This window comes from Opisthocomus hoazin, chromosome 8 (assembly GCF_030867145.1).
Source record: "Opisthocomus hoazin isolate bOpiHoa1 chromosome 8, bOpiHoa1.hap1, whole genome shotgun sequence".
Classification (NCBI taxonomy): domain Eukaryota; kingdom Metazoa; phylum Chordata; class Aves; order Opisthocomiformes; family Opisthocomidae; genus Opisthocomus; species Opisthocomus hoazin.
In genome coordinates this window covers 62,945,898-63,090,076 of record NC_134421.1, presented here as the reverse complement: position 1 = coordinate 63,090,076, position 144,179 = coordinate 62,945,898, and the positions used below count along the sequence as shown (strand labels likewise).

The 144,179-nt window shown below is 38.1% G+C and overlaps 1 protein-coding gene across 3 annotated transcripts; it reads left to right on the top strand.

The window, feature by feature from the left end:
* The first annotated feature begins 30,303 nt into the window (after window positions 1-30,303).
* On the top strand, window positions 30,304-93,843 carry HGF (hepatocyte growth factor). 3 transcript variants are annotated; one of them, XR_012764855.1, is made up of 19 exons: window positions 30,304-30,496; window positions 42,603-42,768; window positions 47,982-48,094; window positions 48,667-48,781; window positions 54,479-54,621; window positions 56,302-56,422; window positions 61,201-61,319; window positions 71,020-71,194; window positions 74,134-74,261; window positions 75,738-75,840; window positions 77,860-77,999; window positions 80,019-80,057; window positions 80,537-80,633; window positions 83,996-84,070; window positions 84,668-84,814; window positions 85,518-85,624; window positions 87,436-87,581; window positions 89,728-89,948; window positions 91,545-93,843. XR_012764855.1 is itself a non-coding variant. In XM_075428874.1 (18 exons), the coding sequence occupies exons 1-18, from the start codon at window positions 30,421-30,423 to the stop codon at window positions 89,896-89,898; spliced, it is 2,166 nt and encodes a 721-aa protein (XP_075284989.1). In that variant the 5' UTR covers window positions 30,304-30,420; the 3' UTR covers window positions 89,899-93,843. The 3 variants fall into 3 exon arrangements, 2 of the variants coding, with proteins under 2 accessions (XP_075284989.1, XP_075284988.1); XM_075428874.1 differs by having other exon boundaries at window positions 54,494-54,621; window positions 89,728-93,843; XM_075428873.1 differs by having other exon boundaries at window positions 89,728-93,843.
* The last annotated feature ends 50,336 nt before the right edge of the window (window positions 93,844-144,179 follow it).

Genomic DNA, 144,179 nt, shown 5'->3' with positions numbered 1-144,179 from the left:
GTTTTTCTTTAAATGGGTGGCCTTTTACTAGTTCTCTATCTGTTTTTACGATTTCTGCTAGTCTTTTGTGTTCTTACAATAAAGTAGTGGCACAATCACTGAAAAGGGAAAAATAATCAGAACAGCTAGAACACTACTTCAGCTTCACTCAGCAATATCACAGTCATGGCTTTCCTGGAAGAGTGAAGAATGCTGCCAAACTCGAGCCATATCGCGTATGAACAAAGCACAAACAGCTAATGTGCCACACTGTCACGGCTACTGTAACACATTGCTGCGGCTAATTTTAGATCAAACCATAGAATATACGGATGTGTTTAAGCAAATATCTTGCCTATGAAGAATTTTTAGGTGGTGGAAAAGAAATCTAGAGAGGAAATTTAATGACAAGTTAGAATCCAATGCTTAATTAGAACAGTTGGCTTTCAAAGCAAATATAAACTCTTATGCTGTTCAGAATATCTGTCCAATAACTTTTCTAATTAATGTCATTCAATTATAGACTGGTTTTTGACACCACTGCACAAAAAAACCCCTTTATTTTTGTAAATGTAGTGAAATCATGCCCTATCATTTTGATTTTTTTTTTTACAGACATAAACAGATTTAAATAGCATGCCCACAGTAAGAATGTCCCTTTTTAGTGCCGTTTTAATCCTGGTTTAAGTATTGTTTAATTTACTGATCAATTGATTTTGTTAGTGTTGTTTATCGGATGTGACGAGAACATGAATTTAAACCCGAATGTTGAAAAGGAATATCAAAGAAAAAAATGAAATCTTCACATTCAATGATTCTTGACATGCAGAATTATTTTATTCTATTTTTTAATAGTGCAATTACAAATATGATTAATTATATATGTTGTGGCCTCAGGAGAATATCAACCTACCTTGGTTTTTTATAAATATGAGAGTAAGATATCTGCGAAACGATGTCCACAGTGTAGCTCCAAAACAACTCATTTTCCAGCTCCAGTCAACTCCAGCTATGGAAAAAAACTTAATTGTGATTTCCTCCACGCTTGCACAATGTTGATACAAATCTTAGTGCCACTTTGTTTATCCATTTGGTAATGTTATTCTTCCTCAAAATCATCATAGCTGTCCTTAAGAGTCAACATGTGAGTATATATTAATTAGCAGAGCAGAGATGTTTGTATGGTCTATGATCTGCTTGAGAATGCCTTATTAAATGAACTGTTTTCCTTGATTCAATATATATATAATATATATATTTTATATATATAATATACTTGCACAGTATAACGGAGACCAGAATTTGGTCCAGTTGTTCAGATTTTGGGACAAAGCCGTTAAAAAATTCAACCATAACAACATTTCTCTTTTGGGACATGAACTGCTAACACAGTTTTTTGTTTGGCAAATCAGTGTGATAACTGAGTTGGAAAAACACTTTCTGGTAATGTGAAAGTAGTCACAGATATGTCATCTTCTCATACCTTTATGGAAAACCAGTGCAACTTAGCATTCCTGTCTGTCTTCAACAAGACTAATTAGCAGGCTAACGAGGGTAGCAGACTGAACATTTTCCTTTGGGTTTTCAAAGGAGTCAAAAGGAAAATCAGTGTGATTTGAGTATTACTACCTATTTTCCTTTCGCTCTTTTGAAAATTCCATAATAAAATGTAAAGATACAAACATACATGTACAAAAATTGGAATACAGAACACATATAATTAAATAAAATATTTTCTTTGACAGTTGCCTTGCACGCTCATATTTTTATTTGCTATTAAAAATTCCTCTACTAAACCAGAACATTTTTGCCTTTAATGCTTCTGATACACATGCATAGTATTTTGTTACTTGTGCATTTTTTTGTTCTTACTCTGATTTCATTTTCATCATGGCTTTCCAGTAATACAGATGATTTATTGTAGTAATTTTGGCCTTTCTAACATCAGTATATCAGTGTGTAACGTGGTTAGGATCAGTTTGGTTGAGTTTCCACCTGCAGACATTTGTAATGATCCTACATAACATTTCTCTCAAGCATAAGATCATGTACTATCTGCATGTATTTGACTGTACAGATTATGGTCTTTACAGATTTTCATATTATATACAAGGTCTACATCTTCCTATATTACACACTGGAAAATATTTTTCAATATTCATTATTGCTAGTTCTTGTTGGAACGTCCTTCTTTTAAATTAATATTAACTTTTTTAAAACATTCATAATTTTTTAGGGGGAAATAAGTTAGAATTTACATTTAGAAACTGCAGTTGTACACAACAGATATGAAAGATTTTTAAGGTAAGGACATTTCAACCTTTTTTCTTCATTATATTATATTGTGTAAAAATGACATTACCCAATTAAAAGTTTTAATAGTAAACATGTTCATAGTTTATATATTACTGAAATATAAGTCTTAGTGATGAATTAATTTAGACTTAATATTATGATTTGGTTCATTTCCTTACAAATTTTGCTGAAAACACTCTGGTTTATTTTCTCCCAGTTTAATTTCATCCTGCACAAGTATATCTAAGACTGCCTGTGTAAAATGAACTGGAAAAAAAATAAAGTCCTAAACAAGTTAAGAAAAAAAAAAGAGAACCTCAGTCCTTAGAGAGCTCATCAGGCAATTTTCAAATCATGTATCTGGTTTTAGCTGGAACAAGATTGGACATTGCAGCACAGTGTCAACTATTTCCATGTCATGTTGAAACTTTTAAACCTCAGCTATTTCTTGGGCTGACCTTTTTTAAAAAAGGCACAAGATGTGGAATTTTTTTAATACAGGGGAAAAAAAATGTATGTATATGCATTTTCATTCTAATCAAGACCTCACTTGTACTGACCATAAAATCTTGCCTTTAGAGCTCAGAGCAGCTGTAGTGTAAGAAGTGGGAAATTATATCCAAAAGCAGGATGTTCCATTAAGCTAAGATGATCTTAACAGTAAACATCATAACTGACATAATTTTGAAACAAATTACTTGCTACAGTGTGTTTAAGAAAAGAAAGGAGATGTCAGCTTGGGTGTATTTTTTTTATCCCAGACCAACACTTCTGGTCTACTTAGCTAAAACATCAGAAGAAGAATCACCCATTGAGTCAGGTTGTCCCCAAAATATTTATTTTCCCTCCTAGAAGTGTTTTGTCTCTGACATTGTCATGAAATCATCTCATTTTGTTTACCAGAAACACACTTTCTTTGCATTTGGGTTGTAGAACAGGCGTTGGGGTAAAGGCAGAGTTAGCAGTTCCATTTGCTAAGGTGCTGAAGATATGAGTTTAAACTTTGCTCTGGACTTGCACTTACACCTCTGCTGCATAAGGTTATTGGGAAGGAGTCAAATGTGATGCTAGCCACGTAAACCTTTGTTTTTGCATGGATGTAGGATCTGGTGCCCTATAACTCTCCTGGCCTGGTAGGAGTTGGGTTTTGGATAAAGTGTGCGAATCGTCATGGGTGTTTCAGATTTCTTTGTAGGTATTTGACACAGTGCAATATAATGAGGAGCCACATTGGGTACTTCTTGGTTGCCCAAATACTCCATACTTCCAGAGGAAGAAAAACATACTCAGCCAGCCTTGGACCTCTTCTGCTTCCACCAATATGGAAATATGCTAAATTTATTCATTTAAACCAATCCCGGTAAGAAGTCAGTTGGACCGTGGACTTTCTTTCTCCTTTGTGTCTTTTTAGAAATTTCTTCCCTTTTCTCCTCTGCCATGCTCTGTGGTTGCAACAAAGGAGGAAACTTGAGAAAAAAACTTGTAACACCTGCTGGAGACAGCAAAGCAGAGACAATTTTTTACCTTTCATGTAACACCTTCAAGAATTCAACCCATGCTGTCTAGCGATTTTTTATTTCCAAATGCATATAATTCTTCTTATAGGTTTTTATTGCTAATGATCAATAACAACATGGTAAGCACATGAGTTCATGAAGAGAAAAGTACAGTTTGTGATGAGGAAATTGTTTCAACAATATGAAACTGCCAATCTAAATTTAGATGTGCCCTTTAAATAAATCCATTCTCTCTACCTTTCCTTTGCAAGTGCTGTGAATGCGTCACTTCTGTTTTCTGTAGTTTCAGACTCTTCTTATCTCTTAATAGAGTCTGATGGAAGTATTCCGCTAGCTCTTTTCCCCTTTTTCAAAATGTCCAATGCAAAAAACCAGGGCAACACTGAACACTGCTATTTTCATGATCATATTTCCTGCCAATTTTCACTTCTGCTCTGAATTGATTCCACACAGCTTATTTTAATAACAATAACAAGGTTTTTGATATGCACAGTACATTTTTTAAAAATTCTTTTTAAAGAAGTAGCCTAAAAATTTCCAAAGACAGCTTTTAATTGCTGGTACAGTGATGATTTAAGCATCCAAATTAAGACAAGTGAGAGCCTATTTTAGAGGTGCTGAGCATCAGCAACTATGAGGTCTAGAGCTTTAAAGCTCAGCACAGTCCAAGGATCAAGCAGGCATGTAGAAGCAACTCCAAATCAGAGACTGCTCTTGGAAAATTTAGCCTTGTTTCTTAAGGGTTTCTTAAGGGTGAAATCTCAGCCCTTCAAAGTCAATTACAAATCTCCCAATGACTTCAATAGACTAGGATTTCACCCTTTATATTTTATAGGAAAAAACAAGCAACTTCATACAGAAGTTTCTCTTTTATGATTTTCTTGATGTTTGCTCAACCCTGGCTTCCCTTTAGGTAGGAAAAATCATGGTTTTAATTTAAACTCCATAAAAACAAATAAACAGTAGCTTAATTACAAGGGTGGACGGGATGTTTCACAATGCTTAAGCTAATGTAGTAAAACACCAAGTGTTTGAAAAAACATTTTTAAAGCTCAGAAAACTTCAAACTGTAGTGTGTTTTCTCCTCCCTGTTCCCAACAATGCTGGAGTTGTTAATTTTACAGCACAAATGAGAAACTGATGACAATTCTTAGTAAAATATGTTGCACTTATTTTGGCAGATGTCAATGGCAGCACTATAGGATAACATTTTTAACTGCTTTATCTGTAGCACTTTTTAGGTGCTTCAGTGTATGCCTGTAAGATGCACTGTGTCTCTGCTCCTTCTGTATGATATTGATCTTTTCACAGTCACTTAGGTATGATCATCTCATTTTCATAAATGTCTTATGTTTGTATAAAAAACATTTCTGTACTTATAATTGATCACACTGACAATAATTCATAAAATACTTCTATTGGTTGTCATCCTTAAAGATGACATCTTTACGGTGATTCAGATATAGGCAGTATTGCAGTGTAAAAACTGAAACACAGACATTGTGTAGTTTTTTAATTCATAGGCAGTCTGCTGGTCCTTGAGTCACTGTGGTCAGGGGAAAATGGGCAATGTGCTAAATAAAACTTAGATCCTATGAAATCTCCACTAAGATTTAAATATTATTCTGCTCTACAGCTATGACATAGTCAAAAATTTTATGGTGCTGTCAGTTCAAAGATTGAATTTATGGTTTAGCTATTCCATTCTTTCCATGAGTCTATTTCTTCAAGGGTTGGCAAAACAAGAATTGGCCATGATAGGGTTTATTAACATGTAAAATATAACCCTTCATTTTGCATATCTACATGTCCCATCTATGTTGACTTATTTTCCATAATAAGATTAGATACAGAAAGGGTTTGTCTGATGACTTCCTGACCACTCCTTTTAGGGACTAGAGCAGAACCAAGAACATTGTTGGTCCATATGTGGAGAGTCCTTGTACGGAAGAAGGACTTGAGAAAAACTACGCTCCAACAGCTGTTCTTTGGAGGAATAGGATAAGGATGACTCTTTTCTTTGAAATTGATGCTACTCATCTTTTGTCTAATGGTCAGAGATTTCAGGATAGATTTTTTTTCCTGTAGGAGGTGGTGTCAGCAGTGCTCAAATTACAGCTTTTTAATTTCACTTGGTGCATCAACACAGATTCAGAGGCCTAATTTCCTACTCAGGTGATTCGTTCCCTGAGCCAAGCAGCCTACTTAGAGCACAGCTGCCCTTTATGGGAAAGAAGCACAAGGAAAAAAAAATTTTGCTCCCTTATTTCAGTGGTTGGTTGTTTTCAAATGGATTGGTGAAGTTGTCTGTGGCTGAAGGGTTTCATTTGTGGAGGTGCAGAAGACAGACAACCTCTGATCATCATGCTCAAAGCACAGCACTGGATTCCATTTTAGATTGCAAAAGTAATTTTAGCAAATTTGCCTTCAACTGCTAGCAAAGGTAAAGTATTTAGAATATAGCAAAGACTTTTCCCTTGCTGTTTGCCTGGAGGTCATGCTTTCATCTGAGGTCTCCAGAGTCTCAGCTTGTTCTTTTGTAAAGTACACTTATTGCCATTCCATATCAATGCTAAATTTGAGTCATTCTGTTAAACTAATTTTTTACTGGATTTTTAACAAAGCAAATTTCTGCCAGATGTTTCTACAAATAAGGGACAGCGCTAGCCCAGTGTATTTTAGCTGGATCTGCTTTGGAACACTGTAAGCTTCTTTTCAGGATTTTAGAAGTCTCTTAATAGACAGAGTGTATCCTTACCTACCCACCTATCAATCCTGTGTATATAATGTGCTTAGAAAATATGCTGCACTAGTCCACTTTACCTTTTGTCTGGCAATACTCCTGAGGCATCTGTTCTCAGATCAAGGGAACACTGAAAGGCCTTAAATCTGATCTCTCAGACAGCTGCGCTAATTTAACTAAAGGGGCTACAGGAGGGGATGGAGAGAAATCTATAAAATATTTGGCTGACATTTGAAAAAAGAGATAGGATGTTTTCTTGTTAACCTTTAGAGCAGCCCATTACATAAATTGTGACAATGTTCTCAGATTAAATGAGACTGTATTCTGGCTTAGCTCTAGATTTATCACTCCAGCAAATGAATTCTACTGTAAAGTCTGGCAATATATCTTTTAAAGAATGCTGTTTATCTCACTGGGGAAGCAGAGTGCTGATAAATAAGGAGCACAGCCTTTTGGATGGAACATGGTAAAGATGGATTGGGAAAAATGGATTGGGAAGAAGATTCAATAGCATTGCTTTCTTTCTTCAGTGTAGGAATGTTCCATGGTATATATCTGATGAAAATTAGACATTTCTCATAGCACATCTGTAAGTTTAAACATGATAAAGAAAAGTATCTAAGAAATGTTGCCTTCTCATAATATTTGATTATTTTAATTCTAATTACATATGAAAAGCATTTCTACAGAATTCAATGATGAATGGTTGGTCAGTAGTAGCTTCAATTCCTAGTTGTGTTTCCATTCACTCAGAATGGATAGATTTCACCAATTGATGTCTACAAGAGAAGGCTGAGTGCTGACATTTTAAATAGTTATATTTTAAAATATCCTAAGATTAAAACAAAGTCAATGTAATTTTTTGATTTCTCAGATACTAAAACTAAATCCTGCACTAGTTTCTATGTGGTGAAATTTTATTTGTATTTACCCAAACTCTGAGTAATATCAGAAGTTGAAACATAGAGCTCTTAGAGAAATCTAAAAGGCCTATGTGCCTTTTTAGGAAGAGAAGAAAAATGTTCAAAAAATTATTTTATATTAGCATAAGAAAATACTACATAACAGTATAAAATATTATCAGAGGCAGTCAGTTTGTAAAAAGTGCTTTCTGGATATTAATCATTCCATTTATGTAAAAATTTATTTTAAAAGATCATGAGATTAGGTATTAATAAGCCAAGGGTAATGAACATGAACCTTGATTCTAATAGGATGAATTTTTGAAACCTAAAATACCTGATTTTCAATGCTAGTTCCTAAACCGCACTGAGGAAACTGTTGTGAGTTGCTTAAACTTTCAGAGGCAAGAGGTTACCAACATTGTAGTGTTCAAAAAGACTCTGATTATTCAATGCGTAAAACATCAGAAATGTTATAAAGACTGTAAGTTTCAAACTGTAATCGTGTTAGTCATGAAAGTAAAGCCTACTTGCCTGAATAAAGCAAAGGATGGTTCTTCCTTATAGGGTAAAATTTATTTTCAGGAAGATCTTGTGTTCTGGGGAAACTGAACATAGTTGACCAGAAAACAGAAGTATATAATCCTACAAGTCCCACACATTAACTTTGTTGAAGGCTGCAGTGTTTCTTTATTATATCTTTATTTACTGTAGAAAGTTTGTTGGGTGATGGTGACTAATAGCTGAACATCTGGATGCAGTGACCTTTAAAAGCCTTTAGTCATTACTGTGCCCAATTAAACTCAGTATCAACAGAAGTACTTGCATTTTGACTGGACTAGTATAAATCACTTTTTCAAATACATTGTGCAAACACAGGGAAGTATTACCATCCTGAGCTCATTTGCCTCTAAATGACTTCAGCAGGATGGGTCAGGAGCTAAGGGTTTGTTTTGGTTTTTGTTTCCAAAATACAAACTTTGACAATTAAGAAAATTAATTAATGAAGTTAACCGGGCTAAATAGTTCAAAAACTTCAGTGGGCACCAAGAGTGGAATTCATCTAAGTCAAACATACAAAAATTATCTGCAACTGGCATCTCATCCAGAGAAAAAAAACTTTTAAGAAAGCTTTTTAAAGGCCTAACTGGATAAACAACCATCTCATAAAAAGGATATTAGAAGTAAACAGGGATCATTAAAGGAAGCTATACTTTAAAGGTCAAAAAGTGCAAGCATGAAGTGACAACTTTGAAAAGTCAAACTGGGTTTGCCATTACAAAGGAAAATAAGGCAAGTGAGCAAAAAGCTCTTCTAATAATGAATAAAACTTGGAAGTCTGACTCCTGTTCAGTGAAGGGTACAAATAAAAGACAATCATCTAATGTGGCACCAAACCGTAGCACTCAACAGAGTAACCACTGGAGGGAGGAGACAGAAAGAAAAGTGCCACATCTACAGTGGCAGTACAGCCCAGACCCGAAGGCGGTCAGGGCACTGCGTGGGCCAGGGCCGGTGGGTCCCTGGGCCGGGGGTGTCAGGGGCTCCCGGGATGGCAGGGCAGGGCGTGGCAGCCAGAGCCTGTCCCCCCAACCTGGGCAGGGCAGGGGGCAGCTGGGGCAGCCCCGGGCATCGGGCACCTCCCTGGAGATGGAGACAGGCCGCAGGCTGGGCTGGGGCCCTGGGCCATGGGCAGGCAGGGACATTAGGGCTCCCGAGTGCACTCAGGGGCCTGGCGGAGTTCCCCCAGCGTTAAGCACTTAAGCTAAGCAATCAGAAGCCTGGTTTTCCCACACCCCTTTGAAACCAATGGGAAAAAGCCTCTATAAACAGCAATTCAAACTCCACTAAGATCTAAATTGGCGTACGAAAATTCCTGTCCCTCCATGGACGAGGAGAAGGCCTTTGCGCAGTGCCTGCATTCATGTGTTGTGAAGTTACGTGCTGAATGTGGGAGCGCTGGGAAGCATCATTTCAGACCTCTAAGAAAACTGACTCATAAGATCTATCAAGAATAACAAAAAAATTGTCAAGCTGAAGACTGTCTTTTATAGCTAGAAGCTATACAATGCAAAATTTGCATTTAAAAGAAGAAAAATGAGACCTTGGATGGCTGAGGAACAATTGTTTAACCTTTGTAATATGGAACACTTGGAGGAAAGAGTAACTGAAGATTTGATGATAAACAGAAAATTACACAACCAACAATGAGTTTACCAAAGTTAAACACGCCATGCCAACAGAAGATTTTAGATACCACTGTTTTCTAGACAGTGCATATATCCAAAGAGCATTTGATATTACGTCACATAGGAAACTATGAATTTTATTACAATAAAACAAATTAAAAATTTGTGAAGGTGAGATAACAACAGATTGCAATGAAGGTAACCGTCAGGCTAGAGACCGTGCAATTGTTTGGAGCTAATGTTGTTTAGTATTTCTGATTAGTGGCTACAGAGTACAAAGTAGACATGTTTCCATAGAGCTTATTAATGGCAGCATGTTAGGTGTTGGGTGTATTTAGACTGGGTGTCACATCATACTACCTAGCTACCAAAAGTCCCAGTTCTTTAATTTTTTGCACTTATGATCTTCCTGGAACATATCACAGTTCCTTTATGGTCCAAATAGCTGAGTATCTTTCTTCCATAAAGTGAAGCTGGGCAGAGGGGATGCTGCTGGGTGCCTTCTGGATCTTGTCCTGAGGTAGGGTTAGGAGAACTCTTAACATCAATCTGGTTAAATATAAATACAGTCTTTGTAAGAACAATGACTTAGTGGACTGAAGTGCTAGGAATAAAATGAAATTCAGCAGTGTAATGTGCCCAGACTTACACGTGGATCTCATAACAGAGAATTATCTTATAGTCCATCCATCATAACTGCAGAAGCAGAGGAAGATCAGGTACCTAAATTTAGGCTCTACGAACACTGCTGAAATGAACTCAGTCCATTTGTTCTGGTAAAAGACAGAGAGATATTACTGTTCTCTGCTAATGCATCTCTATTAATGACAGCAAGGCAGAAAAGTATTTTAAGATAGGCTACATTCAAGCACAAGAAATTGGCCATGAGCACCCTTACCATGAAAACAAAACATTAACAATGTAAAGATTTCTAAGTGTCTGAGAAACAAAATTTTGGAAGTCTTTCCAATGGGACAATCATAAGGTCAAGATTTATTAATGTATTGATCTATTTCTTTACATGTTTTTAGTATTTTCATTCTTTGTCATTCTTATATTGAAAGATATTCAGATGTGACTTCCTAAGAACTTTAAGAACACAGACTTTCTTTAAGTTCCTATAGTGATGAAGTTCATAGAGTGATACTCTTCCTTCAACCACTTTTTCTCTACATAGAAATGGGTGCCTTCAGGATATGCCACAGGAACGCCCTTATTTCTTCATTGTGCAGGTCACTTCTCTGAAGAGAATGGTGTCCTTTGCACTGTCATTCCTTACTATGCTATTAAAAAATCATGTAAAAGTAGATTATTTGAAGATGAAAACTAGATTGTTTCACTCTCTAGGAAGAAGAAGAAATCCATAGCAGGTATACATAGGTGGATTGTTTAGTATTTATGCATGATAAATCTTGGTGAAACTCTTATGATTCTTTTAATCTGCCTGCAGTGTTAAATAGTATTAATGGAAATTAAAATAACCATGCATTCAGTCTGCTGTCTTTGGCAGCAGTAAAATGATAACAGGGTGAAAGGAGTCAAACAAAAAGTTCCCAAAAAGATTAAATCACTAAAGAGAATAAGAATTAAAAATATGCAAGCTGGCAAAATAAAAAGTGATTTGGAGTCATTGACCACAGGTTGGAAACTCTATAAGGGACAATTATTATTTAGAAGGATGTAAAGGCTTTACAATAAAAAGTCCTGTTATTCAAAACTAAAACCTGACTTTCTAACAAGCCCAACTGTGAGTCAATGTGTAGCCCAGCAGCTCGATGTCTGATTAGCCCTAATACTGATAATGGAAATTTAAGAGCCACATTCTGCATTTCAGTTTTACTTTCTGCTTCCTACTCTTCTGAGAATGAAGTATTAAACCTACCCATAGTAGGCGTACTGTCCTACCATGAGCTAGCACAGATTTTCTGCGCCATGTGTTGAGGAGTGGCATTTGTATCCCATCTCTTCCCTCCCCCTTCTCTTTACAGTATCGGCAGGTTACAGTGAATGGCTACAGCAGTCTCACAGGTTGTGACTAAACTGGTCTGTAGGCGTGAATGCAAGGTGAGTCAAAATCTTGATTCCTGGCAACTCAGATTAGGGAGCAGGGCTGGACAGTTGCTCTGATCCGATCCAGTTTTCTAGGTGTTATTGTCTGCAAACCAGTAGCTGAGGGAAGAAGGGAATATGATTTCTACCTGTCATGGAATGAACAGTAATTGAACTGAAGGAAGCAAGTGTTTCATTATTTGGGCAGCACCTAGTTTATGAATTGTCTGCAAGTCGTGTTTTCCCTGTGAGTTTTCCCCTCAATTTTGTTCAAAAATGCATGAGGAACATTGTGGTTATTTCTAATTTCTAAAGTATTTATACGGTATGTAGCTGAAAAGTAAGAAAACTTTTTAAGAGTCATTTTTAATGTCTCTTTTTTAAAAAATGTTGTGTTTATTATGTAACATGCAACAAACCAAATTTTTGCCAGCATTTTTTATAATGAAAGTTTGATGTTTACAAAGAAACTCAACTCAAGATTTAGATACTTAAATATAGTTGTCTGTGATACAAACGTCTGTGTATGAGCTAGATGTGTAAGATCCCATTACCATAACTGGAGGTCTGCATTCACATCGCTCAAATGCAGACACTAAATTTGGTTGGCTGATCAGGCTTTTTTGACTCTGTTAACCATTCTACCAATGGACTTGATTCAATTGCATATGCATAGGTGACTAGTGCAATCTGAGATGCTGTGGAGCATCCGAGACGGTTGCATAAAAGATATCACAGAAGATTTACGGGAGATCCATACTCTAATGTATCAGCAGTGGGAGGTCAGGTATGTCACCCTGAGGAATGTCAACCAATGTTGATATTTACCTGTATTTAGAAACATTATGTAATTTGTCCCATACATTTGCAGAGATTAGAATTAATTTGGACGTGTGTAGATCCTTCTAGTAGACACACAAATTTATGTGACAAAATGTCATGGCTAAATCTGAATTGGAATCCCATTCCACCCAGCTGGAAAGCAACTGTGCAAAAAAACCCCTGGGTGTCCTGCTGGGCACCTAGATGAATATGCACCAGCAATGGGTGCTTGCAGCAAAAAAGGCAAATGGTACGCTGGGCTGCATTAGGAAGAGTGTTACCAGCAGTAAAGGCAGGTGACCCTTTCCCTCTAGTCGGCACTGGTGGGTCGACACCCTCAGTTCCTTAGTATAAGAGAGACATGGACATACTGGAGAGAGTCCAACAAAGGGCCGCAAAGATGATTAAAGGACTGAAGCATCTCTCATATGAGGATAAGCTGAGAGAGTTGGGACTATTTATCCTGGAGAAAGGAAAGCTCAGGGGAGATCTTATCAACCTAGATAAATAGCAGGGAGAAGAAGACAGGGACAGGCTCTTTTCAGTGCTGCTCAGTGACAGAAAAAGAGGCAATAGACACAAACTGAATCACAGAAGGCTGTGCCTGAACTTAAGGAAACACTTTTTTACTGTTGGGGTCACTGACCACTAGCACAGGCTGCCCAGAGAGGTTGTGGAGTCTCCATCCTTGGAGATATTCAAAAGCTGTCTGGACATAGTCATAGAATCATAGAATGGTTTGGGTTGGACCTTAAAGATCATCCAGTTCCAATCCCCCTTGCCATAGACAGGGGCTGGGCAGCCTGGTCTAGGCGGCCTTGCTTGAGCAGGTGATTTGGACCAGATGACCTCCAGAGGTCCTTTTCAACCTCAGCCATTCTGTGTGATTCTGTGAAAATGACAATTTTCAGTCTCATAATCTCTTTAGCATAGTTTCTTCCTTTACAAAATAGTAATTAGGAGAACTAGTTAAAACTTTCTGAGGCCAAGATAATGTTTATAAAGGACACTGAAAATCCTCTCTAAATAAGAATAAGAATACTATTGCAAGCGGAATATTCAAAATACATGAACTCACAATGTTATATGCTGTGTATTTAAAATTAATGCTTTAGGTTTTTTTTCAATATTCTTGAGAATATGGGGTTCAGAACTCCTTAATGCAGATGAATAGTCTTACTTTCTCTTTAAGAGCACTGATTGAGACTTCTAAAAATAAGTACCTTCTAGAATTTACATTGAATAGACTATAAGTAAGACAATTAACCCTCCCCCTCAAAAAAAACCCCACAAACCCCACCTTCAACATTTTTAAGCCATATGACTTTCATTCACAGTCAAGTACTATTTAGGTAATAAATATTTTACAATGTTACCTGCTGTATTTCCCTTCTGAAGGAAACAACTGTCAGGGAAATCTCTGAAGCAGAATATAAAAAGATAGGGATTATGTTCCTGAAAACAAGACAAGTCCTGAAGTTCAAAGTTAGGCTTTCTGGATTTCTTCAAGGACTACAATTCCACCTTGAGTAAGCAAATTTGGGACTTTGATGGAGTAGATAAGTGATGTAGTGCTACAGATTAAGGGACCATAAGGAACAGTTGTATAAAATGATCCCTTAATCATTAGTGAGTGTTTCCAATCAAGAAGAAAAGGCTGAGAGAAAGAAAAATGTAATTGAGAAAGTAGTAACAGGAAAAGACATGGAACAACATCCTCTCATAACAGATAAAAATTACAAGTACTTACAGAGTGTCAGATTTACTTTTAAATTTAAGCCTCCATAGAATGTTATTCTATGTAAGGTTAAAAATTAGTCTTCAGATTTAAATCTGGTTGAAAAGTGAAAGATAAAGGAATATATTCCAGCTCTTAATTCATGAATTTAGACCTGTAAGCAAAAATAAACAGGCATCTAACTTGTCTTTTTAAATATTCTTGACAAATATATACATTAAAATTAAATATAATTAATTTTATCCTTTTGCCTTGTCTTCCTTACAAGAAGTACCAGAAAGAATTAAATGATTACTGACCTAACTATGTACATACCCACATAGCAGCCATTTTCTCAGACTTTGCCTTGCTCGAACTAGAGCTGGCAGGTCTTCTTCTCCACTGCCTTCCAACGGACCATCCGGCCTCATTTTTCTTCCCTTTTTCTCCCTCCTCTAGTTCTTATGGTCTTATTCCAGAGACAATTTGACAACACATATCTTATTTGTTTTACACCCAGTCTGTGACTTCCCCACTTCAGACACTCCAAGCACACCTGTGAAAATGAAAGAATGTGCCATTATTGAATTTTCTAATGAAAGAGATGCACTCTGCAAGTGATCTTAACTTGATGAGAAAAATTAAGTATGAAACTAAGCACAAGACAAAATACAAGAAAGACATACAAATCAGACCAGTTGCTGTTTTCAAATGATGTTGCTTCATGTGCTAAAGTGAAGTGACCAGATTTATACCCACCTGAGAACTTGTTCCTGTAAGCTCCAATCTTTGCAAAGGATATCTCTCTATATATGTTTATGTAAGTTACATAAGTAAGGCATAGCATAAATCTGTGTTGTGCAGGACACTCAAGAGCAGAGTCGCGAGATAAGACATGCAGCCCGTTGGCTTGGAGTCATGGTTTCAGATGTGGCTGGAAGATGCCTTGGTGTAGAACTCAAAGCCTCCTGCCTCAGGAAGCCTCACAAATTAACGTGGTGCTGGACGTGTCCAGACAGGCGCTTCATGAGGCAGCTTTGAGGATGGTAAGAAATATGTCATGCCTTTCTGGTGGAAAGGAAATGCTCTTTAAGAAATTTGCAAAAAGTGCCATAGACTCAAAAGGCAACTCAGGGATTCAAATGAAAGAGAAAGCTGCAGGCAGTGAAACACCATGGACCTCACCTCACATATATACTCTACAGTTGTTAAAGGTGGGATTTTGAATAGCCCTTGCAACCATTCATAGTATAATCAATTGGCAGGTTTTACCCTAAATACGTTGAGACAGAAACAGGTTAGTGCTGAGTGGTAGCGATAACGTCATGAAACAAAGAGAAATCTTTCTGGAATGGCCCTCTGTGCAAGCCCTGGATTATCACACATTCCTGAAAATGTCCATGGTAATTTGCTATGACTGCGAGGAACTGTGTTCCCATTTACTGCATGTTTCAGCAACAGCGACCACTCAGATCCTGTACTTTGTGTATTTGTTATCTCCTGCCTTGTAGGTTACTCTCAAAGAAACAGCATGTCATGAGAGACTACGCATTATCAGTGCTGATGATAACAAACAAAAACTGCAAGGTGCTATGATGTGTTTACCTCTAACTGCAAGATCCTCTGTCTGGATTTAACAAATCAGCTTCTCAGAAATTTGCTCATCTGAACAGCAGCTGTTTGCCATGTGGATCAAAACTGCATTTGGCAAACGGAATCATTTCCTCACGCCCATCTGATTTTCACGTACAGTCATACATCTGAATATTTAAGGGAGGAGTTTGCTGGTCTGCTGTGGGTGGTTCAGCTGAGAAATGTTTGTTCTGAATCTGAGTTATCTTTTGCCTTTTTTTTTTTTTTTTTTCTTTTTCCCAGAAGGTTCTTCTCCTGCAGGAAACTTCAGACGAAACAAAAACTTCATAAAGTAATCTGAGGAAAATGAAAGGCAGTGGAAAAGTGAGGGAAAGATATTTTTTAATCTTAACAAAATAAACCAAAAAAAATACTCTGGGTGAAATTCTGGCTACGAGGAAGTAAGAAGCACTGTATTTCTTGTATCTTCTAAATATTTAACTACTATCAAGAAAATCAATAATTTAATGGAAGAATAAATGATGATGATGACTGTCAGTTATAATATTAGTGTAAGAAACATTAATAGTAATAATTCTTAAAAATGTTGAGAAGCAAGTTCCTAATTTACCTAATTAAGGTTTAAATTTCTTAAACAGGATTATGCAAACATAAAGAAGAAATACGCTTTCCCTCTATGGGTTATAATCCTATGAGCACATGATTTTTTTTTAGTTATAGACTTCTAGTACTGCTCATGCAAAGCTGTCATAGCAGATTTCATGTCTTTAATGAATGAACAGAGCCTCACAACACCTTCTGGATATTATTGGTAAGAATTGTTGCAACCAGTAACTAAAGCGAGTGAGATTAAGGAATTTATTCATGGACATACTGCATTTCCAGATCTGCATATTATGTTCACATGTTCCCATATGGATTCCTACACTAACAACACAAATCACATCAGAGAGTTCATAAATACATAACAGTTAGGTAACATATACTTGTGGATTCATTTGTAACTTCGGTGTGCTGTCCTCATGACCAGAACACAGATTTCATTGACCTCTTGAGCTCTTGACTCATGACTTATCTAATCAGAACCATAGCTACACAGGAAATTACTTTTTATTATCAGAATTTTTTCTTTTTACTTTTCTAGGGTTTTCCTGCCTTTGATGAAATGTTAAAATCTGATATTTTGGGGAACTAATATTAAAAATGGATTGAATTGCAGCGATGAAAATGGTTCATTCTATTTCAGTTATCTTTTATAGTTCTTTCTGTTACACATTAATTCTGATTTTAATTTCAAATATCTGGAAACTTCTTCAAGATGGAAAATGTCATTTTAAATTCTGATATCTGTCAAAAAGTTCAGATTGTATTGCAGTTTCAGAGCTCCTTAAAAATAGAATAAAGAGACTTGTAGAATGTACCCTTTCTTCAGTTTTGGTTTTAATTGCTTTCTGATTTTAAAATATCTGACCTGTGAATTCCCAGTCAGTTTTAATTAATATTCAGGATTCTGTAAGCAGTTTGATGTAACTTCTGTATACACTATGTATATTAGTAATAGAGATAGTGTCTTTATTGATCATGTTCTGGAAGTTTAATGCGTTCAAAATAATGTTCTCAATTAATGCTATAAGCGTTTCAAATCTAATAGATTTTATCATTCTCTTTTTGGAGCTCCATTCACCTCTGTTTTCATCAGTTGTGCTAAGTTCAGCAAAGAATGTAAAAGGCAAGGACTGTAGTTTTTTTTAAAACTAGGAAACTAGTCCTCTAAAAGGAACCTATAACTCAGGGCTGGATGTCTCAGCTACTTAGAGTAATTTAAAAAGTTACATGGTATCCCAAGTTGCAAATATTCCCTTAGCTACAGTTGATGATGTTGGTAAATTCCCATAACACAGTAGGACAATTCAGAGGTACTGCCTTTGGCTCCTGAAGAAATATATGCTTGCTAGAATGGTGCTATGCCTAACAGCTTTAACTTTGTCTCAGAAAGTGTAATTAGCTCAAATCCAACACAAGAATGCTGTGCCTCTCCTGTTTCTAGTTCTGGAAACAGATCGGTGCAATCTTGGAGATATCTTTGCATATGTCAACATATATTGAACCTGGATGTTAAACCAAGAGGTGAACTCAAAAACATTAATCCACTTTTTTTTCCAGAGTTAAATTCTTGATTCATTGTTTCTTTTCAGTGTCAGGGAATTGGAACCTTTAGGTGAAACAAAAGACATTTAAAACAAATATCGAAATACTGTAGTTAGGGTCCTTCTTTTCTTTCACTGTGGTTTGCACAGAAGAACACTCGGGAAACATTAGTTAACAGTTCATTGTCCCCCAGAATTGTTATTGACAATTTACGATTTAAGAAATCTTCATTTGAGCTTGCGGAGTTGCAGGCTGGACTCAAGCCTGAGTGCTGTACTGAGCCATTATGTCATCTGTCTTTCAAACCAAAATCTGAAGTCTGCTGTAAATTTTCTACAAATTCTTGAGGATTCTATATTACATCATAAACATATGAACATGGCAGTTTCATGTGAGTCCACTGGTTTCAGGATGGTTTTCAAATTCATCAGAACACTTCTGGTGCTCTAGAACAACAACGTTTCTGCCCTTTACCTACTTTTTGCCTCATTGGATGTATTTCCTTCATTCTTAGTATTTTTTTCTTATTCTCCTCATCTGTTAATTTCATTATCTTCTTGCTATCAAAATCAATGAGCAAATTTCAGCTAAAAGGAGTTATGCTGAAGACACTCAGAAAGGTAGACATCTGACGGAGAGGAAGTAAATATTTCCAGGATATTTTCAGGGCAACCTGAAACCTGCCTAGAAATTTTGTTCTATCCAGTCAGATTAACTGTGCCCCAAACTGCTTATTTATTTCTAACAATGCTACAATGAAATCTAAGTGATTACATCAGACTTAACTGCCAAAACCATAGATGTCTAGCATTAGATGAAATGAATACCACCCAAAATTGTTAGCTAGGCAGAAGTGAGAGACCCACATGAACACTTCCATTGGGAAAAGAGCATTTAACATGGAGTCATTATATGTTTTATTAAGTTTGTTTGTGACTAGTCAATATGCATATGCCATGTTACATGGCAAAATGGCAGGAATGCTTTTCAGAGTTCACCACTGAACCCACTGCCTCCAGCCTAGCTGGTTGCTGTGGGATGGGGCAGGTAGCTGAATGCAGCACAGGGACAAGTAGGTGTATTCTCAGGAGGAGGCATGTGCACCCACAAAGCTGGGTTCCTTTGGTAAGGCTGGAGGACTACAAGAAAGAAATATGTAGGAAATATGGGGTATAACAGAAATACAATGTGAGCAAAGCAGAAATATATGTTTTCCCATCTATGATAGGGTTGTAGCTGTCAATGATTTGCCTCCTGTCTTGTAATATTTTTACAGAATTCCTGGACTCTAGAATATAACTGAAAGTTTTCTGATGTTCCTTATTTTCACTTTTGGTTCCCTGGTGTGTACATAAAAATGTCTTTTAAAATGGATTTGCGGGTAAGCAACCTTCCATTCCAAACACAGATGGTACGTCTGCATTTATTATTTAGACGTGCTAAGTGGAACATTTTTTTACACTGTATTGTATCTATACATTGTTCTCTCTGACTTATTAAATTTGGATATGATACTGTAACTCTTTTATTTAAAATAGAACATTTCTGCTCTATTACCTTGTTTTAAAAAAATGAACAAATAAACTGCTTTATCCCTTCACTACAGTTGTTCCACAGCCTTCTTGTCTGCAGAGATTTTACCTACAAAGAAGGTTGTGTCATTGTCTTATTGTTCATCAAGTATGTGATCAGTCTTGGCTTAAACAGTGTGATGCACTGCTGAAAAATGCTCTTCCTTCCTGTTGCAGTTATGGCATGTTTGATTGAATACTCATTTCACCATGGTTACCACTTCACTGGAAATTTTGCTGGCCAGATGACCCATGATACTCAGTCTGAATGTGTATTTTTCTGTCCTGACATTCTCTTCTTTGAATTCTGTCACAAAAGCCAGCTGTTAATTCATACTTGATTTTACAAGACTCAGATTTGTATTTAATCAATTTTGTTGTGTTTGGGCTCAGGATACAATTAAATGGGTTTTCCACTTCACTCTATGAGTTTTTGATCAATAGCTTGTAAGTTATTTTGAAGTCAAAGTTCTTTGCAGTACCATTTCCATTTTCATAAAAATCGCCCCATATGCCTAGATCCAAGAAAGTTCTTTTGAATACGTGTCTAAAACCATGAGTAGTCCCATAGATATAAATGGGAGACAGTGAAGGATTTCATTTTATGATCATGTTTTATTACCTCTTTAAAGGTGTCATACAGAACAACAACTAATTTACATTATTGACGATGAAGAATGAAGTTTAGAGCAACTTAAACTTCACTTGTGTTACACCTTTTCCAAAACATAATGGAATGACATTTGTGAGAATTAGGATTAGGCTTTTACACACTTTTCTGAAGCTAAGTTTCTATGTAAAAGAGAGAATGGCTACAAGAAAAATTTAGAAAACTTTGGAATTACAATAGTTACAACAGTTTCTGCCTTTTGGCCTGCAGGATGCTACAGATCTTATACAGTATCACAGACTGGGGGGCATATTCTTGATGAATCCCTCTGTATTGCCTGCTCCCAACCGTAACACTTTCAGATGTGATCTTTGTGATCAGCGTAAAAGCTGGTATCTGCTGTTAGCCTTCAACTTTTAAGTTCCCTGTAAGTGGAGAGCCTTGGAAATACAGATTTAATAGGCTGCTGTTGCGCCAGTACCTCACCTGTACTGGATGGATACACTGATATAAGTGATAGAACATTTCAAGCTGTTATTATTCCTCTACCTCCTTAAAAAGTTTATTTGAAAATCTATTGCATTTTAAAGATGTATTTTCTCTGGTTTGGTTTCTTCATATTTCAGCAGTCATTCTGGTGTCTGCAAAGTCAGAAAAGATGACAATTATCAGGATGGTAACTAGCACATCTCAGTACGCCACCTAAAAGGCTTACTAGCTGGAGTGATAGCTGTTAAATTTTGCCCCCAGATTCATGATGCTTTGTAAAGTTTTCTTCCAGTGTTTGTTTCATAGGCCAAAAATTAATTCATAAATCTCAGCCTATGTAACTGTATTTTTAAATTGACAATAGATGGGAAGATTTCTGTAATTGTGTGGGGTTTTAATAAATCTTATAGAAAAGGGAAAGAGAAAGAGAAAGAGAAAGAGAAAGAGAAAGAGAAAGAGAAAGAGAAAGAGAAAGAGAAGAAGGAAGCAAAGAAATGCAGAAAGGCAGAGAGAAAGTTAGAGGCTGATGAAGAGAGAGAAAAGGAGAAAAAGAAAGAAATAGAGAAAAAATAGAAAAATAAAAGAGGAAGAGAAAAGGAGAAAAAAGAGAAAGAATGAGAAAGAGCAAGAAAGTGAAAAAAGAGAAAGAAAGAGAAAGAAAATGAAAGAAAAGATAAAATTCCATATACACTGTCAGCTACTGGCAATGAGGCATGTAAGTGGTTTACCAGAGTAATTAGTGCTCAAAGTTTTTTAAAAATGTGATATACTGACATGCAGCATTCAAAATTTTGGTTAATTATGTCTCCCATTAAAAACTGGAAGATTATTTCCAGATACAGAGTCAGCTTTCTACACCATTCCTTTCAATGGGACTATATCAGACTTCCTTGTCATAAAATACAGATTAGTCATAGATAGTGTGCTTGCTATTTTCATCTTGGGAAACAAATACCTTTTTTTTTTTTTTTTCCTGGAGAAACTGTAAGAAAGTAGTTTAAATGTTGTTCATCTCAAGCTGAGTGACATAGCCCTCTAGTTCCTGTGGGTGCTCAATGCACATTTTCAGTGGTTTATTTGAAGTGCTTCCATAACTGAAGGGCATGTGCATAAAATAATGTCAGGCAAAAACAGAGAAAGCTTGTTGCCATTGCTCTTTAGTACATGAATTGAAACCACATTGCTTTATCTACTGGGAATAAATGAAGAAATACATTGGAATGGTAAAAAATATCTAATCAGATACATGGCATGTAAATCTACATGCATTCAGAACTGATGTTTTTATTTTCATATTTAAAATTGTTTATTCTAACGTTTGCACGAAAATCAAGCAAAGGACACAGGTGTTCTTGGGTTTTGGTTTCTTTTGTCTTTTTTTCTTCTTAAGGAAAATAATACAGTTCTAACACTGAATATTTATTGTTCCACAGCATATGAAAAAGCTATTATTTTTCAGGGTTTTAAATGTGAAACATTTTGAACCAGAAGTAAAAAGCAACTCACAAAATTGTATATTTGAAAATTCCTCATCCATAAGTTTTATCTCAAATTTTTGTTTAGCTGTTTACATCAGAACATGGGTAGGCTGCATTAAGAGAGAAAAAAGTCATAAACCACCACGAAGATAATTAATTTCATAGCACCAAAAATTGGATGACCATCAAATGTTGGCAGGTTGGAAAACATTCTAAGGAAGTATCACTGCAAACTTCTTCTGTTTTTATACTTTTCCCTAGACAACCTTCATTGATTACTATCAGATAAAACTTGTATATGTGGACTTGCCCTTCAAACCAATCTGTAGGTTCTTAAACTAAAAACCAGCGTTACGGATCCGGCAAGTTAAATATACAATGAGTATTAATCTGTGTATCGCTATCTTAAGAAAGACTTCAAGAAAACCTGCAGTAATAATACAAAGTCAGAAATAATGTGTTTCAGTTTAGGATAGATGACAACTGCTATTCAGGAGAAAAAAAATACCTTTCCATAAGGTTTTTTCTATGCCCCTATTGTAAATGCATTTGTTGCTTTATTTCTATTAATATCAACCTGATGTTATGAAGAAGATAATTTGATTTAATAATCTGGTAAAAAATATTGAAATAGGCCACTAAACCATCTTCCTTAGCAGCAGTGTTTGAAATTAAAAAACTTATTCTTTAATTGAATTTCATTTTGGATATGACGAATGGGATCAAACCTTTGGCAAACCTAAGCAAAGCTGATGCACGTGAACAAGCCGACAGCTTTAGAATTGTAACTCCAGCCCACAGATATCTAAATTCTGCTTCAATCTTATTTTTGCTGCAAAAGTTGGTATCAAAATCCTCAGCAGAAGAATATGCTAAGGCAAGAATATAATCTGTTGCTGTTTAATGTGCAGTGAAGCCTAATCACCCATTTTCAAATTTCACCTGTGAGAAAAAAGCTTGGCAATAATTAATCTCAGTGAAAAGTGAGGACTGGGTACTCTGTAAAAACAGACACCACAGTGTTGAGGTATGGAATACCAAAAATAGCACAGAGAAAAAATGTGCATGTTTTACTGGCATAACAAATGTAGAGCAATCACACTGTTATCAGCGTCACATCAGCACCAGCATAGCAACACCCGCGGTAAGATCTTTAAGGGACAAAACTGTACTGAGAAAGGTTTCACTTTAGGATAGAAAGAAATGGAAACAGCTCAGAAATCTAACAGTTTGCCCTAGTCTTCCTTTGAGAGTTCCTGCCCTGATTCTGCAGCCTTAAGTCATTTTTCCCTACTTGACTATTTTCCAGTAGCTCCATTACAAAGCTCATATCCCAAAGAAGGAGACTTTGGGTCAAATAAAGTACCCAAAGCTTGTTCTTGAAAAGAAGTCAGACTGAGATTCCTCCTCTGATAAGATCTTTTCTGATGTCTTGGTAAGCTTTCTGTCTCTGGGGTTATAAACCTTAAACCAGGAAAGATCAGTGCTTTAGGGCCACGAATTGTGAGTTCTCTTTTGTTGTTTGTGTTTTCCCTGAGCTGCTATTAATATGTCCTCATGTCTGAGAGATTACTAGGAAACTGATGAATCCCCACTTAGGTTTCTTTCTAAAATCTTTAACAGCACCCTAGGTAGATATTCTCCTCTTTGATACGAAATCCCAGAGCATTTACTCTTGACAAGCAAGTTCTGGAAGTCCTCATTCTCTGGAATTCAAAGGGCTAAACCTTTTGTCTCCGGATTTTCGAATCGCTGAAGTTATTCCATAAAGTAGAATTCAAAGTCGAAGACCAGCTTGACTTTATTCTTTGTTTTTATTCTCTAAACATATTGAAAATACATTTTAAAATGTCTACCAGTTTGAGAAACATTAATAGTATTTTTACAGCAATACCTATCCTTTTTAAACCTCTGTATGCTAATTTTTGTAGCTGTTTTTTCAGCATCAGTTTTGGTAGGGTCTTCTCAGCATATCTCTCCATGATGTTTCTTTTACAGAAGTATGATATTGGAAGATCAGGACCCCGTACTGTCTGCCAACCATTTTGCCTCCTCTAGAGGCAAAATGTATACTACAGCGAACCTGTTTAAAACTTTTCCCAACTCAAAAGCATATATTTAGGTTGAACAAAACAATATATGGGCCTGCACTAACATCTCTGCATTCTTTTTGTCAAAATATTCCTGGAAATGCTTTCTATCTGTTCATTCATTTGTTCAGATTATTTTTTGTACACTATTTTTTTTTTTTAATTTATAAATAAAAATTATGTCCTTATTGGAAATCCTTCAAAAGTTTATTTTCTTTTTAAAATAAGAACAATTACTGAAAATAAAAAATGCTCTAGGAAATCCAGAAATTGTTCTCCAGTTTGGAATTTAACACATAAAAAGATCTTGGAAAAACTACCCTCAGTTTTATGGTTTACCCAGTTAAATGAAAAAATATTCAGCCAGGTATGTTCAGTGGTTTTACTTACGTACACTCTTGGTACAGAGTGCCAATGCAGAAGGAGGGGTGAATTATCTGTACATATAAAAGTTTCAGAATTCGTATTACTGTATTGTCAAAATTACAGGTACACATACCTTAGCTCAGGCACTAAAATCATTAAACTTCTTTAAAAAGCAGGTGAATTTAAAACCAATGTGAGTTGGAGATTTCCTCAGTGGGTCAGTATTTTGGGGCGGATATTTTCAATAAATGTACTTAAAAATATATATTGAAATGTAGATATCCTTGATCAAGATTAAGCTTTGTAGTTGAGATAAATATGTAAAGGAATGAAGGCTTTCTGAATCAACAAACATCTGGAAAAAGGGAGATCTGAAGACTGGGCAACAACATAGATGAATTTGGCCAAACCTCTGATTTTCAGACTACTTTGTCCTAGAGAGTGTATCTTACAATATGCATGAAAAAAACCACTTCTTTATTTGCTAACAATGAAACACTTTGGGAGAAGGACAAACAGATGCGTATTTGAATGATTAAATAGTACAGAGAGTGACTCTTCTCAGAGAAGTATCTCAGTAACTATGGCATGTAAATGAAGGGCTGCTGAGGCTGTTGCTTCACATCAAATGTATGCAGCTTCTGCTTGTTTTTCCAACGGCCAGTACCACAACTTCAGTTTAGTAGATTAAGGTCAAAGAGAGGTTCATTTTTTCTTACATTCTTGTACAAAGAAAACCCAAACTATTTTAAAGATTTTGCAGATCAAATTAGGCCCTGAGTAATACAGGCAAAGTACATTAGAATCTATCTAACAGTATTACCAATGACATTTACCCTTTCTAGACTTTTTTTGGTGCTGCAGAGACTGATAGAAGGGAAATAAACAAATTTAAACGAGAAGTTTAGCGTCCTCAGTCAATATACGTAGACTCTGAGTATGTACAAGGAACAATTCTTCTGAGTAAAGTGAGGGATTTTTTGCATTCCTAAAAGCGCGTAGCCACAATGCAGCACATTCTCCAAAACTTCAAATGGATATTACTAGGAATTTTTATGAAAATAACCATTTTGCATGCATATTTGTTTGTAAAATTTACCTCCTTATAGATAAAGCATTTAGGTGCAGAAATATCTAGATTTTGATCAGTCAAAATCTGATCACATATTTCCTACTAATAGCAATGTGCTGTACATAGATTACTGCATATTTTTTTTATAATTTTTTCCCCAAATATTGCAAATAGTAACTTCCAAACTGATCTTGAAGGGCTGTATTATTGTCAGCTGCTCTTGGGCACCATGCTGTAAACACTTAAAATAGCTTTCATGCTAGAAATTAAAAATTGTTTTGCTATTCATCTTAACTATTCTTACTTAGCATATAAGTAAAAAGCAGTTACAATATGTCTTACACAGGAAACCCATCAAGCATTTATGCTATTAACTGACTGCAGGGATGAATGCTGATTACCTGACTAGGCTTTAGGACCCAGACCTGAGTACCTGGGAGTCTGGGTGTGGGGAAGAGATGTGAATTATGTATATTTGAATATTATGAATATATGTGAATTACAATGGGTGGAACCAAGCACAACTAAGTCACTTTGGAGCTCATGTTCCTAGATTGTTCTATATTTTGCACATGCCCTGCATTATTTTGCATGTTTGTGCCATGAAAGTGCTCATTCAAGGTGTGAAGCTCCTTGCATGTCTGTTTTTGGGTGGAGGAAAGTGCAACTGTATGGTTTCAAGCCAAATCATAACATAACTTGTGCCTAGAAAACCAAGTAATAGCACCCGGCTAATTTTTATTTGTAAGCTCTGACATGGGTTGAAAGAATTAGAAGCTTTTTCAAGCTAGACAGTTCAGATTATTAAATACACATGAAACTTTACCTGTGAATGCCATGCTTGCAGAAGCGATTGCCTCAGCTCTGGAGGTTAGAGCCTACATTGCAGGGAGGAGTGTGGCTGTTGCCTTCATCCTTGGGTTTCCCTGGTGGCTAATGAAAAAGAAGCCTCATCTGAGGAGCCACGCTCCCCTGCTTCACTGCATGGGGCTCTAAACACCTGACTAAATTCACTGTATGGTGAATTTGCCCTCCGGGAGTAGCAGTTTGGATCTGCAGCATCTAGTATGATGACATGCAAAACCCTTTTGGCTGAATCTAAAATGGTAGACTCAGGGGAGTTTCTGAGCTTCTGCTTTCAACTAGATACTAACCCCTGTACTTGAATCTTGTTATCCCCTTTTCCCCCCGTCTTCCTTTCAGCCTTTCTGCCCCATTTGCCTTTTTTTCTTTTTCTGCTTGAAGAAGGCTTGGGGATTGGGTTGGAAGGTGCCATGTGGCCAGCTGGAGCTCTGGATGAGGTGCCTCAGCAAGGGCTGGCACTTGGCTCTGCTTAAACTCCACCTTTCTGAGCAGTGTCGAATCTCCCAGTTCATACCTCAATCTTTTTCCCTTCCTAGTCTCAAGCTGAGTTTCTAAAAAAAGACAACAAAAGTTGATCTCGCTTGAAATGTGAAGCACAATCGCTTGGTTTAAACTTCTCAGGCAGCCTGAGACTTCTTCATCAATCAGCCCAGTGTTGAACAATAATTACCACATGCACTTGCTTATTTGCTAGGGCTTATTTTCCAATAGGACCTTAACAGAGTGACACCTATACTGGATACATCAAGAAGTAAAAAGGTTTATTTTGAACACAAGAGGTGATTCATATGACAGATGCTGGTTCATTTAGAAAGCTTTCATTTAAAGCTAATTGTGACTTGCTATCACTCTGTGGAAGTGAAGATTCCTGCCAAAACTGTGAATATCTAGCATTTCTGAATAGCAAGTTACATCTGAAAAACAAATCCAACTGTGGTTTTGGTCAGAAAAGGGAATGTAAAAATAGCAGTTTCTTTGTATTTGGTCATGTCTGCTTACTTTTCCAACCAAAATAAGGTTTTGCAAATTTTTTTACTCATGTAGGCAATCCAGAGCCAATACACTTTGGTAAAGTGTGCAGTAACTCTTTTCCTTTTAGATAACTTCTACAGAAATGTTATGCTATATTCCTAACACAGAGCTAGACTGATTTGAAAGTCAGGTTATCAGGGTAAGTTTGCAAATCTGCCAAAAAAAATAGAAGGAAAAAAAAAAAGAAAACCAGAAATCCCCACTTTCAGCCAAGCCCCCAAAACAGAAAAAGAGATCTGTAGGTCAGAAAACATAACAGAATATTGTTGCATAAAACCTAAACCTTTTGATTATCATATTTAGATCTTTAGTTTCTCTATGTGCAGACTGAAACTTAACATGCAATTCTTTTTGAAAACTTCAGCATGCAATTTTTGCAGCCTTCCTTCATATTGAATTTCATTTCAAAGTAAAACTTGATTGAACTGAACTAAAATATCATTCTTCAGTTGTAAAATACATGGGGCAAGAAGAGACAGAAAAGGGATCATACTACATTTCGCAGTATATGATGCAGGACCAGAGAGCATTTTCAACTCCCAGATCCAGATGCAAACCTTTGTCTTGACTGCCTACAAACAGAGCATCTAAACATAGCATCTATAGCATCTTTCTCTTTCTAATCTCCCTTCTAACCCAGGCCCTCCACTCCATGTGCCCCAGTTTCCACTGAGGGGAGGTATACAGGGCTTATGTGAAAGGCAGAGGTGTCCTCCAGCAGTGCCCCAAAATTGGACAAATGGAGAACCAGGACTACAGAGTTGCACTTGCCCAGCATAATATATGCAGCCAAAGCAGCTTATGCCCATGACTTTAGCTCTCAAGCAGAACTGCAGATACATCATGAATAATACACAGGACTATGTATTAATAATGGGAATCCATACAGCAAAATATTTTCTCCATTAGGGAGCACCCTCGTCCTCAAGAGATGCAGAAGAAATCTTAAAATTCAGGAGATATCTGACTACAGGCCAAGTATTCCCCTCAGGGAAGTCAGTGGCAAAAAAATCTACTCGACTTTAGTGGCGCATGATTTGGTGCTTTATACAAAAAAGGTCACTCACCACATGCGTGGACAAGTTGTCAAATACATTTGGTTAACAGAATGCGGCTATTTTGGGCTCAGCATCATGCTATTATTTTTGTTGCTTATTGTTTTTATATCTATCTTTAAGCACTGGGAGAAAAACAGAAAACAAAACCTAAGTGAGATACCCATGTTCTATCAGTTGCGGTGGACAAGGATTTCGCACGAGATCATTGGCCGGTGGAATACATTTTCTCTGTTCTCAGGATGTGCATCTCTAAGGAACTCCTGTAAATTAACTTTTATTCTTGGGAGAAAACCAAGGACAGCAAAAAACCCACCAAACCCTAGAAATAATTTTCATTCTGCAGATTTCAGAAAGTATTTTTTTTCTCACCTAAATGTGTTTTTCCTGTAACGCCAAATGTTCAAAATATTTTCTTCACAGACTCTCTCTCAACTCCTTTCTATCCCCTTTCTTTCACTTAGCAAGGCAGCAATTCCCAAATGGAAATCTTATGTTTTGCCATTGGGCATAAATCGAGTGGAAAAAAATGTTTTGGGAATATAGGAAAAAACGAAATAGAAGTTAACAACGAACATTTGTGGCTTGGGAAACAACCTGGTTTTAAGAGAAGCTGTTTCACTCAAAGGTGTTTCTCAGCAGTGTGGATGGCAAGTCTGGGCAAAAGAGCCTGGATTGGAGAAGGAGACCCGTTTTCTGACTCACAGGGCAGGGGGCCACACGCAGGTCCCTGGTTTATTTGCGGAAAATGGAGGGAAACGGCTTCCTGTGTTGTCACGCACTCGTGCTGCAGACACTAAGTGGCTGCATCGGAGAAAGGAACAGTTTAAATTCAAGCAGAACTTTTCCTGAAGTGTTTATTTTTGAAAACTTGCGTGTCACGAAGGCTGGTCTCATGACTTGAAACAAAAACCAATGTTGCTGCTTCCATGAGGTTAAAACGACAACAGAAGAACCACAGCCACTTTGCCTGGGACAGAGGAAGGTCAGGCCTCACGTCGGACAGAGGCTTGTCTCCGTGGGGCGACGCCAGCCAGCTGATCCTTGACCTTTAGATTCCCCAGAGTGGCCACAATTTTGGGGAAGTGGCATCTGTCAGATGGCCAAAGCGAGAGGGTGGTGGAAAGGCCGGGCTGGTGGCCAGGGGCAGCCACGGGCAGCTTGGAGGAAAGGTGTTCCCTTACTGGGAAACTGGGTAGGTTGGAGGAAAAGTGCTCCCTTACTAGGAACTTGGTCTCGCTTCGTTCCCGGCCGTGGGGATGGAGAGTCCTGCCGAAATGGCTACGGATGAGGGTGCTGCCTGGGGATAGGGCCAAGGGGCAGGTAGGGGAAAGGGAAGGTTGTGAGGAGAAATATCTGCAGGGAGGGAGAGGTTCGCTCTGGCTGCAGGTGGGAGGGCGAAGAGGCCTGTGGGAGGCTCCGGGGGGCTGTGCAGCAGCTGACACCAGCCCCGGGGCAAGAGCTGGGGCCCGCCCCCCCGGGCCGGCCGCTTCCCCCGAGCCCCTGAGGGGTGGAGGGAGGGAGGCGGCGGGGAGGGGTGGCGGAAGGAGGCGGTGGGAGCCCGCTCCCCGGGCTCGCTGTGGGGCGGGTGGGGAGGCAGCTCCCGGGGAGGGGAGGAGGAGAGGAGGCAGAGAGGGGATGTTGTTAAACAGTTTCTTACCGTAAGAGGGAGTTGGGACCCAGATCTTTCCAGTTAATCACACAACAAACTTAGATCATCGCAATAAAAAGCAGCTCGGCTCGCTCTGCCTCCTCTAGTGACCGGCTCCGCACAGGGTCCTTCCGAGGAGCCGTCTCCTCTCCTCCTCCCCGCCAGCCGCCGGGGGGGCCGCCAGCACCATGTGGGCCGCCCAGCTCCTGCCAGCCGTGCTGCTCCACCAGCTGCTGCTGCTGCCCGTCTCCATCCCGGTGGCAGGTCAGTTTTGCTATCACTTCGCTAGTGACCCCCTCCCGCCCCATCACCTTCCACCTCACGGCTGCACCGTTCTCTCTCTCCCTGCCGTGGCGAGGGTGGGTGCTTGGGGCCGGGCACCGGGCGCACCCGCCCCGACCCCCTCCGCAGGTGGGGGCAGGCGGGGAGACCCCGCAGCCCCCCGCGCCCGCCAGCTCCTCGCCCGCTCGGCGGGGCCGGCACCTCGCCCCGCAGCCGGCAGCCGGTCGGGGGCTTGGGCGCGCCAGTGCCCGCCCGGGGAGGGCCGAGGCGCGGAGCGGGGCTGAGGAGCGGGGCAGGGCGCCCGCGGGCAGCGCTCTGGGGACAGACCCGGCGCTTTCGGGTGTCTGGCGGAGGGGTGGCTGCTTCCCGCCGGGTGAGGGGCACCGGCGGGTGGCTCGGGACGGGGAGCCCTGGAGACGCCGAGGGCGGTGGAGGGGAGCTGGGCACTGCCCACGGGTGAGCCCGGCCGTGGGCAGGACGCGAACACGCATCCTCAGTTTCCAGGTGGTAGGATAAATGTTAAATAACAGAAGTTGGCCAGGAGTACCCAAAACACGGGATAGCACGTTGCTGCCGGGGAGCGTCCTTGCCGAAGTTCAGCAGCATGAACGTGCTATTTCCAGACTGAAATACTTGTAATTTCATTAGACGTTCCCAAAGAAATCCGGGAGGCGGAGTGGGGGGGAAGGAACAAACAATAAGCAATCAAGTGCTGGAAGCTCTTTAGCTGAATTTCTTTCCTGAAGTGTCCCCCTTGGACTGGATATCTGAAGAGCTGACTCCGTGTTTCTATTGGCCCTCTGGGAGATGTTTAAGGAAAAAAAAAAAAAAAGTTTGCAAAGGTTCCTACAAACCTTTCCTTCCTTCCTTCCGCCGACATGGTGAGGGTCAGAGCTCTGCCCAGAGAGAGACAAAAGGCGGCCACCGTGCCGGGGAAGGAGCTGCGGGAGCGGGCAGGGCGAGGGCCGCCGCTGGCAGCCAGGTCTGAGGGCATCGGGCGACCTCGACGGCGAGAGGGATTGGTGGCTTCCCAGACATAACTATCTTTCCTCGTTAAGAAAATAAAGATTTTGGAATAGGGTTTCAGGGGGGAGTAGTTTGTGATCTGAGTGGGCAAGTCAAAAAAAGGCTAGCAGCATCACGTGCAGTGAAACCTTTTGCTTTTCCCTGGCAGGGAGAGCGTGGTTCTGTAGGATGCTGAACAGCTCACCAGAGCTTCTGCACTCGGTCTGCTCCACGGTGATTTGGTTTTCATTGGCATTCTTAGCAGGTGACACAGAAATGCAGACACCATGTACTACACTTTTCTGAATGCCTTTTCCATGTACGTTGCAATTTCCATTCTACGGACGTGTGACCTCTCTGAAAAGTGATGACTAGAGCTGGCTAGGAATTTTCTGAGGAAATGCAAGGTTTTTTACTGGAAAATGCCGATCCATTAAAACTTTCCCTAAAAATAATTCCTTTTAAACAGAAACTTTGGTTTGATTCCCCCAAATTAAAAGAAAGAGAAATTTGCAGCAGGAGACGTTTACAATAGCTTGTGGTACCTGCTGTTGAGAAACCTTCACTTGTGACAGAAACTCATCAACTGATGGGCTAGTCTGAGGGGGGGGGGGAAAGGCACAGACTAAATCCTCCCCCCCCCCCTTTATTCTGTGGGCCAAAGATCCAGAAACTGGTCTATAGCCAAGTTCATAAGAAGCTAGGTCATGCTTACTCTGTTGATAGTCAGGGTGCTGTTCTTGGATGAGAGAAAGTCCTTGTTCTCCCTGACTGTAAGGCTCTTAGGACTGGTTTGTAGTTTCCCAAGCTCAGTGAATATTTAATCTAGCTAATATTCCAACAGCAGAGATTGAGAGACAGCCTCAGTGCTGCCAGTGTGCTGACGAGCAGAGTTGTGCCCTAAGCAATGGGCTCTCCGGTTTAGGAGGGATGGTTCATCTTGATGTGGAGGAAAACTAAATTTCAAAAACTTCAGAATTTTTCACAGAGTAGAACTTGTTTTCTGGCCAACTTTCATGGTGACAGTTTCTTGGCATCCTTCCCTTTCTTGACTTTCCTTCCCCGCCTGCCTTAATATTAATCAATCCTATTGTTTGCCTTATGGGTAAGAAAGAGGACTCTTACCACACACTGCCATTGTGCTTACCTTGCTTTTTAAGAGTAAATGATCTTCAGCAAAAGTGTCTGAGTTTTCACAGTGCAGGCAAGGGGAAGTTGTGCCATTCCTTTCTGAAAATATGTTGGTTGCTTTCTAAACATACAAGGTATCTTTGTACAGGATATTGAATTCTTTTTACTGGGATGCTTATAAGAAACATTGATATTTGCTTACATATTTATTATTTTTATATATGAAAAATAAGCTAAGTGATGAAAACAAAATTTAAAAATAGGAAAAAAAGAAGTCTTTTGCTAACGCATATCCATTCTTTTTCTATTACTGTTCTGCCGAATCTGATTTTAAATGTACCGTGTGTTATGATGAGTGTTATTTCTTCTGTGAATGGATCTTTTAGGTTTGGAATCCCATGGCCGAAGTTCTGTGAGAACACAATATCCTGTGTTACCAAGGTTGCTGACTAATACATGTAGGTTATATTAATGGTTAAAGAAAAAGGAGGGTGAAGAAAACACCGAGAAATTTTCATGTCAGCAAGCTGTCCACACTATCAGCTTCTGAGGTTCTTTTTAATATACAAAAGATAAGACAGTGATTGGTGAAAGATAAATGTGCAAGGTTCCTATAGACTACTTGCCTAGTCATTATCAATATCCTGTAAGTCTCTGTCACTTGCACAAAGAAATTAATCTGTAGCTAATAACTTTGTCAGGGAGGTTTTTTCATTCTTCAGATGTTCTTATTATTCAGTATTCTTAGTATCACTTTAATAATGTTAGCCTAGTAAAACTAAGAATCACTTTTTAATCAGAGCAAAAAGTAGATTGATATATTGCAAAAGAGTGAATGTTAAAGTTTTATTTAAATTAAAGATATATTTTTGTGGGAAAAGACTGTCAGCCAAGTGTGTTTATTCAGATTTCTCAGCACTTTCTGTAGTTTGGATGGTCTGAAGCAGTTGCTAATGAAGACGTGGGAGTTGCACTTAGTTCCTATAAAGAAGTATTGCTTTAAAAAAAAATCCCATAGCCATAATCGATGTGTGAATGTTGTGTATTCCTGTGGTCTGCATAGCTATGTATATTTTAAAAAATTTAACGTGATTTATTCTTCCCCATCCCAGCTGTAGATAATCATTATACTATATACTGTCAACAAAGTGAAATGATACTCTGCCATTTGGAAGACTGTATTCCTTCTGTTTAATGGAATCCTTTTGGTGCTTGGTGCCAGGCGCTGCTTGTTTTGCTCTCACATGTAATACAGTACTTACCCTGCTTAACAGATTTTCTGTTTTTATTAATGCCATTTTCATAAGCCACATAGCAGGAGAATATAGAGTTGAAAGACGCGAGATTAAAATGTTGCATAAAACTCTGGAAAATTGTTCACTGAAGTCAAGGAAAGGAAAGCCTCTTATTGGAGGAGCTCATCTGTCGTTATTGTAATACTTCAAGTGAGGCCAGGGTTGGAAGGGAAATGTGCAGTCTCCCTCGGAGAGCGTAATATCTCCCCTTTGGATCTTTACACTGAACATTAGTTTGCCGCTTAAGCATTTCAGACTTTTCCAAGGAGATTTGAAAGCAGGATAACTGGGCCTCTTGACAGGTAAAAGCTTGATGCGGAGAGGAGAGGGTTGCCCTGAACATTTTGCAGTTCCTTGTACTGGACAAGTGTTGGAATTTCACTTTCTCCCCCCAGCATCGAGGTGGGAGGTTGAAGGGCAGAGGCTACAAGGCAGCAGGGAGGTGAGAAAGGATTGATCATGGAGGTGGAAAAGGACAGATCTCCATGCTTGGTGGGGAGGCGTGAATAGGAGAATTGGCATGATATGAGCAATGTTTGTACCTTGAAGTGGGGAAGTACGGCAGCTGCAAAGAACTGGAAAGGGGTGAGGACATCCTCGCTGTTAGCCCGTCTTTTTTCTATAGGTTTTTTTGGCAGTGCCCTTAGAGGACGGTAGATCTGTTCCTGCACTTGGTTAGTACCTACACGTAAAGCAGTGCTGCGGCGATGCAGAGCTGGGAACCCGCTCCAGATTAGTCAGATGTGTCGGCAAAATCCAGCTGCAGGAGTTTTCAATGGCTTGTGGGCCTCCACCCGTGTGCTGTCTGACGAGCCCGGCCATGCCTGGCAGCCCTCGATGCTGCTGGCCCAGCTGGGGACTGGCTGCTCCCTCCGTGTCCCCTCAGCTCCAGCTCTTCCTACAATTCCTGGCCTTGGCTGGCAGCACTTCTTTTATGTATACAACATGCAGCAAGGCTCTCATGACTCCTCATAGGGGCTGTCCTGCCGCCCTCAGTAGCCTGTCACTCTTTGTTTTGCCCAAACCCCTGCCCTGGCTGCCTGTGCTTTTCTCTTTACCACCCGCTCCATGCCTGGAAGTCCTCAGCGGTGGCCGAGACCTCGTTGCAGAAGAAGCACACAACATGCTGGGTGCCTCGGAGGAGAGACCGGACACTTGTAAAGATTGTGGAATGCAGTGCAAAATGGTGGGGGTTTAATTCTTGTGCAAAATGCATTAGAAGACAAATCTTAGAAGGGAAAATCCTCTCAGTAATTTAGCCAGAGGTTAGATACAGCAAGTCAGAGTACAAGCTGCGGAACATTTGTTTCTACCAATAAGTCCCAGCATCCTGCTGAGCAGATAACCTTTTCTTGGAAGAAAAAGAGCTGTCCTTTTGCATCTGCCATCCAATTTTAGAATATATTATCAGTTGTTATCATTATCCTTAGCTTCTTGAGCTTTCACACTGACTATAGGAGAGGGTTACAAAGGCAGGTCTCAGCATAAACATGAAGTTGGATTCCAAGTAACATGGCAATCTTTGCTGCTGCTAATAAGGGATATGTGTGCATGGGGGGGGGGGGTGAGTGGTATATGCAATGTAAAGCCAAAAAGAAATATCTTTTTGCATTTCCTGAATCTGCTCAACAACTAGACTGAAAGCCAATGTAAAAATAAGGAAAAAATTATATTATACATCTGTATTTCAAACCACTTTCTAAAAATGTAGATCTTTTTCCGTGATGGCTCTTTGGCCAAGAAAATTAATTTCAGAAGTTAAAATAATCACATTATCCTCCAGATAACTTTCTGAGAAGCTGTTTAATTGTGACAAGCTAGAGATGCCTCCTTGCACAGCTGGTTTTATTTTGGTGACTTTCCGCCTATACAGCTGACTGCAGTTTTTATGGGTATGGTTGGTAAACTTCTGTCATGCCAAATTATTGTCTTACATAAATAACCGCATTAAACTTAATCTGGTATCTAAGTCTATTCAATCTACAAAGTTCTTTTCTTGGGCACATTTCAGAATTGTTTCAGTTTCTCATTATGTTGGTCTTTCTTTCTTCCTTTCTTTTCTTTTTTTTTCCAAATGAGAAGTCATTTGGAAAAGGTGTTCACTTTTTTGCATTCTAGCCAGGAATCTGGACATTTCTAATACTGAAACAGGCATAAGGAGAAGTCAAAGTAAATGAAAGTAAGTTAAAACTAAGTTAAAAGTGCTAAGCATTAATTCTTTGTATCAAAGCGACTCTGTTAGGACTTGCTTTAAGAGAGAAAATTGCCTTGAATATATTTGTTTAAAAAGCACTTCCTAACTATTCTCATAGATGACAATACTTCGATGACCCTATTAATAATTTTAGTATCAACACTCACCTTTAATATCTTTTATTTGATTGCTGTGACCATACTGTTAACTGAAGCGTGTGGTGTCTGAAACCACTTAATAACATCTACTTTCACCATCTGGTTAAGGCTGGGGTTTTTTTTCTTTTCTTAACGAAGCCAGTATATTTTTGCTGTCATAATGGGACCTGCACCGATATGCAATTTACCCATGATGTTTTACATCCTTTGAAAAGCATTGTCTTGGAAATAGATGAATTTAATTAAAAGTATCCCTTGAACCATGTTTTATAGACAAGTTGAACACCTCACTGCATTTACATACTGTTTTTCAACCCAGGTGGGCCGAGAACTGTTGCTTTATATCACACCTTACTCATTAATTATTCTTCTTACATGAGCTTTGCCAAATGCAATTTTACGCATATAATTAAGCATACTTTATTTTTTATTTTCATATTAAATTGTCATTATTTATACTGAGATAAGCATTCAACTTTGGTATCTCTTCTGAAAAATGTTTTCTGACACTGCAACAATCCATGGTTTTGCGGATTTTTGCTTTGTACATTTTATTGAGGTCTGATATTTGCTTGTTTTTTTTTTTTCCATTCAGGTACATACTTGCGAATATTTTTGCTTGGGTGTTACCATGCAATTTTTGTTGAGTAGGGTGTTTCCTGATAAAACGTTTGCTACGTTTATTGTGTTGAACTGTGCTTTACTGCATTTATTTCAGATGTGGTTAGAGTTGGGCTTTTTTCTTTTCTGTTTTTTTTTTTTTTGTTTGGTTGGGTTTTTTTTTGAGGTCATGCATATGGTTAGATTTCTGATTTATTTTTTTCCCAAAGTTTTAAGTCACATGAAATTCAGCTCTCATATTAACTCTTTTTTTCTGGCTCGTTGGGGAAATCTAGTTTACTTTGGCTTGCAGTGATGATAGTTTGCAAAATTCAGTTAATAGCTGATCTCATTTTGACATTCTGACCTGGTTATCAGTTATAACACAAATAATTCAGTCTCTAATAAGTCCATCTGTTAACTGCTCAAGGTCAAGTGACTTCGTTTCATTAAAAACATGATGCAAAACAGTAAAGAGATCTAAAATGTCAATTGATATTAAAGAAAGGTTATGTCTCTTCTATATTTCTGAAATATTTATATCACTTTATATGACCATTTTTCTTTACTGGAATATATTTTGAATGTTCAGCTTCTCTGAGCTTCCTACACAGTGGGTGGATAATTTCCCTCTTTCAGTTTTTCTCCCTAGTGCCATCTTGTTTTGAATTTCATTGGCCTATTTGGAAGGACTGCAATTGATCCTGCAGTTCTCTGACAGTGGCTTCCAGCCTAAAGAATTTAGGTATCTTCATTTTCTTCATTTATTTTTTTTTCCCCAAAGACTGAGTTTCTCTCTGACATCGAACAAACATGATGAATACCGGTGCTGTTATGTATACTTTTTTCAAAACTGAAAATTATAAAATATCTTTTTTTCCATCGTTAATATGAATACCTGTATCCAACTTACGTACGTTAGTAACTATGATAACAGAAAAACAAGTTTTTCATTACTTCAGAGTGTTGAAAGTTTAGCACAACAAAGCAAATAACAAGTTAATAAAATGCTGAATTTCTGCAAGTGTAAACAAACAGAGTAAGGAAATAAAACTCCATGAAAAAAAATCAAGATTTCATTAAGAATCTTGATTTAAGTATAAACCTTTAATTTAAATGTATTTCTCTTCTCATTTGGAAAGTTTGATCTTGAGTTTTGTTGTGTTTGTTCTGTATAATAAAATGGGATGCAAAATTGCAAAGAAATGAAAGGAATGAGGCTTCTCACATTATCATAAGACTGCACCATGTGTTTATTTAAGAAGGCACTAACTATTGCGTACACTAGAGTGAAACTTGGAACCTTGGAAGCTGAATGCCGCATGCATCATAACTCCTGTTTAAGAAAAGCTTTGTAGAGTCTATGACAACTCCGTAAAAGTGGAGATTTTTCTAGTGGAGACAGCCAGTATGCTCCAGTTGTACTCCGTAAGGCTATAGTTCCTAAGCCTAAATGTACATCTGCATCAGAAAAAGCTGGACTAGCAGAGAAAGGAGAAAGGGATTACCAATGAGGTAGACAAAGTCAGATAATTTCATTGTAAAATTTTGCTGTAGACAAGTAGTGTTTTGATGTCATTATAATGGGCAAAGGTGAGCTTTAGCCCTGTTGATGTCCTGTATGCTGTATTGGTTACCACAGCAGTATCGTATTGGCTATATTATTTTTTTACTACTAAACAGCTAAAGCAAAAATAAATCTGTTTTGTGGTCAGACTAAGACCTAAGAATCTGAAACTTGACTTGCTTAGGTATTTGAACTCTAAATGTCCTGAAACTAGATTTATACTGAATTTCTGACTCCCATATAGCTTATTATCAGACCTATTCTCTTCTGCAAGGTGTGAATTTTTAATCGATATTGAACATAATCAGGGAGTTTCAGGACTGAGTGTCACAATGGTGTGGGGGTCCAAACCCCTTTTTGGTGTGGGACACAGGGTCAGAAGAGAAAAAGAAAGTTTCTTTGCTGCCATTTCGCGTTAGCCTAATGGTTAGAAGATATCTGGAGAGTGGCAGAGATCAAAATACAAACACTTTTGCTGATTCAAACCTATTTCTCTTGTTAATCAAATAAGTGTCTTAATTTCTAAGATATTAAATGTTATAGCGTCCATTACTGTCAGTACTTGCTGTTTTATTCGTTCTATTTTGTATAATTAAAATTGCAGGTAACTAGGTTCTAGAATAGAAGCACCGCAACCTCCTAGTGAGTTTTCTCACCAAAATGCCACAGAATGATAATAATCTTTATCTCTGATTATTGATTTGACATGGACAGGAACTACTCAAAGAAAAAGTATTGTTTGAAATTTTTTCCCCTAGATGCTCTGTAGTTTGAGCAGTCTCAGTTAATACTTCATATATGAGCGGATTATATAGAAACTTCAGATGAAAAAGGTCATAAGAGAACCTTAAGTTGCGTCCTTGCAGCAACCAGGTCAAGATCTTTGACTGTGAGGAACCTTTTTTCTTCAGGAAATATTTAAAGCATGCTGTGAAAATGGAAGAGCTCCAGCAGGGAGACTGTGGAAATCCCAAATGAGGTTATGGAGTCCTTGTCCAGTGCTGTATCCCACTAGAGCAAAGGTGGTAGTTTCCATTTCCCTGGGCACCGTCTGAGCTCTTCTTTTTTTCTGTTCAGCCAAGGTTGCTATCATGTTAGGAAACAGAAAGAGGCACCACCCTCACCTTTTTGTGTTTTTTTTTTTTTTTTTAAGTTGACTGAAGAAGTATTTTTAGTTAGTGGTTGTTTCTGTTGAAGAAAAAAATGTTGATTCATATTTGACTGGATTCTTTTGTGTTTGAATCAGCTGCTATTATTTTCAAATTTAAGTGGAGTGCTACACTTCTCTAGTAATATGATATTGAACTACAAGAAACATCAGAGGACATGGCCCACAAAATAACCAAAAGTTCTGATTAATCAAAGTTTAGGAAATTGAAATGAATAGCAATCCCAAATTAGGAACATTAGTTATAGCACATTGTTTAATAAACTTGAATGTAGAACATTTCTGATTTAAGACTTTAATAATAAAAGCACCTAATTTGAAGTAAAAAGTCTCGATTATTTTTATTTATTTTGTTGTTAATGTTGTAAAAGTAGTGCTTTTTGTTATTCTGATGATTCTAACAGTCACACCACAGATGCATTTGGCCCTTTGCCTTTTGGATTATAGGCAAGTCATAGAATGTTGTTGTTGCAAAGCTAAAGTAAATCAGGCTGTTATGAATTTCTAAATGCAAGATCAAGCCCATAATCCTCTTTGGACAACAGCTAGGAAAAGAAGAAAAAAAAAAAGTAGAACTGTGAACCATGTTTGTGAGGGAGGATAGAATTTCTTTATATTTTTATCATACTGTTGCATGCTAGCTGGTGAGTTTAAGAAGTTGTTATCATTGGGAATTAAGATAATGACACTTATCAGTAAATGGGAAATGTTAGCATCAGGAACTGGAAGAAAATACTTTGATATTTCTGTCCGGATTCTTACCTCCATTTGACATAAAAGTCTTGGCTGAGACAACATAGAACTAACAAGTATGTCTTGTAAGATAATAGATTGAGAAATTTCCCACAAAAGCTTTATAGAAGATTTGTTTTTCTGTGGTTGTCTTAAAGAGCAGATGCAATACTTTTTGCAGCACTTTTGCTCTATCACAGGTACAGCAAAAAGTAAAGTGGCTTCAGAGCAGACACAATGGCTTCCAGTAACCTGGTGCTGATACTTAAGGCAAGAGTGTCCTCACAGCATTGCCCAAAACATAGTGATTCATTTTGGGTGCATGTGCACTGCACAAACATAAAGGCTGAAAATGCTTAAGAGAGCTGATATGAGTCCCGAACACAGCACCAAAACTATTAATAATTGATCTTTTTTGTCAAAAACTTCTTCATATGTTAATAACATGGATTTGGAGCTAAATAAATTATATTTTCTGAAAATGTTTGTGGTTGGAATTAGAATTGTGAGCAATTAGGTGCAGGGGAATAGCATAGTTCACCTTCAGCAGTTCAAAAAGAAGGACAGTAGGATAGGGAGAAGATTATTTTATAGGGACATTTCAGCAAAGATATCCCACTCCTTTGATTTTCTTTTTTTTAAAGGCTGAAGCTTGATGAAATCTAATTTAAATGTCTTTGGTGTATTCTTAGGTGTCTCAGAGATAACTCACCACTGAGAGGTGTGATTTAGCTGAATCCAGTGAAAATGTGAGCTCACTTAATGATCAGGATGGAAGTTCTGCAAAGAGAACACACTTAAGCCCTCTTTGGCTTTACAATATGTGGAGTTGTCAGTAACTCCTTCAGAGCCTCAGCTATTGCAATTTCCAGAGTTATTCTGAGCTTCTGCACAGAGTGCACCAAGCAAGAATTTACTGACCTAAGTGCACTCTGCACTTACATGAGGAATTGTCTATTCAGGATAACTGAGCGCTAGGATGAGATTTCATATAATTGAAAGACTCTGGCAAAATTCAGTAAATCGATGCTGAATATCCATGTTCTGTCATTGTTTCGGATTCTGTAGAGAAAAATGAAAGGACAACTGTGAAAACAGTTGCATGGAAAGAAGTTATGAAAAATACTATTACCTACTTTGTAAGTGAAGGAGGGATTCATTCACCTAACCTTACCTGGATAAGTCATCTAATCCAGAAAGATCATCTGGGATCACTGAGTGAAACAGGAGAAATAGATCCAAAGGGCAATTTGTCCTTCCTGTGTTAGTCATCTGTCAGAATAGGGAGAATCACTCTCCAGGGGTATGCATCTGCCTTCACTGACGATGGAGCAGCCTATACTGCCAGAGTGGTTTCTATGGAAAAAATGTAAAAATATACATACATACTGGGAAAATTGTGAGTTTTTCTTGCAAAAATCAAAGACTTTTCCTCTTGCACTTTAGCCAAACATCTCTAACCAATCTTCTCTACTCCACTTTATACTCCTTCCTCTGAGCCTTTCAACAGAGACATGGAAACCAGATCAGTGCATTCTCTTTTGCAGAAATCTTTGCAGCAGTAAAGACTATTTCCATGCTGTGCTCTCCTCATCTTTTTTTCTGGAGGCTAACAACTGTATGTCAGTGACACCTGCACTGGACACAGGATGCACACTGTCTTGACTGGAGCAGAGGGAGGACAAATGATTATTTTGTGTCACTTCCAGGCTCCACTTCTTTTCACAATTTGTGATAAGAGGTTTGCTGTTTCAAGAACAGTTTATCGCATTCATATCCTGATTATCTATGTTTTCCTTCTGATTGTAATTTCACTTTGTCCGTCCAAAAAAGACCTTTGTTCATCTTTTTCACTAGAGTTTTTCATGGGAATATTTGTAAGATCTCATATTATTGTTACCACGCATATTTTAGAGTTTGTGAAAAAATTTTACCAAAGGATGAAAAATTTTTCTCTTACCTTTTTCTAGCATTAGGCAAGTCTTTATTTGAAATTAATTTTGCTATAATTCCTGCCATTCCTGATTTTAAGAACGGAGATCAGCGTCTAAAGTAATAAATTCTTCTCAAGTATCCACTTGTACCTTATTTTTTTGTGAATTTCTCTATGCTTTAAGCACCAGTGTTCCTGTAATTCCGAACAAATGTTATTTATAGCTAATGCCATCTTTAATCTCAGCAATTTTCTTTACAGTGGTGTTTGTTGTTTTTTTTTTTAATTCATTGCTTCTTTCTTAGAGGGTAAAGGAAAACGGAGAAATCCTCTTCATGACTTCAAAAAAACAGGAGAGTTGATGCTCATTAAAGTAAACAAAACACTGGAAGTAAAAACCAAGCTATTAAACACCACTGAGCAATGTGCCAAGAGATGCAGCAGGAACAAAGGCCTTTCATTCACTTGCAAGTAAGTTATATATCTCTATTATTTTATTGTTTTTTCCTAATGGATTTAATGTATTGACCGAACTGCTGTCTGTAATTGTCATCAGTGGTAGCTTGTACTGAGGACAACCTAAAGATTGTGCTTTTTGATATCCATGATCTTGTTCTACCTGTCCAGAGAGCATCGGTCTTTCCTGAAGCTTTATCTGAGTTGTTCTGTCTTCTTAGCTTGTCCAATCTGTAATGTTTTCCATAACATAGCTGAAAAAATGTACTCCTGTTAAGAAGTGGATGTCTTATGCTGCACTTTAGTGTTCAGTGAACATTTCTGAGATTTTTATATCTCTTATAAAATGGTTATTGTCACACATCACAGCTGCACTATTTCAGCACCACTTCAGACCATATTCTGTCTTCATTCTTTGCACATTACTCCCACTGAAATGAATGGGAACCTCACACATGGAGCACAGATACACGCGCTGCTGAAGTTCACTGGCAAGTAGTAAGAATCTGATACAATGGAATCAAACCTTCTGGGCCGCACAATCATTATGAGTGTACGATAGCTATTCTTCAGCATCTGTTGTCTCTTAGAAACACATCGTGCAGCTGATTGCTTGTCTGCCTTGTACATATTCTCTACTATTTTTCTGGAACAAATCACTATTATTTTTCCCATGTATTAGACTTAAATTATCCCCCTGGCCTCTCTTAGTCTAGACCATTAGCAATAAATGAAAGAACATGAATGCAGGAGAAGCTTGGAGAGAATCGATGGCTTCTGTACTGGTGAGTACCGGGCTAAATGTGAGCCTGATCTTGAAACATAAGAAAGTTTTGGTAATCACTACAAATGACAGCTAGACCAAATGTGATAACAAAAGCTCTTCCTTGGTAGAAAAAGTTCCTTGACTGTAATTTAGTCCTTCTTTAAGCCTTTTATTCTAGTATTGCAAGACCTAGTTTGCATTGTTTTGTACTTTGACTATTTACATGTAAACAATGAGCAGATCTTACTTCTGTTAGAAAATATTTTCCAGGCACTAATATTTTGCACGTGGTACAAGCCACTCCTTTTCCTGTTGGCAGAGCTGCCACTGATACCATTGCCAAGTGGATCAGGTTGTATTCAAGAGATCCTTGAGTTCTGATGGTCAGCACCGAGGAGTATTACAAAACTGGGTTTCACTGTATAAAAAATATCTGAATTATGCCAAACAAATAACAATTCTGTATTTCAGCACCTGCTTGGGAATATTGTCTCCAGCCGGTTGTACCTGCTCTGGCTGGTATGTTTTGTGTTCTGAAAGTAAAAGATAGGCTAATATATTTGTTGATTCTGTTTTATAGAATCATAGAATTATGGGTTGGAAAAGACCTCTAAGATCATCAAGTCCAACCATCCGCCCAGCACCACCATGCCTACTAAACCATATCCTGAAGTGCCGCGTCTGCATGTTTTTTAAACACCTCCAGGGATGGGGACTCCACCACCTCCCCGGGCAGCCTGTTCCAATGCCTGACCACACTTTCAGTAAAGAAATTTTTCCTAATATATAATCTAAACCTCCCCTGACCTAATTGGAGGCCATTGCCTCTCGTCCTGTCGCTGTTTACCTGGGAGAAGAGACCAACACCTGCCTCACTACAAGCTCCTTTCAGATAGTTGTAGAGAGCAATAAGGTCCCCCCCTCAGCCTCCTCTTCTCCAGGCTGAACAGCCCCAGCTCCCTCAGCCGCTCCTCATAAGACTTGTTCTCTAGACCCCTCACCAGCCTCGTTGCCCTTCTCTGGACACACTCCGGCCCCTCAATGTCTTTCTTGTAGTGAGGGGCCCAAAACTAGTTACTATTAGGTGACTGATAATCTCAAATCTCTCTGAATTTTTAAAACCTTCTCATTTGTGAAGAATTTTTTTCTACTGGGACAGTGTCTGATGGATTCTGCAAGGGGCAAATTCTCCCTGCTGTAATCAGTCAATAAAGCAACATAGAGGAGCCATGAGGGACTTTGAGAACACAGCTTAGAAGTGGCCTACTCACAGATAGCAGAATTGCAGTCAGTCATGTAATTAGTTTGCACCGAAGATGGAAAAGAATTAGAAATCTGACTACTCATTCCCTGAGTTTCCCATTTTCCTCGACACACTTTTAGTCAGGAAGGCTAGCAGCAGAGGTGTGGGTGGTTAGGTCTTACCAGTGCTACCCGTATGGAGCAGAGCAAGAGGGGTTTTCTGTATCTGGGAACATTCCTGTGGTTTCCCATTTGGTCTCAGATGAGTCCTGTAGTCGTGTGAATAGTTCTTTGATGCTACTGTAAACACATATTTGACATATATTCCCTTCTAAAAGAACCAGTGATTACTAATGTTTCCCTTTTATTCCTAGGATCCCCAGTCTTTAACTTAATACCAACATATGGTTACTACAAGGTGAAATTTGCTACCAACTTAAATTAAAACCAATTAGTTTACTGGTTGCTGTAGGAGCATTCTAAAATAAGAAGAGTAGAAACAAAAAATGACATTTTAAACACTTGAAATAGAAGACTTGCATTTTCCTTTGTTTATTGACATTTTTGTGACTTGATTCTGGTACTCTGTATTGATGCAGTAGTTCTGCATCACTTGGATCACAGCATTGATGTTTTATTTTTGGGATGCAAATTCAATTTTTTTACGTATTAAGATCAAATAAAATAGAAATGCTTTGTAACATAATTGTGACAATAGCACTGGGAGCAGCAACACCTGTGGCTGTGCCTTGTGAGGTGGACAAGCAGGAAGAGGGTTGAGTGTCATTTCTGCCAGAAAGTGGTAAAGTAGCAGATTCCAGGCACTGCAGACTTACAAAGGATCAGCCACTTCTTAATTTGGGAGGTGAAAATCCCCACATTAAGGCAAATTCTGATTTATTTATGATAAGTTTCTGTATTACTTGCAAGTATGTTTTGAGTATTATATTTGATAATTATTAGTCCTTGCTGTTTTTAACCCTGACACCTTTTTGATGCAGCTAATGCGTGTCACTTCTCAGAATGGACCTTTCCTCTTTTACTTGGCTGTCATGCTTGCACAGGTCTTGATCATTTCCAACCGAATTACATAATCCTTATCTAGACTGGTTTCTTCTTCATAACATTATTCTTAAAATCCCCTATCGATGTACCCCTTAGATTCACTTACCTTGCCTTTTTGACTTCATAACTCTGTGCGTCATTTTCTGCCTTCCCTACTGGCTTTATTAACCTGCTTCTAAGCTCTTCTTATTTCTTTGTTTCATCAACATTTGCAGTCCATTACTCCCGCTGTTTTCCTTTAGTCGTCCGTGCAGCTTTTCCCACTGCATTTCTTATGGATGAGAAAAAGATAATATAGTTAGTATTTTATTGGCCATGCAGATGACTTTTGCAGACATGTCACTTCCTTACCTACAAAGCTGTGCCTGTCTTATCCTTTGTTATCTCCTTAATTTCTGGAGTATCTTTGTATTTACACAGAAAGGGATTCCAGTATAGACTACAGTATTGCAGTATCTGATCAGAAAATCTACTATCTCAGTACAAATAGCAACAACGAAAGTTGTTGTGATCAGCAGTATCGGTAAAGAAAGTCCAAGTATTTGTTTAAATATGTTGACTTTGGAAATGCAAAAACCCTCCAGATTTGGGTCCAAGAAAAGATTGTTAGAAACTTTTATGTGCAGAAGTGGCTGAAGCCAAACTGGAAAGAAACCAGAAGGCAACTGAAAAGCAAAAACTGAAAGAAATGTTTGTAAACAGTTCATGCTACATTCCCTCTTCAGGAGGGAGGAAGGGAAAGGAGAATGTAGTTGGAAAGGCAGGAAAGGTCAAGGATATTTTTGTGAAGATGGAGTTAGAGGCACTTGGATATGTTCATATTTGAGAACTAGCCAGGAGAGAACAGAAGGCTGAACAAGGGCAGAAGGATGAAGGTTAGCAGGTTGGAAACATTTGGAGTCAACAGAGTAGAGAGAGCAGTTGGATGAAAAATCTGTTTGGTGATGGAAACGATAATGAAGAGGATGTTTGAAAGAGAGGAGTGGGGAGGTTGGATAGGATCTTGTAATATTTTTAACTCAAGCGAGCAAGATCTCACACAGAAAAACTTGTATGGCAAGAGGGGAATTAAATGAAGATCGAAGAGCTTTGAGTTGGGGGGTGTAGTGCTCAGGAATATAACAGCCAAAGTATGGATGAAGTGTAGGAAATCGGAGTGGGTATTATCAAGTGGTGTTAAAATGGCTTCTCACGTCAGAATAAAATATCTCAGAAGGTTTGGGATGACTGACAGAAATGTAGACTTTGTGGTGGGCTAGAGATAATAGTATCATGTCAGTGATGTGTTATTTGGTTCTAATGAGAAATTAAGGAAAAAAAGAATTTTTAGTGGTATTATTTTTTTATTTTTTTCTTATTGGAAGAACTGTTGCCTCCACCCAGGCAGTCAACTGTGTTTTTTAAAAGCTTTAAATATTTTACCTACACTTAAGGAAATTCCTTTCAAAATGATATTAGGAGGAAAAGGTCTACACATTTTACTTAAAATATTGAAAGAAAGTTTTTACTCTTCTGATTTCTGTTTGTCTTTCTTGTCCCCCAAAAATCCACTCAATTCAGCACACATTGTACTCTACCCTTGAAAGCAATTAAAAATAAGAGGAAAAAAGAAAACAAAAGCAAAGCAAGGACAAGCTGTAGGTACATTATCACATTTTAGATTATTCATAAAAATAAAAATAATCTTGTCTTTTAAACAGCTCTGTTCTAGACAAGAAACAGACTCCTTGTGCTTGAATTTTCCTTAAACCTTCAGCGTGAGATACTTAACTATTTCAGAGGCATCTTGTAAGCACAGCAAAGAAGATGTGTTAGAGTCTCCCTTTTTTCCCCCCAGAAGGCAGCACAACTGGGGACACAAATACTGTCTCAGTCACATTTATGTCACTTTTAAAATTAAGATCTTTAATGACAAGGGAACTCTTAGATTAGTGTGAACAACCAAGCTGGTATTTAACATAATGGCCACATCACTTTAATTTCTTTGTTTCTTTGTTCTTGTCAGCACAGTTGTGGGTTTAAACAGTAATTTGGGCTGTTTCTCTGACTTTCCCAGTAAAAATAAATCTGATGTCATTGCATGCTCCTTGGCAGGCCATGTGTCATTATTATAAACCACACAGAGATTTTTTTCTCATCCAGATTTTCTTTGCAGGGCCTTTGCTTATGACAGAGTTACAAAACGGTGCCATTGGTTATCCTTCAACAGCTTGACAAATGGTGTGAGAAAGAAGCAAGACCATGCGTTTGATCTGTATGAAAAGAAGGGTAACTGATTTATTTACTGATTTTGTTTTTCCAGCTATGGAGAGGGAAATAAGATGAGGTCAGTCAGTGACTTTTTGGCTGTAGGAGCAATCTGGGCATGAGATGGTTTTATGCATTCTGAAAGCTGCAGCCTACAGTTTTATTTACAAATATCCTGCTTTGCTGTCATGCAGGTTCATCTACATACTTGCTCTTGCTCATTTTTCCAACCTACATATTTCCGTACCATCATATGTACAAGTCTGAATTGCTACTTCAGTTCACTACTTAAAAGCTCAGTTGTATGTGTTACTGACTTAATACTACTTTTATTTACCTCATTAATTGGTGGGGAACTTAAGTCCTCAGACATGGACTTTTGATCAGTCAGACACTTTAGAAACATTTTCAGTTAGTGATCAATATTTTGAAAAAAACCCCAAGAATTTGTGTGGGAAACCAAATAGTATTTTGAATAATTAAGTATTTAAAGGCTACCAAAAATATATTATTTTCATGTGAAAGCTGATGATAAGCTCTAATTTTAAATACATCCTCCATACCTCTAATTTTCTTCTCTTTTCTTTCAATAGACTATGTCAGGAATTGTATCATTGGTAAAGGAGCAGACTACAAAGGAACGATATCTGTTACCAAAAGTGGTATCCCGTGTCAAGCCTGGAATTCAATGATCCCTCATGAGCACAGGTAAGAGTTCAGGAGCAGAGACAATGGGAATAGTGCACAGACAGCTTCCAGAAAGCATGGTTTGACTTATTAGCAGGAAAAGAATTTATGAGAAAATTGACCTCAGACAACAAAATCTCTTAGGTGTGTTCTTGCCTTTCCCCAAGAGATGCTGTTCTCCAGATCCCAGAAAATCCTTACCTTCTTGGATTTTCTCCAAAGAGGTCTCTCCTAATGCCAGCCTGTGTGTCTGGATCTCTTCTTTTCCTGTGTCAGTTTTTTAGCAATTTATTCTTTTTATCTCTTAGCTACTGGCGTAAATAAAACATCTGTATAATTTCAGCTTGGGGTCTGGAAGTTTATCACTGTTTTCTAATCAATTCCCAGGAAATGAGTAATTTTAAAAAATACATTATTAGGACACAAGGGATATTGGATATATTAGCCCATCTGTTTGATCAGTATACAATTATTGTTACTACATTTGGCATAGTTACTATTGATTCTCTGTTATTTGTAGAATATGTTAAACTCTATAAAACACTTAGACCAGGCAACAAATGCATAGAAAGGAGTGAACAGGTTACTGAATTTTTTTCCTTCAGATCATATGAGCAATAACTAAAGACTGATGCAACAGGTATGGTACTTAACTTTTGAGTTCAAGACCTGATATAGTAACCAACTGAGGTCATATATACACCTGGAGAGTAGACTTAGTCCAACTACATTGACTTAGGGAAAAAACAAAAAGCCAAAAACTGAAGCCAGTAAGAGTAATGGTAAAACCAGATTCAACCACAACAAAGGTTGCTGGAAACTGGCAAAACGACTATGAAGTACTGATCTCCTCTTTGAGCATTCCTCTTGGAACTTTTTATATTGGCTTTAGCCATTTAGGTAATAAACCCTTAAGAGGCAAAACAACCAAAGTGTCCTCTCACTCATAAGCTTCCTATCCACGTTATTGCCTTAGAATCATAGAAAGTTTTGGGTTGGAAGGGACCCCTAGAGGTCATCTAGTCCAACCCCCCTGCAGCGAGCAGGGACACCACTAACTAGATCAGGTTTCTCAGAGCCCTGTCCAACCTGGTCTTGAATGTTTCCAGGATGGGGCCTCCACTACCTCTCTGGGCAACCCGTTCCAGTGTTTCACAACCCTCATTGTAAAGAATTTCTTCCTTATATCTAGCCTAAACCTACCCTGTTTTAGTTTAAAACCATTACCCTTTGTCCTGTCACTGCTGTCTCTACTAAAAAGATTGTCCCCATCTTTCCTATAGGCTCCCTTTAAGTACTGAAAGGCTGCAATCAGGTCTCCCCTCAGCCTTCTCTTCTCCAGGCTGAACAAGCCCAGCTCTCTCAGCCTGTCCTCATAGGAGAGGTGCTCCAGCCCTCGGATCATTTTTGTAGCCCTCCTTTGGACCCGCTCCAACAGTTCCATGTCCTTCTTGTGCTGAGGGCTCCAGAGCTGAACGCAGTACTCCAGATGAGGTCTCACCAGAGCAGAGTAGAGGGACAGAATCACCTCTCTCGACCTGCTGGCCACGCTTCTCTTGATGCATCCCAGGATATGGTTGGCCCTCTGGGCTGCCAGCGCACATTGCCGGCTCATGTCCAGCCTTTCGTCTATCAGTACCCCCAAGTCCCTCTCGGGCAGAGCTGCTCTCGATCCTTTCATCCCCCAGCCTGTACTGATAGCAGGGATTACCCCGACCCAGGTGTCGGACCTTGCACTTGGCCGTGTTGAACCTCATGAGGTTCACACAGGCCCACCTCTCCAGCTTGTCCAGGTCCCTCTGGACGGCATCCCGTCCTTCTGGTGTCTCGACCGTACCACTCAGCTCGGTGTCATCTGCAAACTTGCTGAGGGTACACTCGATGTCGCTGTCCATGTCAGTGATAAATATATTGGACAGCACCGGTCCCAGTATGGACCCCTGAGGAACTCCACTCGTCACTGGTCTCCATCCGGACATTGAACCGTTGACCACTACCCTTTGGCTGCGACCAGCCTTCTGCTCTGGAGTCCCAGCATCAGCACTTGTTTAGGAGGAGCCAAGCTGGAGATTGCTAGTGAGGAACCGGGCTGTGCACTGCTCATTCCTGTCCTGACCAAATCTATCCAGTGTGCAGGATGGTATCTTGGTACAACATTAAAGGAGAAAGGATACTTGGTTTGTCTCCGCTTATGACGTGTCACAAAGCTGAGCCTCAGGCTTGGACTTGACTGGACTTGGCTCCTTATAACATAGATGGCAATGTGATTTTCAGTGTGGAACCAGACCCGTTCTTAATTGTGAACATACGATAAATACCATCAGCTCTCACAGCAATAAACTCTTGAGTCTCAACACCTTGAAGTATACAATCTTCAACTTTTAGAAGTGAAAGAAAATACAGCCTAAGCAATAATGAACATTTATTCTTTGTAATATGTATATATGACTTTATATAATTAAAGTGTCTGAATAGTATATATTATCACTAAATTGCATTTTAATATGCAGCATATACAGTTTTATCTAATACGTTTGGACAGCCACTCTTCTGTGATGAATTTTATGAGAATGACTTTTCTCCTGCCGTGTGCAATAAGTTTAATTTTGAAAAGGTCACTGAATAAATGACGTGGCTGCATGCTAATTTTGTTTTTCAACATCAGAAAATATGATTTCATCATCAGAGACATGAGGGAGATGGGAAGAAGCAGACAGTAGTGGTGTGTTTGGAACTTATTAGTATCAAAGGCTTAGATTTTTAGGTCAGTTTTTCTCAGCAACTGATAATCACAAAGTGCCATTGGAAAATATATAAATCCCTTTTTCATATTCAAGGGAGAAATGTACTTTACTGATTTTTCATTGTCTTGCTAGAAGGAGTTGAAACTCACTTCACACTTCAAACTTGTGCTTGGATTTAACAGATTATTTTTTTAACTATTTGTATTCCAATAGAACCTGGAGACTCCCAGCTGAAATCAGGGTTCTGTTGTTTTCGTCTCCATACTAGTACAGATTACAAGATTGTCTTTTATTTTGTTCTTAAGAGTTTTTTATCTAAATGGATAAAGCGGTCAAAAAGGGTTCAAAGAGAGGTGGTCAGAGAGTAGACCAGTGCTTCACAGGCTTTGTGCTACTTTCCATGACTTTTGCCGTGGTTGAATCTGTTCTTACCATTACGCTTGCTGGCTTCAGCTTTTGGCTTTCTTCCTTTTTCTCTTACCTAATATAGCTGAATTAAATCAGCACATAGTTTTAGGAGTGGCTCTGTCTTCCGTTTCTGGGTGGGTCTTTACTGCATCTCATCTTTTCCTCCCTCAAGAATGTTGCTTCAGTACCTGTTGAAACCATTTGTATGTGTGACCCATCTTTAGTTTCTAATGCTATTTATTTAGACTTCTTGTTTTCAAAAGTTGTGACAGCATTCTGATGTAATTTGAAATACCTTTTCCGTGTATTTTCTGATGGCCATAATTTATGGGCAGAAAGATTTTCCAGCAGAAAAATTAATTAAAATATTCTAGTATGCATGAAGATATCACATTTACACATACACAGGTGCAATGTCACATCAGAAAAGTTTGTGCAGGACTGTCTTTAGCCAAAAAATTTTGAGAGCCTATATTACAAGACTACAGAGAAAAACCAGAAGCAACAGTGTTGTAGGCAGCAGTAAAGATACAAAAATTATTCTCTTCAAGCACCAAAAATAAGAAAAGCACTTTTAAATAACGCTTCCACGTTGTCTTGACTAGAACCACAATGCAATTAACGGAGGTATTTTCCACTTCAGTTAGTTCAAAGATTTTGTTAATAGGAATAAAACATGATTAAAATGTCACATCAGAATTATCTTTTTATTTTTCTCTCTTTCTCTTTCTCTTTTTAAAATTTTTAATTTGTTCATTTGTAACATAGAATTTGCCAAGGACAGCAGGAACCATACATTTCTCTTCTGCTTTTGTATATAAATCAATTTAGTGTTTGAATATGAAGACTCTCCCAAGCGCTTAGTTTAGTTTCCTAAGCTGCAAGTGTCAACAGTCTTCTAAAAGACGTTAGATTAAATTTCATTCCTTTTTCTTCTTCTAGAATATAGGTATGTTTGAATTCCCTTGATGACTGAAAAACCCCACACCAAAACAAAACAAAAAAAACAACAGGAAAACAGACAAATCCCCAAAATAAAGTACTGGGCATTTTCAAAAGGTGCACTTATGATATTTCCATCAGAATTTAAATATACTGAGGAAAAAAACATGGAATAAATATTAGAAAGCTCCAAATTTAAATCAATTTATTAAGTTGAATTACATATTTTGTATGATCCTGTATGTATTTTGTCCAACTTCTCAATTAACAAAACAAAAAACCTTCATGGAAGTGAGCATAACTGAATTGAATGTGTTTTTCAACTGTGGAGATTTAGGTGCTGCTTAAGATGCCCCACTGCAATGAAAGTGGCAGTGAAGTGCCCCAGGGTTGGTCTGCAATGTGCAGCCTGAGTGTGGTCATGAGCTCCTGCAGTGGCACTGAACAGAACCAGCTCTGGGGTTGGGCACCTTACTATGGGGCTACTAATTCCCTAGCTTGCAGGGAAAAATGACTAGTATTGCTTATATGTATAAATAAATATGTATGCCTACATATATCTGTATATGTCTGTGTGTATGTGGGTGTGTCTCTAGAGTTAAGCACAGAATTTTACAGACACATAAGAACACTAACCCCTAATCCTGGAGAGTTTATACTTGGTGGACTGAGCATAAGCAGCGAAGTCTTATGCTGAAAACGCGTGTTAGGCAAAAAATATAATATCAGTTCACATGTCTATTAAATCACTAAAGAAAAACAAAGTGCTTAGCATTGGCCTGAGAACTTTTAATCTAAGGGAAAAATCCTAAGGGTTATTGTTATTTGATAGCCTCTTACAGCAAAAGCAGAAAATATAATGAAAAGGAGAACATAGTTTAAGTCAGCTAGGTTGCTGTTAAATGACCTAATTTGTACGACAGCAGTGACGAGTGAGTCTATAAGTAGCAGACCCTAAGGTGACAGCAGCGGGGCTTGTGGCAGGACATGAAGCAAGACAGCTAAAGCGGGATCCGGGGAAATTTCTGCTGCTGAAATGTAAAACAGTCCATAGTTCTGGGCAGTGAAAGCCTCTCAACGTGGTGTGTCACACTACTCGGTCACGCTCAAGCGCTCCTGATGCTCAGTTGTCGCTGTTGCCTGAGTGGGGATGGGAAGAGGTTTCTCTGCTTGTGGGCTTTGTGTAGTAGGTGCACACCAAGTCTGGCTGGGCTGCTATATGTGCACTTAAGACATTTTTCTCCCTTGTCCAAGGGCCTTCCACTGTGCGAGTAGTTTCAAGCTCGTGAAGGAGAGCGCAACGAGGGCTGGCAGGGAGTGTGCTGCTGCCTCAGGCTCTGCAGCGGGTAGTTGGCTCTGGACACCCAAGGGATGGGAGTAAAACTCGCTAGAGCAAGCTATGGGCTAGACAAATTGTCCCAAATTTAGGCCATTGATTGAGTAATCCTGACTGAAGATATGTATTTGTGTATGGACAGATATTTGGGTGTGTGCATTTGTGTAGGCAGGGTGGAGTGAGAAGGAAGCAGAAATGTGATTGTTTCTAACTGTTTGTAAAAAGTGCTATGATTAACACCAAAGTTTGCATGCTCTTATACTGTAATGATTGTCATTTTAAAACTAGCTTTTTGCCTTCGAGCTATCGGGGTAAAGACTTGAGGGAAAACTACTGTCGAAACCCCCGAGGGGAAGAGGGAGGACCGTGGTGTTTCACCACCAGTCCGGAGATGCGGCACGAAGTCTGCGACATCCCACTCTGTTCACAAGGTAACCCGGCACGGCTCACCTGGCAAGTTGCCTTTTCCCTGCTGACAGCATGCACAGAACAGGTACAAAGAAACAAGAGTTTCAGTGACGCTTGCTGATGGACTTTGGAGAATGAATAGCTGATTTCTCAGCAAGAATAACTTATGTAGCAAGAAAAGCAATTATCAGAGAAAGAGGAGATTTTGTTGTGTTCCAGTACTCTGGAAAACTTGAACAAGCTTTCAGGCTCAGCAGCTTTTTTATGGGTCATGGAGGAACTGGAACGTTGAAGTTGTGCTGACTGCACAAATGTGACCCTTTTTTTTACTTGTCTATAGTGACTCCATTAACAATTTCAGTATTACTATGTGATGAAATCATCTAGTGCCATTCCACGGTAAAATCAACTTTTCTTCTTCTTTTTGATGGAAGTGCAGATACTGAATTACAGGACACAAACTCAGTCTGTGCATGCATTTTATTTTTCAAATGAATACTGTAAAGAAGTATAACTTTTTAGAAATCTAATCCCATTCGACTTTCAAGTCACAGAATTTGAAAGGCACTTCATGTGCACTGCTGCATTTGTTGACTTTCAAGTTCTTTTAACCTCCAAACTAAGCTCTTATATCTTGCTAATCAGCCAATTCAGTTCGAGTCAATCAATCCATTTAAATTCTCAAGACAGGATGCCTTTAATTTTCCTGCTAATGTGTCACGTGCAATGGCTACGCAGTTGTGGGGAAAGAAAAGGGAGAGGGAGGGAGGAAGAGATTGATTTACAAGGAACTTGAAAATCTATTAAAAGCTGACATTCAAAGATCAATTTAAGCGAGCTTCAAGCGGGATAAGACCTGGAGCTCACTGCAGGATGAAGACTTTTGTAGCGGATGTTTTGACTGAAGAGTGAGATCTGTAATTGCATAAATTAGTATTTACTAAGTGATCCTTCGTTACAGTTCGTCTAATTAGGGGGCACTTGAGAAATTGTGTGTAGTTAAAATGTGTAGAAAAATGTGTCTGTAGTTAATTATGGTGAATTTATTTTATATTTAAGACTTTTCCTTCTAAATTATGAAGCATATTTTGTTCAACAGTGATTTCAAATCACTTTGGTAGCTTTTGCCCACTCTCCCTCCATCCCCCAGTTCCCCAAACCAGGACTGAAAATGTATCATAGTTTAAGCTGCCAAAAAATATTAGTATCAAAATGAAACAGTATCATATGCAGCTGAAAGTCCTGGGAATTTAAAGAGACAGACTATACTGCACTGAAGTTGTGATTCAGCCATTTTTCTGTACTTAAACTTGTGCTGTAATTATACTATGACTTAGACTTATTTAGAATAATGGATGTTACTTCATCAGAAAATGTCATCTCTAAAAAATACTCCTTCCTTAAGGTTAAAAATTTACTAGGAACATGAATGCCTTTAGCAGCTCACACCTACCTGCGTTGAAACCATAAGTGTCCGATAAAGTGATACCAAATTTATGCATCTGGATTAGATCTAAGAAAGACATGCAATTCTATTCCAAAGGACGTTTCCCATACCAACCTTACTAAAAGATAATAACTTTTTGTATCTCTTTAGGTTGGTTTCAATTCATAACAGCAAGGATATGATTTAATTGTTCAAATTTTTTTTTGTGCTACAATTCATCATCATAACAAATGACTAGTACTTTTTTTTTTCCTAGTTGAATGCATGACCTGCAATGGAGAGAGTTACAGAGGGCCAATGGATCACACTGAGTCGGGCAAGGAGTGTCAGCGCTGGGATCTTCAGAGACCACACAAGCACAAATTTCGTCCAGAGAGGTAACCCCTCCTCCGCCTCGAGTGAATCCATGTGGTTATCATTTGAAAATTACAAATATTCTGGCACCAGTGGGGCAAAATCAACATTAGCTGAACTGAAATTTATGGAGTTCAACAGCTTTAGTGGCTTGGACTTCTGGGCCATGGTGTGTGCAAGGTAGCTACAGTCACGATGGAGATGCAGGATGGGGACTGGAGGCTATTTTGTGTGGTTGTGGCTGCATCCGATGGCTGTGTAGTGCAGTGATGTACATGCGCTGCATGAATTGATCAAAATTCCCTCCCTAGCTTCACTGACAATAAGAAATTAACCTCTGAATGTTTAGGTGTTTGTTGTTATGCAGCTTCCGTCAGCTTAAAATACCTTAGAGTAATCACAAAGTAAATAATGATTAAAAGCCATAGATTTTTGTTAGCATTCCTAACACAATTAGTGAATATAAACTTGCAACACTGTCAAGTCACAGTATGTTTCTTTTCTGAAATATTGAACAGCTTTAAAGCTGTAGAAAGTCTTCTGTTATAATCAGGATTAAGTATCCAACTTGTTTGACCAAAATCTTTGCCCACTGCATGTTTTTTTTCAGCCTGGGAATGGAGTTCTTAGATCTGTTCAGCATTTTATGCACATGGATTTATATTTTAGACTTTTTTCTTTTTTTAATTTAGGCATATATACATAATGCCAGAAGATGAGTCAGAAATACCACGACAAATTACATCCCCGTTAGGGTTTGTCCTAGAGGGTAACACTCACCCAACCGCAAAGGGTCATCTATAATACTCCCTTTTGGAAGGATTTTATGTGAGAATTTAGGCCACATAAGAGGGTTTTTGTGTTTCTCTTAAACTGGACTAAAGTTTCATTGTAATTTTACTCTGCATTTTGGATTAACTCCATTTATAAAGTAGACTGAATAAACTTAGACTGCTAGGGGAAGACTGCAGGAATCAACAATCTCAGAATGATTGAGACCTTCTACTGAAAGTATCTTTATATATGTGGAAGTGTTCCACTAAATAAAGCATCATTTTTATACTCAGAAATAAGGGTAGATTTTAGAAAGCTTCATTATTTTCAGAAATAGTTTTAGAAAGCAAAACGTTAAGGATCTGCCGGTTTGGAGTTTATGTGGTATAACCTCTTTTTCCTCTTGGCTCAGATGATCTGCTTCATGAATAATAGCAGGCTCTCCCATAGTTCTGCTATAAGAAGTACTTTGTATTAGCAGACTGGGACTGAAGATAATCTGTTTCTGAGTTTTGCCATGCACTTGCTGTACGTTCTAGAATTAAGTCACAGAAAGAATTTTGTTCCTTGGGAGTGAAACATTTATAGAACTTCTGGGTAAAAACAATAATAATTTTCCTGTCAGGAGGAAATTTCTTTTTTCCATTACTTTTAGATTGTTTGCAAAATGACTTTTCAGGCTAAGTGTAGTCTCACAAATGATCGTCTTCCTTCTTGAGAGATTTCCTTCAGAAAACATCTTCTTGAGAGTTTTCAGACTGTAATAAAAATCCTTTTTTATTAAAAAGCAACCCATGCAGATAGAGCTGATCTGTATGTGGTTTCAGGAAGAGTAACTGGGGTCTAGTACATCTATAATACACTGATGTTAATTAACTTCATGGAACGGTCGCTAAGCAGAGACAATTATACTTTGATTATACTAGCTTTTAAAAATGTTGTGGGCTTTGGTTTGTTTGGTTTTATTAATAGTCATTTAAGTTGAAAATAAGAGAGGATTTCTGGAACAAATGACCCGTTACAATCCAGCAATCTCTAGAGATGCTTATGCTATACCATCTAGGAGTAATGTGAATATCCTGGAAACCAGGAAGGACTAGCTGGACAGATTTAAACCTATTTTCATTTATAGATTCATCAGTTGCAATGACAAAGAAAGAGAGGTAAAAGTAGTATTCTTTTCAAATGGTTCAGTTTACCTGCTGTTTGGCAATGTGTTCAGCTCAGGGTGAATACATCTCACTTTTTATCACCTTAATGAATTGCTCCACATTTATTCCCTTTGGAGGTCACTTACTGAAGAGAATTGACAACACCTGTTTACTTAGATATGACTGAAGCTAGCAGTAGGAATCCCCCCAAACAACTCCTGCATGACCTGTTTTTAGTTATTAGTGGATGCAGAATTGTATTCTGAAGCTCCAGTTCTCTTGTGTACTCCTCGTGAGCAGGAGTATGCCTCAGTATGGAAGGAAGACCATCGAGGATAATGACTTAGAGGAGCATAAAGCAGCATAGGGAAGCAACAGTTTTCTCCTCTTCTGCTCATATTTTCTGCTCAAAATCAAATATGCTGTGAAAATAAGTACTTATTTCATGGAAGGAAGTAAGGTTGAAGTGTAGTGTAAGAGTTTAATAACTCCACGTATCCTTTTACTAAAATACTTTGTTTTTTATTTCTTGTATGAAAATTTACTTTATACAATATCAAGTTTCCAGTCCTGCATGTCATCTAAGATAAAAGGAAGTGGGAAAGAATATTGGTGAAGAGTTTTAGGCACTAAATTTCAGTTTAGTTCTGGCAGAGCTAGAGATCAGCAACTGTCTTTAAAGAGAAAAAGTGTCTTCATCTAACACTCTTTTTCCTCCCCTAGAAAATGAGAAAAAGTCTCGATTTTGACACCAGATGTGTATCTTAATGCTTCATTTTGGTTTCAGTAGTGAAGTACAGCTGCTGCAGTTTCAAGGGCGGAAAAAATGAAACATGTAGGGTTCTGAAAGATCTTGGAAACCTCAGGCTGTGTGTTGAGCCCAAGCAAGAAGCCTGTGCCCAAGTGTCCTGGCTGAAGGAGAAGTGTCCAGACCAAAGGGATGAGCTCTCAGGAAATCCTCCACAGTCTCACTGTTGAATTGTGTGGAACAGTTTGAAGCCCTGTTGTTTATCTTATCCCTAATATTTGTGTTTGAAGGGTGTTAGCTGGCCTTTTCTGTAGAAACTGAGGAACTGTTTCTTGTTGGATATGAAGCAAGTCAGGAAGGTTCTTGTGGGAAGAAGCAGTGACTGGGAAGGCTGTTCTTGCTCTAGAAAAAGGGCACATAGGTATAGTAGGTGAAAAGATGCAGTTCATGGACACTACTCCGTCCCACAAAGACACTCAAAGCTTGATCCTGGAAGAACTGTTACATGTATACTTAAATTTTAGTTATTAAATAACACATTTTTGACATACTGTGGGACCATATAATACAATATTAGAAAGGACAGAGCATTCAGTGCTAGAAAAGACACTTAGCTTCTAGAAAGTGGATTCTTTACATCCCCAGTGGTTTTGAATGGCTTTTGAGGGGTATGACTGCCTGTACAGATACCTTGCCGTGCCTGGACTCATCTCGGTTCCTGGATATTGCCATGGAATCTCCATTGCTACTTGGCATGGAGAATGCACTGCCAACATCAAAGCTCATCACTGCACCTACCAGGTGGCCAAAACCGTCTCATTTTCTGCTATATTGTTAGCCCATTAACTGCTTTTGAAATCGTTGGACACAATCTGTTCCTTTACAGTTTGTCTTCTACCTAGCAGAAAATGGGGTACTGCTGCTAGATCTGAAACAGCAACGTTCTTGACTGCCCTTGAATTCTCAGTTTTGTGAGGTTTCTCCCTGGTGGTTTTGGTGGGGCTTGGGGGTTTTTTTTAGTGCTTTGGTTTTTTTTTAATTCTGCTCAAATCCTGTCCCTGTCCCTTACGTAGATGAAGGAACCTGATTTTTCCCAAGGAATAGGAGATCAAGTTGCAAATGCATGAGTCAAAATTAGGATGATTGTTTGACAGAAAAATCATCCTAGCAAAAACACAGGCTTGTAAATCATATTTTCCTCTGCTTGTGCAAAACACATCTGCTTGCAGTTGTAAATGGGTTCAGGTTCCCAGGTAGTTAACTTTATTGTTCTCTTACATGCTTTTCATGTTTCCCTCAGGGGCAAATCCACTTTTTATTTCTTTTACAAACATGTTTCAATAAAACTGGGAAACCAAGGCAATTTGTATTCACTGGAGAAAAAAAAAAAGCAAGCATTTATCTCCTTCTTTTTAAGTTTATAGATGTCAATATAGCACATTTATACAAAAAGTACCTCTTTATCTTGAATATCTGCCTGATCGTTCAATGATGGCAGTAGGAACGTGGAAACAATTAAATGACACAACAGTTTCAAATCTTAATGAGATAAAGAGAGACAGAATTTAATTCCTCATTTTTCTCCCTTTTTTCCTCAATGCTTGTAATGAGGGCATGACCTAGAATGAGTTCTGTTACAAAAATGGACCTATCATTAGTAACATAGCTATTCAAAATAGCTTCCAGTATGAACCCAGGGCTGTTGCACTGAAGAACCTGTTTTCTTAATGAGTCCGGCATGCCAGGCAGTGTTTATATAATCCACACTTAATTGGGCTGTTTTGAAAAAACGAGTGACTTTAGAGACTGGTCATCAGTTGACAGACACAAGAGCAAGAGTTTAGTAATTAGCAGAGCTACCCCATCCGGTATCCTGTGCATTAGCACAGCAGGGAATCCCCTCAGTGGAGGTCTGATTCTGCTGCATATTTGGAAAGAGATTTTATGTTATTAACTTTCTAATAGTGTTGAAAGAGTATCTGCATCCATCTCACAGGATCAGACCCAAGGTTAATGGTAACTGGTTTTTGTTTGCCTCTGCTAAAGACTGTCCTTTAAGTCCCTTGTACCAGCCTGTGCAGTGCTGCCAGGAAGACTTCCCTGACACGTTTCTCGTTGTGGTTTGCAGATATCCTGACAAGGGCTTTGATGATAATTACTGCCGCAATCCTGATGGCAAGCTGAGACCATGGTGCTACACTCTTGACCCTAACACCCCCTGGGAATTCTGTGCAATTAAAACGTGTGGTGAGTTCAAGCAAAATTTATTACTTCCTTTTCCTTTCCAAAATCTGGACACAGATAGTTCAAGCAATATATAGGACCACAGCTAGTTCATTGACTGCACTTCACTGACTTCTAAAACATAGCTTTCAGAGAGGATGTCCTATAAAGACATTATATTTAATCTGGACAGGATATAAGACTTGTGTGTTGCTAAGCCTTGGAATGTGCATATATCATGTACAGAAAATTGCATTACAATGTAGGAAAATCAAGAACTAAAAAAGTGAGGAAACATCACCATGAAGATCTGATGTACAGTATTAGTTTGGCCATGCTGGTCATCTGCTTTACAGTTTGGGAGTAGGTGCATGCACATCTTCCCTTCTCAGCACTCTCTCTGTCGACAACTGTTCATTGCTTTGTTTTCCTGTCGCACGTTGTGCAGTTCTAGGCCTTGGTTCCTGCACACTATTCAGCTTTGTGCTGAAGAGAGAATTACTCATTTCCTCATGGGTTTCTCTGTATATTAAGCACTTCAATATCAAAGCACTCCACAGGCAATTAATTTATTTTCATCCATCTACTACAGGGCGGTGGCTTTTTTTATCCTCACTTTACAGACAGGGAATTGAATCAAAGTAACATTAAGGTGTACAAATATTGGATGCCCTCTTTGAGATGCTTTAGTTCAGAATTTTTAGAGCATTCTGTGGCATGTTCTATCTTCGAAGCCCAGATCCTCCTAACTTTGGTGGTAGCTCTGACAGCTTTATTCTACCAATAATTAGATGTCCTAAATGAACTGTACAGGGACAGTGAGGAAGGTAAAACTATTGGACCTCCCTTGAAAACTTGGGTAATGTCATTTTTCTAGACTTTAATGCTAATGCTGGGTCTGAGGCAGATGGCAGAATTAAGTTTTGTTGGGACGTGCTTTAATCAGGAAACCAAGATTTGCATCCCTGGAATTCCTTGCCTCATTCACACCTTGTAGGATCTACAGGTGATAGTCTCCTCTCTTGTCTCCCATACGTCTCTTTGCCATATTTGGGGTCCAATTTTTTGCCCTTAGTGAACTGACTACTTGTGAAATAAACAGTATGCAAGCATGGTATTAAAGGCAGTCTCGTAATACCTAGGCATTTTTTTTATTCTCTTTACTCAAAACAGTTTGTTTATAACGTCTTGGGAATAAAGGCAATTTCTGAAAACAAGACATGACTGACTGAATCCATACTGTAGAAGCCTGTGAGGTTCATATGCCCCAGCCTTGCGGCAGAGCTCCCAGGAATACAGGCAGAAAAGGGAAAACAGTGTTTCTGCATTTTCTGTGAAGTAGAGGGAAAGGGAAGCTTCTGATTCTGTGAAACTCAGTGTCATGTTAGCTCATGAGAAAATCAGTTTCTCTTAAATCTACAGTTTTAGAAACTACAGTTTCCTTTGTTGTCCTGCTTCAATTTTGACCAAAATTAAGTATTAAAAAAAACCCACCTCGAAACCAGACACTCTGTATTTCATCTAGCTCTAAGTGTCACTTCAGTAGGTTTATGTCATAAATTACATTTAGCTCTCTTGAGAGGAGGATGGAAGAAGAGAATAGAATCTATTAAACAGAACAATAAAGCTCACCTGGAACTCGATTTTATGTGAGAATTCAAAAAAAGGAAAAACAAAAAGAAAAATACTAATAGGCATGAAAGGAGTGAGTTTTAATGACTGTTTAATTTCTAAGGTTCTCTGATTTTTCTTGTTGTTGTTGTTATATAAACCATTATTGGGGTATCTCAAATCTAGATAAAACAGAGAGAGTAGTGGATCTTACAAAAAGTCTGTTTCCGTAATATAATCCTGTATTTTTCCTACAAAGTTGGCACATATGTGAATACTGAGGGGGGGAGAGAAGAGGGAATGGCTCTGGTATGAACCTTTCTGTGTGAACAGTTGCTATCTGAAAGGGGAAGCATGGTATTCCTCATCTTCACTTGGAATTCATAACAAACCAAATTATGCTGTGTTTTCTGCTTCCACCATCAGTAGTTCAGAACTTCCTCTCCTTGCTTGGTTCTCGGCTTAAGCCAGTGTAATGTCTCAGAGTGTCGGTCACTTCTTACCAATTAGTCAATTGTTTGAAATCCAAAAGGTTGAGCAAGAACACTTCTAATGTAGTTCCTGATGCGGAGTAACTGAACTTATTCTGCACTGTCATACGTTATTGTAAATCCAGTATAAGGTAGTTAAAATTAGTTGTTTGGTGTCAAGCACTCATTAAGTCACACCCACGTTGAAAGTCTTGCCTGTGAACTACAGTACTAATTCATGTATTTGTGTCTACAGTTTTGGGTTATCTTTGATAATGGGGAAGGTTCAGTCTTGCCCCATTGGGAACACAGTTTTGCTTAGCTCTATAACTGAATTGTCTTTCCAACTTTTTAGTTAAATCCTGAAGTTGGAGGTTGTTTTGGATTTTTTGTTTGTGTTTTTTGGCTTTTTTGATGTTTGATTGTTTTGGGGTTTTTTTGACTAAACTGTGCTTCCTACATTTCTCTAATTATTAGATAATATATGAATCACATGTCCCGTACTAGATCTATTCTTTTCCCCTGATAGAAGTGTTTTTATTACGAAAAAAAATATTCCTAAGTTACAGCTGACTGTTTCACAAATGCAAGTTTTATAAACCTTTATCCTTTGGCATTTCCTGAGCTGGTGTGTCAGCGTTCTGAGGATTCACATCTGGCTTTGCTGGTCACGTAAGCTTACAGTCCATGCAATTTTCAGTATCTACGGTCTGGTCTAAGCTTTACAAAATAGTTGGGTGGGAGATCTCCTGCAAACTGCTGTAATGCCACCTCTGTCTACCCGAGTCACAATTAGAGCCCTGAAGAAAAGTTAATCATTAAAATGAAATTTTTAAAAAAACCCGCAATGTAGTGGTTTTAATGTTGTGATGAAACCCTTTCATCTCATTTCTAGGCAAAGTTGACTAAATTAACTAGAAATTCTTTCTTTCATCTTCAGTTAGAAAGTATATCAAGATCAGTGGAATTTTCACATGCAAAACTGTATTTTCACTGCAGAAAACTGTAGATCTTTAGAAATTGGTGAAGTAATCTCTGTGAGGAAGAATACAAAAGAAGTGATCTTAAAGGTGCTTAATCCAGCAGATACTTTCAAAGGATGTTTAGCCCAGGTGTATGGCATTGCTCTGTACATAAGATGCGATGCTGCTTGGTGCTTTCCTTAGTAACCCAGAGAAGGAATTTATTGCTGATACTACTGTTGTACCACCAGCTCGGCAACCACAATATCAACACAAAATATCAGAGCCTTGTTTCCAATTTTCTCTTTCTTGAGGCACATAGAGAAAATGTTTTCCTGCCTCCTAGCAGGGAGCCCAAAACACTAGGCCGTTCTGGGTTTCAGTGGCTGCTCCATTTTCCAAAGCTGTGTCTGTGTGCAATCTCAGTACACTAAAAAGAGAACATCATGAGTTATATGTCTTTATAGCTTTGTGGTTTGGATCCTCACACAGGTTTTTAATTCCTGTGCTGAAGACTGTTTATGTATTTTACAAGAAATACTAATTAGAAAAAACGCTTTGCAAATCCAAGTCCTTGGACCATGTACAAAAACGTAGGTGTCCTCTCTTCAGGGGAGTGACCACAAGGCAGCGTGCTGCTTGTGGCTTTTGCTACATGTCATGAGTGCTAGCATGCTCTATAGCCAAAATGCTGACAACAGCTCATATACAAAATTTTCGGCGAAAAAGTCAGTGGAAGGAAGCATTCAGAAAATAAATATGTTTTTAAGACTGAAGAGACAGGAGGGCATTGTAACTTTATTTCCAAGCACAGAAGGCAGCATAAAACATTGTGGCTTACAGCCAGGGCTGTGAGAAAGAGATGACAGGAGCAATTAGGGATTAGAGATGGCTCAAGCTGCAAAAATTGGATCTGGATTAAGACTTCAGGAACCCCAGGATTGGTTTGAAGTTGCTCACATATGTGTCTGTGGTTTTGGCTTGAGACAATTTTTAGTTAGAAAAGAGGATAAAAGGACAAATGTAACAGCAATAAAGAAGTGTAGGATGAAATGAAGAAATGGAAGCAGTGACAGCAAATATGGAAAAAGAAAATGACTGTTACTTTGGCATGAATGAGGACATGGACTACAGGGAAGACAGGAGTGGGGAGATAATACTGCTTTAAAAAAAAAGAAAAAAGGATACCTGCATTTCTGTGGACGACCTATAGGGCAGAGAGGTGCTGAGGCCTGGAAATGAGGAAGATACATATGTCATTCGAGAACTGCAGAGCTACATGGAATTATTATGGTAAGGACAGTGTTCGGTTGCTGCCTACCTGATTTCCAGCTAATGCAACTGATTTTACCATGGATTTATCCTTTGCTGTCAGTAATCATACGCAATAGGCAGAGGTGACAGGAGCCTGAAAAGCCCTGACAGAATTCAGTAAGGGTCTGGGTTTGATGGGAAAGAGCAAGCAATGAAACAGCAAAACTGAGAATCTAGGTGTAAAATGAACCATTGCAGTGTGCCTACAACTTTCGGGAGGGCAAAGAATCGCCAATATTAGATTACTTAACCTTTAGAAGCAGAGATTTCAACTGCCCATATAAATGTGAAGTTCTGATTAAAGAGTTATTTGTTGAATCATAGTATGTAAACAAATAAAAGTTCCACTCAGTTGTATCGTAATGTTTATGTAAGATAAAGATGTTTATAGAAAGGAGGCAGTGGAAAGTGAGTGATATTTAGTAGCTGATAAAGTGTTACCTTCCACCTCATTTCACATGGAGGCATAGCAGAGGTCCAGCACAACAGCTTAAATCTACATTTCCTCAGAAAGGATTCTTGTCAGATCCCTTTTGTCATTTCTGTGATAGTTTTGAAAGTGAGATTAAAAAGCTCTGAACCTGCAGAGAAGTCTTAACAGTGAAAATTTGGATCTAGATTTTTTTTTAGATGTATTTAAACTAAAAATTGTTTGGATTTGAAGCCTAGTTGTAGATACCAGAACAACCCGGAAAGATCTCTCTGTGCTCAAGGACAAATTAACTGTAGGTGTGCAGGTTTTAGGTGACAATGCGTTCTTCAGTACTGTGATTCTTGACCTTGAGTCTAATTTATTTGTTCACTTTCTCATATGTTTTTACTGGAAAAAACCCAAAATGCTAGAAAACAATGGGTTTTTTTTTTTTCTGTGTTTCATATACCGTGAGATAGTACACTGAAGGAGACGTGGAAAGAAAAGAACTGCCGTTGTCGTACCACATGGAACTGGAGATTGTATTGCTTGAGCTAGGGATGTCTGGAGGCAGTCTAACTGAGCGTGAGCAGCTTCTCCCCATAATGTCACTTAAGCTTCTTACTGACATTTACAGAATTGCATGGATCATGCTTAATGCGGACTTTGCTGTACTTAGAACACTTTCTTTGCTGGGTTAGGCACCTCTTATCTTTTGAAATCTACATTTCAAAATATTTTGTTACAGATCAGGGTACATTTTCCTTTTGTTGACTGACACATTAGGAAAGACATTGCAACAATATAAGCAAAAGCAGAGAAAAATTTTCCTGATGAAGTAATTTAGGTCTCTTCTTCTTTTCCAACTGTGTCTTCTTCCAAAAATACATAGATAGTGTTACCATGAAAGCACAGGAATATTCCAGCAAAATCCTTACTTCCTTTTAAGTCAGTAGGAGTTTCACTATTGACCTAAAATTTGTGTAGAATTTTCTTCAGGGTCATTGGGATTAAAGACAGAAATAGTACTCTAACTGGTTACTTCAGCTGTAGAATGACTCAAGGCCCCTGCTGATTCTCTCATGCTGGCATTACTGTGAGAACCAGAACTGAGAAGACTATCTGTGGCTTTACACACAAAGCTCTGGATAATGTTTCATCTCTTTACTTAAGCATGTATGAATGCATGAGCTGGCCTTTATTAATAAAGTTATATATTTTGAAGCACCAAAAGAGAGAGGGTTTTAAGGAAAAAAGGAAACCTTTGCATTATTGCACTTTGGTTGGGGACTTCAGAGTGAACATGTGAAGGTGGAAATACTACTAACAGGAAATCCTCAAGCAGCCATTGGAATTACAATATTAATTTGAGTCATCCAGAATATAAAAAAAAAAGGTTCAATAAAGTTCAAAGGTACCAAAATGCTGCTAGACAATTACCAAATTCTTCTGTTCATAGTGAAGTTTCATACGGGAATGAGAAGTGATGTTTAACTAATAAATGACAAATAATAAACTTTTGTAAGACTGTATTTTCTGTGATCTTCCTCTAAGAGTACTTTTTATCTCAGTTCAGAACTATTAAAGCTGAACTGGAGCAAAGAAAGAAAAGGCACTTCTAATATGAAATTAAAGTACCTGCCTGCATAATAAGGACTGCTTATTGAAATTAAATTAATCTTCTAACTTAATTCATAATGGCTTTGTCATTGGAACAAACGCTTGGAGTGGCAGGTCTGAATTTATATTTTAGAGGAATTGCTAGGATAAGGATGGGAATTCAACCTTACTGATTTTTAGCTTCATCTTGTTTGCACCTTGTAAGAGAACTGGTGAGTGTGGTCTCGAGACTGTTTCACCAGTGCACTGCACATCTGATGTTTGTACTTAGAGTTATTAAACTTTAGATAATTGGCTATGTAATGATGTATGACAAGAGTAATTATCCTCAAGAACAAGGCCAGTAGGAGAGATCATAGAATCATAGAGGAGATCATAGAATCATAGACGACTCTTGAAGTTGTAGGCTTGGACAACCTGGGCACCACTTAAAGTTTGCAGCTGCCTTATAGCCTGCAGAGCACCTCTGTAATGCCTGACGAGGCAGGCGCCACTCCTCAAGCTTTTGCATGTCACTGTGTGCATCCAGCCCACCTTTCATTCACATGAAAAGGGAGACTGTTCCCATAGCACCTGTTTGTGGAAATCACCAGCTGAATGGAGGATTTCGTGAGCCTTTTTTGATAATTGTTGAGCTTTCTGTGAGACTCAAGAGCCAGAATGGGAGAAATTATTTCTGACACCATAAACCCTCATAATTTCAGAATTAAACTTCAGAAATACTTTGGGGTCTCATTTGTCATGTTTGAAAACTAGACATTTGTAGGGAATGCAAGTGGTAGAGCAAGAGGAGTTTGGGGAGGATTCTGTGGACCTTTTGGAAAGATAGCATTATTTTATTAATTCAAATAAAAACATTTTAATGTTTCTCTTCATCACTAGTATTTTTGTTGAGAGCTGCCACAAAGCAGTAGCAGCAGTTAATCCATCATGCATTGCAGATTTTGAAAGAATTTTTCTCTTAGCCATTTTATAATGAAAGTCTTTCTAGTAGAGGCTTGGCTGTACAAGTATTCATGAGAATGTGAAAGTTAAGTTTGTCTGGTTCCTTTAAATAGAATATTTTCATAGGTACAAATTGTTGTAAAATGTGACCTACTGATAGGGGTCACTGTAGTGTAAGGTTTAGTGATGAGCTGTGTATCTGTAGGTATATAAGAAAGAATGCTCTGCAAAATAACTCTATGGCCTTGCTTAAACTGATGCCTTAGTTATTTCATTTCAAGCATGTGATTTAAAAAAAACCCAGAAAACACACAAAAATACATAAACGCCAACCTAATTACTTTTTCCCTAGTATGACTGAGTACAGAGTAGATGTGTTACACAGTTCATTACAGTTGAAATGGTAACTTCTTGTGGATAAATAAGGTCTTTGTAATAGATTGTATGAGGTTGAATTTTTATGCATTATTACTATCATTTAAGAAGACTTTTTGCTAGAGTTATGTAGTTGTAATTTATTGATTTACATAAGAAATATTATGCAGTCAGGATGCCATATTTGTGCTGAAATTTATTATGGCAGGTAACTATGTTTTTCAAAATTGTATACCACTTCTCTTTGATATTTAATAAGTGTTGCATGTATTTTTTTTAAAAGACTAATATATATTTGAATGTGACACAGCAATGTCCAGTCTAACCACCTTAGGAAGTACCTTAGAATAGAATTCCAATTTGTTTTCGTGTATTAGTGATGCTGGAAGTGTGAAATACACAGCCATTTATTTCTGCTATGTGTATGAATTTGTCTTTTTGTAGTCCAATTTCTTATAAAGTGAATAATAATGATTAACAATACAATTACTAGCTGTATGCCTGTTTGATGAATCCGCTAGAAAGGGTGCATTTGTCAGCCTGCAGAAGCTTTCTTGTAATAGTTGCAGTGCAGTGTCCTTTTGACTTCAGAAAGAGCTTGGAACTCGCAATCCCATTGAAACAGGACAACCTTTGCAGACAAAACGCCTTGGGATGGAAGGACAGGAAATTAATTGGACTGTGAAACACTGATGTAAAAACATCAAACAGATGAATAGAAAAAGGGAAATTTTCTCCAGCATGGAGAAATGTATAATTCAAGTGCACAGCTCAATGTTATCTTCTGACAGGGAAGTGATCTTTAACATAGAAGATAAGACAGCAAATCAGCCAAACCCATCTGTTATGACATTTGGTTTCCTTAAGATCCATATTCTCTGCAAGTTCATAGAACTGGCTGAAGTTACCAGGAATGAACTATAGTATGAGTAACACACAAATACGTTCTAATCACTGGACCATTTGAAGAAAGCTAATTTTAAAACTTTATTAAAATACTTATTGCTGGCAACTAACACTTTAAGGTAATTAATAAAATTAGTCCTGTGAACAAAGCAATTACCAACAGATGAGCAGTTACTTACAAAAGTATTATTTTGGGAGCTTTTTGGGACATTAGAAGTGTTGTTCTTACTGTAGTATATTTAGTTTTGTACTACTTTGTACATATCTGGTGCAATATCTTTGCCATTAATTTGCAATTATGAAAATTGCATAAGAAATAAAAGAGTCTTTCAAGTTACGTGAATGAGTCATTTAAAAAACCACTGTTTTTCTGAATCTAGTTCAAGACAGCCCACACCAGGGTGAATGCAGAGTATATCAACATCTGTAAAAGATCTTGAGTCTGATGAATCTGTTGGTCTTTAAAACATTTGTCTCTCTGTAGAGAGCACTGATCCTTGATTTCCAAAAGCTGGGCTGTTTGTTTTTTTTTTTTTTCCCTCAACTATATGAGGCATAAAGAGAGAATCTTCAAGGAGGATTTAGCACATTACTTTGTAATAGGACTTGTCTTTTTTTTTTATCTGCACAGTTTTTTCCTATGACTTGATGTTCTGGGAAGTCTTTGGAGAAAATCAACTGAGTTTTAGTCCTGCAAGCATGTAGTAACATGTTAAACAGTGTGTACATGGGTGGTCACTCAGTTGTGTAAAGCTAAGCAAATAAGAAAATGTCTGTTGAACTGGAAAGAGTAATCAAGAATATCTCCTGACCTTCAATGATATATCACAGGCCAGGTGTCTCACTAAAGAAAAGGCCTTAAATGTTGCAGACTTTATAGATTATTTGCCTGCAAGTGGATAAACTAGCATAAGGTCTAATACCCATTTTGGGTTCATGGATGTTGTGAATGTGAAGAAGAGAAAATTATTCTGTAAAAGATATTAATTGTCATTTTGACCAAAGAACTCCAATTACCACAATTTGAACTGCAATGTAGAGTTCACACCTGACATCCCAAGCCAGGCTCAGCCCTAAGAAAATGAAACAGCACTTCTCTGTATCTGCAGATGAAAGACCTGTGAACAGCACGGATGCAGCAGCCGAGACGTCAACTTGCATTCGGGGACAGGGTGAGGGTTACCGTGGTACAGTCAACACCATATGGAGTGGAATCCAGTGCCAGCGGTGGGACTCCCAGTTTCCTCACCAGCACAACATCACTCCTGAGAACTTCAAATGCAAGTGAGTAGAGACATGTGGGTATCACTGCAGTGGCCAAAGAGCTTAGTTTTCAAATGTTTAGAAATTCATGTCACCAAATTAGACCATAGTATCCCTGTCCCTGCTCTGCAGCCTGGTGGATTTACTGTACTTGCTGATGCTGAAAACCACATAAACATGGAAAAATCAGTTATTCGAATTTCAGAATATTAGTTGTGGATGAGCCTGTGTGAAAGTGTAGGGTTTTTAATGAACTTTTTCTTCAAGCATGTATTGACCAATTTAATTGATTGTGAAGTGTATGGATGTTTACCAAACTGGGATCCGAACCCCAGTAGTGCTGGTACATTACAATGTCCTGCACCTGGGTCGGTGCAACCCCCAGTGTCAATACAGGCTAGGGGATGAAGACATTGAGAGCAGCCCTGATGAGAAGAACTTGAGGGTACTGGTGGATGAAAAGCTGGACATGAGCCACCAATGTGTGCTCACAGCCCAGAAGGCCAGCCATACCCTGGGCTGCATCCCCCAGCAGCGTGGCCAGCAGGGCGAGGGAGGGGATTCTGCCCCTCTGCTCTGCTCTGGTGAGACCCCCCTGGGAGTCCTGTGTCCAGCTCTGGAGCCCTCAGCACAGGACAGACGTGGACCTGTTGGAGTGGGTCCAGAGGAGGCCACAAAAATGATCAGAGGGCTGGAACACCTCTCCTAGGAGGAAAGGCTGAGAGAGTTGGGGCTGTTCAGCCTGGAGAAGAGAAGGCTCCGGGGAGACCTTATAGCAGCCTTTCAGTACTTAAAGAGGGTTTATAAGGTGGGGACAAACTTTTTAGCAGGGCTTGCTGTGATAGGACAAGGGATAATGGTTTTAAAGTAAAAGAGAGTAGATTTAGCTTGGCTATAAGGAAGAAATTTTTTGCAATGAGGTGGTGAAACACTGGCACAGATTGCCCAGAGAGGTAGTAGATGCCTCATCCCTGGCAACATTCAAGGTCAGGTTGGATGGGCCTCTGAGCAACCTGATCTAGCTGAAGATGTCCCTGCTCATTGCAGGGGGTTGACTAGACGGCCTTTAAAGGTCCCCTCTAACCCAAACTATTCTACGATTTTATGAATCTATAGTATTGTTTTTCTTTCGTGGAGGTAAGTACTTGTTCGCAGTTTGGTTACTGACTTTAGCTTAATATGTTCTAAGTGTTACCTAAGACTAATCTCATTGACAATACTTGACACTTAGAATATTTGACAACAGTTGTTTTCCATCTTTTTAATCCTTTTTCTGTCTCATTACTAAATGTACTTGCATGACTGGGACTACTTTAACCTGAAGGACCACTGTATGCTAACCTTTCTGTGCAGTTCCTAAACTGCCAGGATGTGAATAATCTACTCATTTTAGGCAGTTACCTTAATCATGCTCTTTAAGTCCCTATTTCATTGAGTGTAGAAGAAACCTAGCTGACCAGCATGGACCCAAAGCCTGGTTTGTACTAAGTGTCTTGATTGATGGCTAAATATCAGTCTGGGGTTGTGTTGGGATTTAATAGTGTGGATCTTCCAAGGTAAAGAAAAGATTCCAGTCTGATTTTGGATTATCTCTCTAAAAATGGCTTGTTCGAGGAAAACAGTTAGGTTTGTTTTCTTAATCCCTTTACTACTGTTGTTCAGTTTACTGACCGAATACTGCATTGTAACATACCTACTGAAAATCACAGAATCACAGAATCACAGAATCACAGAATAGTAGGGGGTGGAAGGGACCTCTGTGGGTCATCTAGTCCAACCCTCCTGCCGAAGCAGGGTCACCTACAGCAAGCTGCACAGGACCTTGTCCAGGCGGGTCTTGAATATCTCCAGAGAAGGAGACTCCACAACCTCCCTGGGCAGCCTGTTCCAGTGCTCCGTCATCATTGTAATGGAAAACAGGATTGATCCTGAGTCTCCTCTGTCAATCTCAGGACCATCTTGAATTTACCTACAGGTTATTGCCTGAGCCTGATCCCGCAGGTTTTTCTCAGACAAATGACCACTTAAACCAATTTGTGCTGTGCCTATGCAATGCTGCTGCAGGATTAGGCCCTTGTGCAGTTTTAATAATGTTCCTAGCACGTAGAGGGCCTGACGATATTAGGACTGATTGTTCAGTCGATGCTTGAGAGAGTAGTAGCTATTCAGGCCAATAGCTTGAGTAAAATCAGCAGAACTGCTGGTACAGTTCAAAACTCACTGACATGAGTAATAATTACAGTACAAGGCCCATTTTTTTTGTTATTTATTATCAATAAGTGCTGCAGATGGAAAAACACAGTGAAATATGGAGATGTGCAGAACATGGCAACACCTGTCAGGAGATGGGAAAATAAAACTTACATTTAAGAGGTTTGACTATTTCATGCAAGCTGCGAGAGACATTTAAAGGTGTTCCCTTGTGACTAACTTTTACTTTAAAGATAACAGCTGTATATAATTTCCTCGTACATTATTTTATATTCCAAGATTCAGTTTCTTAAACGAATCACTGACAGTCTACAGGACTGTTTCTCTAAACTCAGCAGAACCATTCAAAGTATAAGGAATTTTAAGCACTTTGGTAATATTTATATTTAAAAGCACTTGTAATGGATTGCAGGTGTATCCAATGTCAACTTGCATGCAAATTTTGGTGGACAATCCTGAAAAAAAAAAGCTGTTTTGAAAATACTTTTAATCTTCAGATGTAATCTTGTATCTATTCAAAACATAGATCCACTGAAAATTAATTCCCAGAACCATATTTTTATTACAATTACTATATTTTTCTGGATACTGTGTTCTTACTGGCTCATCATCTTCTTGCACTTGCTACTGATCAGTAACATACAGACCTTAAGGAGTCTGTATTATTGCTAATTCATAATAAAAAGCAATAGAATGCATCAGTGTTTTTTTATTATCCCTGCTGTGAGCTAACATATTTATTTTTATAGGGATTTGAGGGAGAACTACTGCCGAAATCCAGATGGATCTGAATCACCCTGGTGTTTTACCATTGACCCAAACATCCGTATTGGTTATTGCTCCCAGATTCCTAAGTGCGATGTATCAAATGAACAAGGTAACAGAGGGAAGGGTGATAATGTGATTTGAAGTGAATGCTGTGCTGTTCCAAATGGCAGATAGGCAGGCTTGAAAACTGGAGAAGTCGGTCTCAGCACATCTGTATTACACCTGTGTTCCGCTTTGGCTTTATTTGCATACTTGGGATTCATCATGGTGTAAATGAGATTAATTTCTCAATTCATGTTTTGATTCCAGCCGGGAAAGCTGCAGCAAAGATTTGCTGTTGGATCTGATTTTTAGACAAGGTGAATCTATGTGCTGTTTTGTGTTAGCTGGAGATCTGCTTCACTGTTTTACCTTTCTTAGTTTGAAAGGCCTTTTTCCAGATTTGAGTTGATTTCCTTGGTTCGCAGTCTTTCTATAATTGCATATGAAGCCACCAAAAGTAATTTTTAAAGTTTATTTTTCCATATACCCCCTTGTCTAAAAGGAGTTGAGCTGAAAAAATCACATGGGACTTCCCATGTAGTCTCTTAGCTTCAGGCTGTTACCTCTGCCTGTAAAGTCTACTCTGAGCTTTCAGGCAAATGTTTTTTCCCATGAGGTCTTGGTATTTCTCTAAAGAGTAATATTGCATCCTGAGAACTGATGTCAATCAGAGTACAAACTGAGGCTAAAATCTCAGACCTATGACCCTACATTAGGCTCCATTAAGGTCTCCGTCTTCAAATTTTAGCCATTTCTTCTCTTAAAATTTGAAAAAGTTGCAGTTGCAAGAGTTCTGTCAGAGAAGGAATTGAACTTTGACATTCTTTCTGTGTTTCTTGTAAAGAATCAAAAAGCAAAAATACTAATGAATATGAAATTAAATGCTTTATACTAAAAGTCTTTGTAGTAGTGATCATTTTAAACAATCCTCTTGAAAAGCCTCAAACAGACTTGTGATAAAAGCTCATGAATTAAACATGACTTCTGCTGGAGTGAACAGGCAAGTTTTTGAATTACATTAAAATTAAAGTCATGTTGATTTTTGATTTTGCCAAAGTAGAACTTAAGTCTGGAATTATATGCTGTTGACAGTATCCAGAATCTACACAAAGGTAAGTTGTTTCAAATAGGCTAAGAGTGCCTGGTTTTTGAGGAGGGAGGATGAAGGGGGCATTTTTGCTTTGTTTTGCATAAACCACCTTCTGACAATTTCTAGAATATTCTGCGTCACCCTTCTAAATTAACCGTACGTTAGCTTTTTATGAAAGAAAATTTCCCAGTTTATCTAAGTAAGACAAAATTTAAAATGCTACTGTGCTGAGAATGAAAGCTTCAAGCAGGAGCATATGTATCTAAATTTGAAAACTTTCTCCCATTTTCTTTCTGATTTGATTTATACAGTTGTCTGATTTATATTGTATAGTGTTTGCTAAATGTAACACTAGTCTTTAATTAATTGAATTATTGATGGAAAGGAAGACTTCAATGTTGCAATGTTGCACAATCACCCTCCACTTCTTTTTGTCTCAACATTCTTATTCAGATTGTTATCGTGGCAATGGGAAGAGTTACATGGGGAATCTGTCCAAGACAAGGTTTGGGCTAACTTGCTCCACATGGGACAAGAATATTGAAGACTTACGTAGGTGTGTATGTATGAAATAGAGATGGTTCAGTTAGTCCTGAATAAATACTGCCTCCAGATGGCATCTCTTTTTCTTCTGCAGTGATTCTGAAATAGCTCTGTATGCCCTGAAGCTTTAGTATCTTTTTTTCCTTCTTTTTTTCTTTTTTTTTCTTTTTTTTTTTTTTCTCTCGGTGTTTAAATATATTATGCAATGTGTCTTTGTTCAGGCTAACCACTAATTGCAGGCTTTGGGACGTTTCTTAGTGTTCAGTTTTCTGACCTGGTTTACTCCATCTTCATCCTTGAAATTTTTGTTCTATGAGAGGACAGCAGGAATAAAGTAGGAAATGGTTATCTTATCAATCTAATCTCGTAACTCATGCTACTTCAAGCAGCAGGTTGGACTTGAAACCACCAAAGGTCCCTTGCAACCTGAAATTGAATTATGAGTCTATGATCTAATGACATTGACATCAAATACCATTAAAGCAACTTGCAGTTCCTGTTGTTTATCATTACTTTGGCTTCATATTCAGGTAGCAAAAATGGCAAGTCACTTTAATTTATTTGTTAAAGTGAAGATCAATCAGCAGTAAGTACAAAAGAAGTTGTGAGTTTCCAAGACTTTTTCAGTCATGCCAGGATCCTCGGTGTTGTCTCTGCTGGTTCAGAGCAGTAGATTAATAAATCTCAGGAGTGACAAGAACAATGGCTTCCAGGTACCACACAAAGACAGGGATTCATCAAAAATTTTGCTGTGTGTGAGATATTACACACATTAGTGGCCCAGATGGAAACAGTTTTCTCTTTGTTTTCCTTTAGTTTCTAAAGTCAATGTGATTATGTCTATATTACTTTTAGTACATGTTCTGGAGTTAATGCTCATGATTGCCACAGTCATAGTGCCCAACATATGAGTCATTGCCCTCTGGAATTTGGCTGTCCCTGATTCCTGCTGCTGACTTGATGGTCAGCCAGGTGAAAGTGTTTAAGTCAGTAAGTCAGCCTTTGGGGAAGCTGTATTGCAGCAGTAAGGCAGACTTCAGTGGCACTGTCTGGAATCACCAACTGCACTATATGTGGTTTTCCCCACACAGGGTCAGAGACAGCATATGTGTTCCAGCGTGCTGTCCATGTAAGCAAGGCTGAGGTTTAAGATCATGACTTATGAGAGCTCTGACAAGCCTTCAGTTGGCTATGAATGAAAGGCTTGAACCTGCTGGATGCTTGATGCAACTGCATTCAGACAATCTTGAGCACAGATCAGCCTTTCTTCTCTTTACTTCCACAAATTTTCCATCTGGGAAACTCTGGGGAGTTATCTGCCTCACTCCAGCAGTTACTCTGGTTATGGGTGTGCTAGAAGCAGCACGCGTGGTTGGTTATGAAAGAAAAGAGTATTGCAGCTGTGACCTAGGAAGCCAGTATCCTTCTGTCTGTCAAGCCAGAAATAAACACCTTTCTCTGCTTCAGATTGTTACACAAAAGCATCACCTTTAAAGTGCCTCATGTAGGTTTACAACTTGGGTGACCTGTCACTGTAGTTTGTCTGAGCCATTCACCCTTCTCCTTGCCTGCGGCTCACTCTGGATAACTTTCTTGTGTTTGTCTTTGCCTAAGATTCAGCTTTCTTTGCAGATTCAGCTCTCCTTTGTGCTAGCTGCTAATCTGCAGAGAGAAGGTGCCTGTGCTCCCAGAGGCCTGCAGATTTGCTGAGGGCGATACAGGTGCTCTTCTAATCAGTGTAACGATCCGTCCTGAGGGTATCCAGGGATTTTAGTTTGAATGGGAGATCTAGAAACCTCCCAGCTGTCCAGTGGATGCAGTGCTTAAAATATCAACCAGAGGAAACTTGGACCCAGATCCAGCAAATATTTGGGCCTCGTCTTCACTTTGATTTTCACCAGCCCTAAACCCTGACCTGTAGGCTTCTCAGTTCTGCTAACAGTACAACGTGGAGCAAAACAACTTTTAACCTTTGAAATTTTGGGCCATAGTGTAAAGCTTTTCAGCAGTTTGAATCTTTTTTTCCCTGTAGGCATATACAAATATTCAGAGAACCAGATGTTAGTAAACTGAAGAAAAACTATTGCCGCAATCCAGATGATGATTTTCATGGTCCCTGGTGTTACACAGAAGATCCTCTTGTTCCCTGGGATTACTGCCCTATTTCTCGATGTGAGTACTTGCTACGCTTCAGGCATTGTCAACTGTGCAGTCCCAGTGAAGCTGTGGTGTCACATACACATGCATACCTTTCTGTTGTCTGTTGGCAGCAGAAAATGTATATTTCTATCAAGAATCAATTGTGCATGACTGGAAAGGAATGGACAGAAGCTGCTTGTGCAATATATGAACAAGAGGTCCTTTTCCTTGACCAGCTTGGAGATTTCAAGTCTTATTTATGCAGCAGGAGCGTGAAAGGGCTATTACAGATGGTCAAACATTTTCCAACAGATCTAGCTATTGAATGAGGGCTGGATGGAGACAAAGAATTGTCTAGTGGTCAGAACACTGGCTGTGGCCTCAAGAAACCCAGGGACAGTTATCTTCTGTGTTACAAGCTTCATAGTCTCTTTATGTGATCTGTATTTGTTTGTAAAGTTAGGATAACTCTCTCTATATGCTGAAGAACATATGCGCTATATAGAGAAGATTCTGCTTTTGGGTATTTATGGGATGATTTAACTCCTGGCAAGAATTAGGAATATCAGTCCTCCAAAGATGAATGTTAAAATCTAAATAGCTTGAATAAACAGAATTCAATCCTAAGGAATTTAGTAATAAACTGATGCTAAGTGGAAAAAGATAGATTTGTGCTGAAAAACATGCAATTCACATCTATGTTCAGAATTTTTCTCTTCAATTCTTGTTTCTAAATAAGAGTGCTGTATATCCTGGGAGAACAGGTCTGAATGCATATCTGTGATCTCTAGAGGTTCAAGATAATGTTACATTCATTCCCAGCAGCAGTCTGCTGCCTTTCCTCATAGTCTGAACTGCAGCATCTCTAAGAGGTGATATTTGAAGTCTCAGGTGATATTTTAACATCTATGTGAAGTGTAAACAAACTGTGCAAAAGGTTATTTGTGTCAATGTAGATAAAGAACAACAGCTGAAGAAATATAAATTTTATTCACTCACTCTGAGTTCATTATCTGGATCTATGAATTCGTAAGGAAATATTCACAGCAAACATTGGTAGGGTATACAGCAAAGGTGTGTATTACGATTTCTGGAATCAAACTCCAGAGCTGGAATATGTCTGTTTTACAACTGTAACTTATATGGGCTAGTATTAAACTACTAGTAGGTCACTCAGGTACTGGTAACCACCTTAACCAGTTCAGACAAAATGCTCGCAGTTCCCAAGTGTACTTACTTGGTGTCTTTAACTGGTCTCTTCAAACTGCACTATGTATTTATTTATATATATATACACGTACATACACATATGCATATATGTATACATACACATGGAAATTTAACTGCATATGTAACTGTGTACCTTTACATATATGTATTTGCTTAATGATGGAAATCTAGTTGGGTGAGACTATTTAAATTTCATCCCTGTAGATTTTCAGTGGCTACACCTCTACCTCTAGCTCATAAAGCTAAGTCACTCTGCAGACTTCAATGAAGGCAAAAATTTTGAATGCAGTTTAAGCAACCTTGTTTTAACTGTATTTTGACTTGGACTGATGGAAGAACCAAAGCAGATTTGGAGAACATGTTTTGATAAGGAGAAGTTTTTGCTGATAGTAACATAAAAGGACTTTTGAAGTTTCTAGAATTTTCATGAAATCTGATTTGGATTTAATCTAATCACTTCTATAGTTCTTGAAAGCTTATAGAAAAGTCACAACTTCATTTTTCAACATTTGCCTGTTTGAATGAATCGTATAAATTGAGCAGAAGATAGCCTGATGTATTCAGGATTCAGCCTGGAAGAAAAATAATTGAAACTCCAGTTGCAAAATGTTTTGTTCTTATTTCATTGTATTGGAATGAACTTGTGCCTTCTTGTTAATCCTTACTAAATTGTGCTTTGCAGAGTATGAAAGAAATCATTCACATTTAAATCTTTCTGAGTTATTAAAATTAATAATAAGCCATTTGCCGTTTATTTCTACACTGTTCAATTTTTAGATGTGTTTTAATTTTGTATTATGGATATCTCATGTGTCTGTCTAGGTGAAGGTGATACAACTCCTACTACAACCAGCTTGGATGGTAAGTAAGTTTGCAAATGTACTGCACAGTGCGTGTCTTGTATCCTCTAAGACTAGCCATTTCTTTCCGATTAGGAAACAAGAGAAAGATCAGTTAAAGATAAAAAAACCCATGCAGCTTGGGACAAATTGCTTTTACAATAGGAAAATGTAGAATAGCTTTATTATACTCCTTTATTTATTCTCAGAGTCCTGTCTTGCCAGCGCTGAGATATGGTAATGATTTTCAATTTTTGCTTTATAATGATATAAATCTCCACAATAAACTTATTTTAATATATGCATTTTATATTGCCTATGAGTATTGATATAGACTGACCCAACTTCACTGAAGTAGTTTCGATGCTCTAGAAATATATTTCATTAGCGCAGGAAAGTTAATGTGTAAGAAATCTTGGCCTTCTTGTGGTCCTTACGTGCAACTGTACAGGTTTCCTACCACTGTTTTTAGTAAAATGTGATCTCTGGACCTGCTTTCAGATACTGTCATTCCTTGTGCCTCAACAAAACATTTGAGAGTTGTAAACGGAATCCCAACACAAACTAACGAAGGATGGGTGGTTAGTTTGACATACAGGTAACTATCACTTTGATTAGAAAGACAATACATCTACTAGAATATTTGTTTTGGAACTGTAGAAAATGTTGACCGTAAAAGAATACATCTAGATTGCAGCTAAATCCTGTAAAAGCAGAAAATCAGCATTCCTGTAACACCAGGTGATTCCATACTGTTCAGTCCATTAGTGAAATATTTATATGTTCATTATCACCAACTTACACCCATGAGCTTGTGAAGCATTCATAACGTTCTGCTCTTTTGATTAGCTTCTGAGACCTTTTCCTAACATTGACTTAGTGTCCAGCATTAAACTGTTTATTTTAGAGACTGTTAAAAAAAAATGAGTTTTAGTTCAATATTTTCACTTTAACAGCAATGCATTTACTTGTGAAGTGTGTTGGATTCAGGATTTATACCCATGTCAGATTTAGCTTTCTGCTCATATCATTGCATGCAATTTAAATCTATTCTGCATTACAAAAATAAGTAGGAGCTATAAGGAAATCTTCATTCTGTAAAACAAGACCTTAACATGTACAGCTGGAAACGTGTATTACATTGTGGAAGATCTTACTTTGCTACTGTGTAAAAGCCAGAACACAGAATTGCTGTTTCCTGTGTTCATTACTCTGGTTCATAACTCATCAGCTGGAAGTGTGAATCATTAATGTATAACAGGAGATATATCTCATGCATCAGCCTAGTATCATCTGTCATGAAAAAAAGTAAACAAAAAAAGCCTTTTTTTATCTGCTGGTACAGACTAAAGTACAGCTCAATTCTATTAGCTTATGATTCATCATCTCTCTTAAAACCATGTTGTAAAATAGGTCTTAAATGAAAAACTGGAGTAAACAAAAAGGTAAAAAGCCTATTTTCTACACTGCTTCATTGCTAGTGAAATTCTGGTGGTCCTTCCCATCTTTGGTAATCTTTCTATCTTACATGCTCCAATCAGAACTAGACCTTTCTGGAAGTTTAGCAGATGGTCCAGAAAGACATTTCTAGAGGAACACCACTCTGTTCCTAGACTAAATAACCGGATAGGTGGGCTGAATCACTCTCTGGAAAAGTTTGTCATAGAATCATAGAATGGTTTGGGTTGGAAGGAACCTTAAAGACCACCTAGTCTAACACCCCTGCCACGGGCAGGGACTCCTTCCACTAGACCAGGTTGCTCAAAGCCCCATCCAGCCTAGCCTTGAACACTTCCAGGGAGGGGGCATCCGCAACTTCTCTTGGCAACCTGTGCCAGTGCCTCACCACCCTCAGAGTAAAGAATTTCTTTCTTATATCTAATCTAAATCTACAGTCTTTCAGTTTAAAGCCATTGCCCCTCATCCTATCACCACATGCCCTTGGAAAAAGTCCCTCCCCAGCTTGCTTGTAGGCCCGCTTTAAGTCCTGAAAGGCTGCTAAAAGTTCTCCCTGGAGCCTTCTCGTCTCCAGGCTGAACAGCCCCAACTTTCTCAGCCTTTCCTCCTAGAAGAGGTGTTCTATCTCTCTATTCATTTGTGTGGCCTGCCTCTGGCCCTGCTCCAACAGGTCCATGTCCTTCCTGTGCTGAGGGCTCCAGAGCTGGACGCAGGACTCCAGCAGACGTAGGGTCTCACCAGAGCAGAGCAGAGGGGCAGGATCCCCTCCCTCGGACTGCTGGCCATGCGCTGGGGATGCAGCCCAGGGTATAGTTGGCCTTCTGGGCTGTGAGCACACATTGGTGGCTCATGTGGAATTTATCTTTTCACTATTTTTAAATCAGCCTTGATGTTTCAAGAACTTTTAGACAGGTAAGGTGAATTACATCTCGGTGTCTTAAATTCACATAGGTAATATTAAGGTAGTTGAACCTGTTTTTTGTGCTATGCAATAAAATTCCATTAAGCAGATGAGTGCTTAAATGATTGCAGATTCTTTTATGAAAAAGGGATTCCTGGAATTCTCCAACAGCAAATTATATTTTTAAGTATTACATGAGGGCATAAAAATGTAGTTTTATTTTGTATTGTTACCAAGGAAGCAAATAGAATGTTGTTTGAAACAAAATCTTCATGATTTCAGGACTTTCTGCAAAAAACTAACTGTATACCTCAAAACGGAATTGCCATGTCTGAATGATGAAGGCTTAGTGATACTTAGAAACGTCTATACATATTTGGCAGCTAAGGTCCACCTCTAAGTGTTAAATTAATCAATGACATATTTTCGTACATATCTGATCCAGATTCTGTTACCAGGTATGTTTGAGTACATTTGGAATAATTTAATCTATTTGATGGAATCAGCTCTGGAGTTGTTCCACATGCAAATAAGAAATTTAATCTTCCTGTGTGTACTAGTCAATCTTCTAAAGCAGATGACGCAATCTTTTAAATTCCTTTTAATAATTTGTGATGCTAACATAATATGTAACAGCACATTTATACTCCTGATTGTGACATTTTTATAATAAAACTGGGCAGAATCTACATTATAAAAAGAATCCAGCCTTTTGGATCAGATATTTTGTTCCTCAATGAAAATACAATTAAAAAAAAAAAAGAGGCAAGCATCTGCGTTATTCTGCTGTCTTTGAATTCCATATAGAGTCTGGGCTCCTTCCAGCAGTTCTTTGCAAAGCTTTGAGCATTTGTGTGATTTGAATTTATACATTGTGAGATTTTAAGATTTTCCCTAATTGCTGACAATTCTGATTCATTTTCCAAAGAGCTGCAGAAAATGAATGTGATTTTAGAGGCACAAAGAAGGAAACTAATTAATCCGCATTCCACAGTCATCTTTATTTTTGAAAGAACTGTCATGCTAAATTGCTTTAATTTTACTTGATGTATTATGCTGCAGGTTTTCTATAATCACATGTAGAATGTCATACATTGCAGATTGTTTCCAACTGAAGTATGTGGGCACAGAAATCTCACAGGGCTTGTAATCAAATAGGAACTCTCCACCTTGAGGTCAATGCTTTGAGTAATACCTACATGAATAATGACCAAAGGTTGTTTACATCTGGTGGCAGTTTGGGGACTTGCTTGAATGTTTCAGTTCCTATTACAAAGAATTAACTTGCTTTTTTTATTTTTTTACTGTTTTTAAAATTAGGTCACTTATTATAAATTCAGCTTTGAAACCACTAAATGCACAGAGTAACTGAATTTCTCTTTCCTCCTGGTTTATACATATTGGAGTAAATTTCTGTAAAGTCGTACTAGTAGAAGTATTGAAACTGTAGATCAAAGGGACAGAGATATCTTTTTGCAGGCTGTCAGTCAGCAAAAATAGCGTGGAGAGCAAAAGTACACTAATGTGTTTGACTTCAGAAACTAACACTATTACTTTTAAAAGAAAAAAATTGTTCTTTTTCTTCTTTTTTTTTTCCCTAGGAATAAGCATATCTGCGGAGGTACTTTGATAAAGGAGGAGTGGGTTCTAACAGCAAGGCAGTGTTTCCCTTCTCGGTATAGTAGTCTGCAGCTTTGCAATATTGAAATACATCTATTTTTGGGAACTTACCATCACAACACTTCTTCAACTTAAATGCAGCAGTTTTCCCTCCTGTGTAGCTTTAGCGCTGCTTTGCTGATCTAAAAGTCCTGTGGGACCTTGGTATTTTCTGTTATTGTTGTTATTCTAAAGTAGCTCTGACTATTTTACATAGAAATAGAAATATAAATATGTTTTCGAAGTGTAATGCTTAAACAATTGCCTCTTTATGAAACTAATCTCATGCTTCTGCTTAACTGGACACAATAAAACAGAAAACTGGGGCAAATCTCAAAAAGTTCAAAGGTTCATATTGTCCAAGGATCTAAATCCTTGGATACTGTTAGGAGACAAATACTAGAATTTAGTGACAAATAAAGATAAAATTATGTAGTGGCTTCAGATCAAAAACTTATATCCAAGCATGTTGATTTTGGAATAGCAATTGGCAGCATAAACCAATTTCTTGTGAAGAGTATTAAAGATCTTCTATGATAATCATATTAATCAGAGTTTTATGAGTTATTTTATTATACATTAAGCAAAATCCTAACCAATTTTGCCTAATTTAGGTACAAAGAATTGAAAGACTACAAAGCCTGGCTTGGAGTCCATAATATCAAAGGAAAGGGCGAGGAGAAGCATAGACAAGTTCTGAATATCTCTCAGTTGGTGTACGGCCCTGCAGGGTCAGATTTGGTCTTACTGAAACTTAGCAGGTTAGTAGCTATTATTGCCAATTCCAGGATTTTCAACTGAAGAATGAGATTCTTCCTAAATAAGATTTGCAAATTCAGCTCTTTACTGTCTCTGATACTGCAGATGATGTCTCCATGGGGTAAACTCCCAATTGTAGGAAATTTTACTTCATGTATGCAGAAATGCAGGTTCATCTACCTTACTCAGAAAACAGATGTTACTTCTGAAAAATCATGCCTACATTTTTTTTCCTGATAACCAATTTAGGTTTGTTAGGAGGCTTTTTTGTTGAGTTTACTTTTTCTGTTTTTTTTTTTTTTTTTAAATAACCAACCCACATTGACTAGTATATGGTTTTAATTTCTAGAATAAGCACCGGATTGTAACTGAGATCCATGTGTATATGTGAGCTTTCAAACTTTCTCCATATTAGCAAAACTATATATTCAAATGAAATGCCATCATTAGTTACTTTTAAGATGAAAACCCCAGTCAAATAGCATAAAAGTGATGACAGCATTTCAAGAAATCTTTTGACAGTTAACAGCTGTAGCACGAAAAATAGGTAGAAGAATCCATCATATTCTTCAAAGATGGAAAAGAAAGGAAAAAAATGGCATTTTTAATTGCTGTGATCTATAATAGATTTAACATCATTTTTAAGATGCATTTTATAAGGTTAAATAAAATCCATTATATATATTATTTGTTTTCTCTTTTCAGACCTGCCATATTGACAAATTTTGTTGAAATAATCCGATTGCCTATTTCTGGGTGTATCATTCCAGAGAAGACCAGTTGCAGTGTTTATGGATGGGGATACACTGGATGTAAGACACTATTTTTAAAAACTAAGTGAATACCTTGGCAGCTTACTTCCTCTTGTTATTATAGGTGAGGCTGCCGGTCTTGCCTGATGCTACAGTTGTCCAACACTTTTAGTTATAAAATGCAGTTTCGGTTTTCTTGTAACTTTTTAAATCTTTGAGCATTTTATATAAGATCATTTAATATGAAATATTTTTAATAGTCCTTTTTTTTTTCTGTTTCAGTGACAGGCAAAATGATTCCAACATTTCAAAGAATGAGAAAAAGTTACGTGTTTAAGAAATCTGGCAGAATTGTTTTGCAGAGTTTTAAACCTTTTTTGAAAAATTGCAATTCATCTACTTGAGTAGTCTCTTTCTGTACCCCAAAGTAGGCTGCCCTGTGGAAAAACTAAGACAGAATCATGTAATCAAAGACATAATTAACATACACAAAGACAGTGAACTCAGAATGCACAGGCAGCCCTAAGTCTGGTATTTCCTAACTTCTGAGTACTTGACTTTGCAACCTTACTAATGTTTATCAAACACAGTTTTTGTGTGAAGTAAATACAAATATGTGCGAGAACAGACATTTATTTAGTCTGGTAAATACTATATCTGGATAATTATGTGTTGATGATAAAGTTAATAGATGCCAGTTGACAATAATTACTCCAATAATTACTGTGCTCAAATGTCATTTTGCCACAGAGCCTGAGTAAGCAGCAGCAACATACCCAGGCTGTCCTGGAAGTAGAGCAGAAACTGGACTGTAATTCTGAGGCGCTCTTCCTTGTAACCATTACTCCGCATTTCTTTGTGGATGGCAAGTAATCCGTACCAGCCCTCTCCCAGATGACTGCCCTTGATGTTCCCAACAAGGCCATATTAGCCATCCTCTGGGGTGAACGGCTGGCTGGGGGACAGGGAAGTCAGGCTGGAGCGTGGTGCAGTGTCACAGGGAAGCTTAGCTTTAGAGAACTGATAAGGAATTTGCAATGTTGTTAAGTAAATACAGTAAATACATACCATCTGCCATCCAAACTTTGCACTATATTTTACGCACTACTTATTACAATCCTCACAGCATCCTGGTCAGGGAAGGAAGAAGGGTTACATCCATTTTTTCAAGAAAACAGGATAGTAAGTCAGTGAAGGGCAAGCTTGGCATTTTCTTTTGATGGCTGTGCAGAGAACGGGCAGGTCCAGTCCATTTATTTATCTTTGCAGCTTGTACAGACTTGTCTTTCGACATGTAGAACAAGAGCAAGCTCCACAGGGCTCCTGCTTCCTGACCTTCACACTGATGAATGGAGATTGCACAAAGCTGTGGCTCTGCCCTTGCAGGCACAAAGTCATTCAGCGTAGCTGAGCCAGCACAGAACAAGAAAAACTCTGCTCTGCCACAGTATTTGTCAAGTCACACGTCCTTGCCTAGGCCATGGCAGGCACTGTTACACATTAACTCATGTTTAAGGCAGGGAGCAAAATCCTTGCTCCACGGACTGGAGTGACAACATGCTCAGGCTCACTTTTTCTGGTGAACTGTAGTTACCAGCCCTTTCTTCTGATACAAAAAACTTATCTAGATATTCTCAGAGAACTGAACAGACATGCACATCAAACAAATTTCTTGCAAATCCTATTTGTAGCAAATATAAGAAATCCAAAAGACAAATGCATGATAACAGTGAGGATTGACATAAATGTGAGTACTGGAGAGAGAGTACAATAGCTGAAGTTACATGAGTAAGTTTATCCAGACTGCATCTTCAATTATTTTTTTTTTCCACTAAAATAGAATAAAGTTTTCATTCTCTTTTCAATCCTAGTAATTAACTATGATGGCCTTCTCCGGGTAGCAAACCTGTTTATTTTGGGAAATGAGAAATGCAACCAATATCTCAAAGGGAAGATCACTGTGAATGAGTCAGAAATCTGCGCTGTGGCTGAAACCATCGGTGCTGGGCCTTGTGAGGTAAATATTACATTTCCTATTACATTCCTAGGAGCCATCAACCTTTCAAACAGAAATAATTTACTAGAGTTTTTAATAATTATTCTCTCTGCAATAAACTTGTACACAAATAATTATTTTACCGTTCTGCAGTGGAACATAATTAGTGTTTCTAGTGATCTGTTTTCTGCGAGAGTGCAGGAAGAGGTTCCTTTGCTTCAATTTCACTATACCACCGCAGCAGTAAAGGATTTAGATGAATCTTAGGTAGATGATTGAACACTTTGCTAGACTAAGGCAAATTTGTATTCTGTGTAATAAGGTCTAAAGGGAGCTGTGTGCTAGCAGCGGCAGCAGTATATTTTGATTGACTAGAAAGCAAAGGCTGGAGCAAATTTAACTACGTATTTAGAAAAGGACTTGCATACAAAAAAGTCACTGCTCAACAGAGCTGATAAAGTTATGAAACAAAGATCCAAAAATGTCCCGAGGTTCAGTGTTAGTCCGAAGGCTGGATCATTTGGTCTCCGTCATCAAACCTGAGCAACATATCGGTGAGGAGAGGAGAACTACTTCAGTGAAAGTACAGTTTGGTACAGTTGTTTTGCTTGGGACGAGTTTTCATGATGGAGAAAAGACATCTGAGGAGAAATCCTGTAAACTATTTACTACAAGAAGATATCATTTTCTATGTGGAAAATCTGCCTGATGAGATGCCCTCTAGAAGGAGAGCAGTCATGAGTATTATTGCACGTTGAATATCTGGTGTAGAATAGATGATTTTCTAATACCGATGTTAACCCATTTTCCCTACCCAAGGGTACTTCCAAACCATGGGAAAATGAGATCTTCATCAAGTTGAAGCCTCTTCTATTTATTGTTAATATTTCTCAGGATCATGTTGTTATTGCAAAGTACCTTCTTCAAAATCAAATATTTAATCATAAATGAGCTCTTAGACATGTCAAGGCTTAGAAATGAAACATCTGCATGTAAGTCTGCTGGGGATCCTGCACTTTGTTTTCGCCTGCAAGAAGAAATGGACTGAATTAATATTAGCAATCTGTCTTAATCACTGCTTGGTTTCCTACTCCCTGAGTTCCCCTTTGAAGCTGCTTTCCTCAGCAGAGAACAGGCAGAGAAACAAAACCAGACTGGCAGGTGAAACTCCACTTCTGAAAGTGTTTTATGAGCCACTCTGATGGTATTGACACAGTTCATTGTTCATGTGGGAACTAATCTGCAGTCAGAAAAAAAAAACCCAAACCAAATAAAGGTCAAGCATTGTTTTTTCTCTGGTGATCTGGAGAGAATACAATGCGAATTGTCAGTTTTTATTTTTTGAAACAATGTCTCACTATCTGATATGAACAGTTACTGTCTAGTTTTGCGGCTAGTTTGCTAGGTTCAGTATACATTTTGCTTGGGTAAAAACTGCAGTACCTATGTTCAAGATGTCTCAATCTGATTTAAACTGGATGTATTTTACTGCTAAATAAGACCCTGAACTCTGTTGGCTATACTCCAAATTTTCACTGGATGCATGTACTGGTGCATGGATGTCTCATTCACTCAGAATAATGAAAAAAAGTATTTTAAGAAGTTATGTCTCAAGATTATGTCTACAAAATAGTAGCTTTTATTCTGTCTGGGATTTCCCCACCCACCCCACCTATTAGTATACAGAGATTCTCATCCTAGGGCACTGCAACATGGTTGACTGACAGAAGGATATTAACCTGGCTCTGTCAGTAATCTTTGACAAAAAACCTGTTATCACAACAAAGATACTCACTTTCAAACAACTCACTTTCTGCTCATCTGGTTTATATGCATATAAAAAAATAGTAAGCTTGCAGGTAGCTGAAAGAGAAGAGTAAGATCTGCTGGTCTGAAGTCGCTAGAATCACATGTAAAGATGGATCAGAGCATTTAATTTGCATGGGAAACAATCAAAAGTCAAAGGCCAACCTTGACATTGGTTTGCATAAATTCTGGTTATGAAAAAGGTTTTGGAAGCTGGTTTTTGTCCTATGGCCAGAATAACTGTATTGCCTGTTCACCGAGCTAGGTCATCCCCAAAAGAAACCAGTCAGTAAAAGACAGGTGGGAGCTCTTTCTTGAAGCATTTTGAGAAATGACATTCTTTATGTCTGTTTTTTCCTAGCGAGATTATGGTGGTCCCTTGGTTTGTGAACAAAATAGGCTGAAGATAGTAGTTGGTGTCATTGTTCCTGGCCGTGGCTGTGCCATTCGAAATCGTCCTGGGATTTTTGTTCGGGTCTCGTATTATTCCCGGTGGATACACAAGATTATGATGACCTACAGAAAACCCTGAAAAACTCAACAATTTCCATTCAAAGAAAGATTGTGGACAGCATGGAACTGGTGTGTAATGTAAAGATCAACAATTCTTTAACTACTTGATAGTCAAGTTTGTTGTGCTTCTTTTAATATTTATGGATGGTTTTGGTGTTTTTGTCTATCAGTGTTGTTTTATAAATGCTGGAGTGACTTACAGTATATGCAAGTATGGTGACATGTCTCCTGAAGATACTTGAATGGGTAAACAATTTTGCAAAGACATTATTACTGGATGATAAATGGTTTTGTAGAAATAGATCATATGACCTCTTTTATGCTGCTCTTCAGATTGTCTTAGAAGGAGAAACAAATTTCAGTTTTATTTAACTCATCTTGCTCTTTCTATGAGCCATATATTTCTCTTCATATATGACAAAAGGCCTACTGAGAGATATATGCATCTATCAAGGACAGCATATATGATCATATTTCTCTTCCCCCCTTAGAAGAGGTCAAAGATTTCAACATTTCATGTAAAAATAATCTCTTCAGAAATTAGTTTTTCCATTAATGGAGGACTTTAACAAGCCTGCCATAAGCAGAGTTCTCATAGAAGTCGATATCTCTTTTATACAGTGCTTATAGACTCTAGTTCTGGACTTGGTCCCTTCAGTGTGTGTGTGGTCCCCTAACAGATATTTCAAAAACCCTTTTGGATGAGGGAAGAGACATAGAAGTGGATTGGTTAGCAAACTATCGACTATTTTTTTAAAGTTAGTCCCAGAAATAACTGTAGCTTTAGCTACAATACTAAAGAGAGTGGTTCATACAGATTGAAAAATTAATCCTGATTGGCTACTGACAGGCTTTGGCCATTAAAAGAATTTTCAATCAAATATGCCCAAATCTTTCTCAACAGACAGGTGTCAAAAATTCAGTTGATTCTGGTTATTTCATGAAAATAACTCTGTATTTACAGCAGGAAAAGAATGGTTGAATCTGGCACCTGGCTGAGAGACTTAATACTGGGAAAAGTAAGTTCTACATTAATAGTCTTTCAGAGACTTAAGATCTTTAATAAAACCTTACCTAGATTTGGACAAAATTATATCCTTTGCATAATCCTTTTCAGGATAGTAATATTATTGCAGAGATTGATACGATCTAGTATGTAATGTGGACAATATCACCTATAGTTTAGTGTTTATGGTCTGTATGTAGAACCATCATTTTCCTTTATGTTGATGGGGAAAGGGAACAAATAATCAGCATCTATGAAACATGCTTGTTCTCCTTTTAGACGTTTAGTTGTATCGCTGGAAGTATTATACAAATATGTTGTTCTAGGCAGCACCAGTTACCCTGTAATTTCTGGAAAAAGGATACAACCTATATCCAAGTGTTAGTTTTACTACTGTACATGTAATTGCATAAGTAACTGCACTGTTACTTCACTTGTGACTATGTAATTGTATATATGTTTCAAGTAACAAATTGTATGGTATGTGTATCATATCTAACTGCATTGCTGCTTAGCTGACAATCACGGTGTAGACACGTAAAAGGACATTTCATTCAGAAGATGCAGAGTTGAATTCTGTCCTGGCAGAAAGTAACCACTTCAGGGGAGCTGTCTTGGGAGGCAGCCCTCATGTTGACTCACCAAATTATTTTCTTCAGCAGTGCACTTTGACTTCAGTGGGACTCAGATATGCTTACATCTCCTGGTGAACTGGGATGAGTTTCAGCCCACGCTTAAGCGGCTTGGCTGGCTGAGATTTGTGTCAAGCATCCAGTAGAATCTACTGGCACATAGGAAGAAGTCTTTCAGCAAGCAGAGCTTCTGAAATTCCTCCTGATGTAAATAGTTTCTTTGGACAAGGTGCAACTTCTCTGTACAGCGGACCTGAGGTTGTGGATGCTACGCAGATGGTCTGTCTTGATCTATTCTGGCTGCCTCTGAAGGCTTTATGCTCCTTCTGGGCTCTCTTGCTTGCCAGACCTAAAGAGGGCAGGATTTAGCCTGTTGTATTTACAGTTAATTATTGCCATGTACGTGAGAGTGTATTCTTACTGATTACATACTGACCATATCTTGTTGAAAGGATTAACTTTTTAAGAGAGACTTTTAAAAAAACTCCAAGTGAGTTTTGTTTTCAGTCACAGGTAGAATATGGATAAAGTATATAATTCCATGTTCACTCTTTGTATTCTAAGAATTGTTATGTGCTTACTGTATTATATTTGCAGGCATTTTGTTATGTCTATCTAAAAAAATCGAATGCTAAAATATTTTGGTTAAAAGCTTCTGCTGTGCAGAAGACTGTGATTTTTATATATATATATACACATATATATATATATATATATGATAGAAATACTGTTTTTTGTTAGACAACGTGTAAGGATTTTTACCTGTTTGTTCTGGGCAGCGCCTCAGTAAAATTAATTGTACAGAGTAGATGCTCCAGAACTTAACATGTTTGTATACACTTGCTTATCAGGTACTCTTGCTCTCCCTATCTCAGTATGGAGGGCATGTGAGGCTCTGAAGAGCAAGGGAAGAGAAGAATGATGATATGTGGTAATGAATTTGTACTTCATTTATTCCTGTGAATATTTCTTGTTGGTACCAATGGTACCGTACCAGGCAACTGTTATAACTACAGGATTCTCTTAAGAAAGGACACTCTATAGATATTTTTTCACTGTTCTAAAATTTTTCTATCTATCTGTAATAACAAGGGAACCTGATCTAGTGCCCATCTAAATTGCTGGAAATCCTCTTACTAACTTCAGTGGAATCTGGACTTTACTTCGTAGATGTGATTTTATTTGTATTAGAATGAAAGTGTACAGAACTTAAATTCTTATTCAAGGACATTCTTAAACTGCATTGAATTTCATCTTCATTTTCCTTGCTGTAACTAATCCTTGGTCTCTGAAAAGTGTAGTAACTGGATATAAAATTTTGGGATTAAAACCTAAGAGCTGATTTTGTGGTACTGAAGTTAGTTTGACTTAATTACTGATATTCTTTGGGCATTGGAACTAGCTGACACTTCTTCCTTTCATTAATGAAAACATTTTTCCCTTAAGAAGTCTCTTTTTCCCTATCTCTTCTTCTTTCATAAACCTCATGACCCTCAGAGAAACTGTAGCTCTCACTGGAAATGTATTGGTCTAGATTTTTGCTGCTGCTGCTGAAATCTTCTTCTCTAGTTTAAGATTAAAATTCTCTGAGGCATTCTGCGAACCCTTGCTGCAGGTAATGCCAATGTACTTGACAGAGCTACTCACATGAGCTAGAGCTTTTCAGACGAGGGTCCAAACATATCTCTGAGGGTCAAAGTCTACTCAGGCAAAATGTCCCTTGAAATCAGTGAATGTGATTGTCAAAAGAGTGGGGGCTGAAAGTTGCTCAGTGCTTTTCCTTCTGGCCATGCACTGAACTACAGGCACCCTTGCGCACCGGAAAACATACGGATTCTCAGCTCCACAGCAACTGCAACAGGGGAGGCTTCCTCGCCATCCTTCTGGAAGGCTAGTTGCAAACCAGCTGACCCCCATGGAACCTGCATAAAACTTGTTGGATTGGTTCTTCAGCCTTGTTTCCTTATCAATTATTTTCTTCCTCCCTCATGTGCACTGGTATATTACTGTTTTATGAATGTTGGGGCTGCTGGCAGGAACTAACATGGCTTTTCACCCTAAAATTTTACAGTGTTCCTTTTTAGACATACTCTTGGGCATTTATGTATGGTGTTTCCTTGCATGGGATCTCACTTCAGGGAGCTGCCTGTGGAATTCAGCATATGCTAAGAGTATTTTTTCATATTTAAGTGGGAAAAATAATGCTCCCATTAAATGCAACTAGCTGAATGCCTAATGAAAAGGGAACACTGTGGTTATAACTTGTATTACAAATCTTCTGTAATTAACGGCATCTTCATTAGTTAATAAAGTTGGTATTTTTGTAACCTTGCTTACTCTTATTATTCTTAATAAAGTATTTTATAAAAAACAACAACTTAATTAGCATTATATTTCTTATTTAAAGAAGAAGTTTTGGAACCCCATTGCTACGCAGAGCCTTAGAAAAATGAGTGACTCTCAATTCTGATTTCAGTGAGGGATTTTAGTGTGCAGAGTAAGGAGGACTGGCACTTTGAATATCTTCGAGTGTCCAATGACAGAATTTCACTTAAAGATACAGCCAAATCCATGCTGTGATCCTGCTGAGTCTCCCCAGGAGCTTCCTGCCGTAATTCCGCATGGAGAATGGCCTAAGCATATTATGCAGAGAATACATTTGCAGTGGAAAGGGTGTGCTTAACTTAAACATGAGTGTTTGCCAAGAGGTTTGTAGGTCCTTACAATTTCAGTATGAGAGGCTTGGAATTTTAATTATTTCTTTTAATATACTTCACACTTCAGGAAAGGGCTCCTCCCCTCATTCTGTCACTTAATACTACTGGTGGTACATAAGCTGATGGAAAAAAGACCAATAACTTGCACAAACCCAGGTGCTGCTGCTGCACTTAATAGCAAAACCAGCCAACAGCAATAGCTAGCAAAAAAGGAAACCAGCAGCACCCTTCCCAGCCCCACCAGATTGGTGCCTCTGTCCAGCAGAATACTGTCAAGCTGCTCTAGCATCACAGCATTCTGGTTCGGTAAGTTCAAATAAGGGACAGTAAGTTCACTGCTTCTTTTTCATTATCCAGCTGAAATGTCAAAGTTCTAAGCATTTCTGGTTGCACTAAAACTTTGATGATTTAAACATATATTGGCTAACAACTCCAGCTATATCAACAGTGGCTCATTCTACAAATAAACTCATATGCAGAGTGTTTGAAGTCTGATTCTGAATTTTCTGTGATAAACAGAATTTTCTTTTTGTTTGTAGTCCAAAAAGGAGTTTTCCTAATTGATTCATAAAATCAGTGGATTTTATCAGGAACTCCTGAAATCAGTGGGAGACTTGCCAATAGCTTCAACCGTGCAGGAATGCTTCCAAAGTTATAAAAATCTAGAAATAGTCCATATGTCAAAACCGTATCTTGTTATAGTTTTACATTTGAAGTGTTAAGGATGTTCAGGTGACCTGACTACCTCGTGGGAGCTGTGAGAATTAACTGCTTGTACAGCAATTTGCACAACAAAGATCTATAAAGGGATATTGCCTTCATATTAGGTTCTCTTACGGCTTTATCTTTTGTAGTTGCAAGAGCAGTATAATCTGCAGATGATAAATGATGAAAACCCACATCGATGCTCAGTACTTGCTTTTTGCTCTTTCTTATTTAACAAGCCTCGTGTAAGCAGAGCAGGCCATTTAGCAGAGTTCAGCTGTGTATCTACTCTGCCTTCAAAAGCACCGATTTCTGGACAGCTATGTTCCAATAAAAAACACGTGCAATAAATAGGAAAGAAAACATCTGTGAGGAAAAAAGCAAACCATAAAAAGGCTAATACCAAAGTAAGCCCTAAAATGAATAGATAATTTTTTTTTCATGTTGTCTCAGTTTTTACAACATAGGATATATGGTGTGAAAAGCCACAACAGAATAGCTTGATAGTTTCAGCTTTCCTAAAGCTCTTTCTCTTTGGTTCAGAAGACTTGGGAAGGTGCAATGACTTCCCCATCTGGTCACAGAGGATGTAGCGCAAGTCATGCTTCTATGTCTGAGGACCTGATCCTACTTGCACTGAGCTCACTGTCAAAGCTCTATCTAGGGCTAATAGGTAGGTCCTAAATCGTCCTTCTGAACCCCTTGGACCTTGTCATGGGACTGTTTCAGATCTTGACTTCGTCCAGTGCTCAAGGCATGTTCCAGGCTGGTACTGAGTGGGAAAGGAGAAAAGCGTATATTTTACTTCAAAACTGGGCACCAAAGTTCCACTGCAGACTATCAACTTCGCTCAGTCAGAGTCTAACTGAATATAAGGATTGGATGATTTGCTTACTAATCAAACATTTTTCATTACGATAATAATAATAATTAAAAACCTTATTAATGTAGTTTTGTACACATAATAATAAATTCCTTAGGGAAAATCTCAACACTAGAGCAAAATACTGCACCACTTCAGACCCCATGAGATGCTGATGTTTTCTTCAGATACCTCAAGTTATGTGTATTTAAGCTGGTATTGTCCTTGCTTGGGTTATCAGATGTATTTTATTGGGAGAAAAAATATATACAGGAGAGTGGAATTCATAGCAATTTATTAAAAATAAGGCAGGAAATATGGCATTAGAGGCACACATTGGATTAGATGAGACTGGTGCACAATGCAAACAAGGACATAGTCCTTCCCTCCACTGGAGAGAGGTTTTACCTCGAGTAATATGTGAGTTTATAGTATTTAATTCAGTCCAGATTATACTAACTGAAAAATTTCCAGGTGGTTTTCTTTCCTTGAGCATTAATGTCAGCATGATACACACACTGAGCAAATATGCATTTACATCAACATTGGTATTACAAACCATGTCAACAATAGTCTTATGTCTTGGGTGTAAATATGCCATCTGCTGTTCAGCCCTGTGTTTAACAGTACTGTAACTTCACATAGCAGTTACAAAACTGCCATCTTATAGTTTCCTCTCTCTTTTTTTTTTTTTATTTTTTTTGTTTAAATAAATGAAAGCTCAGAAAATTTGCTGTTCACAGTAGTGTAAGTTGTGGAAGCTTTCAATTAAGCATTCACTCATAAGCCTCTCTTTTTCATTGCTGTGTATCCTCATGAGGCAGCTGAGCCCCAATTTTTGCCTGGTCCTATAGTTCTTTGAAGTCCATGTTTCTGTTGGCAAAGTCCCCACGTAGCCTTAATTTTTCCTGTTGAACATATTCAGAATATGTCTCTAAGAATATCTGTAGGAGATGAAAAATCATTGCAGTCCTGAAATATTCAGCTACCAGCCTTCAAATGTCCACACTGATGATTCTAGCTTGCCATCAAGTATATTAACACAGAGAAAGGTATATACTAGTGGCCTAGATGGCTTCTACAGATCCCACATCAGCGAGGCTTGGCTATCCTTGGAGAGGTGCTCCACAGCCCGCTGTACCAAACTGTCCATACATAGCCAGAGGCTGGATGTGACTGAGCACTAAGGCACACACATAGACAGGCAACAAAATGCACACCACACTCACACAAATGCACACAGATGCCGTCACGATGCTGTTTAGGTGACTAATTCAGAACTTCTTGGTCTACACAGATACTTCAGGGAAAGGGTTGTAACCTGAGAGTTTCCCTGTCCTCTAGAGCTGTGCTGACTGAAGTGCCTTAGTACAGGAATAGGACAACTTGAGAAGAAAGGTCCAGGAACATTTATCTCACTTTGCCTAATAACTGAGAATAACAAGGGGAAGCTTAGTGGTGACAGCCAGGAGTACGATTTTTTCACATCCTGAATTTGCAATTTGTGATAACAAAATTCTGTAGTGTAAGCCTCGATTGCCAGAAAAAGTCATACGTGCCTCTGCTCCTTCGCCCATGCTCCGGACTTGCTGGATCCAAACCAACCCAATCGCTATAGAGTGGCAGCGTGTTTACGTATGTCATTGTGTGTGTGCGTGTTCAAGCATGTGTATACACACGTATCTGTTGTGCCTGAAGCAGTGTAGAAGCTCTGGCATTGCCCTTTGCTGTCCTGGAAGCAGACTGGTAGACCTCATCGGTGTTCAGCCAGCTGTGTACTGGTTTGGACCCACCAGTGTAACTATAATCTGCACATGAAGGCCCCAAAGGTTAGGAATTAAAAAGCTCAGCCTTGGCTCTTAAAATGCTCAAAACCCCTAGGTAATTAATATTAATCCTTTGAATCTACACTGCTAATCAAAATAGCGCACAGGCCTTAGGAGACCCTTTGGGATGTTTTTTCCCCTTTTATTCCACTTTAATTTTTTGAGGTATCACCAGAGGCTGGCCTTAGTGTTAAAGAAGTCTTAAAAGTTTTTTCCTGTAGAAATCTGCTTCCTTAGTGGAGCTCTTTCTGGGCTGTTATCTTAGTTAATTTGGTCAGGAGTCTCTTTTAAAGTTCTGGATGGGTTTTCCAGGCTAACTTCTCAATTTATCTTAGCAGAGAGACTGGGTTGTATTTGTCAGCATGATGTTCTTTAATCCCCTCTGATGTCACTTAGTGTTAACAGCTTTTTAGTTCATATAACTGCCTAACACTAATCCCTAAGCATTAATTTCTTTTACTTTCCCCTGAAGTTTTTTATTTAGCCCTACATTCCTGCCTGGTTTATACACACGCTTGGGGAAAAAATGAAAAAAGGGGAAAAAAAAGAAAAAGCCTTTCAGTTTTCTTTAGCTGGCCTTTGCATTAAAGCTACTAAATTTTCTTATCGGTAACTTTTCCCATCATGACATGCAGATCTTACCAGCCCAGTTTGCAGGAACATGTCAGTTTTACTGGTATGTTTGACAGAGACCAGGCTGGTTTCCAAAATCCATTTGTTTTCCTTCCAGCATGCTTGCTTACCTCCCCAGGCTCCTGCTCTGCTTGGCTTCCTCCAAACAGGTATTTCCCTGCCTATTTGGGTATGGATTGTGCATTCTCTTTCAAAATTGGAAGCAGAGTTTCCTGTCTTTCCCACTCCATGCTGGGGAGGATGGACTTTTCTTCCCATTTCCCTGACAAATCTTCAGGAGCGTAAAATGCTCCTTAGCTTTAAAGTAGTTTCTAGCTAAATGCAGGAAGGAATCTGTGAAACTGATGTGAGCTCAAGCAGCCAAAACTCACTTGGGCATAAAACAAAAGTTTTGGATGCGCTTCCCTTTTAAATATTTAAATATAGTCTTGGCATTCCCGTATTCCTCTGAATGGTTATTTCAGACACTTCAGAAGAGTTTGTGAGTTCCTCTCTTGGGTCGGACATGGCAAGGCAGTGGTGTTTGCACAGGCTGCAGCACAGTGTGATCCAAGGGACTCCTCAACACTGCTGACAGACAGGGACTTCAATTCTTTTTCTTCTCTACTGGGTTTACTTGCTTATTTTCTTGTTTGTTTTGTTTGTTTATTTGGTACTTTATTATTCTATTTTAATGCTGACAGGAAGAAAGTAAACAGGGAAGTGCAGGTCTGGTGCAAGTGAAGTGTTTGAACTGTCCACTGGGTAAGATTTATGGTCTGCTAAGGACAGCTTTTTGGAATGTTCTTCTCTTGACTCCTCTCTTGGCAGTTTTCTTGGCCTCCTTAGCTGTCTGAAGACACTTCACTTTCTTTATTTGGAAAACGCTTTCCTCATTATCTTCTCTGTAAGGGTGGAAGTGATGAAGTCACTTTGTCTCTCTTCCTTCTTCCCCCCCACCCCCCACTGTTGCCTACATCCCTCAGCGCAGATTCAGCAACAGTACTGAGCCCTTCACTGTAGGAAGTTTTCCTTCCCCAGAATACGGAGCAAAGGCAAGTATTTGCTAGATACTTAGGCGTATCTAGTAAATGCACTGAGTAGAGCAGCATTTCTACAACATTTGCATTAGTCTCTCCAGACACCATATTTGTAAAGACAGAGCTCTTTAGTGTGTGAGAGAGCAGAAAAAGAAAACTCACGCTGGAAAAGAGAAAAACTTCTAGAAAACACTCATGCAGTAGGTTTTTGATTGCTCATCAAGATGGGCTACTGCCTTCACATCAGTAGTGAATTGGTGCCTGGCTTGAAACAGAGAAGTTCTGTAGAGACAAATGAAAAGGTTAGAGGCTACCCTTAAGGAATTATGGGTGTGGGAAAGCAGGGCAGTAATTTTAGGTGGCAGCCCATAGGAGTGGCCACTGAGGAGCTTAGGAACCACACAGCCACTGACCACAGCCCGCAACCTCTGTTGTTGTCCGTTCTCTTTCTTTGGAAGATTGGTCTGTGAGAAGAAATTCAACTTGGGGAGAGAAATTTCAGCAAGCTCTATTGAAATCACTCAGCAGCGTGCCACTGACTTCCCAGAGATCAGTGCTTTGCGCATGCAGCTGGTGTGGGTTGGTTTTTTTCTGCCTGCTATGGGCAGATTGAAAAAGCGGCCTGAATCAGTTTATGTGTGTATCTGAATTTAGTCAGGCTTTTGACTCCTGCTCCGGACATGAAGATAGAGTGAAGAGAAGTTTTTTTAAAAAATGTTCTCTTTCAGGCCACATCCTTCCTATTGTTTCCCCAATTTCACACATTCGTTAAAAGGGGAAACATACTGCATACAGAAAACAAACCGACCCCTCCAAGTGAGAACATATAGCAATTTCATTCAGAACCACTCCTTTTAAGGCACAGGGTATATAAAAACCACACCAAGGGAATACTGTTCTCTGTGGTCATTTGTTAGCAAAGCTGAGAGGAAATCAAAACTGAAAGGATTCCTCTGCAACTGCCAACTTGCTGTAATGGAAGCCAGGGGAAATGTATTTATCTGTTTACTTGACTAGGAAGAAAGAAACCAAAATATATTTTCCTCCAATGGCAGAGGAAAATTAGACTGTTACTAATCACTTGTGTGCTAGACTTCCCTCCAGGCCTTTCCTAATGTTTTGTCTTGGATTCAAAAGAAATAAAATGTCAGTTCTTAGGAAAATAAAGTATTTTGTAGAGTATAGAAACTGAAAAGATCTTTAAGAACCTGATATTTCCCCTTTACAGCCTTAAGGATGTTGTCCAGTACTTCACATTATTGAGAACGATCTTTTTGTAGATGATTTCTGCAGAATAGAGATTCCGTGCCTGTAATCTGGCACAGGGCTGCAGCTGTAAAGAGGGACAGCCGATTTAGAGGTGCGACTCGCTAGGCTTGATTTTCCCTCCAAAATTATGTTTTAGTCCATTGAAATGGACAACATGAACTAGAATGGATCTGATTACAGGGGATTCTGTCACCTTATTTAGGACTTGTTTTAAGAGGTGCTAGGTCCATTGATTCGCGTAGGATGGAGGCTACTACCAATGTGATACTTCGTCACTAGTTGTCTCCGTCCTATATAAAATGTGATCTCTGTAAGAAACAGTTACAGGATGATGTGAAGAATAAAAATAACCTGAAATATGCCAAGATCAGGCTCAACAGAGGATTTTGTCTTTGCTGCATTGCTCTGAAGATACAGACCTGCCATAAATTTCTTCAATTGTTGTATTTACAACAGTTTTACACTGCATTGTAGCAGTTAAAACCTGCTAGAAAATCTTGTCAATGATATTTCTTTTGATTAATTCTATCTGGGCAGATGCAGTGCAGTCTGTCAAACCACGAAAACAAAAAAAATGAAGATGTAGTTCCTAGAGACTGCTAACTGGTTGGGACCATAGTTAAACATGCGTTTAACTTCAAGCGTGAACTTAAGTCCCATTGACAAGTGCCTTCCTTTGAAGACACAAATAATCCAGGGAGTCTTATAAAGCATAGTGACTTTGGCTGCTTGTGGGTAAGGATTCTAGCTGGGGACGACACTTGTTTATACAGTACCTAAGCCAGGAGCACTCTAAACATTAAAAAGACTTTCAAAATTGACCTAAAAAAATGTTAATATCTCCCTTTCATTTGTCTTCTCTTTTTAAAATAACAACTTAAAACGACATTCAAAGGCCTAACAACTGGAACTATATGGGAGAAGACACAGTCAAATTTACTTCTGCTTTAACCACAGTTCGTGTAACTTCGGTGAAAATAGTTGTGGTGTCATGATTTAGTCTTCAGAGTCTTATTAGATGACTCATTATGGATCTTTGTGTAGTTGAAAGGTAATGCAGAGCACATTTTAATATGGTTGCATTTTAATGGTTTTCAGTCCAATCATTTCTCAGTCTGTGGGGACCACCTACAACTGGCCTGTGCGAATTGAATTTAGAGTCTATCTCTGCAACATCTATAATACTTGTCTAGACACATCTTATAGGATTCAGAATTGCAAATGACAGATTGTATACCAGGCCTGACATTTATTTTATAGAATATACAGATATATTTATAACATGATAATAGCTGTATCTGATACGTGCTTCATCTAAAATCAGAATGAAGCCCAAAACATTCACATGTGGCAGGGTCAAAACCCCTTTATGATTACACTGTAGACTAAAGGTATACATGTATGCATGCAAAAGCCTCAGAACTTGGCTTTTTGAATTTTTTCTAAAAATTAAACTCTGGCCCATCCTCAGAAGGAATTCCAAAGATTAAAAAAGACTAGAAAAGTACACTTGAAAAGTGTACTACAAATATCTAAATCATATGAATTATTTGATCAAGCAAATTGAATTATATTAAAGAAATTTTGCAAAATTCTTTAGCAAAGCTTGATTCCATAGCTCTACAAACAAGGAAATTTCTTAGAAATAAACATGTAATATTTGTCAATTAAAAACAAGTGTTGATGACAAGTGAGGGTTCATGTGGAAGAACTTGAGGATGTGCTCCTCCCTAGAGGAAGAGTAAGTTTTTAAATAGTCCTTCACAATCAACGTATGTATCAATTATTTATTAGCATTAATTTTTTTTTAATGAGAATACAGATCATAGAAGTAGAATTTATTGGAGCTGTGTTCAGTTCTTGTCTCTGCCTCTGTCTTGTCAAGAGTCACTTTATCTTTGACTGTCTGTCGAGACCCTGAGTGCACCCAGGAGCCCTAATGTCCCTCCCCATCTCTGGGTCTCCCCCGCCCTACCCACAGGCCGGGACCCCATTCCACCCCTACGGCCATCAGTCCCTGCTCCAGGGAGGCCGTAGGATGCCACCTCCACCTACCCTGGCCCATCATGGTGTCACCCTATCCCCATCCCCAGGGAGGTGCCCGATGCCTGGGGCTGCCCTGGCTGCCGTGGCTGGGACAGGCCCTGGGTTCTGAGTCCTGCCCTGGAGCCGCTGCAGCCCTCCGGCCCCTGGCCCAGAGAACCACCAGGCCTCCCAGCACCATAATGACATTGATTTGTTATTTTTAAGTAATTATGTTTTTTTTTCACTGGAGGAAGTACAAAATCAAGAAGAAAGCATCTGATACCCCTTCCTGCTCTGACCAAGGTTTTGTGCCTGCGAAAAGGAGTGTCAGCCTGAATTACTTTTTTTGGTATGAAACATCCTCCATATCTTTCCCCCCTTCAGTAATTTAACTCTTCAAACTCTGTTTTTTTCTTCTAAAAATCATTAATTTCTAATGCACAGACATGTGCATTACAACATGTGGGAAAAAAATTGCATATAGCTTCCTAAATAGAAGGTTTAATTTTAGAAGTGCTTCCCTTTTAGCAAATTGCTTTCATCTTAATTTAGACATAATTTAATTTAATTCTGATGAAAACACTTCCTTCTTTGGGTTTGAGTGTTGAGTTCAATGACACTTTATCAACAACTCTATCATGTTTAATGCTTAAAAATGCTCTACAAAATGCTATTGTTTTCTCCTGAATCCTCACAAGACCACAGAAAGGTAATTAGTAGATGTTGCTTTTATTTTACAGAAGAAGACATAGGTGAATCTGTGCTTCTAAGATTTGTAAGTTTTTGTTATTTCTGGCTACTTACAGCAACAATTTTGAATACAACATGAAAAATGTGAGAAATTTGATGGTTTTCAAAGAAGGCAGATGAGAACCTAAAGACCACTAAAACCCTTATAAGTGTAAAAACACAATAAACTTTTCCTTTGTGTTTGTCTGTATTTTCTGAAGAAAATCTTAACAAATTTGGGAATTATTGAATAATTGTGAATTTTTTTGCATGTAACTGTAATGAACTGTATATTACAGTTGCTGATCTGAATATATTAAAAAAAAAGTAACCTAGTTTTCCTCCAGCTCAGTGATTATCAGACGTGAAGATAATAATTTTATGCATATTTAAGAGAAAAGGAAATGTATTACCACTGCTTTTTATTATTATTATCATTTTTATTTTTATAATTTCTCTTTGAAAGCTAATACAGCTCCAACTATTCAATAGTAATGTTAAAATTTATGACAGGTATTTCAACATCCTGCAGGATTTTCATTTCACATCAAATTATTTTTATACAATGATTTTCAGAATAATTTCCATATTGTTGAATTAACTAAACACAATAGTTGCTGTATCCACCCTAAGAAGAAATGCACACATTTTGTACAGCAGCTATGTACAAATTTTGGTACATGAAGTAATATATCCGAGCTGAATTGAAAGCGTAAGGGAAATTCTAAAGAGGTAGAAAGCAACTAACATTGAAAGTTGTCAAAGATGTTACACAATTTAACACAAGCTGTTCCTCTCTAATATCATAGTGACAGTTTCATATAAATGACATTTCGTGAGTAATAAAATGACAAATACATCATTAAAATTAGAGACAGATTGCTAAATGGATTAGACTGCAAGTGTCTTAGTTTTTTTCTTTCTTCTTCCACATGCATATTTCATCTTGCTGAAAAATGATATGCCAATGTTGTTCATATTGCCAGATCTTAAAATGAGTTGTAAAATTCATTCAGTTCTACCATGCAACAGCTCTTTGAGAAGAGGAAATTCAGAACTGACTTTTTTTAAATATCCTTGAACAGATCACTGCAAACTCTGTTCTGTAAGCTCTTAGAGGTATGACGTGCCAGGCACATGTAGGGCCTTGTACACATATAAAGAAATTGCAGAACAGTGAAAGGGCCTCTCTTTTTGGATGATCTTTCAGAAATATAATTTTCTTTAAGACTCAGAACATCAAAGGCTGTTGTTATAATGCTTGGTCTCAGAGTAGGTAAATGACTGATACATTTTGGGGTTTAGAAAAGGAACCAGTCAAACCGCATTTACACAGACAAATAATATGCAAGATACAAGCAAGAAAACCAAATAAAATAGACTTTTGTCATGAAAGCAGCTAAGAGGCTGGCAAAACATATTTTTTTAAAAAATATTAGCATAGCTATCTAGAAGGATGTCTAAAGAAGTTATACCTAAAGAGAGGTACACAGAAAGTTCTATAACAGGCTGTCAGAATTCTGTAGCATAAAAATATGATTTTCTTTTGGGTTTTGGGCTCATTAAGTTTATTTTAGTGTAAGAAGTAACAGTCATTATAGAATAATTTAGGAGTAGTTTCCTTATTATCCTATTCAAATCCTCCAGGAGTCTACTGATTTTAGGGTATATTCTTGTACTTGACTGGATTGCAGACTTGAGCGACTTGTCAAGTGTGGCTACAATATGCCACACTGTGTCATTCTGTTAACAGAGGAAATAAAGAAGTTTGATTTCCTATGGATGTACCTCCCTTAAATATCTTCCTATGTAGTAACACCAAATCCGCCTCACCGAAAAACACGGAGAAGTAATGAGATTGGTCCAGGGCCCTGTGTGTGCTGAAATATAATTGTTTTGTAGACTTCTACCCTGCCTTTAAAGTGAATTTAATCAGAGGATTCAAAAGTTGTTAGAGAAGGGTGGCCCAGAGGATACCTGAATAGTGGGGGTTTGACCTTGAGCAAGCACTGCAACATCATGGCAAAGCAGGCCAACAGCCACCTGTGGTGCAGCGCTGCAAGCATATTTAAGGTCTTGGAGCATCTGACGTGTGAGGAGAAGCTGAGGGAGGTGGGATTGTTCAGCCTGAGGAAGATAAGGGTCAGGGGGTATCTTATCAGTGAGTACAAACACCTCATGCAAGGGTGTAAAGAAGGTGGAAGCAGACTCTCTTTAGTAGTGTCCAGTGGCAGGACCAGAGAAAATAGGCACAAATTGAAATACAGGAAATTACATTTGAAGATAGGAATGAAAAAACCCACATTTGTACTGTGAAGGTGCTTGAACGCTGAAACAGGTTGCCCAGAGATGTTGCAGAATCTCCATCCTTGGAGCTATTCACAAGTCACCTGGACAGAGTCCTGGGCAACCAGACCCTACCTTGAGAGGGGGAGCTGGACACGATGACTTCCAAAAGACCCTTCCAACCTCAACTGTTCTGTGATTCTATGATCCTGTTTCCTCAGGAAAACTGTCTAAACACAAATGTATAAAGTCTTCAAAATATATGTGTAATTGGTTCTTGTTCATTCATTCTTATGCAACAAGTAATTTTGCTTGTCGGAGGCTGCTCACATATCCTGCAAAACTTGCCATTTTTAGAGTATACAGAGACAGCATTGGAATGGAAAAATCTTGTTGGAAACCTATAGATTTGTTAGGCGTGTTGTACATTTATCAGTCAGTGATTTGTTAACCCAAATCCTCTTTTATGATAACACTAAAATATCTTTTACTACAGAAACTAATGGACATCGTATGAGGCAACCTTCTTTACAGTGATCCGGTGGAAACAAACAGGGACTTGTTTTAGAATTACTGAGCACAAAGGAAAGGAACTGAACTTTTTTTTTTTTTGGACTTGTTCTCTGGCAAACCTTACTTTAGTCTGTGGCATTTACATATTCTGATGATAATGGCAGCCTGTAGGAGTAAACTTAACTGACTTTGAAACTTTTTCTCTCTTTGATGAATTTGCAATCTATTAAAAAGGAAGTGAATATTCCATCAAATTGACCATAAGGAAATATGTACATCTTCTACAAACCAGGGCTGTTTAGTTTCTAGGTAGATTCCACTTTTTGTTAAAGGACTGTGGAAATGAATAATTTTCAGACTTGGTCAAGGCACAGTGTTTGTAATTATCCTTAGGATTGCGTAGGTCTTGGATCTAGATGTACAAAACTGTTTTTGTGCCAAGGCACAAGGGAGAGAAACTGCACTGAAAAAGTTATAGAGCCTGATCATGGAAGGTATTGAATGCTTCTGGTGAAGGACGAAGGGCCCTTGGCTTCAGCTAAAGCAAAGAACCTTGGAGGATGAGGACCTCACTCTGTAAAATAATCTTCTGATTAAGGATGTGCTATTTTCTCCTCTTCTGAAAGGCGTGTGTGCACATTAACATCTGTAAATGTCAGACAAGTGGTCTGTTGTATTGAGCAGTCTCAGTTTAAATCTGTCTAATGCATGCTTTGTCTTAGTAAAGATACAGATGCTTTCTGCGGTCCTATAAAAATGTGCATTTCAGTGATGAATGGGAGAGTTTATAGTTCCAATTACTCTTGTCTCCTTTGAAGCAGGAAAGCTGGCAACCCTTTATCTAGACTTTAGCGGGTTGAGATAAACCTTGATAGCAAAAAGTATCTGGATTGTCAGAGCTTTTAGCTACAGTAAACTACTTAAACTAAAAGCAGCTGTTAGGCAAAAAAGAAAAATACCCATTCATTTGTGAAGATGTTCTGTAGTGGCTGGGATACTATTTAATGATTTTTTTTCTTCAGATGAGACTATCATAAAAAATCTAAGTTACACACACAGAAGCGCATATGCACAAACATGAGCACACCGTGATGTAAAACACGTAGTGTTTGAAGAAATCTTGTTTGGCTAACACACAGTAGTCATTTGGAAGAAATGACCAGTGGAGATCACTGTGTTCAGAAAATTATAGTTTCGTTCCAACGATATAGTAGTGAGATTACACTCATTGTTATGAAAATGTTATTGTCGTCTCTACAGATCTGTTATTCCCATGCGATGTCTGGAATAGTAAAATTATCCTCACTGAGAAGTACTACTCTGTCTGCTTCTTTTTTGTTCTGAAATATATTGAAATCATGTGGACAGTGCAGACTTCTAGCATGTTTTCTGAATCATTACCAATGTATTTCATTGTGTTACCTAAGACAATTATTCTGAGTCCCTCTGGGTTTTGTACTATGTTTCTGCCAAGTTTCTGTGAAGTTTTCTGGTGTAAATTTAAATCTCTGTTTTAGTTAATATGGCAAACAAGGAAAGATACAAATTAAATTTGTAGTGTATCTTCAGTGTGCTCACTTTGTTTATAAAACACTGTTCAGCAGTTTTAAAACTCTGCGTGGACCTGTTTGGTCAAGAACGAAAACTCCTCTATTGGTGAAATATCTCCCACAGGTCTCTGAAAATGTCTATATCATGCACACCATCTCCCTAATTTCCCAAACCAGTCTACCTCCTGGAAATATGTATAACCAAATCTATAAGACCAAAGGTTTATCTGACAAACAGTGGCAGCAGTCCGCCTGATTTCTGAGGGGTAAAAATTTATACCAGTCAAAATCCTTCCTTCTGACTGCAAGAGTCTCAGTTCTGCTTGATTTTCCCGTGGTTTCTGTGCAAAACCAACTTCTGTACTCAAATCTTAATCAATTTTGCTTGGATTACAGCATATTTTCCCTTAAGAATCAGTTTGGACACTCATGAAACTCAGCCCCTGTTCAGCCTGTACTTCCTACAGCCTACCCTGATACTTGACTTTGCAATGACAAGGTAATGTCAGTACTCTTTTCTGGGATTTCTATATTAGTTCACTACTGGCTGCAAGACAGGGATGGGGATCTAGTGGGAAAGATTAGACTGGCAGAGGAGAGGGTTTGGGTTATTATAAGGTAATCTCCCTGCAATTTTTCCACACACATCTGCCAAAGGGTCACTATAACTACAGAGAAGCACAGTTTTCTTTCTGATTAATTTCTGTGAAGGCATCAGTGCCCAGATGAAGTTTGACTCTCTGCATTAAATGCTGAAATTGAATCCTAAAGAAATAATTTATTCTAACAGAGAGACAGGAATTTGCAGCCCATGGAAAGCTGAGGCTTAACCTTACCCTTTTCCTCATATTTTAGCATAAAATCAGACTTGCCTAGTTGGTGTCCAGACAGATTTTCCTATTTTCATATGCATATTCTTATTCTTCCCATGGCTTATTTTGGGACTTTGCAGATTGATCCACAGTTATGAACTTCCTTTCCAGACAAGGACCTTGAGCCTCTCCTGTGAACCAAAGACTTGAGTTCCTTCTTTCAGGATTTCTAATTTTCTTTTAATTCTAAAATATGGTGGTGTCTAGTCTGTTCAGTTTAGACATTGGTTCCTTTCCAGTGTGAAGTGCCTGGCCTCAGAAAGGGAAAGAAAGAATATCTGAGCTTCTCTAATGTATCTCCCTGCATCCCTTGAAAAAAATAAGCACTTCTGAGGTCTGCAGATGAATTTCCAGGCTAATGAAATCAAATGTCTGCTCTGTGGCCTGTGTATGCAACTTTGGTACCACAAGAGTCCACTCTAAGGTACAGGTCTATCCTTTTCCATTGAGAATACAGTGAAATAACAGGAAGCGTTCATCTGCTCCATTCACTTGGGATGCACCCTACTAATTTTCTCTGTGCAGAAGTGAAAATCTCCAAATCTGCAAAACAAATGAGACCACATCTGCATGACTCTAGGCTCTGCTCAGGATATAATCCAATACCCCAACAGAATTTTTCCCTCCCTGAGGCCATGTTCTGCTGACCTGAATCACTGTGCAGGCACTGACCTGGAGCAGTCATTGAGCACAGGAAAGTTACCTAATCTACATGCAGGTGTCTGTCCCCTATCAAAGCTGGCTTCAGTTATGACAGCATGAAAATTTCAGGGTTTCTCCAGAACATTTAGACAGATTTCTAGTGTCATTGTCTATAAACTGGATTGCAGCAGAGCTTTATCTGGTATTTAAAAGACTGCCATCTCATCAGAAGTAGTTGTGATCATGCTGAAAGGAATTTTAAGGCTGTGAAGGGAGGCAGTTCGCAAATAAAAGAAGAGGCTCTCCTAGAAAACAGAGTTGCTGTTTTGGATGTGGTATGCTCTAGAGATCTAAGTCCCAACAGGTGTACGACTTCTGGCACTAGGTTTAATCTGCTTTTGTTCGTCCTGTATATCCAGCAGTAGGTAACATTATGGTGTTTATGTGGGAGAGGGAACAGAACTGCTTCTTCTATCCTTCTTCATCAGAAAGATGCTGTTGGTTAATAGAACAATTCTGGTTTGCTAGGCGCGAATGATGAGTACAGGCGAATTGAATCATATTAAGCAAAATCAAACTTTCTGGATTTCATACTTTCCATAGCTCAGCCAAATTATTCATTCCAGCCTGTGCCACAGTTCTCCATTTGCCAATGAAGTAAGTCTTCCTTATATATCAAGATTGCTGAGAGAGTGAAACCTAATTTTAAAAATATGGGTAAAAACTATAAGTGGTAGAAAAATAGAGAAAAGATAGACAATTTGTTACTTTTACCATAAAGATGGATTAAAATACTGTGTTACAAAATTTTACTTTCAATGTTTGTATTGCTATAATGCCAGATATTCTGATCCTGCCAGAGCCAATCAGATTTGATGAGGACATTAACTTGATTTGGAGCCAAGAAATAGGTGTAAACATCAGACCTCATTAGATTTTCTTGAACTATATTGAAATTGAGGTTTACTTCATGCCATGTATAATTAGACAGTTATTGTAATTATTCCAATTTATTTCACATCAAGACTTTTGCACTTCATCCTTTTAAGACAAGAACTGAAATCTCCTATGCCCCAAGGCAGATCAAAACAAAATTTGTCATGTCCTATCCATCTAAGGGACAATCAAGATTTGTATCTGTCCTCTGATAACAGCCAACTCCTGATGCCTCAAAGGATGACAGAATTTCAGCAGAACAGAGAAGGCTTGTAGATGACATATGTGCATGAGGAAGGAAGAATCTGCATTTTTGAAAGGGTCACTTAGAAGAACAATAATGCATTAAATTCTAAACTACTGTGTAGACTAAGTCCATCTTGAAGTGCCTTTCAGATATGTCCTTATGAAAAATGATTCCACTCAACTGACTGACTAGATTGAAAGGTATGGACGTAAATTATTTCATTAAAGTTGAAAGCTTTTTCTGTCTGCCCTCGGTGCATGTACAGCCTGATTTCTGGACGGATTTTTGACGAGTTTAAGCTGGCTGAGTTTGCGTGTTTAGTTCTGTTGTACACAGCAGGCTACAACACCTACAGACGGCATCAGAAGTCTGAGGCCAGTGAATCAAAAAGAGTAATAAAAATATTAGTTTTCTAATAAAATCAGATAAGCTGAGGGAAGGCGTACATATTGAGAAAGGAGATGTCATTTTTTCATTGATGCTGTTTTCTACTGCATATTCTTGTATTTGCTGTTCATCTGGCTCTCTTTAGGGAATCGTAGACCAAAATGTACTGCTTCCCACATTTTGACTACTGTTGTCTGTCTGCACCAACCTTGAAAGAAATTCATACCTAAGGCTTATAAGACCCTTTTCTCCTTCAGTCTTTCAAAACACTTAACCCTGCAGTTATTGGAGGAAACATTTTGCATGTTGGCATCACCAGATTTTATATTTTCTGTTGCCTATGTCTGGCATATCTTGAAGGATTTTTTTCTAACAGCCAATGTTGTTCTGACATCTGAAATCACATTCAATTCGGGTGGGTGGGTTCTTAATAAAAACCACCACAGTTCTGTACTACCTGGATTATTGTTTTACTCTCATAGTCCATCTACTTTATACTCTCTGGAAATCCATGTAGTAGTAAAGGGTAAGTAGCACATCTGTAACTTACCAAAAGGAAATACATTTTTCCTGGAAATGCTAAAATGGGATATACATGATCACCTCCTCTTAGTTAATAAGACCATAACATATATTCTTCTTTGAGCCTGTACTATTTACTACTTTTTACTTCATTTAGTACCAAAACTGATTGTAAAATAGACATGCTATATGACTTGATGATACATAACTTTCTTTTTGGGGAGAAGATCCACAGTGATGTGCTGGTCTTCCCATAACCAGTGTCTGTAAAATACTGTAGAATCATTTCAGTCTAAGAGGAACACAGGATTTTTCAGGAAGTAGGGATTAGAGAAAAGAAACAAGTAGAAAGTTGGTAATATCTGACCAGATTTATATCGTTAATTTTTATGGCCATTCATTATAATAATGTGATACTAATTGTTTGTCATTAGGTAAACTCATCAGTGGTCTTGAAGTTTTAACTGTTGCACAACAGAAAGTATCCTTAATTAATCTATGCAATGAGAGGCTGAGATCCCATTTTAGCTCTTGAAGTCTTAAACAAAAAGCTTTCAAGCTTGTAAGCAAAACCAGGGTCTGCTTCGTGGCCTATAGTTAATAAAACTGTTCTGTTGGAGTATCCTATCAAAATGCTTCAACAAATTGCTTTGGTGGGGAGGTATGTCTTCTTAAGGAATATCCTTCTGAAATCATAGTAGTACTGGCATGATCAGAAGGGGGAGAGGATGAGATCCCAGAGCTATTTCTGCACTGCTCTGGTTGAGAACACAACTCCACTGAAATTTAGACGCCATGAACTAACTTCAGTGGTTCAGAGAAAGGTTGTCTAGCACAGAAGTAACAGAGTGGATGCAACAGCAGCTAAACATTGTTTCATGCTTTGTATTGTTATAGGAAAATGTGTAAAAGCAGGGCTAGATCAAAAATGAGTGTACTATAAGTAGAAAGATGAATACACATATCACCTAGTGTTACAAGAAATTTGGACTGTGGTACAAACTATATAAATCAGCTAGTGCAACCTCTCACTTACCAGTAGAGTAGGACACTTGTTAACATACTGATAGGCACTGAGAGGCCACGTGTGCTCTCAGGAATACTGTTTGCCCTGTTGTGCTTACTATAGTCCACCAAGATAACAAAGAAAAAGTTCATGCCTGCCTTATCTCTGGGTCCTGCCATTTCCTTAACTTTGTCTTCTGGCAGTTTGATAATGAGGCATTCAGACCACCTCTTGCTCATGGAAACTTTATTGCTAGTACATCTCTTAGCCTCCTCCACAAGTTCTGATATCCAGTCTTCATCAAAGAAAGCATGAGGCAGAAAGAAGAATTTTGAGTAATAGATAAGAAAATGAAAGACCAGGGCACAATTAATCAAATATTTCATTAGCATGAGATCTGCAGGAGTGTGGAACAGCAGGCTAAGAGGAATCACAGAAGCTCCTCATTCGAGGGATAATACATCATTCAAATGGTATTGTACTGTGGGAATGAGGGGAGCATATGAACAAATAGGTCTTGTTCTGGTAATTCATAATGATTTTTAGTTCATAACAAAACTTGAGGACAATAATGACAGTAGTCTTTAGTTGCAGCCCTGTTGATTATATCAAACAATAAGCCAAAAGCATTGTCCTTTTCATGATATTCTTGCCTAGCCCTTTGCCTTTGCTTAAGGCTTAAACTTCAGCGTATGTGGGGATCTTGGAAAGTGACTAGTTTAGACTAGATCCCTATATTTAAGTTGGTTAAAGCTGAGTGAGATGAACTCAAACCACTAACTGGTTTAAGTAGGAGTTGAACTTAAGTGCTAGTCTGTTTTGTGAGTCAGGCCAAAGTGCCTGTTATGACTAAGGAAGTTATTTGAGACTTTCTAGGGGCTAGATCACCGGAGACTTACTCAAATGGCTGAGTCCTTACATTCTCATCTAGCTGATGTCAAAGGTACTTCTGAGAAAGGTCAAAATCTTGACTGACTTTTTTCAGTTTTTCAGTTCCACACCACTTTCATATTATCGTAGTAGTACAAAAGGATGATTCCTCATTAGTTATATGGGCTGTCTTGGATTAAAGGTTAGCTGTGGAAGGGAGGTCCATCATCAGCTAATTTGTTTGTCTGTCTGGCAGGCTATTATTTTGCTGTGGAAAAGCCTTAATCCCACAGTATAATGGCATTACTGTCTGGTATTCGTAATGCTAGATGCACAGTCCGCTTTCTTCAAAATTCATCTGCTCATTATTTGATGAAGCCAACTTTATTTTTTCTGCAAGATGCAACAGTAAATAAACAACATATGTTGTTGATTCAAATAATTAACATAAGAGTGGGTTTTTCATGCTCAAAAATCCTGTCTGTTGAGTATGTGTAATATACTTTCTGCTTTTGCTAATTTCTCCTACTTCTAAGTGTTTGCATTCGGAAGCTGAAAAGTACTTAGATGTTAATTACACATGTGCTTTGAGTCACGGATTTATCATTCTAGATATATCTTATATACACTTACACAAATTCCCTTTTTTCTTAACCTGCCACTCATTGTACAAAGAGTAAAAGGGGAAAAAGTTTGTCTCGATCTTTAGGAAACTATTCTATTTGGCTGAGTAAGTCAGAGTTCCTATTTTCTGCACTGGAGTATGATTTCATCTCTTGGATTAATGGCACAATATTTAGTATACATGATTTATAAGTGCTCTAATAGCAGTCAGCAGCTTGAGCCTGCTCTTACTGACGTTGTTTTCAGTGGTGCAGAATTGTTGCTCAAATGTCATCACATTTACCTGCAAGGATTCCAGGCGTATTATAAAAGTGACAGCGGAAAAAAGCTTTTGCATTATGCCCAAACCCATATTGAAGATCCTACCATTAAAATCAGCAAAGAACATTTAGCTAAAAGGCCTTGGAGGAAAAATCCACTTTGGTTTTTTTTTTTTGATGGCCCTTTTCAGTCAGCAAAAGTAAAGGTGTAACTTTGTTGTAAGCTCCGTCCTTTCCATTTACCTTACCCACCCACCCAGTTTGCAGGAAAACCTCTGACTCACATTTTTACTAATATTTTCCAACTCTTACTTTGTCTGCATTGTTCTTTGGATTAGAAGAACATTTATGTGAGTGCAGTTTTTGTGTACGTGTTCCTCTAAATCTCAGCTCACAGGAATATTTATGTACAGAATTATGCTAAATATCAGCAAATACGATTTGTAAAATAGTCGTCCAGACAGGAGATGGAGCCGTGTGAGACTTTGCTGGTCAATCAAAATATGTGAGCAATGCGTAATGAGTCACGTGAATATTCAGACTTAGAAGCTGGCAAACAATCAGAGTCTGAAAAATCACCTAATCAAAAGTAGAAAAGAACTAAAAACTGAAGAATCATAAAAATATCTCATTACTAAAATTAACCTACACCCCAACTTTTCACAAGCACTTTACTGAAATCTGTCAGCTATCTGAATGTCAAACTTCTTTTCTCAATGCTCACTCTTGTGCTAATCACAAGTAAAATATTCTCATGTCTTTATAGAGAGTGTATTGTTGTCTTCTGCTAGCACTACAAATCTTTCGATGGCACAACATATCCTTCCAGATACTGTTTAGATCATTCTCTATGCAAGATGCACTGCATAAATTCAAACTTGTGCAATATAACATATGATTGATGATATTTAGTTTTCTGTGCCTATGTGGACAAAGTAATAAATTAGTAGGAGGAGGTGTTATATGTTTATCATTTATTCTTTAAAATACTGATGGAGACACATAACTATATTCAGTACCCCTAACTTATGACAACAGATTGTGAAAATTATTAGAACAGAAAAAATTATACTGCCCTTTTATTTAGTTGCTATATTCTTTACTAGACACTGGTATACATTCTGCATAGGACTATAAAATAAAAACAAAGATTTATGTCAGTAATTATAGAAAGGTTTCATGGAGTTTCAGTAAAATTTCCAGAAGAAAACAAAGAAATTGAGATAATAAATGTCACAGCAAATTTATTTTGCAGTTATTCTACGGTTTTTAACTGATATTCACTGGCAGGAACATTTTAAAGTGTAAACTTGCAGTTTAGAATTGTTTCAAGATAAATACAAACATGTAATCCTCAAAAGCATATTTTTAGTCTATAAACTAATAACAAATGCTTGATTCTAATGGTGCTATCCCCCAGAAAATCAGACAATGGGAATGTTATCTCATATGTCCAATTTAATCAGCTATTCCACGTTTTCATGATATGTTTGCACATGATATACACACTAAATAGTATTCATTTAAATTACACAATCATCAGTAGAAAGTGATTTCTTTTTTGTTACAGATATTCTCTGTGGACACTGTGCATTTAGACTGTGCGTACCTACTTGCACAGAATTCTGTCAATTGTTTCTACTACAATGCAGTCTGCATTTCATTGCCTCCATCTATTCAATTATTTCTAATCTTTTTTGACATCTTGTCCGTGAAGACCTGTCTGAAATCAGGCATCTGCTTCTGATTAGAATCAGTTGTGATTTACACATATCAACTTCTAATCTTGCTTTAGTCACTGGACCTTCCTGTGGTCACTAGTCCCCACTGGCTGAATGATTTCTAATTTGATTATCCTACATTAGTCACCATCTAGCAGATGTAGACATGAAAAATTTCCCTGTAGGTTTATAAAGTCATTTATGACAGGAAGCTATTTTTCAGTGCATTCATCACTTCTATCTCCATCATGCCATTTCTTTCAACAAACAGTTTTTGAAATATAATACCAAAAAAGGTGAAATCATACAGCTCCATCTGTAATTGTAATGATGATGCCTTGAAGTTTTTGGTTTAGCCTAAGCTCAGCTGGGTTGTTCATTCAAAATTTAGTCTTTTGTTTTCTAAATCATTGATACTGACTTCTGTATACTTCTGGTTTTACTTTTATTTGTCAGTAATCATTAAATTTGTGAATATAATAAATTTCAGTGGTTATTCACAAAGTCACGAATTATTTCTTCTTAGTTGTATGTAATTAGTTGCTGGTCACATTGTGCTAACCATATTATATTAGCACTATATCAGATGCTAGTCGCATTTAGTCTCTTTTTTATTATTGAGTTAAAAATAAATGATAGACTAATGGATAAAGGAAACTGGATTTTTTTTCTTAGTGAATTGGTGTCCTCACTGAGACAGACAGCTTCCTGTAAGGGAATGCCTTTCATTTTAGTTTTTACTTTTAAAGCAACTGATATAGTTTGAATAAACAGGGTTTCCAGCACAGAAGCCTTTCTTCAGGTCTGAAATGGTGCAATCCTCAAAGCCACAAAGAGATTGCTCCAAGGTTTACTAAACAAGTTAACAATTAGATCTTTGGGGAGAAAAGATAGTAACTGTGAAACAAAGATGAGGGAGGAGGTATTTGCAAGAGAACTAAATTGGCTGTATTATATGAGAGAGAAAAAAGAGGCAGGTGACTTACTGTCTGTGGGACACAAAAGAGAAAGAAACATTATGTCATGACATTCATGTGAACTATTAATTTTCCAAATAGTTATGAGAGGTAAAACAAACATAATATAAAGTTCAGCAAATACAGAAAATCATGGGGTGCAATGAAAGCTGAAATATGTGGAAGAAAAATGTCTCTATGTTCAGTCTTCATCAGGTTTTAGTCAGCATATCATTTAAAGACTTTTGGAGCATTGTGCTCCTTAGACTACAAACAATTTTAAAATTTTTACTTCTTAATATGGGCCAGAATTACAAATTATGAGAATATAAAATAATATGGGATCTGTTTTGGAGTCAGCTTAAATGTTGTGTTGAAGGAGTGATAATGTTCATGGGGGAAGTCACTCCGGGCAAAGGAGCCATCACGTGATCTACCGACTCATGCTTCAACAAGATCTACAATTTATTTTGGAGCTAATCTGTACAGGGGAATAAATAAAGCATCATAATTTCTGTTTCATTACTGCTCATGACTTCAGTATCTTGATTTCCAATGGCAAAAATCTTTGAGAATCTTAGTAGTTTCCCAGCAAGATGAAACTAGGGTTGCTAATATCAGATGAGTTACCCAGCGTGAAACCTCTCCTTCAGGAACTAATCTGTGCCTGTTTAGCAAAAAGCAGAGGGACTGTTGACATCCCACAGCTTTAAGGTATCCCATATTGGAATATATACTGAGACTATGAGAATGAATGTAGATAATTGAGTATGAATAATCAAGAAGAAGCTATTTTTAATCAATAACTGAACTGAAACCTTGGATATCCAGCCTATCCCTGAAAACATAAGCTATACAGTTTCTTCTGTCTTATAGGACTTCTCTACCTTACCTTACCTATGCAGCTGATTCTCCTACTTTCTACAGAATGGGTTGCATAAAACAACCTAAAGGAGAGAACAAAATTAATTGTCAAAGCACATTTTCTTTGTGCAAATTCATCTTGAAAAGTTAAATTTTGTATTCATCAAATCTTGATCCAAAAAGGATCAGTGAATGGGTGTGTGTGCTTTTAGAATATAATATACATAATGTTTCAAAAATTAAGTAAACATTTATCAATGAAGTTTAAATCCAAGATATCTAGTTAGAAGTGCTAGCAATAAATGTATGTTTGTGGCAAAACCATAAAATAGTAAAGCTGTTACCAAAGGGATCTTTCAGAGAAATGTGAATTCAACACTGTAATAGAAATGGACACTTTTACCATCATGCAACTCTTCCCAGGTATAGCCTTGCAATTAGAACAGTAAGCACTGGATGACTGCTTTATGTCCATGAAATATACAATAGTCATTTTGCCTTGACTGACTTTTATTTAAACTCAGTTTCACCAGACATAGTTTTAGTTTTACGCTGAAATACAATTATGAATGAGATAGTTTATTTTTTAATTTTGCTTTTTTCTGAAGAAGGCCACAAACAGAATTGCTGTTACTTCTGTTACTGTATAGTGCTTGTTTTAAGTGGAATTGGAACATTACATATAGATTATGATTCCTCCAACAATCCATTCATATGTCTTTGTGATGAAGTATGTGGATAATAATTGTCCCATTCATAGAACTCCTTGGAAGATGTTCAACTGCTTCAGCCGAGAAAAGAACATTTGATGACCTACTAAGGCCTACATAATTTATTCATGACTGAGTCTTGGATTGAATGAAATGAATATTTTAGAAAAATATTAATCTTGACTTTTCATCCAAGAAGGACAAGGTGTACCTTATGCCAGGACATTTCAAATATCAGGCCTGAAACCCGGTCAGCCGTTCAAGATTTCTTTTTCTCACATCAGGAAAGTTAGTTCACCTGTTTTTTCTGGAATACTTTATTCCCCAGTGTGTATCTAAGGAATTACACCAAAGCAGGCTGACCCAAAAACAATCATTGTGTAGATTTTGTTGAATGTATGAGTCAAGACAAAATTAGGTTTTATGAAATTGAGAATGGGGTATGATTAAGGGGAAGAGAGAAAGACAGGGGTGGTAGAGGCAGTAATAGCATTCCTGCTCTGAGTCTTCTTCCTGGGAGACATAAAACTTTGCCCAAAGAAAATTTGTTAATTTATACACTTTTGAAAACTGTTTTCCTTTTGTTGAAACAATACAGTACTAAGGAAAAAAAATCTATCAAAAAATTCCTAAACACTTCAGCACTGCTTTATGTGAGGATGGAGTCAGTCTGAGTGGACTAAACTGAATGCTAAGCAAGTAGCATACATCCCTGGTCTGCCTAATTAAAGGATGGAGAAAGCTAATCATTGGTAATAGGGAAGTTTTCTATTTTTTTTTCCCCATTTCCAGTATTTCCATTACTCCCCATATAATTTTTTAATTATTTTTAATTGGTTAAATAGATGTCTCTGAGAAATACATTTAGTTATGGCAAAGGAAATTCATTATATTTTGCTGGACCTTGTGGTAGACTTGAATTCTTCATGTTTTTTGTACCCAGTGGCAGGGAATACCCTAAGCAGTATGAGGTCCACCATTCACTGGATATGTTTGGCCTAGAATTCCACAGTTTATTTTGATATATATTATTAAGCATTGCTTAAGGCAAGGAGATGTGTGCATCTTTTTCTTTCAGGGGTACATTGGTAAAAACATGAGATGGTCTGCTCGTGGAAGGCTTTTCAGTTTATTCTCATAGTCAGCGCTAGCTCATATTTCTGTTTGTTTCTCTATGGGCCATTTTGAGTAAAGCAGATATATATTTACGCCATGATCTACAGCTAAGGCATATTTCCTTAGTTGAGAGCTGGCTGAATCTGAGCTTAAATCTGACATATGTTTTATTTTAATAGGAAATTTTTCTTGTTTCATCATGATATTTCTCATCTCAAAGTAACTGCAAGTTGTACTCATACATATCCTCTCCTTTGTGTGGGATTTCCCATGTGATGGGAAAAACATAGCAGAGTGTCATGTAATTTGAGTACTGAAAGGGAACACCTTTTCTCAATATCCAACTGTTTGAAACACAAAATAAGAGCATCCCAGCAACAAGACAGGCAGTCGATTATCAAAGCATTTTTTTTTTCACTTTAACAGAGTAAAGGCAGAATGTCTCTCACAGAAGCTCTGTCACAAAAAAAAAAAAAAGTATTTCAACATTTTCAAACATATTTAATTTTTACCTGTTTTGAAGTACCTAAAGAATCTTGCCCATTTTGGGCTTAAATTTTTCTCTAGAAAACATCAGTGAATTCCTATTGTAACAGAAACTATAAAAATCAGGATAATCTTCTGTAAGTTTTTTCACTAAAGTTTGAAATTACAGCCATACATGAAGGAGTTCAAGATATTACCTGGCTTACGGGTGACGGATCTGGGGAACTTGCTTCAGAGGTGTAAAAGAGAGTCTTGCAGGCACTGGAACCTAGACGTATGTAAATTGGTCAATATTATCTACAAGGGCCATGGTCTAATATTACTTGGTAACACTGTAGCGTAATTAAACAACAATATAGCATTTTGTCTCTTTTTACCAGAATAGTCAAGTAACCTGTGTCTGTTACCCTCTGAATGCATTTAATTTCCATATTTAAAGCAATATTTCTGATCAGGATATTGTACTGATCTGCCCTGTTCTTTACGTGAACCCAGTATCTTCAGGTTAATGACTTCTATCTTATTCTTACGTGTTTAGTAGTACTATTTGCTGGTTTCTCTTTCTGAGCTGTTCATATTGAATCGTTTTTGTGGAGTGATCTAGATATGTGGAGTTTCTGGATATCTTCTCGTCTTTCTTCTCACTCTTTTCTTTTTTCCTTTTTCATTGTAATCAAGCCAAGCGAATCTAAAACTACTCTATCATCCATGTCTTTCCTACCTAACTGTTGTGACAGAACTAAGACGTCTATTTTAAAAACCTAGGTGGGGGTAGGGAAGGGACATGTACTTCCAGAGGGAAAAATATAATCTTTGTTGGACTGCTTTGACCTAAAATAAATGTCAGTTTCTCTTCATGGATGTAATCCAAGGGTTAAATATGAATTAGGATGTGCATATGCAACATATAGGCCCAAATAAATGAAGTCAGATGATGATAGCCACTAAAGACTGAAAACAGGGGTGATGTACCTCAGGAATTGTGCTGAGGGTAGTGGGAACTCACTGAAAACTGTGACAAAAGTTAAGAATATGAAAACATCTGGTTTTATTCAGATTTAAAACTCATCTGTGCCAATATCATATTGCTGGTAGTGGTCAGCAAATGCTTTGGTAACTGCACAACCATGCAGTTTCCAGCCATCTCTTGTGGGGGCTTTCTTGAAGATTACACCACATCGTCAGGTTTATTAGATTTGATAGGTATATAAATCCTTAATTTGTTTAATGTGTTTTTGAACCCATTTACACCTCTGGCAATGGAAGTAATGTGTGGCAGTGAGTTTCACAATATAATGAGGTGTTGTGTGAAAAAGTACTCCTTTTACTTCCTTCAAACCTACTGCCTGATAATTCTACTTGGTGCTTATTCATCCTCGTGTTATAAAATGCAGTGAATGATTATTCCCCAGGCACCTTCTCCAGCCCATTCATGATTTTACAACCTATCAAATCATTCTAAATTCCTTCTTTTTCTGAGAAGAGTTCTAGTCTATTTAAAATCTTTTCTTATTGAAAGCATCCCTTACCTCTCATCATCCTTGTCACAACTCTATACCTTTACAAGTTTTACTATATTTATTTGGAGAAGGGGGTGGCGAGGAGTACTTTACATAGGATGAAGTGCCTGCGTTTTCCACGGATTTCTACAGTGGCACATGGTTTCTTATTCTGCTTTTACTAGTGTCCTGTTTTCCTCTGATTGCTGTTTGTCATTGAACTGGTGAGTCTAGAGAAATAACAGTCACCCAAATATCCCTTTCCTCACTGTGAAGAGTTTATTTAAAGTCCATTGTGAAATATGAGTAATCAGACTTCCTTTAAACTGTTTTGTATTTATCAACACATTTTTTTTTGACTTTTTAATATCTAATCATCCAGTATCATATGGTATCTTCAGCTCTTTAAGGTCAGTTCCTGCCATGACTGCCTTGAAAAGATGTATATCAACAAAGTTTTCATGTCCTCTTCGTCCCAGGCCATTTGTGTTTAGCCACATGCATTGAAGTGCAGATCTTCATGGGTTACCACTAGTAACATTTCACATTATTTGTTCTCATTATTTGTTTCCCAGCTTTTATCTGACCATTAATCTGTGAGAGGACCTTTCCTGTTAGGCTAAGATCTTTGGTGAGGAAGTTTCTGAAAGTTCTTTGAAAATCCTCGTACAATATATTAGGTAGCTTACCTGCAATCCTTGTTTCTCTCAAACAGTCTGTAATGAAGCACGATTTCTCACAACAAAACCTATGCTGATTTTTCCTTATTACATCATGTTTATTCATGTAGTTCATTATGCAGTTCAGTTGCTCGGTCCAAGACAAAAGAGGGTTACCAGTGTGTAGTTTTCTGGATTTCTCCCTACAGATTCTTTGAAAACATGCCATTTCAGTATGCACCATCAGTCTTTCAGCATCTGAGCTGACCTGAGCAATCCTGACAATCTCAAATATAATCTGATTTTGAATTTTCAAGGGAAAATTATTTTGCTTTCTTCATGCTATCAGTGTTAAAAAACTTTTCAGAACTCTAAAATTCTTCTAAGCACACTTCAGTTTGAGTTATTTCCTTGGATTTGTCTGCCATAAGGAGAGGCTCAGTGTCAGAGCTTACCTGTATTCCTGTATAGTGAACACTAATGCAAATAATTCACTTAGTATTTCTGCTATGACTACCTCTTGTTGGAGAAATTATTTTTACTTTTCGTATCATCTATCAACCTTAAAGACAAACTGGCACGATTCCTGCTTTTGATGTTTTTGAAGATGTTTAAGTCGTAGTTTTTATCCCTCATGCAATTTTTCAACAAAGAGATTTTTGGCCCATCTTATTCTAGACTTGCCAGAGTTTATGCTTAATTCCACTTCTCTTGCTTGAAAGCATTTTCCACTTCTTGAAGAATGCCCTTCTGTTTCTAATATTCTGTGTTATTCTTCCATGATGACTTTCTGGGGATCTTTTAAGGTCTCTTTGGGTAAGTGGTACATGCTTACTCTAAGTCTTTGTTACAATGTTTTAAACAATTTCCTTGCCACCTGTAAGCAGTTTGCAGAGTGTGCGGGAGGCAGACATCTGTTAATAACATATTTGAGGAAAAGAGAGATTTTGTGTTACAGATGCTCATATGCTTTACCGTATTTGAGATTAGGATTCACAGCTTGGAAAACTCCTTAAACTATCAGTTTCAGCACAAATTAAGACAATCATTTATGGTTGGACTTGATGTTCTTAAGGGTCTTCTACAACCTAAATGATTCTATGATTCTATGATTTGAAGAATCAGTATCAAAGCAACAGCTGAAGCATTGTTTGAGATCATATGAAATGTTAGTTCAGTGTTTTTCCTATTACAGAAAGGAGTCAACTTCTTATCATCTATTTTTCAGGGATATCTTCAATAATTTATTGAATGTGAAGAAGGGAATATGATTTCCCACTCTGGACATTAGCAAAGGACTGCAAATTTTAGTTCCTTCTCCAGGGCTGTTTATGCTTGTAATACAAAGAGAAATCAGGTAAGACACAGAAAAAACACTGAAAACACTGACTCTTCTCAGGTGTACAGTGTGCTCACAGGCTGGGATAAGTAAGTTTATTTGCTCCACAACCCCAGACAGAGGCTATTTCAAAAATTCCACCAGCAGCAGGCAACATCTTAAGAGTTTGGTACTGCAGGCCATCTTCTTGAAAGAGGAAAAATGTCTAGTAGAGTTCACTTTTAAGGATTTTTGAATCCAAGTTTCTTGCCTCTGAATATATCATCTGGCATCGAGGCAGACATCAAGAAAAGAACATAACTCTTTCTTCTCTGACAGCTGTCCTTCTGAATGAATGCCCATGGCATTTGTGTTTGCAGGAGAAGTCACCACTTCTAAGTAGAATTACATGTTTTCTGAGCCCAAGAAATGGCACTTTCAGGATACAAGCTTTTACAACAACTGTGAGAAATGTTTGGCATAGTGTCTTTTATATCAGTTGGTACTTAGAGGTATAAATCAAAACCACATAATGAATCATTGTAGGATGAGGGACAGTTCTTCAGTTGATAGGGATATTTCCAGCGTAACAGAGAACATAACCTGGTTTTGAGTAGCTCATTTTACTTTTATTAAACAAAATGAAATGTACTTTTACTATGAGGAAGACTGCTACAACCATTTTTCTTGTCCTGTGACTTCAGACTAACATTTCTCAGCAGATTACTCATTTTGCTTAAAAATCTTCTTCAGGATGAATCTAAATGAGGTCAAATCCTGCTTTATGAAAAGGTTGCTTTTGACTCAGTGGTGTTGTTTGAACTAGAAAAGTGAACAATATTTAGACACATGGTAGACAGGAAATATATTTCTTTCTGTCAAGAAATGACATAAGTTTTTCTATATAGCAATAATCATTTGCATTTTATTAGGGGAAAAACATTAAACATAAGAAACATAGTTGGGGGGAGATGCTTTGTAATTAAAACAGGATGATTTCACCTACTTAACTGTCATGAGCCAAAAAAATAAGCATGTTCCAATTTCTATTTTGTATGGCACATCATGATTTCGGTATGAATTGGCTTCAAAAGTCTAAAGCAGTAAAGTCCTAAAATTAATGTGGATAGATGGAATGGAAAAACGTTAACTTTAATGATCTCTTGTTCCCTACGTGGACCTACGCCTTCAGGAAGAACTATGAGTTCTACAAATTTTAGCTGTTAAGTTCATGATTTACTTTTCTGTTTAATATCCCTTCCACTCTACTATTTTGCAACCAGTAATCTAGATTTTCCTGCAAAAAGTGTTAAACAGAGAATACCATAAAATTTGTAATTCTCGAAGATGTTTAGAGTTGCTGCAGTCCAATGCTCCATGAGTCAAAAGATACTTTTTGTTTGTTTGTTTGCTTGAATTTCAGTGAAGAGTTCGGGGCTGATTCAACTTAGCACTACACTGCCTAAAATTCAGGTACCATAAACACAGGGGTTGCGTTCACGATGCAGAGTTAGATCTCCACTCTGTATCCTGTGTACTCAGTTGGAGACAAGCTCTGAAACTGGCTCAACAACACTAAGACAATTGATAAGAAATGCCAAAGAGAGAAGCTTGTTTGAGATTCCTACACCAAAGCCTTTTGGTGTACATCTCAAAGCTGCAGTGAAGAATGCCTATGAAACTGTAGTTTAGTGCTTGAAACCCTCTTCTGGGCTTAGGTGCCAAATCATTTGGTTTTCTTAAATGTAGTTGTTATTGGATCGATTTTCTCTGTTTCACACAATACTCTGTGGGTCAGACTGTTCCCATCAGTCTCTAATCAGTTCTCAGTAAAAGACAGTACAGTAATGAAGACCTCCCCTTCAAACACTGGAGCTAGGTTCAAAAAGAGGCGTGATGGAATCAGAGAAAGCAGGAGGACGTTTACTCTGTAATTTGTGGTTAAGGAAAGGAATGACTGGAGTCTTGCTGGTGCAAACTGTTTTAGAGGGAGCTGCCTGATGTCTTCCCAGAATTCTTAGAAAGATGCTAACCACCTGGCTCTGGAGAGACACCTAGAATGTGGATTTCAAGTAAAGGGACATAAAAGTCCCGTGACTGCAGGATCTTTGCTCAGTACGCAAGCTTTCAGAATTATTGTTCAGAGGCATGTGACTCCATCAGTTGGATATTTTTATTAAGCCTGGGTCAGCCTGGTAAGGGTGCAATGAAGACTGACTGGATTTTCTCTGAAACTCCTGATCTTATTCTCCTGTCTCATTTAGGATTGGTAATGGAGTACAGCCCCTGATCCAGAACACCTCTGAACAAGCCTTTCTTGAGTGGAAGGGTGAAAAAGAAGAGTGAAGAAAGAATGTATTTTGCATGTGTTTCTGGGGACTCTGCCATCAAACACTTCTGCATCTGGAGAAGTCTGTCTAGAGTTTTTTGGAAAAAGTGAAGAAACAATGTGCAGGACTCAGTTTACTTCAACTTCTAGTGTCATTTCCAGAGCTACAGGGATCCTGCTCAGTCCATAGCTTCTGTTCCAGGGGAATGTTAGTCCCATAGGACCTATGGCACTGCATTTTTTCATGGTGTTATCAGGCACCAGCAATGAATCCTACTGCATAGGCCTCCTTTTTGATTGTTGATTTCCTTCCAAAAATCCCACACAACATTTCTAGAAGTAGAACTTGTTCCACATTTGAAAGATGCAGATGTTACTTTACAAAAAAATTGTCTTTGTGTTCAGAACCCTGCATTTTTATTTCCCTGATTGTAAGAGAAAGGCAAATCTTAATCCCTTTGGTTTGTGCTGCCTCATGGTCAAAGTAATTTTAGAAAATCACCAACAACACAACTCTGTAAAGGGCAATTCAAGCTACAAACCAGCAAACAACATTTGCTGCTGTTATGATGTGTGGAAGCTGTTCACAAACTAATCTGGATTCACAATTTGAGAGAAACCCGCTGATCTTTTTCCGTTTGAGCTCGTCTCACCCATACATTCAGGCAGGCCTGCCAACTTTCCATTGTTGTGCATTGTTATCTGCATCAGAGAAGGAGATAGCTGAAGGAACAGTTTGTAGGGTGAATGTCTTTCTTATACCAAACAGTGAATGCATGAACCTGTTGACTTATGTTTTGAAGGCTGCAAGTTTGTGCTTTAATATATATTTTAAGTTATTGTGCTCTTTTGGTTTCTTGTACCTTTAATCTTCTGTTCTCTGAGCCTGTTATATAATTGTAGATTTAATTTATCAGTTTTGCTGCCTGACCTTAAAGCTTTACCATACAAAAGAAGAAACACTGTGAGGAGTCAGAGTACTAATACAAAACAATTTTCCCTGAAATCCCCTATACATAGACCATGATTAATTTCACAGATGTGAATCAGACCTGGCCTTTCTTGGTATAAACAGTCTATAAACAATGCATGTACATGTCTATACATAATGAAACAAAGAAAGTAGCACAGAGTTTACTTGGCTAAGAACAAGTATTGCATCAGTCTAATATCTGAAAGTCCCCAAAGACAGGATGAGTCTCCCAGCTTTGCAGCATGATGATAATTTGATGATCTAATAGGTTTTTTCTTTATATAGATGTTATAATACTAGGCAGATGTTTAATTCACATGTAGTCCGGAGTACTGAAAACATGTGTCTTTGTAATTTTAACTACCACTAGAATGCAATAGATACATTGATTTTTAATCAGGAAGTTTTGGTTTCAAACAGTATATTTCACAAAATCGTACGTAGAATAAGAACACAAAGTTTTTAAAGTTATCATCTCAATCCAGTGTCTTCATTTTACTGAGAGAGTTGATGAGAATGGGACTACACTTGTGGCATACATTTTTATAAAGATTCAGAAATGGATAAAAAGGACTGCAAGAAATTTGTATTTCAGAAGAAAGTTTTCAAGAAGAGTTATGACTAAAAATAAATCTTATCAGGCTAAAATGGTGAAAAATATCTATGGAATCAAGTTGTAAACTGAAATTTTGACACCTGTTCTTACCTTAGTTACTTAAAACTACGTCTACATCGTGCTTTCACAGAGCTGCCTCTGTGCCTCTGTAGAGAAATTTGATACCTATCCTAACTTTAAATCCTACCGGGGTTTGGAAAAAAAATACCAACTCATAGCCTGAGGCATCTAAAACTGTGTCTAAATCTGAGATAAGCATCTTAACTCCCATTACTGTTACCAGCATTTATTAACCTAACACAAGCATTTAGCGCCATTTGAGATGGCTGCCCTAGGATATCCCAAATGCACACATGGATGAGACAGTTAAGACACAAGACCCATGGAAACACTGTGCCCTTCTGGATCATTAGCTGGAGTCCTGGTAGGACACCTGAAAGCATCTTAAAAACCACAAGTCAAAAACTACAAGAAAGTGTTCTTCAGGTATGTAAACAACATCAGAAACAAGGAAAATATTGGCTCACTGTTAAACATGAGAGGTGATTTAATCACCAAGAACGCCAAAAAGGCAGAGGTTCTCAACACTTTTCTCACATCTGTCTTCACCAGAACTGTTGGGCCGCAGATCTTAGGAACCAAAATCCGCATTTATGCAAACACAAACCCACCCTCAGTGAAAGAAAAGGTGATATGTGAGCTATTACAGGAGCTTGACACCTACAAATTGATGGGCCCTGAAAATGATCACCCAAGGCTGTTAAGAGAGTTGGCTGACGTCATTGCGAGGTGGCTCTCCATAATCTTTGAGAAGTTGTGGACATTGGGGGACATCCCAGAAGGCTGGGAGAAGGCTAATGTCACCCCCATCTATAAGAAGGGCTTAAAGGAGCATCCAGGAGATTATAGGCCCATCATTCTTACTTCCGTCCCTGCGAAAGTTATGGAATGTAAGAGTGATCGCAAGTCAAATGAAACACATGACTGGGAAAAGCCAGCACGGATTCACCAACGGCAAATCGTGCTTGATAAACCTGATCACCTTCTATGACAACGTAACCTGCTCGGTTGATGTGGGGTGAGCAGTGGTCATGGTTTACCTGGATTTCTCCAGGGCTTTCAGTATGGTTTCCCACAGTCTCCTCCTACAGAAACGGATGAGTTGCAGTGTAGGCAAGTGATCCGTCTGGTGGGTGCAGAACTGGCTGACAGGCAGCACCCAGAGGGTGGTGACAAATAGCTCCTTTGAAAAAAGTGGCATCCTATCACAAGTGTCATTTCCCAGGGATTGACATCAACCCCAAAGCTGTTTAGTATCTTCACAGGTGATCCGGGCTGATGGGATCAAGTGTACCCTGATGATACCAAACTGAGTGGGGTGATGGACGCTTCAGAAGGGAGACCCGCCTGCATAGGCTGGAAGAGCAGGCTAACAAGAACCTTATGAAGTTCAACAAGGGAACGTGTAAGGTCTTGCACCTCAGAAAACTTCATCCAGGAATGCAGCAGAGTCTGGGATTTACTCAGCTGGGGAACAGCTCTGTGGAAAGAAACCTGGGGGTCCTGGTGGACAGCAAGTTCAGTACGAATGGTTAGTGTGCTGCTCTGGCAAAGAAAGCAAACTGGGTGCTGGGTTGCATCAGCAAGAGCATCACCAGCAAAGATAAAGTCATTATCCCACTCTTCTCAGCACTTATCAGGCCACACCTGGAATACTCTGTTCATTTTTGGTCCCAATATAAAAAAAGATGTGGACAGGCTGGAGAGTATCCAGAGAAGGGGCACAAAGATGATCAAAAGACTGGGAAGCCTGTGATATGAGGAAAGGCTGAGAGAACTGGGTTTGTGACTACAAAGAAGATGGAGGCTCCCTTTTTTCAAGGAGTTACATGCAAAACACAAGGGATAATGTGTACAAGTTAATCCTGGGGAGATTGCAATTGGACACAAGAGGAAAATTTCTCACAATGAGAATGATCAGCCATTGGAATAATCTCACTTGGGAATTGGTGGATTCCCCAACAATGGACACTTTTAAGATTCAGCTGAACAGGGTGCTCGGCCATCTTGTCTAGACTATGCTTTTGCCAGGAAAGGTTGGACCAGATGATCCTTGAAGTCTCTTCTAACCTGGTATTCTATGATTCTATAATTCTATGATAAATGGCACTAAACACCCCAATGGCAAGGCAACGGAACTTAGTTCTGATACAGTGTAGTCGGTGACACCTACGGGCTATTCAATTCATTCTAAAGAGAATACCTTCAAAGTAAACACTTACGTGGGGCAAAATTCTGTTGGCTGAACATGGATATCTAATGCTGTTGGAACTCAGTCATTTTCACGGAGTTGGCAGATACAATGCAGCACTTCTGGGACATCCACATCCTTCTGGCAGTTAAAGGCAAGGTGGGCAACTCCAGACTATGTCCAATGGTACTGCTTGCCTATGCCTATGCATGGGTCTCATCCCAAATAGCTCTACAGATTCCATTGGCTAGATCTTTTTTTTCCTCACTCACATGTTGGCATTCAAATCTAGACGTCTTTGTGAGATGGGTTTCAGCCTCTTATTTCCTCTGCCTGTCTGCTCCAGTGTCTGTCATGTATCACATGTTTTAACAACATGGCTCGTTTACCTTGAACAACATCCTTTCCATTTACTGCTTTTTTAGGGAACAGGTATTTTAATGTATTGACTGAAATTTATCTCATATGTTTCTCTGCCATCAGTCCTAAAGTGAACCCAAAGTGCATTCGTAAACCAAAAGAAGTAGAAGTGGCTAGTCCATATTAATCCAGTGGGCCAATGACAGAGCCAGAAGAGCACCTGAGCCTCCAGAATCCCCAACAAGTCCTGATGGTTGCATCAGGTTACCTTGTAAGGCCTTGAGTCACTTTGTGTGTCTTCAATTTCTGTGTTACCTAAGGTAATTCAGGAAATTGCATTTATTGTGTTTAGCATGAAATTTCATCTTTCTATTTGCAAAAAATATTTAATTTATTCATTTTTCCCATTCCAAGCTAATTTATGTATTAGCTTGATAGATTAGTATCTGGTTAGCATAGAAATTTGTGGATTTAGTGAATCCCATAACGATGACTTGTTCGGATTATTGAGGGGAAAAAAAAAGATGAAACTGAAAATTATTTTTTGTCTCTTTGGGATACTTCATTTATGAGTTCAGAAGATCTTCAGTTGTTCATGATAAGTCTGAACTTTTGTTCAGAAAAAAAAGTGATTCACTGACTAAGTCAGAGCTCTCTTTCCTTTCTCTCTCTTCCTCTTTCCCTCTCCATTACTCTCCTCCTCTGACTATTTTAAATTATTTCTTTTTGTTTGAAAGTTGAAAATAAATGATTGATAGCAGCAAGCTACTTGGCTGCTGTGCCTCAGTCCTCTTTTCTTGGTAACTGAAGCAATTCGGTTTTCAGCTGTTCTGAGGAAGTCTGAGACATGTACGTGTTGGTGAGTGCTGTCTGGACCAGTCACTCTGCATCTGTGAGTTATAGCCCTGGAAAAGCACAGCCAACCTGAGGCTGAGTTGTTTCTATCATCTGGCAAAGAAAGGGCAACTCCAGTTCTGACATACCCTAGTCGCAGAGTACCTGACTTTGCCACTTAATGGGATCGTAATGCAAGTGAATTGTTTGATGACCATGTTGTGTGTAAAAACACATGTGAATCTGCTGACCTCATTTCAGGGCGTGCCTGATAGCTTTTCAAGAAGGCCTGAAGGGAAAATTCCCACCTCTAGGCAAGTATTTAAAGCTTTATCCACATTGGATTTCACCTTGCTCTTTGAATGGCTTCAGTGATTTTATAGTTATCTAACATGAACAAAGGAGAGAGAATTTTATCCTAAGCAAATGTGTGTATGTGCAAGACAGAGAGGGAGAGGCTGGAATCATTCTTCTGAAACTGGACCCTTGGACGATTATGTTTTTAGCATTCCGATCTACAGTGGAAATCCTTTCCTCACAGTCAATACAAAGCCTATTCAAGTCCATGGGTTTTGGATCTCTGTCATCTGCAGCTATGGCAGACAAACAAAACAAACTGCTATCAACTGTAATATGACCTAAGTACTTGCAGTCCCTTAGCAAGAAAAAATGTCTGGCTTTGGGTGATTTCAAGGAGCTTACTGAAGTGTTTGTTTCAACTGTGTTCTGTTTCTAAGCAATTTCATATAAAGGAAGCAAGAGAACATATAAGTTCATGTTCTGTTTTTCTGAGCGTCTCATGGAAGAGCAGGTTTGAACACAGTTTTGAAATACTATTTTTCCTGCTCTTCTGATATCAATAAGCTAATTTAGCTGCTCTTTGAGGGCAATGTAAGTTGTGTTTGAAAACATCCAAACGAAATACTACATGTTGAGTTGGCACCAGCTGTTGTTACTTCCTTGAAACACTGAGTAGGACCTGGCTTGATGTGTTTCATTTTGTGCAAGTGCTTTAGATCTGTGGCAACAAGGCCCTGAATATATCATTAATCTTGTTTATGAAAGTGTAGATATTCTGAGAATGAAATAAGAAAACTTCAGACTTGGAGACAACAGCTCACCAGCTTCAGTTTGTTCTCTTTCTTCTGCAAATTCCTGGTGTACCTCTGCACTTTTGATTGAGAAGGGCTAAGCTGTCATTCGCTTTTGGAAGCTGACTTCTTGATGGCTGAATGAGAGGAAAAAATAGAAGATATGAACATCACTACTTTGTCCACAGTTTTCATAAAATGGCTAATGAGTTTGAAAGGATATACAAACTTAGATATTTTTTATTAATTTTCTTATTGTAATATCAGAGAGAATAGCTCTGAATAAATTATATTGTAAATTTCCTTTCTCATGCATTGTGCTGTCTTTGGGTTTGTTTGGTGAAAATTGCAATCAGGGCTGATGTCTTTTATACTGATAGAAGCAATACAAGAAGTGGAACATTAAAAAGTGGATTAACAATGAGGGGACTTAGATGAGTCACTAAAAATAACATGAACAAAACCTTTGGCATATCTATCTGTTGTGGTTTAAGATAATTTTTACCTTAACACTTTGCTGAAAAATCTGAAAAGGGGTGACAGAAGAAATGTGTGTTTGCACCTTCGAAGCCAGAAGTGACAGAGTTACACCAATTAATCTGCACTGAGCCATAAACACATTTGCTTCTATTACTCCAGACCCATTGCATAACTTCTGGCAGAAAAACAAAGCAGAAAGATGAGAGGTTTATGTCTTAAACTGATATAGCTGTTTGGTCTAGTGCATGGGAGCCAGTGCCTAATTAAGATGTTCAGCTAAGAGACTCAATGCGAGAGGGAGGAACTTCTGACAGTGACGATCGGTTCAGTTGTTACGTTACAAAGGTGTCACTGTCTTCCTCTGCCTTTAGAAGGGTTCTCAGTTGCTCCTTTCTCTTTGTTTATCTTGGTTTCTAAGGTTATGGCTGATCTCGTATTTATCATTAACTCAGTGAATCTCAGTAAGATCAAGCCTGTTGCCACAGAATTAGCCCAAATTTATGATCCTGTTGCTGTTGGCAGGAAAAAGTCTTACCAAACTGTTGGCAACTTGCAAGAATTCAGCACTGACTCGAATGAGTTCTGGATTTTCTTTCTACTCAATCATTTAAGTACATTTCTGATTATCATCTTCTCTGGATAGAGTCAGATTTGGAATCCGTGTTCATTCCATGGAAGTAGCTTCCAAAATATTTTCATTTTACAAAAGACATTCCACAAGCATGATGAAGTAGATCATGCTCCTATTCCACTACAATGTACTTCAGTAAAGCCAACACTTTAGAATTTTATGCAGAATTGACAGTAGAAGTAGACAGAGGTCCCTTTAACAAGCTGCAGTTCTACAAGTCCTCACACATTTCATGAATTTTTACTTTTTTAAAACATAGAGTTCCATGATAGGTTTAAAATCACAGTTTATACTTAAAAACTGGTCCAGAACAACCTAAACTAGATTATGCCATTGATGCCATTGGTGCTTAATCCAAAAGACATAGGAATCTTTCACTGAAAGAGAAGGGAAAGCTTACCTTCCATATGTGCCCCATAAGTCTTCCTTTGCTTAATACAGTGGATTTCTGCCTTATTTCAAACTGTATGGCATGCACGTGAAATCCTCTACAATATTATTTTAAAGGAACATAATGTTTCAGATCTCAAGGAATGTATGCAAATTATTTATGTGTGCTTAGCTATGCTTTTTTTAGGTGTCAGTGTCATTACAAATAGCAGGATATTCAGTTCTGAAAATGATGTAACATGGTATGAACTGACATCTTGAAAGAATATTTTCTTCATGGGGAAAGAAAGCATTTCACAAAACGTATTTTCTATTTTCCTGAAAAATCCACATGTAACAGGTCCTAAATTTATTGAAAGAATATGTCAATGGTGATGCTTTTTCCCCCAAACCCTTTTCTCTGTAACTGGTGAAATATGAAAGACTAACTTTCTGAAAGAAAAAAGCCCTGTCTGCCTTATGTCAGAGACATACATCATGGCTTTTCAAAAAATAGTCCAGGGACTCTCCTAGGACAGGACCCAGGGAGTGTTCCTAGGCAAGCACCCCAGCTGGCATGCTTTAAGTCAGTCACGGGACAATATCGTATTAACATTTAGGAGCAAGTACAACTGGTTTTCCCCTGGAGTAAAAAGGCTGGCCAGGAAGGTGCTACTGAAGATAAATCAGGTATAGAAGAGAAAATTTGGTCATTAGTATTGACTCAGGGTCAATTCTACGATATCTTTAACTCTAATGAAGTAATAATAGACAACAAAAGTCTTAAGATATCCCAATCAATTTCTTCTAACACATCTCAAACATAGGGAGACCTATTCCCTTGTATAGAAGAAACTCCAAAGTTTCTGAGCAGTCAGGTTTTGACTTGTCTTTGAGAATGCTCAATAAAGATTGTCAATTAGCTAGTGCTCATCGTAATGAAGTATATCTTCATCAACCAACAGCAGAATTGGATTAAACACTTAGAAACTGAGATGAATTAATTATTTTTCTGGTTTACTGATTTAAAGTAGCTTCAGATTGTTCTTGTTAGCATATAGACTGAGTCCATCATTTTAATATTCCATGTGTACATGGAAACCCATATCAATAACTCCTACTATTATTGTTATCAAAACAGTTCAGGACAGAAGCTGATCAATGAACATCAGTAAAAGCTAAATTAAATGGAAATGAGGTCTGCTACCTATTCTCATAAAGGTTTACATAAGGATTAGACTGTATTGGCTTAAAATAAAACCCTTTTTTAGAAAAATATGTTGAGATTGATAAGTTTTAATCAAAACTCAGCAACTACTAAGGTAATAATTAAAGATGTCATGTGGAAAACAGATAGAAATACCTTAGAATTAGGCCTTGGAAGGTATTCCAAATCTGTCCACGCTAACTTTTATAGATTTTCCAATGCAAAATGTAAAAATAATTACTAGAATTTTCAAAAATATTTTCCTCTTGGACAGAACTTCTGAAACATTTTTCAAGGCATAGTTTTAGAGGAATGTGAAACAAGTGACAACAACAACAGTGTCTGCACTGCTCATATTTTACTGTAGTACTTCTGAACAATATTTGAAAAACATAACAAAACAGGTTTTATTTTTGATTTACAGCCAAAATATATTTTTATGAGAATTATCCACATTTTCATGCAGTCTTAAGAGTTTTCACTACAGATGAGGATGTTGAACATAGTAACAGATAAATGGTATAGAGAGTATTTATCTGTTCATTTTATCTTCTGGCTGAAAGAATAGCTGTATGCAATTATTAGTTACCCACTCTTTTTGAAGCACTGTGTAAACAGAGAGCAAATAGGAATTTCTAGCAAGGGTGGAAAAACAGAAGCACAAACATAAGATACACCCAAAATCATTCAGAATCACAGAATGGTTGAGGTTGGAAGGGACCTCTGAAGGTCATCTTGTCCAACCTCCCTGCTGAAGCAGAGCCACCTAAAGCTGGTTGCCCATGGCCGAATCTAGGAGGCTTTTGAATATCTCCATGGAGGGAGACACTCTCCCTGGCCAACCTGTGCCAGTGCTCAGTCACCCTCCCATTAGAGAAGTGTCTACTGATGTTCAGACGGCTCCTCCTGTGTTTCAGTTTGTAACAATTGTGCCCACTCACATTTCTCAAAAAACCATACACACATAGACCTTTTCATTAACAGTCAACCGAGTGACTAGAGCTGTAATACTTAAAATAGAGTTATTCTTTCGGGGAAACATTTCTTCCTTCCTCAGTGTCCTGAATTCTGAAATGCAGTTGTTGACCACAATGACTAAGAAATGCAAAGCATGAAGAACAGGTTATGTTTAATATTCAAACTCACTGTATTTTACCTTGTAAAACAGACATTCACATCAATCTAGTTACAAAACTTCACTTTTGAAGTAACAGAGAGTAATGCTTTCTCTAGAGTAAATAAAACTTTGGGCGATGCTGTTCCTTTGAATTCTATTAATGTAACTGAAAATAAACCTGCTGGAACAAATCTAACAAGATTAAAAGGAAAAAACAGAGATGCAAATAGTGTTATCACCTGTTCATTTTCTGTTCCACAGACAGTGTTGTACTTGGATACTAGTAAGTCCAATATTATCTATTTCAATGTATAAATGACCAGATTATTGTTTCTACAGAAGGATTTTTAGATTCAAAAGTTTAAAGTTCATTTATCATTGAAGAGACAAAAGAGGTCAGCATTAGTACTGCAAATGTTTTTCATTATAAAAATTTAGTCAGAAGGCTGGTTCAGAAGTTGAAAATACCATAAGGAGAGTGCAAGACAGTAATCTCCTTTGTGACAGTGACAATTCCCAGACCTGTTTAATACCAGTAAATGCTCTCACATATTTGAAAAAAAGCAGTATTTCATATGGATAGAACCCAAAACACCATGGTTCTTGAAATTTTAAAAGCATTTTGTTGGATTTGTTCTTCTAACTCAGTTGATAACCTTACATTTTGTGTCCAGAATAGATTTCTGGTTGATTTCGGCAGATGTTTGTTGTTGCTGAAAATCAGCAGAACTAAGACAATATGAGAACGAGCTGTGACTGAGGAACCACCTTAGAAAGTTGCCAAGAAGTCAACTCTTTCAAACAGATTTGAAATTTGTCTTCTTTCTTCAGCATGATTCTTTGAAGCCCAGATGTCTTTTCCTGTTTCTGAAACAGTGTTATAAGCTGCTGTTTATTCTATATGTTTCCGATCCAGCTACTCATGCTTCTTACGTCATCTCTCACATATTTATTTTATTCTGTAAGACTCGTGCCAGCTAACAACTTATTTGACTTCAGTGTCTTTCTATCTTCAAAAAAAAGGAGGATTTATTCCAGTTTCTGTAGTATTTCAGTTTTTAGATCTATGGCATTTAAGTCTTAACTCAATATTTTCTTGATTTTCATTCAAAGATAAAATTGTTATTTTTTCAGTATATTCTTAACTTTAAATGTGGGATTTCTTTAGTTCCAAGGATTCTTTGTTGCTTTGATAAAATAAATTTTAGCCAAGGACTTCAGTACCAAAATAATTCTAGTACTGATACAAGGACTAATACTACTGTTTTCATCTGCTCACCTGTTTTTGCACTTCACTGCTGCTGAGGCTAACACAGATTTCACCAAAAAGAACATTGGCAATAATAATGTGAAGAAGTTTCGGTTTTTACTCTCACAAATATTTCAAAAAATAAATTAATGGAAGAGAACCTCTAACTCTTCCCACCACAAAGTACTCTCTAACTAGAAGCTTTGATGAATATTCGGCTTTGGGCCTGGAAATGATATAAAACCGCTGTGCTGACTCTAGACTACCCGTAAATTTCTCCACTGTTAAAGAGCCTTAGTTGTCATGCTGGGTTGTGCAACACAAGGAGCTGCTATATTCATTATCAATTCTTGAAATATCTATTTCCATATAAACATTACTTGTAAATCTTATTTTCAGTCTGAGCAGTTCTGGAGGATTTTAACTAGACTACTGCTAAAAAAGTTCTTAGATTTCTGCATTTAACATGTTGTCTTTACAAGCTAACTTCTGAAATCATTTTTCCTATAAGGCGTACAAAGCCAATATTACTATTTTATTTTAAAATAAATAAATAAAAATAAATTATAGACTGTCATTCTGAAATGTCTGAGACAGTTAAAATTGCTACCATCATAGTAGCAATCAATGGTGCATTTCAATGTATTTCCTTTCTTAAAAAATGAGCAAAACACAAAAAAAAAGACAAGCGAAACCACACATCAAAATACCCAGGCGCGTAGGATCAGCCAGTTTGACAGTCTTGAGAAGCCCAAAGACTATGTCATGCCTCTAGAATTGAGAGACACTGGAAATTTCTCTATTGCCTTCTACACACTAGTTGTATTTCTGAATAATGTGCAAGTAAAGCATTTTTTTTCTATGCGAGCAGGCCAGTTAGTATTGAACTTCAAAGTTTATTCAGTAGAACAACAGTGTGATACAACTATAAGTGTGTGTACAAGGAAGGCAAAATTTATACAGTATGACTTTTTATAAATCTCGTGTTGCCTGTGTTGTAGACAGTAAAGCTTTAATGACTCAGTTGTTAGAAGACTGTATTAATACAGCAAGCAAAAAGCAGATCCTATAGCATGCTACATGGCAGCTAAAGATAAACAGACAACACAAGCTAATATTACTGTGCCTACTGTTGTGTTTCATCATGCCTGTTCGGCTAGCTTCTTGAGAAAAATTAGGTCTACTCACATAAAATTCAAGTAGCTCAAACCTATTTAGGTGGAGTGCAATGGAACTGAGGATCTGGAAATCACCCCTGCCAAGAGGAGAATCAGAATACATGCCTTTTGCATAACCCCTCACTTCACAGCTGCTTTTCAAAAGATGACCTGGTTTTATCTCCTTTGTGCTAGCTCTACTAAGAGCCAGGGGTACTGGATCCGTTTGAACAAGTGCCCTGGCCTCTCTTTTTAGGTATTAAGCCAAGCTGCTGTAGCAGCCAATGTAGATTTGGCTTAAAGAATTTTTCTAGGGTGCAAAAACCAAGTATGCTATGCAAACTTTTACTGTAGGGTCTTTTGTTTATTTGCACAATACAAAAAGTCTTTGCAGTTTGGTAAAGCAAATATTTTATGTACACCTTCAGATAACTCTTCTATTACGATGATTGCAGAATACTTATCTAGGCAGCCAGAGAGTTTATATAGTAATACTAAGTGAATGAATGTCTTACATTAAGTAGCACCTGATCAAGTGGACCAGAGCCATAGTGTGCCAGAGGTCCAAGGGTACAAAATAGTCTCTGTGCTACAGAATACAGTCTAAGATAAGAAAAATGGCCACTGACACATGGTAAATCACAGGGACACACTACAAAAAACATTCTTCAGCATGGTAGTCAGCTGGCAAATTTTCTATAATAATTTTTAGCTAAAGGAGAAGTATGATAAATGATAGGAATGGAATAAGCCTTATATAGCTGTTCAGAGTGAATACACTTTTATCTGTCCTGAAGAGGATAAGCAAAGGACCATTTCTAAATTTACACTAGACATCTGGAAGGTCCATACTAGCTCCTCATTCTTTTTCTCTTTTTGACTTCGTGTTCTGAGAAGTGTTAAGGTAAAATAACTCCAGTGAAAGGCTGCATTTCAAGAATGAGTACAAATCAGTACAACACTAACTTTTGCTGTCAGTATCATAACTGACTTTTACTTGATACTCTGCCAGCTTTAAATCACGTAAAGTCTTTATTAGGCAACGATATTTAACTACGCTTTGGTGTTTAATTTTATTTATCTTTCCTCTTCCAGTTAATAAAATTCAATGTCTTTTATTTTAATTCATCTCATTGAAATCAACCAACGTCTTGTTAGCTTTTGCCTAAGAACTATAGATACTCAATGCTGATAACTTTAATGCAATGCATATTTATATATAAATAAAATCAGACCTTTCAAAAACTAGACAATCTTGATTTAGTCAAAGTAATTTGTCCTATTTCTATTTTATGGCCTAGGCATGTCAGTATTGATTCTTGAAATGTAATCCACGTCAGTAGCTGTCTATGCAGATCTTGCGAGAGTTCTGTATCCTGAAGAAACTCTTGAAACAGGTTATAAAACATGTTGAAAAACATTTCCTACATAATCAATAGACCTGCGTATTTTGTCCGGATTTCTCATTGACAATGCCTGGATGGAGGCACCCATGGGAAAATTGCTAAACTGATGTGACGTCAGGCTTCTCCAGAAAAGATTTCTGGACTTTAAGACTTCTGTGCAATGCACATTATGCAGCCTAGGCATGCCCTTTTCCCACCATTTTCCCTGAGAAAAACCAAAGATAAACAGCAGTCCATCTAAATCCTTGCGGAAAACAGTGAGGGAAGTATCCCCGGAAAGAAGCTGTAGCCTGCTAGGTCTATCAAACTGAACTGGAGTGCCATTGGTTGAAACATCATTTGAGCAGATGGATTGTTGAATAGGAATGCCATTTAAATGTATCAGGGCATTCTTTCAGCATGGAACACAATAATGCACATATGTTGCAAGAGATAAAGTGTGCTTTGGGAATGGATTTTTGGCTAATTGTATATGTGGATGACTGAAAATGTCAATTATTTTAATTACTCATGTATAATAGGCATTTTTCACTTACTTTTTCTTTTCTGTTAAGATACTGCTGTTGCAATGTAGTGACACTCGGGCAGACCTCTGTGTCTGAATGCAACTCTTTGATAGAAGTAGGACTTCTGCAGGTACAGGGGACTGCCTACATAATACATTGTATGATCAAGACCTCGAAACACCTGCTAACATTCCCAGCTGATATTAGTCTTCTCATAACTGTAACAGAGAGGAAAATGCCACTGACCCACGAGAATTTTCTTTTTGTCATATGTTCCTGATCTTTCTTCTCTTGACCTAGTCAATCCAGGGCTGAGTTGTGAAAGCTCACAGTTCTCTTGTGAAATTGCTTTGACTCACAGCAGGAGGATGGTTGATATGTCTAAGTCTAAAGATACACTCTTGAAATGTTATTGAAAACAATCTCAGGCAACCACATTTGAATTTTTTCTGTGAAATCCCATAGGAAAAGAGACCATAAAATTAAAAGACTTACATTATCTTGTATGTGTCACTGCCTTCAGAGACTAATTTGTCTTCACTATATTAGCTTGAACAGATACCTAATAGACTTTTGATATTGTCATCTTCCTTGCTCACAAATCTATATTTTCAGCATGTAAAAGGTCAGTATTTTTATAAAAGAATTCAGTGCTTGCAGAAGCACTTTTATTATTGATTAAACTACAGAATTCTAGTTCTGCCAATGAAGTCTGTATAAATTGCACACAATTTCTTCCAAACTATTTTTTTTTTAAGTGTATAAGGAACAAAAGAAAATTTTTAATAATTTAGGCCCATTGCTATATGGAGACTCTTTTTAATTGATGCAGAAAAGGCAAGTATCTTTATTACGTGTTTCTGTGTTGTAGTTAAAAAGCAGCAAGTTCTTTTGCTTGTCTTTAAGATGAGAAATCCTTGACGAATGTGTATTAGTTTGCATTGGAAAAGAGTATCTGAGGTGCACAATGGTAGTTTGATCTGAACAAAAGAAAGAAACTTACACCCTAAGACAAGTAGTGCCCAGAGTGGGAACTTGGCGAGAAGAAAGGTCATATAAATTTATGTTAAGCTGGGAACACTTGATCCTCAACCTTTGAGTCTTACAGTGAATTACAGTCACAAAACAGAAACAGAACAAAGTATATGGCTCGTATATATTGGAGTAGCATTCCTCTTCTTGTGAGCCAAGAACTTTATTTATCATTATATAGTTCAAGTAAAATAACACACCAGATCTGCCCAACTGAGGCTGACTAGTCATACCTAAGCAGGGGCACCTTCATATATTTTTGTGTTATCACATTTGTATAAGGACAGATTTTCTTCTACTAGCATGTAATTCCAAACAGTAGAGCATACAAATAGGAAACAGATTTTCTTCTGTATTCATAAATCCTAAGACTCAAGGGTTGTAAAGTATGATTTATAGTTCCAAGCATTATCAAAAATAAATGTTACATTATAAAAATTATTTGGAAGAATAAAAATGAAAATTTTACAAGATTCACAGTCCTTCTGATGTTTGGAACTAGATCACTAGATAGGCTTTGTTTATGTGATCTCTCCTCATATGATTAATATTAGCTCGCAGTATGTGACTTTCAAGAGTACTTTTTAAAAAACAAAAGGGAAAAAAGCATGTTGCTCATTTAACTATTTTATTTTTCATTTTTGTCTACTGCATTCTTTAGCTAAAACATCTACATTCTTTTTAGTGGATCCAGATAGTGAACGATTTATAAAACCTCTGAACCAGCTCTGGATTATGAAACCAACCCTAAAGTAAGACTACAAAATGCTCCGTAAAGAACGTTTGTTCCAAAAAGATGGTTTCTTTGTTAAATTCTTCCTATTTCTTTCTATTGATTTTAAAGAAGAATTTTACTATAAGATGCATTGTGCAGTAAAAGTCCTGTGAAGAGTGGAAGAGGATTAGACAATAGGAGTGGCAAGTGTCCAGAAAAAATTTACTCCAACAATTTCCACAGCCCTTTTTCGTATATGAACTTTACCTTGTAGCTAAGCTGTTAACATGTCACTGAATTTGATACTTATAAAGGCATGTTCTCAGTCAAAAACTATATACTAACATGCATTTTCACTACTAACTCCTTAAAACTGAAATTTCTTTGGAAAAACACAGCCTAGAAAAATGAATTTCAAATACAACTCCGGTACACCAACTTTGGAGGGTTTCAGTTGATTACATTGGTGTTCAGCCTGAGTCATAACACATATCATACTACCTCTAAACAGATTCTATCAAAAACCTGAAGTGACACAGAATGATTGTCTATATCAGAAGCTGCTTACTGTAGCAAACAAAAAATAACCCAAAGTAGCATGAGGAATTCAACACTGTTAGAGACTGCAAAAAGACAGATATGGAGAAGAAAACACATGCAGGTAAACATTTAATTGCATTATAGATGATTGGGTGACTAGTTTGGAGCTACATAACCCTTATATATATTCAATGGACTAAAACAGGCAATTCACAGAATCACAGAATCACAGAATTGTAGGGGTTGGAAGGGACCTCTGTGGGTCATCTAGTCCAACCCCCCTGCCAAAGCAGGGTCACCTACAGGAGGCTGCACAGGATCCTGTCCAGGCAGGTCTTGAATATCTCCAGAGAAGGAGACTCCACAACCTCCCTGGGCAGCCTGTTCTAGGGCTCTGTCACCCTCAGAGGGAAGAAGTTCTTCCTCATGTTCAGATGGAACTTCCTATGCTTCAGTTTGTGCCCATTGCCCCTTGTCCTGTCACTGGGCACCACTGAAAAGAGTTTGGCCCCATCCTCCTGACACTCACCCTTCAGATATTTATAAGCATTTATTAGCTTCCCTCTCAGCCTTCTCTTCTTCAGGCTGAACAAGCCCAGCTCCCTCAGCCTCTCCTCATAGGAGAGATGCTTCAGTCCCCTCACCATCCTCATAGCCCTCCGCTGGACTCTCTCCAGTAGCTCCTCATCTTTCTTGAAGTGGGAATCCCAGAATTGGACACAGGACTCCAGATGGGGCCTCACTAGGCAGTGTAGAGGGGAAGGAGAACCTCCCTCGACCTGCTGGCCTCTCTTCCTAATGCATCCCAGGATCCCATTAGCTTTCTTGGCAGCCAGGGCTCACTGCTGGCTCATGGTTAACCTGTCGTCCACCAGGACATCCAGGTCCCTCTCCGCAGAGGTGCACTCCAGCAGGTCCGCCCCAAGCCTGTACTGGTGCATGGGGTTGTTCCTCCCCAGGTGCAGGACCCCGCACTTGCCCTTGTTGAACCTCATCAGGTTCCTCTCTGCCCACCTTTCCAGCCTTTCCAGGTCATGCTGAATGGCAGCACAGCCTGCTGGTGTATCTACCACACCTCCCACTTTGGTGTCGTCAGCAAACTTGCTGAGGGTACATTCTAACTCTTCATCTAGGTCATTGATGAAGAAGTTAAACAAGACTGGGCCCAGTACTGACCCCTGGGGGACACCACTAGTTACCAGCCTCCAACTAGACTCAGCGCCGCTGATGACAACCCTCTGAGTTCTGCCATTCAGCCAGTTCTCTATCCACTTCACCGACCACTCATCCAGCCCACACTTCCTCAGCTTCCCGAGGAGGATATCATGGGAGACTGTGTCGAAAGCCTTGCTGAAGTCAAGGTAGACAACATCCACGTCTCTCCCTTCGTCTACCCAGCCAGTCATGTCATCGTAGAAAGCTATCAGATTGGTCAGGCATGATTTCCCTTTGGTGAATCCATGCTGACTACTCCTGATAACCTTCTTTTCTTCCACTTGCTTCATGATGGCCTCCAGGATAAGCTGCTCCATCACCTTTCCCGGGATGGAGGTGAGGCTGACCGGCCTGTAGTTCCCTGGGTCCTCCTTCTTGCCCTTTTTGAAGACTGGAGTGACATTGGCCTTTCTCCAGTCCTCGGGCACCTCTCCTGTCCTCCAGGACCTCTCAAAGATGATGGAGAGTGGCTCAGCAATGACATCCGCCAGCTGCCTCAGCACTCGCAGGTGCATTATATCGGGGCCCATGGATTTGTGGACATCCAGATCGCTTAAGCGATCCCTCACACAGTCCTCCTCGACCAAGGGAAAGTCGTCCTCTTTGTAGGCTTCTTCTCTTACCTCCGGGGCCTGGGATTCCTGAGGGCCAGTCTCAGCACTTAAGACTGAAGCAAAGAAGGCATTCAGTAGCTCTGCCTTCTCTGTATCCTCCGTCACCAGGACACCCGCCTCATTCAGCAGCGGCCCCACGTT

What these genes read in the sequence shown, in the direction of transcription:
- HGF (XM_075428873.1), top strand. Translation starts at nt 30,421, where the DNA reads ATGTGGGCCGCCCAGCTCCTGCCAGCCGTGCTGCTCCACCAGCTGCTG. An exon ending in GTCTTACTGAAACTTAGCAG is followed by an intron (nt 84,815 to 85,517) that starts GTTAGTAGCTAT and finishes TTCTCTTTTCAG; the next exon opens with ACCTGCCATATTGACAAATT. An exon ending in TGGATGGGGATACACTGGAT is followed by an intron (nt 85,625 to 87,435) that starts GTAAGACACTAT and finishes TTTCAATCCTAG; the next exon opens with TAATTAACTATGATGGCCTT.